Source organism: Schistocerca gregaria, chromosome 7 (assembly GCF_023897955.1).
Source record: "Schistocerca gregaria isolate iqSchGreg1 chromosome 7, iqSchGreg1.2, whole genome shotgun sequence".
NCBI lineage: Eukaryota > Metazoa > Arthropoda > Insecta > Orthoptera > Acrididae > Schistocerca > Schistocerca gregaria.
The window spans coordinates 39,741,141-39,882,721 of record NC_064926.1 but is presented as its reverse complement, the minus strand read 5'-3'; positions in this window follow the sequence as shown (position 1 = coordinate 39,882,721).

The window sequence follows — 141,581 nt, the reverse complement described above, 5'->3', positions numbered from 1 at the left end:
CAGTCTCCCTCTTGCTTGCTCTACCTGCTAAAGTCTCTTCCCACTGCCACAGTCTCCCTCTTGCTTTCTCTACCTGCTACTGTCTCTTCCCACTGCCACAGTCTCCCTCTTGATTTCTCTACCTGCTACTGTCTCTTCCCACTGCCACAGTCTCCCTCTTGCTTTCTCTACCTGCTACTGTCTCTTCCCACTGCCACAGTCTCCCTCTTGCTTTCTCTACCTGCTACTGTCTCTTCCCACTGAAACAGTCTCCCTCTTGCTTTCTCTACCTGCTACTGTCTCTTCCCACTGCCACAGTCTCCCTCTTGCTTTCTCTACCTGCTACTGTCTCTTCCCACTGCCACAGTCCCCCTCTTGATTTCTCTACCTGCTACTGTCTCTTCCCACTGCCACAGTCTCCCTCTTGCTTTCTCTACCTGCTACTGTCTCTTCCCACTGCCACAGTCTCCCTCTTGCTTTCTCTACCTGCTACTGTCTCTTCCCACTGCCACAGTCTTCCTCTTGATTTCTCTACCTGCTACTGTCTCTTCCCACTGCCACAGTCTCCCTCTTGCTTTCTCTACCTGCTACTGTCTCTTCCCACTGCCACAGTCTCCCTCTTGCTTTCTCTACCTGCTACTGTCTCTTCCCACTGCCACAGTCTCCCTCTTGCTTTCTCTACCTGCTACTGTCTCTTCCCACTGCCACAGTCTCCCTCTTGCTTTCTCTACCTGCTACTGTCTCTTCCCACTGCCACAGTCTCCCTCTTGCTTTCTCTACCTGCTACTGTCTCTTACCACTGCCACAGTCTCCCTCTTGCTTTCTCTACCTGCTTCTGTCTCTTCCCACTGCCACAGTCTCCCTCTTGCTTTCTCTACCTGCTACTGTCTCTTCCCACTGCCACAGTCTCCCTCTTGCTTTCTCTACCTGCTACTCTCTCTTCCCACTGCCACAGTCTCCCTCTTGCTTTCTCTACCTGCTACAGTCTCTTCCCACTGCCACAGTCTCCCTCATGCTTGCTCTACCTGCTAAAGTCTCTTCCCACTGCCACAGTCTCCCTCTTGCTTTCTCTACCTGCTACTGTCTCTTCCCACTGCCACAGTCTCCCTCTTGATTTCTCTACCTGCTACTGTCTCTTCCCACTGCCACAGTCTCCCTCTTGCTTTCTCTACCTGCTACTGTCTCTTCCCACTGCCACAGTCTCCCTCTTGCTTTCTCTACCTGCTACTGTCTCTTCCCACTGAAACAGTCTCCCTCTTGCTTTCTCTACCTGCTACTGTCTCTTCCCACTGCCACAGTCTCCCTCTTGCTTTCTCTACCTGCTACTGTCTCTTCCCACTGCCACAGTCCCCCTCTTGATTTCTCTACCTGCTACTGTCTCTTCCCACTGCCACAGTCTCCCTCTTGCTTTCTCTACCTGCTACTGTCTCTTCCCACTGCCACAGTCTCCCTCTTGCTTTCTCTACCTGCTACTGTCTCTTCCCACTGCCACAGTCTTCCTCTTGATTTCTCTACCTGCTACTGTCTCTTCCCACTGCCACAGTCTCCCTCTTGCTTTCTCTACCTGCTACTGTCTCTTCCCACTGCCACAGTCTCCCTCTTGCTTTCTCTACCTGCTACTGTCTCTTCCCACTGCCACAGTCTCCCTCTTGCTTTCTCTACCTGCTACTGTCTCTTCCCACTGCCACAGTCTCCCTCTTGCTTTCTCTACCTGCTACTGTCTCTTCCCACTGCCACAGTCTCCCTCTTGTTTTCTCTACCTGCTACTGTCTCTTACCACTGCCACAGTCTCCCTCTTGCTTTCTCTACCTGCTACTGTCTCTTCCCACTGCCACAGTCTCCCTCTTGCTTTCTCTACCTGCTACTGTCTCTTCCCACTGCCACAGTCTCCCTCTTGCTTTCTCTACCTGCTACTCTCTCTTCCCACTGCCACAGTCTCCCTCTTGCTTTCTCTACCTGCTACAGTCTCTTCCCACTGCCACAGTCTCCCTCATGCTTTCTCTACCTGCTACTGTCTCTTCCCACTGCCACAGACTCCCTCTTGATTTCTCTACCTGCTACTGTCTCTTCCCACTGCCACAGTCTCCCTCTTGCTTTCTCTACCTGCTACTGTCTCTTCCCACTGCCACAGTCTCCCACTGCCACAGTCTCCCTCTTGCTTTCTCTACCTGCTACTGTCTCTTGACACTGCCACAGTCTCCCTCTTGCTTTCTCTACCTGCTACTGTCTCTCCCCACTGCCACAGTCTCCCTCTTGCTTCCTCTACCTGCTACTGACTCTTCCCACTGCCACAGTCTCCCTCTTGCTATCTCTACCTGCTACTGTCTCTTCCCACTGCCACAGTCTCCCTCTTGCTTTCTCTACCTGCTACTGTCTCTTCCCACTGCCACAGTCTCCCTCTTGCTTTCTCTACCTGCTACTGTCTCTTCCACTGCCACAGTCTCCCTCTTGCTTTCTCTACCTGCTACTGTCTCTTCCCACAGCCACAGTCTCCCTCTTGCTTTCTCTACCTGATACTGTCTCTTCCCACTGCCACAGTCTCCCTCTTGCTTTCTCTACCTGCTACTGTCTCTTCCCACTGCCTCAGTCTCCCTCTTGCTTTCTCTACCTGCTACTCTCTCTTCCCACTGCCACAGTCTCCCTCTTGCTTTCTCTACCTGCTACTGTCTCTTCCCACAGCCACAGTCTCCCTCTTGCTTTCTCTACCTGCTACTGTCTCTTCCCACTGCCACAGTCTCCCTCTTGCTTTCTCTACCTGCTACTGTCTCTTCCCACTGCCACAGTCTCCCTCTTGCTTTCTCTACCTGCTACTGTCTCTTCCCACTGCCACAGTCTCCCTCTTGCTTTCTCTACCTGCTACTGTCTCTTCCCACTGCCACAGTCTCCCTCTTGCTTTCTCTACCTGCTACTCTCTCTTCCCACTGCCACAGTCTCCCTCTTGCTTTCTCTACCTGCTACTGTCTCTTCCCACAGCCACAGTCTCCCTCTTGCTTTCTCTACCTGCTACTGTCTCTTCCCACAGCCACAGTCTCCCACTTGCTTTCTCTACCTGCTACTGTCTCTTCCCACTGCCACAGTCTCCCTCTTGCTTTCTTTACCTTCAACTCCCTCTTCCCACTGCCACAGTCTCCCTATTGCTTTCTCTACCTGCTACTGTCTCTTCCCACAGCCACAGTCTCCCTCTTGCTTTCTCTACCTGCTACTGTCTCTTCCCAGAGCCACAGTCTCCCTTTTGCTTTCTCTACCTGTTACTGTCTCTTCCCACTGCCACAGTCTCCCTCTTGCTTTCTCTACCTGCTACTGTCTCTCCCCACTGCCACAGTCTCCCTCTTGCTTTCTCTACCCGCTAGTCTCTTCCCACTGCCACAGTCTCCCTCTTGCTTTCTCTACCTGCTACTGTCTCTTCCCACAGCCACAGTCTCCCACTTGCTTTCTCTACCTGCTACTGTCTCTTCCCACTGCCACAGTCTCCCTCTTGCTTTCTCTACCTGCTACTGTCTCTTCCCACTGCCACAGTCTCCCTCTTGCTTTCTCTACCTTCAACTCCCTCTTCCCACTGCCACAGTCTCCCTCTTGCTTTCTCTACCTGCTACTGTCTCTTCCCATTGCCACAGACTCCCTCTTGATTTCTCTACCTGCTACTGTCTCTTCCCACTGCCACAGTCTCCCTCTTGCTTTCTCTACCTGCTACTGTCTCTTCCCACTGCCACAGTCTCCCACTGCCACAGTCTCCCTCTTGCTTTCTCTACCTGCTACTGTCTCTTGACACTGCCACAGTCTCCCTCTTGCTTTCTCTACCTGCTACTGTCTCTTCCCACTGCCACAGTCTCCCTCTTGCTTTCTCTACCTGCTACTGTCTCTTCCCACAGCCACAGTCTCCCTCTTGCTTTCTCTACCTGCTACTGTCTCTTCCCACTGCCACAGTCTCCCTCTTGCTTTCTCTACCTGCTACTGTCTCTTCCCACTGCCAGAGACTCCCTCTTGATTTCTCTACCTGCTACTGTCTCTTCCCACTGCCACAGTCTCCCTCTTGCTTTCTCTACCTGCTACTGTCTCTTCCCACTGCCACAGTCTCCCACTGCCACAGTCTCCCTCTTGCTTTCTCTACCTGCTACTGTCTCTTGACACTGCCACAGTCTCCCACTTGCTTTCTCTACCTGCTACTGTCTCTTCCCACTGCCACAGTCTCCCTCTTGCTTTCTCTACCTGCTACTGTCACTTCCCACTGCCACAGTCTCCCTCTTGCTTTCTCTACCTGCTACTCTCTCTTCCCACTGCCACAGTCTCCCTCTTGCTTTCTCTACCTGCTACTGTCTCTTCCCAAAGCCACAGTCTCCCTCTTGCTTTCTCTACCTGCTACTGTCTCTTCCCACTGCCACAGTCTCCCTCTTGCTTTCTCTACCTGCTACTGTCTCTTCCCACTGCCTCAGTCTCCCTCTTGCTTTCTCTACCTGCTACTCTCTCTTCCCACTGCCACAGTCTCCCTCTGGCTTTCTCTACCTGCTACTGTCTCTTCCCACAGCCACAGTCTCCCTCTTGCTTTCTCTACCTGCTACTGTCTCTTCCCACTGCCACAGTCTCCCTCTTGCTTTCTCTACCTGCTACTGTCTCTTCCCACTGCCACAGTCTCCCTCTTGCTTTCTCTACCTGCTACTGTCTCTTCCCACTGCCACAGTCTCCCTCTTGCTTTCTCTACCTGCTACTGTCTCTTCCCACTGCCACAGTCTCCCTCTTGCTTTCTCTACCTGCTACTCTCTCTTCCCACTGCCACAATCTCCCTCTAGCTTTCTCTACCTGCTACTGTCTCTTCCCACAGCCACAGTCTCCCTCTTCCTTTCTCTACCTGCTACTGTCTCTTCCCACAGCCACAGTCTCCCACTTGCTTTCTCTACCTGCTACTGTCTCTTCCCACTGCCACAGTCTCCCTCTTGCTTTCTCTACCTTCAACTCCCTCTTCCCACTGCCACAGTCTCCCTCTTGCTTTCTCTACCTGCTACTGTCTCTTCCACTGCAACAGTCTCCCTCTTGCTTTCTCTACCTGCTACTGTCTCTTCCCAGAGCCACAGTCTCCCTTTTGCTTTCTCTACCTGTTACTGTCTCTTCCCACTGCCACAGTCTCCCTCTTGCTTTCTCTACCTGCTACTTCCCACTGCCACAGTCTCCCTCATGCTTTCTCTACCTGCTACTGTCTCTACACACTGCCACCGTCTCCCTCTTGCTTTCTCTACCTGCTACTGTCTCTTCCCACTGCCACATTCTCCCTCTTGCTTTCTCTACCTGCTACTGTCTCTTCCCACTGCCACAGTCTCCCTCTTGCTTTCTCTACCTGCTACTGTCTCTTCCCACTGCCACAGTCTCCCTCTTGCTTTCTCTACCTTCAACTCCCTCTTCCCACTGCCACAGTCTCCCTCTTGCTTTCTCTACCTGCTACTGTCTCTTCCCACTGCCACAGACTCCCTCTTGATTTCTCGACCTGCTACTGTCTCTTCCCACTGCCACAGTCTCCCTCTTGCTTTTTCTACCTGCTACTGTCTCTTCCCACTGCCACAGTCTCCCACTGCCACAGTCTCCCTCTTGCTTTCTCTACCTGCTACTGTCTCTTGACACTGCCACAGTCTCCCTCTTGCTATCTCTACCTGCTACTGTCTCTTCCCACTGCCACAGTCTCCCTCTTGCTTTCCCTACCTGCTACTGTCTCTTCCCACAGCCACAGTCTCCCTCTTGCTTTCTCTACCTGCTACTGTCTCTTCCCACTGCCACAGTCTCCCTCTTGCTTTCTCTACCTGCTACAGTCTCTTCCCACTGCCACAGTCTCCCTCATGCTTGCTCTACCTGCTAAAGTCTCTTCCCACTGCCACAGTCTCCCTCTTGCTTTCTCTACCTGCTACTGTCTCTTCCCACTGCCACAGTCTCCCTCTTGATTTCTCTACCTGCTACTGTCTCTTCCCACTGCCACAGTCTCCCTCTTGCTTTCTCTACCTGCTACTGTCTCTTCCCACTGCCACAGTCTCCCTCTTGCTTTCTCTACCTGCTACTGTCTCTTCCCACTGAAACAGTCTCCCTCTTGCTTTCTCTACCTGCTACTGTCTCTTCCCACTGCCACAGTCTCCCTCTTGCTTTCTCTACCTGCTACTGTCTCTTCCCACTGCCACAGTCCCCCTCTTGATTTCTCTACCTGCTACTGTCTCTTCCCACTGCCACAGTCTCCCTCTTGCTTTCTCTACCTGCTACTGTCTCTTCCCACTGCCACAGTCTCCCTCTTGCTTTCTCTACCTGCTACTGTCTCTTCCCACTGCCACAGTCTTCCTCTTGATTTCTCTACCTGCTACTGTCTCTTCCCACTGCCACAGTCTCCCTCTTGCTTTCTCTACCTGCTACTGTCTCTTCCCACTGCCACAGTCTCCCTCTTGCTTTCTCTACCTGCTACTGTCTCTTCCCACTGCCACAGTCTCCCTCTTGCTTTCTCTACCTGCTACTGTCTCTTCCCACTGCCACAGTCTCCCTCTTGCTTTCTCTACCTGCTACTGTCTCTTCCCACTGCCACAGTCTCCCTCTTGTTTTCTCTACCTGCTACTGTCTCTTACCACTGCCACAGTCTCCCTCTTGCTTTCTCTACCTGCTACTGTCTCTTCCCACTGCCACAGTCTCCCTCTTGCTTTCTCTACCTGCTACTGTCTCTTCCCACTGCCACAGTCTCCCTCTTGCTTTCTCTACCTGCTACTCTCTCTTCCCACTGCCACAGTCTCCCTCTTGCTTTCTCTACCTGCTACAGTCTCTTCCCACTGCCACAGTCTCCCTCATGCTTTCTCTACCTGCTACTGTCTCTTCCCACTGCCACAGACTCCCTCTTGATTTCTCTACCTGCTACTGTCTCTTCCCACTGCCACAGTCTCCCTCTTGCTTTCTCTACCTGCTACTGTCTCTTCCCACTGCCACAGTCTCCCACTGCCACAGTCTCCCTCTTGCTTTCTCTACCTGCTACTGTCTCTTGACACTGCCACAGTCTCCCTCTTGCTTTCTCTACCTGCTACTGTCTCTCCCCACTGCCACAGTCTCCCTCTTGCTTCCTCTACCTGCTACTGACTCTTCCCACTGCCACAGTCTCCCTCTTGCTATCTCTACCTGCTACTGTCTCTTCCCACTGCCACAGTCTCCCTCTTGCTTTCTCTACCTGCTACTGTCTCTTCCCACTGCCACAGTCTCCCTCTTGCTTTCTCTACCTGCTACTGTCTCTTCCACTGCCACAGTCTCCCTCTTGCTTTCTCTACCTGCTACTGTCTCTTCCCACAGCCACAGTCTCCCTCTTGCTTTCTCTACCTGATACTGTCTCTTCCCACTGCCACAGTCTCCCTCTTGCTTTCTCTACCTGCTACTGTCTCTTCCCACTGCCTCAGTCTCCCTCTTGCTTTCTCTACCTGCTACTCTCTCTTCCCACTGCCACAGTCTCCCTCTTGCTTTCTCTACCTGCTACTGTCTCTTCCCACAGCCACAGTCTCCCTCTTGCTTTCTCTACCTGCTACTGTCTCTTCCCACTGCCACAGTCTCCCTCTTGCTTTCTCTACCTGCTACTGTCTCTTCCCACTGCCACAGTCTCCCTCTTGCTTTCTCTACCTGCTACTGTCTCTTCCCACTGCCACAGTCTCCCTCTTGCTTTCTCTACCTGCTACTGTCTCTTCCCACTGCCACAGTCTCCCTCTTGCTTTCTCTACCTGCTACTCTCTCTTCCCACTGCCACAGTCTCCCTCTTGCTTTCTCTACCTGCTACTGTCTCTTCCCACAGCCACAGTCTCCCTCTTGCTTTCTCTACCTGCTACTGTCTCTTCCCACAGCCACAGTCTCCCACTTGCTTTCTCTACCTGCTACTGTCTCTTCCCACTGCCACAGTCTCCCTCTTGCTTTCTTTACCTTCAACTCCCTCTTCCCACTGCCACAGTCTCCCTATTGCTTTCTCTACCTGCTACTGTCTCTTCCCACAGCCACAGTCTCCCTCTTGCTTTCTCTACCTGCTACTGTCTCTTCCCAGAGCCACAGTCTCCCTTTTGCTTTCTCTACCTGTTACTGTCTCTTCCCACTGCCACAGTCTCCCTCTTGCTTTCTCTACCTGCTACTGTCTCTCCCCACTGCCACAGTCTCCCTCTTGCTTTCTCTACCCGCTAGTCTCTTCCCACTGCCACAGTCTCCCTCTTGCTTTCTCTACCTGCTACTGTCTCTTCCCACAGCCACAGTCTCCCACTTGCTTTCTCTACCTGCTACTGTCTCTTCCCACTGCCACAGTCTCCCTCTTGCTTTCTCTACCTGCTACTGTCTCTTCCCACTGCCACAGTCTCCCTCTTGCTTTCTCTACCTTCAACTCCCTCTTCCCACTGCCACAGTCTCCCTCTTGCTTTCTCTACCTGCTACTGTCTCTTCCCATTGCCACAGACTCCCTCTTGATTTCTCTACCTGCTACTGTCTCTTCCCACTGCCACAGTCTCCCTCTTGCTTTCTCTACCTGCTACTGTCTCTTCCCACTGCCACAGTCTCCCACTGCCACAGTCTCCCTCTTGCTTTCTCTACCTGCTACTGTCTCTTGACACTGCCACAGTCTCCCTCTTGCTTTCTCTACCTGCTACTGTCTCTTCCCACTGCCACAGTCTCCCTCTTGCTTTCTCTACCTGCTACTGTCTCTTCCCACAGCCACAGTCTCCCTCTTGCTTTCTCTACCTGCTACTGTCTCTTCCCACTGCCACAGTCTCCCTCTTGCTTTCTCTACCTGCTACTGTCTCTTCCCACTGCCAGAGACTCCCTCTTGATTTCTCTACCTGCTACTGTCTCTTCCCACTGCCACAGTCTCCCTCTTGCTTTCTCTACCTGCTACTGTCTCTTCCCACTGCCACAGTCTCCCACTGCCACAGTCTCCCTCTTGCTTTCTCTACCTGCTACTGTCTCTTGACACTGCCACAGTCTCCCACTTGCTTTCTCTACCTGCTACTGTCTCTTCCCACTGCCACAGTCTCCCTCTTGCTTTCTCTACCTGCTACTGTCACTTCCCACTGCCACAGTCTCCCTCTTGCTTTCTCTACCTGCTACTCTCTCTTCCCACTGCCACAGTCTCCCTCTTGCTTTCTCTACCTGCTACTGTCTCTTCCCAAAGCCACAGTCTCCCTCTTGCTTTCTCTACCTGCTACTGTCTCTTCCCACTGCCACAGTCTCCCTCTTGCTTTCTCTACCTGCTACTGTCTCTTCCCACTGCCTCAGTCTCCCTCTTGCTTTCTCTACCTGCTACTCTCTCTTCCCACTGCCACAGTCTCCCTCTGGCTTTCTCTACCTGCTACTGTCTCTTCCCACAGCCACAGTCTCCCTCTTGCTTTCTCTACCTGCTACTGTCTCTTCCCACTGCCACAGTCTCCCTCTTGCTTTCTCTACCTGCTACTGTCTCTTCCCACTGCCACAGTCTCCCTCTTGCTTTCTCTACCTGCTACTGTCTCTTCCCACTGCCACAGTCTCCCTCTTGCTTTCTCTACCTGCTACTGTCTCTTCCCACTGCCACAGTCTCCCTCTTGCTTTCTCTACCTGCTACTCTCTCTTCCCACTGCCACAATCTCCCTCTAGCTTTCTCTACCTGCTACTGTCTCTTCCCACAGCCACAGTCTCCCTCTTCCTTTCTCTACCTGCTACTGTCTCTTCCCACAGCCACAGTCTCCCACTTGCTTTCTCTACCTGCTACTGTCTCTTCCCACTGCCACAGTCTCCCTCTTGCTTTCTCTACCTTCAACTCCCTCTTCCCACTGCCACAGTCTCCCTCTTGCTTTCTCTACCTGCTACTGTCTCTTCCACTGCAACAGTCTCCCTCTTGCTTTCTCTACCTGCTACTGTCTCTTCCCAGAGCCACAGTCTCCCTTTTGCTTTCTCTACCTGTTACTGTCTCTTCCCACTGCCACAGTCTCCCTCTTGCTTTCTCTACCTGCTACTTCCCACTGCCACAGTCTCCCTCATGCTTTCTCTACCTGCTACTGTCTCTACACACTGCCACCGTCTCCCTCTTGCTTTCTCTACCTGCTACTGTCTCTTCCCACTGCCACATTCTCCCTCTTGCTTTCTCTACCTGCTACTGTCTCTTCCCACTGCCACAGTCTCCCTCTTGCTTTCTCTACCTGCTACTGTCTCTTCCCACTGCCACAGTCTCCCTCTTGCTTTCTCTACCTTCAACTCCCTCTTCCCACTGCCACAGTCTCCCTCTTGCTTTCTCTACCTGCTACTGTCTCTTCCCACTGCCACAGACTCCCTCTTGATTTCTCGACCTGCTACTGTCTCTTCCCACTGCCACAGTCTCCCTCTTGCTTTTTCTACCTGCTACTGTCTCTTCCCACTGCCACAGTCTCCCACTGCCACAGTCTCCCTCTTGCTTTCTCTACCTGCTACTGTCTCTTGACACTGCCACAGTCTCCCTCTTGCTATCTCTACCTGCTACTGTCTCTTCCCACTGCCACAGTCTCCCTCTTGCTTTCCCTACCTGCTACTGTCTCTTCCCACAGCCACAGTCTCCCTCTTGCTTTCTCTACCTGCTACTGTCTCTTCCCACTGCCACAGTCTCCCTCTTGCTTTCTCTACCTGCTACTGTCTCTTACCACTGCCACAGTCTCCCTCTTGCTTTCTCTACCTGCTACGGTCTCTTCCCAGAGCCACAGTCTCCCTTTTGCTTTCTCTACCTGCTACTGTCTCTTCCCACTGCCACAGACTCCCTCTTGATTTCTCTACCTGCTACTGTCTCTTCCCACTGCCACAGTCTCCCTCTTGCTTTCTCTACCTGCTACTTCCCACTGCCACAGTCTCCCTCATGCTTTCTCTACCTGCTACTGTCTCTACACACTGCCACCGTCTCCCTCTTGCTTTCTCTACCTGCTACTGTCTCTTCCCACTGCCACAGTCTCCCTCTTGCTTTCTCTACCTGCTACTGTCTCTTCCCACTGCCACAGTCTCCCTCTTGCTTTCTCTACCTGCTACTGTCTCTTCCCACTGCCACAGTCTCCCTCTTGCTTTCTCTACCTTCAACTCCCTCTTCCCACTGCCACAGTCTCCCTCTTGCTTTCTCTACCTGCTACTGTCTCTTCCCACTGCCACAGACTCCCTCTTGATTTCTCTACCTGCTACTGTCTCTTCCCACTGCCACAGTCTCCCTCATGCTTTCTCTACCTGCTACTGTCTCTTCCCACTGCCACAGACGCCCTCTTGATTTCTCTACCTGCTACTGTCTCTTCCCACTGCCACAGTCTCCCTCTTGCTTTCTCTACCTGCTACTGTCTCTTCCCACTGCCACAGTCTCCCTCTTGCTTTCTCTACCTGCTACTGTCTCTTGACACTGCCACAGTCTCCCTCTAGCTTTCTCTACCTGCTACTGTCTCTTCCCACTGCCACAGTCTCCCTCTTTCTTTCTCTACCTGCTACTGTCTCTTCCCACTGCCACAGTCTCCCTCTTGCTTTCTCTACCTGCTACTGTCTCTTCCCACTGCCACAGTCTCCCTCTTGCTTTCTCTACCTTCAACTCCCTCTTCCCACTGCCACAGTCTCTCTCTTGCTTTCTCTACCTGCTACTGTCTCTTCCCACAGCCACAGTCTCCCTCTTGCTTTCTCTACCTGCTACTGTCTCTTCCCAGAGCCACAGTCTCCCTTTTGCTTTCTCTACCTGTTACTGTCTCTTCCCACTGCCACAGTCTCCCTCTTGCTTTCTCTACCTGCTACTTCCCACTGCCACAGTCTCCCTCATGCTTTCTCTACCTGCTACTGTCTCTACACACTGCCACCGTCTCCCTCTTGCTGTCTCTACCTGCTACTGTCACTTCCCACTGCCACAGTCTCCCTCTTGCTTTCTCTACCTTCAACTCCCTCTTCCCACTGCCACAGTCTCCCTCTTGCTTTCTCTACCTGCTACTGTCTCTTCCCACAGCCACAGTCTCCCTCTTGCTTTCTCTACCTGCTACTGTCTCTTCCCAGAGCCACAGTCTCCCTTTTGCTTTCTCTACCTGTTACTGTCTCTTCCCACTGCCACAGTCTCCCTCTTGCTTTCTCTACCTGCTACTTCCCACTGCCACAGTCTCCCTCATGCTTTCTCTACCTGCTACTGTCTCTACACACTGCCACCGTCTCCCTCTTCTTTCTCTACCTGCTACTGTCTCTTCCCACTGCCACAGTCTCCCTCTTGCTTTCTCTACCTGCTACTGTCTCTTCCCACTGAAACAGTCTCCCTCTTGCTTTCTCTACCTGCTACTGTCTCTCCCCACTGCCACCGTCTCCCTCTTGCTTTCTCTACCTGCTACTGTCTCTTCCCACTGCCACAGTCTCCCTCTTGCTTTCTCTACCTGCTACTGTCTCTTCCCACTGAAACATTCTCCCTCTTGCTTTCTCTACCTGCTACTGTCTCTTCCCACTGCCACAGTCTCCCTCTTGCTTTCTCTACCTGCTACTGTCTCTTCCCACTGCCACAGTCTCCCTCTTGCTTTCTCTACCTGCTACTGTCACTTCCCACTGCCACAGAATCCCTCTTGCTTTCTCTACCTGCCACTGTCTCTTCCCACTGCCACAGTCTCCCTCTTGCTTCCTCTACCTGCTACTGTCTCTTCCCACTGCCACAGTCTCCCTCTTGCTATCTCTACCTGCTACTGTCTCTTCCCACTGCCACAGTCTCTCTCTTGCTTTCTCTACCTGCTACTGTCTCTTCCCACTGCCACAGTCTCCCTCTTGCTTTCTCTACCTGCTACTGTCTCTTCCCACTGCCACAGTCTCCCTCTTGCTTTCTCTACCTGCTACTGTCTCTTCCCACTGCCACAGTCTAACTCTTGCTTTCTCTACCTGCTACTGTCTCTTCCCACTGCCACAGTCTCCCTCTTGCTTTCTCTACCTGCTACTGCCTCTTCCCACTGCCACAGTCTCCCTCTTGCTTTCTCTACCTGCTACTGTCTCTTATCACTGCCACAGTCTCAATCTTGCTTTCTCTACCTGCTACTGTCTCTTCCCACAGCCACAGTCTCCCTCTTGCTTTCTCTACCTGCTACTGTCTCTTCCCACTGCCACAGTCTCCCTCTTGCTTTCTCTACCTGCTACTGTCTCTTACCACTGCCACAGTCTCCCTCTTGCTTTCTCTACCTGCTACTGTCTCTTCCCACTGCCACAGTCTCCCTCTTGCTTTCTGTACCTGCTACTGTCTCTTCCCACTGCCACAGTCTCCCTCTTGCTTTCTCTACCTGCTACTCTCTCTTCCCACTGCCACAGTCTCCCTCTTGCTTTCTCTACCTGCTACAGTCTCTTCCCACTGCCACAGTCTCCCTCATGCTTTCTCTACCTGCTACTGTCTATTCCCACTGCCACAGACTCCCTCTTGATTTCTCTACCTGCTACTGTCTCTTCCCACTGCCACAGTCTCCCTCTTGCTTTCTCTACCTGCTACTGTCTCTTCCCACTGCCACAGTCTCCCATTGCCACAGTCTCCCTCTTGCTTTCTCTACCTGCTACTGTCTCTTGACACTGCCACAGTCTCCCTCTTGCTTTCTCTACCTGCTACTGTCTTTTCCCACTGCCACAGTCTCCCTCTTGCTTTCTCTACCTGCTACTGTCACTTCCCACTGCCACAGTCTCCCTCTAGCTTTCTCTACCCGCTACTCTCTCTTCCCACTGCCACAGTCTCCCTCTTGCTTTCTCTACCTGCTACTGTCTCTTCCCACAGCCACATTCTCCCTCTTGCTTTCTCTACCTGCTACAGTCTCTTCCCACTGCCACAGTCTCCCTCTTGCTTTTTCTACCTGCTACTGTCTCTTCCCACTGCCTCAGTCTCCCTCTTGCTTTCTCTACCTGCTACTCTCTCTTCCCACTGCCACAGTCTCCCTCTTGCTTTCTCTACCTGCTACTGTCTCTTCCCACAGCCACAGTCTCCCTCTTGCTTTCTCTACCTGCTACTGTCTCTTCCCACTGCCACAGTCTCCCTCTTGCTTTCTCTACCTGCTACTGTCTCTTCCCACTGCCACAGTCTCCCTCTTGCTTTCTCTACCTGCTACTGTCTCTTCCCACTGCCACAGTCTCCCTCTTGCTTTCTCTACCTGCTACTGTCTCTTCCCACTGCCACAGTCTCCCTCTTGCTTTCTCTACCTGCTACTCTCTCTTCCCACTGCCACAGTCTCCCTCTTGCTTTCTCTACCTGCTACTGTCTCTTCCCACAGCCACAGTCTCCCTCTTGCTTTCTCTACCTGCTACTGTCTCTTCCCACAGCCACAGTCTCCCACTTGCTTTCTCTACCTGCTACTGTCTCTTCCCACTGCCACAGTCTCCCTCTTGCTTTCTCTACCTTCAACTCCCTCTTCCCACTGCCACAGTCTCCCTCTTGCTTTCTCTACCTGCTACTGTCTCTTCCCACAGCCGCAGTCTCCCTCTTGCTATCTCTACCTGCTACTGTCTCTTCCCACAGCCACAGTCTCCCTCTTGCTTTCTCTACCTGCTACTGTCTCTTCCCACTGCCACAGACTCCCTCTTGATTTCTCTACCTGCTACTGTCTCTTCCCACTGCCACAGTCTCCCACTGCCACAGTCTCCCTCTTGCTTTCTCTACCTGCTACTGTCTCTTGACACTGCCACAGTCTCCCTCTTGCTTTCTCTACCTGCTACTGTCTCTTCCCACTGCCACAGTCTCCCTCTTGCTTTCTCTACCTGCTACTGTCACTTCCCACTGCCACAGTCTCCCTCTTGCTTTCTCTACCTGCTACGCTCTCTTCCCACTGCCACAGTCTCCCTCTTGCTTTCTCTACCTGCTACTGTCTCTTCCCACAGCCACAGTCTCCCTCTTGCTTTCTCTACCTGCTACAGTCTCTTCCCACTGCCACAGTCTCCCTCTTGCTTTCTCTACCTGCTACTGTCTCTTCCTACTGCCTCAGTCTCCCTCTTGCTTTCTCTACCTGCTACTGTCTCTTCCCACTGCCACAGTCTCCCTCTTGCTTTCTCTACCTGCTACTCTCTCTTCCCACTGCCACAGTCTCCCTCTTGCTTTCTCTACCTGCTACTGTCTCTTCCCACAGCCACAGTCTCCCTCTTGCTTTCTCTACCTGCTACTCTCTCTTCCCAGAGCCACAGTCTCCCTTTTGCTTTCTCTACCTGTTACTGTCTCTTCCCACTGCCACAGTCTCCCTCTTGCTTTCTCTACCTGCTACTTCCCACTGCCACAGTCTCCCTCATGCTTTCTCTACCTGCTACTGTCTCTACACACTGCCACCGTCTCCCTCTTGCTTTCTCTACCTGCTACTGTCTCTTCCCACTGCCACAGTCTCCCTCTAGCTTTCTCTACCTGCTACTGTCTCTTCCCACTGCCACAGTCTCCCTCTTGCTTTCTCTACCTGCTACTGTCTCTTCCCACTGCCACAGTCTCCCTCTTGCTTTCCCTACCTTCAACTCCCTCTTCCCACTGCCACAGTCTCCCTCTTGCTTTCTCTACCTGCTACTTCCCACTGCCACAGTCTCCCTCATGCTTTCTCTACCTGCTACTGTCTCTACACACTGCCACCGTCTCCCTCTTGCTTTCTCTACCTGCTACTGTCTCTTCCCACTGCCACAGTCTCCCTCTTGCTTTCTCTACCTGCTACTGTCTCTTCCCACAGCCACAGTCTCCCTCTTGCTTTCTCTACCTGCTACTGTCTCTTCCCACAGCCACAGTCTCCCTCTTGCTTTCTCTACCTGCTACTGTCTCTTCCCACTGCCACAGTCTCCCTCTTGCTTTCTCTACCTGCTACTGTCTCTTCCCACTGCCACAGACTCCCTCTTGATTTCTCTACCTGCTACTGTCTCTTCCCACTGCCACAGTCTCCCACTGCCACAGTCTCCCTCTTGCTTTCTCTACCTGCTACTGTCTCTTGACACTGCCACAATCTCCCTCTTGCTTTCTCTACCTGCTACTGTCTCTTCCCACTGCCACAGTCTCCCTCTTGCTTTCTCTACCTGCTACTGTCCTTTCCCACTGCCACAGTCTCCCTCTTGCTTTCTCTACCTGCTACGCTCTCTTCCCACTGCCACAGTCTCCCTCTTGCTTTCTCTACCTGCTACTGTCTCTTCCCACAGCCACAGTCTCCCTCTTGCTTTCTCTACCTGCTACTGTCTCTTCCCACTGCCACAGTCTCCCTCTTGCTTTCTCTACCTGCTACTGTCTCTTCCTACTGCCTCAGTCTCCCTCTTGCTTTCTCTACCTGCTACTCTCTCTTCCCACTGCCACATTCTCCCTCTTGCCTTCTCTACCTGCTACTGTCTCTTCCCACAGCCACAGTCTCCCTCTTGCTTTCTCTACCTGCTACTGTCTCTTCCCACTGCCACAGTCTCCCTCTTGCTTTCTCTACCTGCTACTGTCTCTTCCCACTGCCACAGTCTCCCTCTTGCTTTCTCTACCTGCTACTGTCTCTTCCCACTGCCACAGTCTCCCTCTTGCTTTCTCTACCTGCTACTGTCTCTTCCCACTGCCACAGTCTCCCTCTTGCTTTCTCTACCTGCTACTCTCTCTTCCCACTGCCACAGTCTCCCTCTTGCTTTCTCTACCTGCTACTGTCTCTTCCCACAGCCACAGTCTCCCTCTTGCTTCCTCTACCTGCTACTGTCTCTTCCCACAGCCACAGTCTCCCACTTGCTTTCTCTACCTGCTACTGTCTCTTCCCACTGCCACAGTCTCCCTCTTGCTTTCTCTACCTTCAACTCCCTCTTCCCACTGCCACAGTTACCCTCTTGCTTTCTCTACCTGCTACTGTCTCTTCCCACAGCCACAGTCTCCCTCTTGCTTTCTCTACCTGCTACTCTCTTCCCAGAGCCACAGTCTCCCTTTTGCTTTCTCTACCTGTTACTGTCTCTTCCCACTGCCACAGTCTCCCTCTTGCTTTCTCTACCTGCTACTTCCCACTGCCACAGTCTCCCTCATGCTTTCTCTACCTGCTACTGTCTCTACACACTGCCACCGTCTCCCTCTTGCTTTCTCTACCTGCTACTGTCTCTTCCCACTGCCACAGTCTCCCTCTAGCTTTCTCTACCTGCTACTGTCTCTTCCCACTGCCACAGTCTCCCTCTTGCTTTCTCTACCTGCTACTGTCTATTCCCACTGCCACAGTCTCCCTCTTGCTTTCTCTACCTGCTACTGTCTCTTGACACTGCCACAGTCTCCCTCTTGCTTTCTCCACCTGCTACTGTCTCTTCCCACTGCCACAGTCTCCCTCTTGCTTTCCCTACCTGCTACTGTCTCTTCCCACTGCCACAGTCTCCCTCTTGCTTTCTCTACCTGCTACTGTCTCTTCCCACTGCCACTGTCTCCCTCTTGCTTTCTCTACCTTCAACTCCCTCTTCCCACTGCCACAGTCTCCCTCTTGCTTTCTCTACCTGCTACTGTCTCTTCCCACAGCCACAGTCTCCCTCTTGCTTTCTCTACCTGCTACTGTCTCTTCCCAGAGCCACAGTCTCCCTTTTGCTTTCTCTACCTGTTACTGTCTCTTCCCACTGCCACAGTCTCCCTCTTGCTTTCTCTTCCTGCTACTTCCCACTGCCACAGTCTCCCTCATGCTTTCTCTACCTGCTACTGTCTCTACACACTGCCACCGTCTCCCTCTTGCTGTCTCTACCTGCTACTGTCACTTCCCACTGCCACAGTCTCCCTCTTGCTTTCTCTACCTTCAACTCCCTCTTCCCACTGCCACAGTCTCCCTCTTGCTTTCTCTACCTGCTACTGTCTCTTCCCACAGCCACAGTCTCTCTCTTGCTTTCTCTACCTGCTACTGTCTCTTCCCAGAGCCACAGTCTCCCTTTTGCTTTCTCTACCTGTTACTGTCTCTTCCCACTGCCACAGTCTCCCTCTTGCTTTCTCTACCTGCTACTTCCCACTGCCACAGTCTCCCACATGCTTTCTCTAAATGCTACTGTCTCTACACACTGCCACCGTCTCCCTCTTGCTTTCTCTACCTGCTACTGTCTCTTCCCACTGCCACAGTCTCCCTCTTGCTTTCTCTACCTGCTACTGTCTCTTCCCACTGAAACAGTCTCCCTCTTGCTTTCTCTACCTGCTACTGTCTCTTCCCACTGCCACAGTCTCCCTCTTGCTTTCTCTACCTGCTACTCTCTCTTCCCACAGCCACAGTCTCCCTCTTGCTGTCTCTACCTGCTACTGTCTCTCCCCACTGCCACAGTCTCCCTCTTGTTTCTCTACCTGCTACTGTCTCTTCCCACTGCCACAGTCTCCCTCTTGCTTTCTCTACCTTCTACTGTCTCTTCCCACTGATACAGTGTCCCACTTGCTTTCTCTACCTGCTACTGTCTCTTCCCACTGTTACAGTCTCCCTCTTGCTTTCTCGACCTGCTACTGTCTATTCCCAGTACCACAGTCTCCCTCTTGCTTTCTCTACTTGCTACTGTCTCTTCCCACTGCCACAGTCTCCCTCTCGCTTTCTCTACCTGCTACTGTCTCTTCCCACTGCCACAGTCTCCCTCTTGCTTTCTCTACCTGCTACTGTCTCTTCCCACTGCCACAGTCTCCCTCTTGCTTTCTCTACCTGCTACTGTCTCTTCCCACTGCCACAGTCTCCCTCTTGCTTTCTCTACCTGCTACTGTCTCTTCCCACTGCCACAGTCTCCCTCTTGCTTTCTCTACCTGCTACTGTCTCTTTCCACTGCCACAGTCTCCCTCTTGCTTTCTCTACCTGCTACTGTCTCTTCCCACTGCCACAGTCTCCCTCTTGCTTTCTCTACCTGCTACTGTCTCTTCCCACTGCCACAGTCTCCCTCTTGCTTTCTCTACCTGCTACTGTCTCTTCCCACAGCCACAGTCTCCCTCTTGCTTTCTCTACCTGCTACTGTCTCTTCCCACTGCCACAGTCTCCCTCTTGCTTTCTCTACCTGCTACTGTCTCTTCCCACTGCCACAGTCTCCCTCTTGCTTTCTCTACCTGCTAATATCTCTTCCCACTGCCACAGTCTCCCTCTTGCTTTCTCTAAATGCTACTGTCTCCTCCCACTGCCACAGTCTCCCTCTTGCTTTCTCTACCTGCTACTGTCTCTTCCCACTGCCACAGTCTCCCTCTTGCTTTCTCTACCTGCTACTGCCTCTTCCCACTGCCAAAGTCTCCCTCTTGCTTTCTCTACCTGCTACTGTCTCTTCCCACAGCCACAGTCTAACTCTTGGTTACTCTACCTGCTACTGTCTCTTCCCACTGCCACAGTCTCCCTCTTGCTTTCTCTACCTGCTACTGTCTCTTCCCACTGCCACAGTCTCCCTCTTGCTTTCTCTACCTGCTACTGTCTCTTCCCACTGCCACAGTCTCCCTCTTGCTTTCGCTACCTGCTACTGTCTCTTCCCACTGCCACAGTCTCCCTCTTGCTTTCTCTACCTGCTACTGTCTCTTCCCACAGCCACAGTCTCCCACATGCTTTCTCTACCTGCTACTGTCTCTTCCCACTGCCACAGTCTCCCTCTTGCTTTCTCTACCTGCTACTCTCTCTTCCCACAGCCACAGTCTCCCTCTTGCTGTCTCTACCTGCTACTGTCTCTTCCCACTGCCACAGTCTCCCTCTTGCTTTCTCTACCTGCTACTGTCTCTTCCCACTGCCACAGTCTCCCTCTTGCTTTCTCTACCTGCTACAGTCTCTTCCCACTGCCACAGTCTCCCTCTTGCTCTCTCTACCTGCCACAGTCTCTTCCCACTGCCACAGTCTCCCTCTTGCTTTCTCTACCTGCTACTGTCTCTTCCCACTGCCACAGTCTCCCTCTTGCTTTCTCTACCTGCTACTGTCTCTTCCCACTGCCACAGTCTCCCTCTTGCTTTCTCTACCTGCTACTGTCACTTCCCACTCCCACCGTCTCCCTCTTGCTTTCTCTACCTGCTACTGTCTCTTCCCACTGCCACAGTCTCCCTCTTGCTTTCTCTACCTGCTACTGTCTCTTACCACTGAAACAGTCTCCCTCTTGCTTTCTCTACCTGCTACTGTCTCTTCCCACAGCCACAGTCTCCCACTTGCTTTCTCTACCTGCTACTGTCTCTTCCCACTGCCACAGTCTCCCTCTTGCTTTCTCTACATGCTACTCTCTCTTCCCACAGCCACAGTCTCACTCTTGCTGTCTCTACCTGCTACTGTCTCTTCCCACTGCCACAGTCCCCCTCTTGCTTTCTCTACCTGCTACTGTCTCTTCCCACTGCCACAGTCTCCCTCTTGCTTTCTCTACCTGCTACTCTCTCTTCCCACAGCCACAGTCTCCCTCTTGCTGTCTCTACCTGCTACTGTCTCTTCCCACTGATACAGTGTCCCACTTGCTTTCTCGACCTGCTACTGTCTCTTCCCACTGCCACAGTCTCCGTCTTGCTTTCTCTACCTGCTACAGTCTCTTCCCACTGCCACAGTCTCCCTCTTGCTCTCTCTACCTGCCACAGTCTCTTCCCACTGCCACAGTCTCCCTCTTGCTTTCTCTACCTGCTACTGTCTCTTCCCACTGCCACAGTCTCCCTCTTGCTTTCTCTACCTGCTACTGTCTCTTCCCACAGCCACAGTCTCCCTCTTGCTTTCTCTACCTGCTACTGTCTCTTCCCACAGCCACAGTCTCCCTCTTGCTTTCTCTACCTGCTACTGTCTCTTCCCACTGCCACAGTCTCCCTCTTGCTTTCTCTACCTGCTACTGTCTCTTCCCACTGCCACAGACTCCCTCTTGATTTCTCTACCTGCTACTGTCTCTTCCCACTGCCACAGTCTCCCACTGCCACAGTCTCCCTCTTGCTTTCTCTACCTGCTACTGTCTCTTGACACTGCCACAGTCTCCCTCTTGCTTTCTCTACCTGCTACTGTCTCTTCCCACTGCCACAGTCTCCCTCTTGCTTTCTCTACCTGCTACTGTCCTTTCCCACTGCCACAGTCTCCCTCTCTCTTTCTCTACCTGCTACGCTCTCTTCCTACTGCCACAGTCTCCCTCTTGCTTTCTCTACCTGCTACTGTCTCTTCCCACAGCCACAGTCTCCCTCTTGCTTTCTCTACCTGCTACTGTCTCTTCCCACTGCCACAGTCTCCCTCTTGCTTTCTCTACCTGCTACTGTCTCTTCCTACTGCCTCAGTCTCCCTCTTGCTTTCTCTACCTGCTACTCTCTCTTCCCACTGCCACAGTCTCCCTCTTGCTTTCTCTACCTGCTACTGTCTCTTCCCACAGCCACAGTCTCCCTCTTGCTTTCTCTACCTGCTATTGTCTCTTCCCACTGCCACAGTCTCCCTCTTGCTTTCTCTACCTGCTACTGTCTCTTCCCACTGCCACAGTCTCCCTCTTGCTTTCTCTACCTGCTACTGTCTCTTCCCACTGCCACAGTCTCCCTCTTGCTTTCTCTACCTGCTACTGTCTCTTCCCACTGCCACAGTCTCCCTCTTGCTTTCTCTACCTGCTACTCTCTCTTCCCACTGCCACAGTCTCCCTCTTGCTTTCTCTACCTGCTACTGTCTCTTCCCACAGCCACAGTCTCCCTCTTGCTTCCTCTACCTGCTACTGTCTCTTCCCACAGCCACAGTCTCCCACTTGCTTTCTCTACCTGCTACTGTCTCTTCCCACTGCCACAGTCTCCCTCTTGCTTTCTCTACCTTCAACTCCCTCTTCCCACTGCCACAGTTACCCTCTTGCTTTCTCTACCTGCTACTGTCTCTTCCCACAGCCACAGTCTCCCTCTTGCTTTCTCTACCTGCTACTCTCTTCCCAGAGCCACAGTCTCCCTTTTGCTTTCTCTACCTGTTACTGTCTCTTCCCACTGCCACAGTCTCCCTCTTGCTTTCTCTACCTGCTACTTCCCACTGCCACAGTCTCCCTCATGCTTTCTCTACCTGCTACTGTCTCTACACACTGCCACCGTCTCCCTCCTGCTTTCTCTACCTGCTACTGTCTCTTCCCACTGCCACAGTCTCCCTCTAGCTTTCTCTACCTGCTACTGTCTCTTCCCACTGCCACAGTCTCCCTCTTGCTTTCCCTACCTGCTACTGTCTATTCCCACTGCCACAGTCTCCCTCTTGCTTTCTCTACCTGCTACTGTCTCTTGACACTGCCACAGTCTCCCTCTTGCTTTCTCCACCTGCTACTGTCTCTTCCCACTGCCACAGTCTCCCTCTTGCTTTCCCTACCTGCTACTGTCTCTTCCCACTGCCACAGTCTCCCTCTTGCTTTCTCTACCTGCTACTGTCTCTTCCCACTGCCACTGTCTCCCTCTTGCTTTCTCTACCTTCAACTCCCTCTTCCCACTGCCACAGTCTCCCTCTTGCTTTCTCTACCTGCTACTGTCTCTTCCCACAGCCACAGTCTCCCTCTTGCTTTCTCTACCTGCTACTGTCTCTTCCCAGAGCCACAGTCTCCCTTTTGCTTTCTCTACCTGTTACTGTCTCTTCCCACTGCCACAGTCTCCCTCTTGCTTTCTCTTCCTGCTACTTCCCACTGCCACAGTCTCCCTCATGCTTTCTCTACCTGCTACTGTCTCTACACACTGCCACCGTCTCCCTCTTGCTGTCTCTACCTGCTACTGTCACTTCCCACTGCCACAGTCTCCCTCTTGCTTTCTCTACCTTCAACTCCCTCTTCCCACTGCCACAGTCTCCCTCTTGCTTTCTCTACCTGCTACTGTCTCTTCCCACAGCCACAGTCTCTCTCTTGCTTTCTCTACCTGCTACTGTCTCTTCCCAGAGCCACAGTCTCCCTTTTGCTTTCTCTACCTGTTACTGTCTCTTCCCACTGCCACAGTCTCCCTCTTGCTTTCTCTACCTGCTACTTCCCACTGCCACAGTCTCCCTCATGCTTTCTCTAAATGCTACTGTCTCAACACACTGCCACCGTCTCCCTGTTGCTTTCTCTACCTGCTACTGTCTCTTCCCACTGCCACAGTCTCCCTCTTGGTTTCTCTACCTGCTACTGTCTCTTCCCACTGAAACCGTCTCCCTCTTGCTTTCTCTACCTGCTACTGTCTCTTCCCACTGCCACAGTCTCCCTCTTGCTTTCTCTACCTGCTACTCTCTCTTCCCACAGCCACAGTCTCCCTCTTGCTGTCTCTACCTGCTACTGTCTCTCCCCACTGCCACAGTCTCCCTCTTGTTTCTCTACCTGCTACTGTCTCTTCCCACTGCCACAGTCTCCCTCTTGCTTTCTCTACCTTCTACTGTCTCTTCCCACTGATACAGTGTCCCACTTGCTTTCTCTACCTGCTACTGTCTCTTCCCACTGTTACTGTCTCCCTCTTGCTTTCTCGACCTGCTACTGTCTATTCCCAGTACCACAGTCTCCCTCTTGCTTTCTCTACTTGCTACTGTCTCTTCCCACTGCCACAGTCTCCCTCTCGCTTTCTCTACCTGCTACTGTCTCTTCCCACTGCCACAGTCTCCCTCTTGCTTTCTCTACCTGCTACTGTCTCTTCCCACTGCCACAGTCTCCCTCTTGCTTTCTCTACCTGCTACTGTCTCTTCCCACTGCCACAGTCTCCCTCTTGCTTTCTCTACCTGCTACTGTCTCTTCCCACTGCCACAGTCTCCCTCTTGCTTTCTCTACCTGCTACTGTCTCTTTCCACTGCCACGGTCTCCCTCTTGCTTTCTCTACCTGCTACTGTCTCTTCCCACTGCCACAGTCTCCCTCTTGCTTTCTCTACCTGCTACTGTCTCTTCCCACTGCCACAGTCTCCCTCTTGCTTTCTCTACCTGCTACTGCACTTCCCACTGCCACAGTCTCCCTCTTGCTTTCTCCACCTGTTACTGTCTCTTCCCACTGCCACAGTCTCCCTCTTGCTTTCTCTACCTTCTACTGTCTCTTCCCACTGATACAGTGTCCCACTTGCTTTCTCTACCTGCTACTGTCTCTTCCCACTGTTACAGTCTCCCTCATGCTTTCTCTACCTGCTACTGTCTCTTCCCACTGCCACAGTCTCCCTGTTGCTTTCTCTACCTGCTACTGTCTCTTCCCACAGCCACAGTCTCCCTCTTGCTTTCTCTACCTGCTACTGTCTCTTCCCACTGCCACAGTCTCCCTCTTGCTTTCTCTACCTGCTACTGTCTCTTCCCACTGCCACAGTCTCCCTCTTGCTTTCTCTACCTGCTAATATCTCTTCCCACTGCCACAGTCTCCCTCTTGCTTTCTCTAAATGCTACTGTCTCCTCCCACTGCCACAGTCTCCCTCTTGCTTTCTCTACCTGCTACTGTCTCTTCCCACTGCCACAGTCTCCCTCTTGCATTCTCTACCTGCTACTGTCTCTTCCCACTGCCAAAGTCTCCCTCTTGCTTTCTCTACCTGCTACTGTCTCTTCCCACAGCCACAGTCTAACTCTTGGTTTCTCTACCTGCTACTGTCTCTTCCCACTGCCACAGTCTCCCTCTTGCTTTCTCTACCTGCTACTGTCACTTCCCACTGCCACAGTCTCCCTCTTGCTTTCTCTACCTGCTACTGTCTCTTCCCACTGCCACAGTCTCCCTCTTGCTTTCACTACCTGCTACTGTCTCTTCCCACTGCCACAGTCTCCCTCTTGCTTTCTCTACCTGCTACTGTCTCTTCCCACAGCCACAGTCTCCCACATGCTTTCTCTACCTGCTACTGTCTCTTCCCACTGCCACAGTCTCCCTCTTGCTTTCTCTACCTGCTACTCTCTCTTCCCACAGCCACAGTCTCCCTCTTGCTGTCTCTACCTGCTACTGTCTCTTCCCACTGCCACAGTCTCCCTCTTGCTTTCTCTACCTGCTACTGTCTCTTCCCACTGCCACAGTCTCCCTCTTGCTTTCTCTACCTGCTACAGTCTCTTCCCACTGCCACAGTCTCCCTCTTGCTCTCTCTACCTGCCACAGTCTCTTCCCACTGCCACAGTCTCCCTCTTGCTTTCTCTACCTGCTACTGTCTCTTCCCACTGCCACAGTCTCCCTCTTGCTTTCTCTACCTGCTACTCTCTCTTCCCACAGCCACAGTCTCCCTCTTGCTGTCAATACCTGCTACTGTCTGTTCCCACTGCCACAGTCTCCCTCTTGCTTTCTCCACCTGTTACTGTCTCTTCCCACTGCCACAGTCTCCCTCTTGCTTTCTCTACCTTCTACTGTCTCTTCCCACTGATACAGTGTCCCACTTGCTTTCTCTACCTGCTACTGTCTCTTCCCACTGTTACAGTCTCCCTCTTGCTTTCTCTACCTGCTACTGTCTCTTCCCACTGCCACAGTCTCCCTGTTGCTTTCTCTACCTGCTACTGTCTCTTCCCACAGCCACAGTCTCCCTCTTGCTTTCTCTACCTGCTACTGTCTCTTCCCACTGCCACAGTCTCCCTCTTGCTTTCTCTACCTGCTACTGTCTCTTCCCACTGCCACAGTCTCCCTCTTGCTTTCTCTACCTGCTAATATCTCTTCCCACTGCCACAGTCTCCCTCTTGCTTTCTATAATGCTACTGTCTCCTCCCACTGCCACAGTCTCCCTCTTGCTTTCTCTACCTGCTACTGTCTCTTCCCACTGCCACAGTCTCCCTCTTGCTTTCTCTACCTGCTACTGTCTCTTCCCACTGCCAAAGTCTCCCTCTTGCTTTCTCTACCTGCTACTGTCTCTTCTCACAGCCACAGTCTAACCCTTGGTTTCTCTACCTGCAACTGTCTCTTCCCACTGCCACAGTCTCCCTCTTGCTTTCTCTACCTGCTACTGTCTCTTCCCACTGCCACAGTCTCCCTCTTGCTTTCTCTACCTGCTACTGTCTCTTCCCACTGCCACAGTCTCCCTCTTGCTTTCACTACCTGCTACTGTCTCTTCCCACTGCCACAGTCTCCCTCTTGCTTTCTCTACCTGCTACTGTCTCTTCCCACAGCCACAGTCTCCCACATGCTTTCTCTACCTGCTACTGTCTCTTCCCACTGCCACAGTCTCCCTCTTGCTTTCTCTACCTGCTACTCTCTCTTCCCACAGCTACAGTCTCCCTCTTGCTGTCTCTACCTGCTACTGTCTCTTCCCACTGCCACAGTCTCCCTCTTGCTTTCTCTACCTGCTACTGTCTCTTCCCACTGCCACAGTCTCCCTCTTGCTTTCTCTACCTGCTACAGTCTCTTCCCACTGCCACAGTCTCCCTCTTGCTCTCTCTACCCGCCACAGTCTCTTCCCACTGCCACAGTCTCCCTCTTGCTTTCTCTACATGCTACTCTCTCTTCCCACAGCCACAGTCTCACTCTTGCTGTCTCTACCTGCTACTGTCTCTTCCCACTGCCACAGTCCCCCTCTTGCTTTCTCTACCTGCTACTGTCTCTTCCCACTGCCACAGTCTCCCTCTTGCTTTCTCTACCTGCTACTCTCTCTTCCCACAGCCACAGTCTCCCTCTTGCTGTCTCTACCTGCTACTGTCTCTTCCCACTGATACAGTGTCCCACTTGCTTTCTCGACCTGCTACTGTCTCTTCCCACTGCCACAGTCTCCGTCTTGCTTTCTCTACCTGCTACAGTCTCTTCCCACTGCCACAGTCTCCCTCTTGCTCTCTCTACCTGCCACAGTCTCTTCCCACTGCCACAGTCTCCCTCTTGCTTTCTCTACCTGCTACTGTCTCTTCCCACTGCCACAGTCTCCCTCTTGCTTTCTCTACCTGCTACTGTCTCTTCCCACTGCCACAGTCTCCCTCTTGCTTTCTCTACCTGCTACTGTCACTTCCCACTCCCACCGTCTCCCTCTTGCTTTCTCTACCTGCTACTGTCTCTTCCCACTGCCACAGTCTCCCTCTTGCTTTCTCTACCTGCTACTGTCTCTTACCACTGAAACAGTCTCCCTCTTGCTTTCTCTACCTGCTACTGTCTCTTCCCACAGCCACAGTCTCCCACTTGCTTTCTCTACCTGCTACTGTCTCTTCCCACTGCCACAGTCTCCCTCTTGCTTTCTCTACATGCTACTCTCTCTTCCCACAGCCACAGTCTCACTCTTGCTGTCTCTACCTGCTACTGTCTCTTCCCACTGCCACAGTCCCCCTCTTGCTTTCTCTACCTGCTACTGTCTCTTCCCACTGCCACAGTCTCCCTCTTGCTTTCTCTACCTGCTACTGTCTCTTCCCACTGCCACAGTCTCCCTCTTGCTTTCTCTACCTGCTACTGCCTCTTCCCACTGCCACAGTCTCCCTCTTGCTTTCTCTACCTGCTACTGTCTCTTATCACTGCCACAGTCTCAATCTTGCTTTCTCTACCTGCTACTGTCTCTTCCCACAGCCACAGTCTCCCTCTTGCTTTCTCTACCTGCTACTGTCTCTTCCCACTGCCACAGTCTCCCTCTTGCTTTCTCTACCTGCTACTGTCTCTTACCACTGCCACAGTCTCCCTCTTGCTTTCTCTACCTGCTACTGACTCTTCCCACTGCCACAGTCTCCCTCTTGCTTTCTCTACCTGCTACTGTCTCTTCCCAATGCCACAGTCTCCCTCTTGCTTGCTCTACCTGCTACTCTCTCTTCCCACTGCCACAGTCTCCCTCTTGCTTTCTCTCCCTGCTACAGGTTCTTCCCACTGCCACAGTCTCCCTCATGCTTTCTCTACCTGCTACTGTCTCTTCCCACTGCCACAGACTCCCTCTTGATTTCTCTACCTGCTACTGTCTCTTCCCACTGCCACAGTCTCCCTCTTGCTTTCTCTACCTGCTACTGTCTCTTCCCACTGCCACAGTCTCCCTCTTGCTTTCTCTACCTGCTACTGTCTCTTCCCACTGCCACAGTCTCCCTCTTGCTTTCTCTACCTGCTACTGTCTCTTTCCACTGCCACAGTCTCTCTCTTGCTTTCTCTACCTGCTACTGTCACTTCCCACTGCCACAGTCTCCCTCTTGCTTTCTCTACCTGCTACTCTCTCTTCCCACTGCCACAGTCTCCCTCTTGCTTTCTCTACCTGCTACTGTCTCTTCCCACAGCCACAGTCTCCCTCTTGCTTTCTCTACCTGCTACCGTCTCTTCCCACTGCCACAGTCTCCCTCTTGCTTTCTCTACCTGCTACTGTCTCTTCCCACTGCCACAGTCTCCCTCTTGCTTTCTCTACCTGCTACTGTCTCTTCCCACAGCCTCAGTCTCCCACTTGCTTTCTCTACCTGCTACTGTCTCTTCCCACTGCCACAGTCTCCCTCTTGCTTTCTCTACCTGCTACTGTCTCTTCCCACAGCCACAGTCTCCCTCTTGCTTTCTCTACCTGCTACTGTCTCTTCCCAGAGCCACAGTCTCCCTTTTGCTTTCTCTACCTGTTACTGTCTCTTCCCACTGCCACAGTCTCCCTCTTACTTTCTCTACCTGCTACTTCCCACTGCCACAGTCTCCCTCATGCTTTCTCTACCTGCTACTGTCTCTACACACTGCCACCGTCTCCCTCTTGCTTTCTCTACCTGCTACTGTCTCTTCCCACTGCCACAGTCTCCCTCTTGCTTTCTCTACCTGCTACTGTCTCTTCTCACTGAAACAGTCTCCCTCTTGCTTTCTCTACCTGCTACTGTCTCTTCCCACTGCCACAGTCTCCCTCTTGCTTTCTCTACCTGCTACTGTCTCTTCCCACAGCCACAGTCTCCCTTTTGCTTTCTCTACCTGCTACTGTCTCTTCCCACTGCCACAGTCTCCCTCTTGCTTTCTCTACCTGCTACTTCCCACTGCCACAGTCTCCCTCATGCTTTCTCTAAATGCTACTGTCTCTACACACTGCCACCGTCTCCCTCTTGCTTTCTCTACCTGCTACTGTCTCTTCCCACTGCCACAGTCTCCCTCTTGCTTTCTCTACCTGCTACTGTCTCTTCCCACTGCCACAGTCTCCCTCTTGCTTTCTCTACCTGCTACTGTCTCTTCCCACTGCCACAGTCTCCCTCTTGCTTTCTCTAAATGCAACTGTCTCTTCCCACTGCCACAGTCTCCCTCTTGCTTTCTCTACCTGCTACTGTCACTTCCCACTGCCACAGTCTCCCTCTTGCTTTCTCTACCTGCTACTGTCTCTTACCACTGCCACAGTCTCCCTCTTGCTTCCTCTACCTGCTACTGTCTCTTCCCACTGAAACAGTCTACCTCTTGCTATCTCTACCTGCTACTGTCTCTTCCCACTGCTACAGTCTCCCTTTTGCTTTCTCTATCTGTTACTGTCTCTTCCCACTGCCACAGTCTCCCTCTTGTTTTCTCTACCTGCTCCTGTGTCTTCCTACTGCCACAGTCTCCCTCTTGCTTTCTCTACCTGCTACTGTCTCTTCCCAGAGCCACAGTCTCCCTTTTGCTTTCACTACCTGTTACTGTCTCTTCCCACTGCCACAGTCTCCCTCTTGCTTTCTCTACCTGCTACCTCCCACTGCCACAGTCTCCCTCTTGCTTTCTCTACCTGCTACTGTCTCTTCCCACTGCCACCGTCTCCCTCTTGCTTTCTGTACCTGCTACAGTCTCTTCCCACTGCCACAGTCTCCCTCTTGCCTTCTCTACCTGCTACTGTCTCTTCCCACTGACACAGTCTCCCTCTTGCTTTCTCTACCTGCTACTGTCTCTTCCCACTGCCACAGTCTCCCTCTTGCTTTCTCTACCTGCTACTGTCTCTTCCCACTGCCACAGTCTCCCTCTTGCTTTCTCTACCTGCTACTGTCTCTTCCCACAGTCACAGTCTCCCTCTTGCTTTCTCTACCTGCTACTGTCTCTTCCCACTGCCACAGTCTCCCTCTTGCTTCCTCTACCTGCTACTGTCTCTTCCCACTGCCACAGTCTCCCTCTTGCTTTCTCTACCTGCTACTGTCTCTTCCCACTGCCACAGTCTCCCTCTTGCTTTCTCTACCTTCGACTCCCTCTTCCCACTGCCACAGTCTCCCTCTTGCTTTCTCTACCTGCTACTGTCTCTTCCCACAGCCACAGTCTCCCTCTTGCTTTCTCTACCTGCTACTGTCTCTTCCCAGAGCCACAGTCTCCTTTTTGCTTTCTCTACCTGTTACTGTCTCTTCCCACTGCCACAGTCTCCCTCTTGCTTTCTCTACCTGCTACTTCCCACTGCCACAGTCTCCCTCATGCTTTCTCTACCTGCTACTGTCTCTACACACTGCCACCGTCTCCCTCTTGCTGTCTCTACCTGCTACTGTCACTTCCCACTGCCACAGTCTCCCTCTTGCTTTCTCTACCTTCAACTCCCTCTTCCCACTGCCACAGTCTCCCTCTTGCTTTCTCTACCTGCTACTGTCTCTTCCCACTGTTACAGTCTCCCTCTTGCTTTCTCGACCTGCTACTGTCTATTCCCAGTACCACAGTCTCCCTCTTGCTTTCTCTACTTGCTACTGTCTCTTCCCACTGCCACAGTCTACCTCTCGCTTTCTCTACCTGCTACTGTCTCTTCCCACTGCCACAGTCTCCCTCTTGCTTTCTCTACCTGCTACTGTCTCTTCCCACTGCCACAGTCTCCCTCTTGCTTTCTCTACCTGCTACTGTCTCTTCCCACTGCCACAGTCTCCCTCTTGCTTTCTCTACCTGCTACTGTCTCTTCCCACTGCCACAGTCTCCCTCTTGCTTTCTCTACCTGCTACTGTCTCTTTCCACTGCCACAGTCTCCCTCTTGCTTTCTCTACCTGCTACTGTCTCTTCCCACTGCCACAGTCTCCCTCTTGCTTTCTCTACCTGCTACTGTCTCTTCCCACTGCCACAGCCTCCCTCTTGCTTTCTCTACCTGCTACTGCACTTCCCACTGCCACAGTCTCCCTCTTGCTTTCTCTACCTGCTACTGTCTCTTCCCACTGCCACAGTCTCCCTCTTGCTTCCTCTACCTGCTACTGTCTCTTCCCACTGAAACAGTCTCCCTCTTGCTATCTCTACCTGCTACTGTCTCTTCCCACTGCCACAGTCTCCCTCTCGCTTTCTCTACCTGCTACTGTCTCTTCCCACTGCCACAGTCTCCCTCTTGCTTTCTCTACCTGCTACTGTCTCTTCCCACTGCCACAGTCTCCCTCTTGCTTTCTCTACCTGCTACTGTCTCTTCCCACTGCCACAGTCTCCCTATTGCTTTCTCTACCTGCTACTCTCTCTTCCCACAGCCACAGTCTCCCTCTTGCTGTCAATACCTGCTACTGTCTGTTCCCACTGCCACAGTCTCCCTCTTGCTTTCTCCACCTGTTACTGTCTCTTCCCACTGCCACAGTCTCCCTCTTGCTTTCTCTACCTTCTACTGTCTCTTCCCACTGATACAGTGTCCCACTTGCTTTCTCTACCTGCTACTGTCTCTTCCCTCTGTTACAGTCTCCCTCTTGCTTTCTCTACCTGCTACTGTCTCTTCCCACTGCCACAGTCTCCCTCTTGCTTTCTCTACCTGCTACTGTCTCTTCCCACTGCCACAGTCTCCCTCTTGCTTTCTCTACCTGCTACTGTCTCTTCCCACTGCCACAGTCTCCCTCTTGCTTTCTCTACCTGCTACTGTCTCTTCCCACTGCCACAGTCTCCCTCTTGCTTTCTCTACCTGCTAATATCTCTTCCCACTGCCACAGTCTCCCTCTTGCTTTCTCTAAATGCTACTGTCTCCTCCCACTGCCACAGTCTCCCTCTTGCTTTCTCTACCTGCTACTGTCTCTTCCCACTGCCACAGTCTCCCTCTTGCTTTCTCTACCTGCTACTGTCTCTTCCCACTGCCAAAGTCTCCCTCTTGCTTTCTCTACCTGCTACTGTCTCTTCCCACAGCCACAGTCTAACTCTTGGTTTCTCTACCTGCTACTGTCTCTTCCCACTGCCACAGTCTCCCTCTTGCTTTCTCTACCTGCTACTGTCTCTTCCCACTGCCACAGTCTCCCTCTTGCTTTCTCTACCTGCTACTGTCTCTTCCCACTGCCACAGTCTCCCTCTTGCTTTCACTACCTGCTACTGTCTCTTCCCACTGCCACAGTCTCCCTCTTGCTTTCTCTACCTGCTACTGTCTCTTCCCACAGCCACAGTCTCCCACTTGCTTTCTCTACCTGCTACTGTCTCTTCCCACTGCCACAGTCTCCCTCTTGCTTTCTCTACCTGCTACACTCTCTTCCCACAGCCACAGTCTCCCTCTTGCTGTCTCTACCTGCTACTGTCTCTTCCCACTGCCACAGTCTCCCTCTTGCTTTCTCTACCTGCTACTGTCTCTTCCCACTGCCACAGTCTCCCTCTTGCTTTCTCTACCTTCTACTGTCTCTTCCCACTGATACAGTGTCCCACTTGCTTTCTCGACCTGCTACTGTCTCTTCCCACTGCCACAGTCTCCGTCTTGCTTTCTCTACCTGCTACAGTCTCTTCCCACTGCCACAGTCTCCCTCTTGCTCTCTCTACCTGCCACAGTCTCTTCCCACTGCCACAGTCTCCCTCTTGCTTTCTCTACCTGCTACTGTCTCTTCCCACTGCCACAGTCTCCCTCTTGCTTTCTCTACCTGCTACTGTCTCTTCCCACTGCCACAGTCTCCCTCTTGCTTTCTCTACCTGCTACTGTCACTTCCCACTCCCACCGTCTCCCTCTTGCTTTCTCTACCTGCTACTGTCCCATCCCACTGCCACAGTCTCCCTCTTGCTTTCTCTACCTGCTACTGTCTCTTACCACTGAAACAGTCTCCCTCTTGCTTTCTCTACCTGCTACTGTCTCTTCCCACAGCCACAGTCTCCCACTTGCTTTCTCTACCTGCTACTGTCTCTTCCCACTGCCACAGTCTCCCTCTTGCTTTCTCTACATGCTACTCTCTCTTCCCACAGCCACAGTCTCACTCTTGCTGTCTCTACCTGCTACTGTCTCTTCCCACTGCCACAGTCCCCCTCTTGCTTTCTCTACCTGCTACTGTCTCTTCCCACTGCCACAGTCTCCCTCTTGCTTTCTCTACCTGCTACTGTCTCTTCCCACTGCCACAGTCTCCCTCTTGCTTTCTCTACCTGCTACTGTCACTTCCCACTCCCACCGTCTCCCTCTTGCTTTCTCTACCTGCTACTGTCCCATCCCACTGCCACAGTCTCCCTCTTGCTTTCTCTACCTGCTACTGTCTCTTACCACTGAAACAGTCTCCCTCTTGCTTTCTCTACCTGCTACTGTCTTTTCCCACAGCCACAGTCTCCCACTTGCTTTCTCTACCTGCTACTGTCTCTTCCCACTGCCACAGTCTCCCTCTTGCTTTCTCTACATGCTACTCTCTCTTCCCACAGCCACAGTCTCACTCTTGCTGTCTCTACCTGCTACTGTCTCTTCCCACTGCCACAGTCCCCCTCTTGCTTTCTCTACCTGCTACTGTCTCTTCCCACTGCCACAGTCTCCCTCTTGCTTTCTCTACCTGCTACTGTCTCTTCCCACTGCCACAGTCTCCCTCTTGCTTTCTCTACCTGCTACTGCCTCTTCCCACTGCCACAGTCTCCCTCTTGCTTTCTCTACCTGCTACTGTCTCTTATCACTGCCACAGTCTCAATCTTGCTTTCTCTACCTGCTACTGTCTCTTCCCACAGCCACAGTCTCCCTCTTGCTTTCTCTACCTGCTACTGTCTCTTCCCACTGCCACAGTCTCCCTCTTGCTTTCTCTACCTGCTACTGTCTCTTACCACTGCCACAGTCTCCCTCTTGCTTTCTCTACCTGCTACTGACTCTTCCCACTGCCACAGTCTCCCTCTTGCTTTCTCTACCTGCTACTGTCTCTTCCCAATGCCACAGTCTCCCTCTTGCTTTCTCTACCTGCTACTCTCTCTTCCCACTGCCACAGTCTCCCTCTTGCTTTCTCTACCTGCTACAGGTTCTTCCCACTGCCACAGTCTCCCTCATGCTTTCTCTACCTGCTACTGTCTCTTCCCACTGCCACAGACTCCCTCTTGATTTCTCTACCTGCTACTGTCTCTTCCCACTGCCACAGTCTCCCTCTTGCTTTCTCTACCTGCTACTGTCTCTTCCCACTGCCACAGTCTCCCACTGCCACAGTCTCCCTCTTGCTTTCTCTACCTGCTACTGTCTCTTCCCACTGCCACAGTCTCCCTCTTGCTTTCTCTACCTGCTACTGTCTCTTCCCACTGCCACAGTCTCTCTCTTGCTTTCTCTACCTGCTACTGTCACTTCCCACTGCCACAGTCTCCCTCTTGCTTTCTCTACCTGCTACTCTCTCTTCCCACTGCCACATTCTCCCTCTTGCTTTCTCTACCTGCTACTGTCTCTTCCCACAGCCACAGTCTCCCTCTTGCTTTCTCTACCTGCTACTGTCTCTTCCCACTGCCACAGTCTCCCTCTTGCTTTCTCTACCTGCTACTGTCTCTTCCCACAGCCACAGTCTCCCTCTTGCTTTCTCTACCTGCTACTGTCTCTTCCCACTGCCACAGTCTCCCTCTTGCTTTCTCTACCTGCTACTGTCTCTTCCCACTGCCACAGTCTCCCTCTTGCTTTCTCTACCTTCAACTCCCTCTTCCCACTGCCACAGTCTCCCTCTTGCTTTCTCTACCTGCTACTGTCTCTTCCCACTGCCACAGTCTCCCTCTTGCTTTCTCTACCTGCTACTGTCTCTTCCCACAGCCACAGTCTCCCTCTTGCTTTCTCTACCTGCTACTGTCTCTTCCCAGAGCCACAGTCTCCCTTTTGCTTTCTCTACCTGTTACTGTCTCTTCCCACTGCCACAGTCTCCCTCTTACTTTCTCTACCTGCTACTTCCCACTGCCACAGTCTCCCTCATGCTTTCTCTACCTGCTACTGTCTCTACACACTGCCACCGTCTCCCTCTTGCTTTCTCTACCTGCTACTGTCTCTTCCCACTGCCACCGTCTCCCTCTTGCTTTCTCTACCTGCTACTGTCTCTTCTCACTGAAACAGTCTCCCTCTTGCTTTCTCTACCTGCTACTGTCTCTTCCCACTGCCACAGTCTCCCTCTTGCTTCCTCTACCTGCTACTGTCTCTTCCCACAGCCACAGTCTCCCTTTTGCTTTCTCTACCTGCTACTGTCTCTTCCCACTGCCACAGTCTCCCTCTTGCTTTCTCTACCTGCTACTGTCTCTTCCCACTGCCACAGTCTCCCTCTTGCTTTCTCTACCTGCTACTGTCTCTTCCCACTGCCACAGTCTCCCTGTTGCTTTCTCTACCTGCTACTGTCTCTTCCCACTGCCACAGTCTCCCTCTTGCTTTCTCTACCTGCTACTGTCTCTTCCCACTGCCACAGTCTCCCTCTTGTTTTCTCTACCTGCCACTGTCTCTTCCCACTGCCACAGTCTCCCTCTTGCTTTCTCTACCTGCTACTGTCTCTTCCCACTGCCACAGTCTCCCTCTTTCTTTCTCTACCTGCTACTGTCTCTTCCCACTGCCACAGTCTCCCTCTTGCTTTCTCTAAATGCAACTGTCTCTTCCCACTGCCACAGTCTCCCTCTTGCTTTCTCTACCTGCTACTGTCACTTCCCACTGCCACAGTCTCCCTCTTGCTTTCTCTACCTGCTACTGTCTCTTCCCACTGCCACAGTCTCCCTCTTGCTTCCTCTACCTGCTACTGTCTCCTCCCACTGAAACAGTCTACCTCTTGCTATCTCTACCTGCTACTGTCTCTTCCCACTGCTACAGTCTCCCTTTTGCTTTCTCTATCTGTTACTGTCTCTTCCCACTGCCACAGTCTCCCTCTTGTTTTCTCTACCTGCTACTGTGTCTTCCTACTGCCACAGTCTCCCTCTTGCTTTCTCTACCTGCTACTGTCTCTTCCCAGAGCCACAGTCTCCCTTTTGCTTTCACTACCTGTTACTGTCTCTTCCCACTGCCACAGTCTCCCTCTTGCTTTTTCTACCTGCTACTTCCCACTGCCACAGTCTCCCTCTTGCTTTCTCTACCTGCTACTCTCTCTTCCCACTGCCACCGTCTCCCTCTTGCCTTCTCTACCTGCTACAGTCTCTTCCCACTGCCACAGTCTCCCTCTTGCTTTCTCTACCTGCTACTGTCTCTTCCCACTGACACAGTCTCCCTCTTGCTTTCTCTACCTGCTACTGTCTCTTCCCACTGCCACAGTCTCCCTCTTGCTTTCTCTACCTGCTACTGTCTCTTCCCACTGCCACAGTCTCCCTCTTGCTTTCTCTACCTGCTACTGTCTCTTCCCACAGCCACAGTCTCCCTCTTGCTTTCTCTACCTGCTACTGTCTCTTCCCACTGCCACAGTCTCCCTATTGCTTTCTCTACCTGCTACTCTCTCTTCCCACAGCCACAGTCTCCCTCTTGCTGTCTCTACCTGCTACTGTCTTTTCCCACTGCCACAGTCTCCCTCTTGCTTTCTCCACCTGTTACTGTCTCTTCCCACTGCCACAGTCTCCCTCTTGCTTTCTCTACCTTCTACTGTCTCTTCCCACTGATACAGTGTCCCACTTGCTTTCTCTACCTGCTACTGTCTCTTCCCACCGTTACAGTCTCCCTCTTGCTGTCTCTACCTGCTACTGTCTCTTCCCACTGCCACAGTCTCCCTCTTGCTTTCTCTACCTGCTACTGTCTCTTCCCACAGCCACAGTCTCCCTTTTGCTTTCTCTACCTGCTACTGTCTCTTCCCACTGCCACAGTCTCCCTCTTGCTTTCTCTACCTGCTACTGTCTCTTCCCACTGCCACAGTCTCCCTCTTGCTTTCTCTACCTGCTACTGTCTCTTCCCACTGCCACAGTCTCCCTCTTGCTTTCTCTACCTGCTACTGTCTCTTCCCACTGCCACAGTCTCCCTCTTGCTTTCTCTACCTGCTAATGTCTCTTCCCACTGCCACAGTCTCCCTCTTGCTTTCTCTAAATGCTACTGTTTCCTCCCACTGCCACAGTCTCCCTCTTGCTTTCTCTACCTGCTACTGTCTCTTCCCACTGCCACAGTCTCCCTCTTGCTTTCTCTACCTGCTACTGTCTCTTCCCACTGCCACAGTCTCCCTCTTGCCTTCTCTACCTGCTACTGTCTCTTCCCACAGCCACAGTCTAACTCTTGCTTTCTCTACCTGCTACTGTCTCTTCATACTGCCACAGTCTCCCTCTTGCTTTCTCTACCTGCTACTGTCTCTTCCCACTGCCACAGTCTCCCTCTTGCTTTCTCTACCTGCTACTGTCTCTTCCCACTGCCACAGTCACCCTCTTGCTTTCTCTACCTGCTAATGTCTCTTCCCACTGCCACAGTCTCCCTCTTGCTTTCACTAAATGCTACTGTTTCCTCCCACTGCCACAGTCTCCCTCTTGCTTTCTCTACCTGCTACTGTCTCTTCCCACTGCCACAGTCTCCCTCTTGCTTTCTCTACCTGCTACTGTCTCTTCCCACTGCCACAGTCTCCCTCTTGCTTTCTCTACCTGCTACTGTCTCTTCCAACTGCCACAGTCTCCCTCTTGCTTTCTCTACCTGCTACTGTCTCTTCCCACTGCCACAGTCTCCCTCTTGCTTTCTCTACCTGCTACTGTCTCTTCCCACTGCCACAGTCTCCCACTGCCACAGTCTCCCTCTTGCTTTCTCTACCTGCTACTGTCTCTTCCCACTGCCACAGTCTCCCTCTTGCTTTCTCTACCTGCTACTGTCTCTTCCCACTGCCACAGTCTCTCTCTTGCTTTCTCTACCTGCTACTGTCACTTCCCACTGCCACAGTCTCCCTCTTGCTTTCTCTACCTGCTACTCTCTCTTCCCACTGCCACAGTGTCCCTCTTGCTTTCTCTACCTGCTACTGTCTCTTCCCACAGCCACAGTCTCCCTCTTGCTTTCTCTACCTGCTACCGTCTCTTCCCACTGCCACAGTCTCCCTCTTGCTTTCTCTACCTGCTACTGTCTCTTCCCACTGCCACAGTCTCCCTCTTGCTTTCTCTACCTGCTACTGTCTCTTCCCACAGCCACAGTCTCCCACTTGCTTTCTCTACCTGCTACTGTCTCTTCCCACTGCCACAGTCTCCCTCTTGCTTTCTCTACCTGCTACTGTCTCTTCCCACAGCCACAGTCTCCCTCTTGCTTTCTCTACCTGCTACTGTCTCTTCCCAGAGCCACAGTCTCCCTTTTGCTTTCTCTACCTGTTACTGTCTCTTCCCACTGCCACAGTCTCCCTCTTACTTTCTCTACCTGCTACTTCCCACTGCCACAGTCTCCCTCATGCTTTCTCTACCTGCTACTGTCTCTACACACTGCCACCGTCTCCCTCTTGCTTTCTCTACCTGCTACTGTCTCTTCCCACTGCCACCGTCTCCCTCTTGCTTTCTCTACCTGCTACTGTCTCTTCTCACTGAAACAGTCTCCCTCTTGCTTTCTCTACCTGCTACTGTCTCTTCCCACTGCCACAGTCTCCCTCTTGCTTTCTCTACCTGCTACTGTCTCTTCCCACAGCCACAGTCTCCCTTTTGCTTTCTCTACCTGCTACTGTCTCTTCCCACTGCCACAGTCTCCCTCTTGCTTTCTCTACCTGCTACTGTCTCTTCCCACTGCCACAGTCTCCCTCTTGCTTTCTCTACCTGCTACTGTCTCTTCCCACTGCCACAGTCTCCCTGTTGCTTTCTCTACCTGCTACTGTCTCTTCCCACTGCCACAGTCTCCCTCTTGCTTTCTCTACCTGCTACTGTCTCTTCCCACTGCCACAGTCTCCCTCTTGCTTTCTCTACCTGCCACTGTCTCTTCCCACTGCCACAGTCTCCCTCTTGCTTTCTCTACCTGCTACTGTCTCTTCCCACTGCCACAGTCTCCCTCTTGCTTTCTCTACCTGCTACTGTCTCTTCCCACTGCCACAGTCTCCCTCTTGCTTTCTCTAAATGCAACTGTCTCTTCCCACTGCCACAGTCTCCCTCTTGCTTTCTCTACCTGCTACTGTCACTTCCCACTGCCACAGTCTCCCTCTTGCTTTCTCTACCTGCTACTGTCTCTTCCCACTGCCACAGTCTCCCTCTTGCTTCCTCTACCTGCTACTGTCTCTTCCCACTGAAACAGTCTACCTCTTGCTATCTCTACCTGCTACTGTCTCTTCCCACTGCTACAGTCTCCCTTTTGCTTTCTCTATCTGTTACTGTCTCTTCCCACTGCCACAGTCTCCCTCTTGTTTTCTCTACCTGCTACTGTGTCTTCCTACTGCCACAGTCTCCCTCCTGCTTTCTCTACCTGCTACTGTCTCTTCCCAGAGCCACAGTCTCCCTTTTGCTTTCACTACCTGTTACTGTCTCTTCCCACTGCCACAGTCTCCCTCTTGCTTTCTCTACCTGCTACTTCCCACTGCCACAGTCTCCCTCTTGCTTTCTCTACCTGCTACTCTCTCTTCCCACTGCCACCGTCTCCCTCTTGCCTTCTCTACCTGCTACAGTCTCTTCCCACTGCCACAGTCTCCCTCTTGCTTTCTCTACCTGCTACTGTCTCTTCCCACTGACACAGTCTCCCTCTTGCTTTCTCTACCTGCTACTGTCTCTTCCCACTGCCACAGTCTCCCTCTTGCTTTCTCTACCTGCTACTGTCTCTTCCCACTGCCACAGTCTCCCTCTTGCTTTCTCTACCTGCTACTGTCTCTTCCCACAGCCACAGTCTCCCTCTTGCTTTCTCTACCTGCTACTGTCTCTTCCCACTGCCACAGTCTCCCTATTGCTTTCTCTACCTGCTACTCTCTCTTCCCACAGCCACAGTCTCCCTCTTGCTGTCTCTACCTGCTACTGTCTCTTCCCACTGCCACAGTCTCCCTCTTGCTTTCTCCACCTGTTACTGTCTCTTCCCACTGCCACAGTCTCCCTCTTGCTTTCTCTACCTTCTACTGTCTCTTCCCACTGATACAGTGTCCCACTTGCTTTCTCTACCTGCTACTGTCTCTTCCCACCGTTACAGTCTCCCTCTTGCTGTCTCTACCTGCTACTGTCTCTTCCCACTGCCACAGTCTCCCTCTTGCTTTCTCTACCTGCTACTGTCTCTTCCCACAGCCACAGTCTCCCTTTTGCTTTCTCTACCTGCTACTGTCTCTTCCCACTGCCACAGTCTCCCTCTTGCTTTCTCTACCTGCTACTGTCTCTTCCCACTGCCACAGTCTCCCTCTTGCTTTCTCTACCTGCTACTGTCTCTTCCCACTGCCACAGTCTCCCTCTTGCTTTCTCTACCTGCTACTGTCTCTTCCCACTGCCACAGTCTCCCTCTTGCTTTCTCTACCTGCTAATGTCTCTTCCCACTGCCACAGTCTCCCTCTTGCTTTCTCTAAATGCTACTGTTTCCTCCCACTGCCACAGTCTCCCTCTTGCTTTCTCTTCCTGCTACTGTCTCTTCCCACTGCCACAGTCTCCCTCTTGCTTTCTCTACCTGCTACTGTCTCTTCCCACTGCCACAGTCTCCCTCTTGCCTTCTCTACCTGCTACTGTCTCTTCCCACAGCCACAGTCTAACTCTTGCTTTCTCTACCTGCTACTGTCTCTTCATACTGCCACAGTCTCCCTCTTGCTTTCTCTACCTGCTACTGTCTCTTCCCACTGCCACAGTCTCCCTCTTGCTTTCTCTACCTGCTACTGTCTCTTCTCACTGCCACAGTCTCCCTCTTGCTTTCTCTACCTGCTACTGTCTCTTCCCACAGCCACAGTCTCCCTCTTGCTTTATCTACCTGCTACTGTCTCTTCCCACAGCCACAGTCTAACTCTTGCTTTCTCTACCTGCTACTGTCTCTTCCCACTGCCACAGTCTCCCTCTTGCTTTCTCTACCTGCTACTGTCTCTTCCCACTGCCACAGTCTCCCTCTTGCTTTCTCTACCTGCTACTGTCTCTTCCAACTGCCACAGTCTCCCTCTTGCTTTCTCTACCTGCTACTGTCTCTTCCCACTGCCACAGTCTCCCTCTTGCTTTCTCTACCTGCTACTGTCTCTTCCCACTGCCACAGTCTCCCTCTTGCTTTCTCTACCTGCTACTGTCTCTTCCCACTCCCACCGTCTCCCTCTTGCTTTCTCTACCTGCTACTGTCTCTTCCCACTGCCACAGTCTCCCTCTTGCTTTCTCTACCTGCTACTGTCTCTTCCCACTGAAACAGTCTCCCTCTTGCTTTCTCTACCTGCTACTGTCTCTTCCCATTGCCACAGTCTCCCTCTTGCTTTCTCTACCTGCTACTGTCTCTTCCCACTGCCACAGTCTCCCTCTTGCTTTCTGTACCTGCTACTGTCTCTTCCCACTGCCACAGTCTCCCTCTTGCTTTCTCTACCTGCTACTGTCTCTTCCCACTACCACAGTCTCCCTCTTGCTTTCTCTACCTGCTACAGTCTCTTCCCACTGCCACAGTCTCCCTCTTGCTTTCTCTACCTGCTACTGTCTCTTCCCACTGCCACAGTCTCCCTATTGCTTTCTCTACCTGCTACTGTCTCTTCCCACTGCCACAGTCTCCCTCTTGCTTTCTGTACCTGCTACTGTCTCTTCCCACTGCCACAGTCTCCTTCTTGCTTTCTCTACCTGCTACTGTCTCTTCCCACTGCCACAGTCTCCCTCTTGCTTTCTCTACCTGCTAATTTCTCTTCCCACTGCCACAGTCTCCCTCTTGCTTTCTCTACCTGCTACTGTCTCTTTCCACTGCCACAGACTCCCTCTTGCTTTCTCTACCTGCTACTGTCTCTTCCCAATGCTACAGTCTCCCTCTTGATTTCTCTACCTGCTACTGTCTCTTCCCACAGCCACAGTCTCACTCTTGCTTTCTCTACCTGCTACTGTCTCGTCCCATAGCCACAGTCTCCCTCTTGCTTTCTCTACTTGCTACTGTCTCTTCCCACCCCCACAGTCTCCCTCTTGCTTTCTCTACCTGCTACTGTATCTCCCCACTGCCACAGTCTCCCTCTTGCTTTCTCTACCCGCTAGTCTCTTCCCACTGCCACAGTCTCCCTCTTGCTTTCTCTACCTGCTACTGTCTCTTCCCACAGCCACAGTCTCCCACTTGCTTTCTCTACCTGCTACTGTCTCTTCCCACTGCCACAGTCTCCCTCTTGCTTTCTCTACATGCTACTCTCTCTTCCCACAGCCACAGTCTCCCTCTTGCTGTCTCTACCTGCTACTGTCTCTTCCCACTGCCACAGTCTCCCTCTTGCTTTCTCTACCTGCTACTGTCTCTTCCCAATGCTACAGTCTCCCTCTTGATTTCTCTATCTGCTACTGTCTCTTCCCACAGCCACAGTCTCCCACTTGCTTTCACTACCTGCTACTGTCTCTTCCCACTGCCACAGTCTCCCTCTTGCTTTCTCTACCTGCTACTGTCTCTTCCCACAGCCACAGTCTCCCTCTTCCTGTCTCTACCAGCTACTGTCTCCTCCCACTGCCACAGTCTCCCTCTTGCTTTCTCTACCTGCTACTGTCTCTTCCCACTGCCACAGTCTCCCTCTTGCTTTCTCTACCTTCTACTGTCTCTTCCCACTGCCACAGTCTCCCTCTTGCTTTCTCTACCTGCTACTGTCTCTTCCCACTTCCACAGTCTCCCACTTGCTTTCTCTATCTGCTACTGTCTCTTCCCACTGCCACAGTCTCCCTCTTGCTTTCTCTACCTGCTACTGTCTCTTCCCACTGCCACAGTCTCCCTCTTTCTTTCTCTACTTGCTACTGTCTCTTCCCACTGACACAGTCCCCTCTTGCTTTCTCTACCTGCTACTGTCTCTTCCCACTGCCACAGTCTCCCTCTTGCTTTCTCTACCTGCTACTGTCTCTTCCCACTGCCACAGTCTCCCTCTTGCTTTCTCTACCTGCTACTGTCTCTTCCCACAGCCACAGTCTCCCTCTTGCTTTCTCTACCTGCTACTGTCTCTTCCCACTGCCACAGTCTCCCTATTGCTTTCTCTACCTGCTACTCTCTCTTCCCACAGCCACAGTCTCCCTCTTGCTGTCTCTACCTGCTACTGTCTCTTCCCACTGCCACAGTCTCCCTCTTGCTTTCTCCACCTGTTACTGTCTCTTCCCACTGCCACAGTCTCCCTCTTGCTTTCTCTACCTTCTACTGTCTCTTCCCACTGATACAGTGTCCCACTTGCTTTCTCTACCTGCTACTGTCTCTTCCCACCGTTACAGTCTCCCTCTTGCTGTCTCTACCTGCTACAGTCTCTTCCCACTGCCACAGTCTCCCTCTTGCTTTCTCTACCTGCTACTGTCTCTTCCCACAGCCACAGTCTCCCTTTTGCTTTCTCTACCTGCTACTGTCTCTTCCCACTGCCACAGTCTCCCTCTTGCTTTCTCTACCTGCTACTGTCTCTTCCCACTGCCACAGTCTCCCTCTTGCTTTCTCTACCTGCTACTGTCTCTTCCCACTGCCACAGTCTCCCTCTTGCTTTCTCTACCTGCTACTGTCTCTTCCCACTGCCACAGTCTCCCTCTTGCTTTCTCTACCTGCTAATGTCTCTTCCCACTGCCACAGTCTCCCTCTTGCTTTCTCTAAATGCTACTGTTTCCTCCCACTGCCACAGTCTCCCTCTTGCTTTCTCTACCTGCTACTGTCTCTTCCCACTGCCACAGTCTCCCTCTTGCTTTCTCTACCTGCTACTGTCTCTTCCCACTGCCACAGTCTCCCTCTTGCCTTCTCTACCTGCTACTGTCTCTTCCCACAGCCACAGTCTAACTCTTGCTTTCTCTACCTGCTACTGTCTCTTCATACTGCCACAGTCTCCCTCTTGCTATCTCTACCTGCTACTGTCTCTTCCCACTGCCACAGTCTCCCTCTTGCTTTCTCTACCTGCTACTGTCTCTTCCCACTGCCACAGTCTCCCTCTTGCTTTCTCTACCTGCTACTGTCTCTTCCCACTGCCACAGTCTCCCTCTTGCTTTATCTACCTGCTACTGTCTCTTCCCACAGCCACAGTCTAACTCTTGCTTTCTCTACCTGCTACTGTCTCTTCCCACTGCCACAGTCTCCCTCTTGCTTTCTCTACCTGCTACTGTCTCTTCCCACTGCCACAGTCTCCCTCTTGCTTTCTCTACCTGCTACTGTCTCTTCCCACTGCCACAGTATCCCTCTTGCTTTCTCTACCTGCTACTGTCTCTTCCCACTGCCACAGTCTCCCTCTTGGTTTCTCTACCTGCTACTGTCTCTTCCCACTGCCACAGTCTCCCTCTTGCTTTCTCTACCTGCTACTGTCTCTTCCCACTCCCACCGTCTCCCTCTTGCTTTCTCTACCTGCTACTGTCTCTTCCCACTGCCACAGTCTCCCTCTTGCTTTCTCTACCTGCTACTGTCTCTTCCCCCTGAAACAGTCTCCCTCTTGCTTTCTCTACCTGCTACTGTCTCTTCCCATTGCCACAGTCTCCCTCTTGCTTTCTCTACCTGCTACTGTCTCTTCCCACTGCCACAGTCTCCCTCTTGCTTTCTCTACCTGCTACTGTCTCTTCCCACTGCCACAGTCTCCCTCTTGCTTTCTCTACCTGCTACAGTCTCTTCCCACTGCCACAGTCTCCCTCTTGCTTTCTCTACCTGCTACTGTCTCTTCCCACTGCCACAGTCTCCCTCTTGCTTTCTCTACCTGCTACTGTCTCTTCCCACTGCCACAGTCTCCCTCTTGCTTTCTGTACCTGCTACTGTCTCTTCCCACTGCCACAGTCTCCCTCTTGCTTTCTCTACCTGCTACTGTCTCTTCCCACTGCCACAGTCTCCCTCTTGCTTTCTCTACCTGCTAATTTCTCTTCCCACTGCCACAGTCTCCCTCTTGCTTTCTCTACCTGCTACTGTCTCTTTCCACTGCCACAGACTCCCTCTTGCTTTCTCTACCTGCTACTGTCTCTTCTCAATGCTACAGTCTCCCTCTTGATTTCTCTACCTGCTACTGTCTCTTCCCACAGCCACAGTCTCCCTCTTGCTTTCTATACCTGCTACTGTCTCGTCCCATAGCCACAGTCTCCCTCTTGCTTTCTCTACTTGCTACTGTCTCTTCCCACCCCCACAGTCTCCCTCTTGCTTTCTCTACCTGCTACTGTATCTCCCCACTGCCACAGTCTCTCTCTTGCTTTCTCTACCCGCTAGTCTCTTCCCACTGCCACAGTCTCCCTCTTGCTTTCTCTACCTGCTACTGTCTCTTCCCACAGCCACAGTCTCCCACTTGCTTTCTCTACCTGCTACTGTCTCTTCCCACTGCCACAGTCTCCCTCTTGCTTTCTCTACATGCTACTCTCTCTTCCCACAGCCACAGTCTCCCTCTTGCTGTCTCTACCTGCTACTGTCTCTTCCCACTGCCACAGTCTCCCTCTTGCTTTCTCTACCTGCTACTGTCTCTTCCCAATGCTACAGTCTCCCTCTTGATTTCTCTATCTGCTACTGTCTCTTCCCACAGCCACAGCCTCCCACTTGCTTTCTCTACCTGCTACTGTCTCTTCCCACTGCCACAGTCTCCCTCTTGCTTTCTCTACCTGCTACTGTCTCTTCCCACAGCCATAGTCTCCCTCTTCCTGTCTCTACCAGCTACTGTGTCCTCCCACTGCCACAGTCTCCCTCTTGCTTTCTCTACCTGCTACTGTCTCTTCCCACTGCCACAGTCTCCCTCTTGCTTTCTCTACCTTCTACTGTCTCTTCCCACTGCCACAGTCTCCCTCTTGCTTTCTCTACCTGCTACTGTCTCTTCCCACTTCCACAGTCTCCCTCTTGCTTTCTCTATCTGCAACTGTCTCTTCCCACTGCCACAGTCTCCCTCTTGCTTTCTCTACCTGCTACTGTCTCTTCCCACTGCCACAGTCTCCCTCTTTCTTTCTCTACTTGCTACTGTCTCTTCCCACTGCCACAGTGTCCCTCTCGCTTTCTCTACCTGCTACAGTCTCTTCCCACTGCCACAGTCTCCCTCTTGCTTTCTCTACCTGTTACTGTCTCTTCCCACTGCCACAGTCTCCCTCTTGCTTTCTCTACCTGCTACTGTCTCTTCCCACTGCCACAGTCTCCCTCTTGCTTTCTCTACCTGCTACTGTCTCTTCCCAGAGCCACAGTCTCCCTTTTGCTTTCTCTATCTGTTACTGTCTCTTCCCACTGCCACAGTCTGCCTCTTGCTTTCTCTACCTGCTACTGCCTCTTCCCACTGCCACAGTCTCCCTCTTGCTTTCTCTACCTGCTACTGTCTCTTCCCACTGCCAAAGTCTCCCTCTTGCTGTCTCTACCTGCTACTGTCTCTTCCCACTGCCACAGTCTCCCTCTTGCTTTCTCTACCTGCTACTGTCTCTTCCCACTGCCACAGTCTCCCTCTTGCTTTCTCTACCTGCTACTGTCTCTTCCCACTGCCACAGTCTCCTTCTTGCTTTCTCTACCTGCTAATGTCTCTTCCCACTGCCACAGTCTCCCTCTTGCTTTCTCTAAATGCTACTGTCTCCTCCCACTGCCACAGTCTCCCTCTTGCTTTCTCACCTGCTACTGTCTCTTCTCACTGCCACAGTCTCCCTCTTGCTTTCTCTACCTGCTACTGTCTCTTCCCACTGCCACAGTCTCCCTCTTGTCTTCTCTACCTGCTACTGTCTCTTCCCACAGCCACAGTCTAACTCTTGCTTTCTCTACCTGCTACTGTCTCTTCATACTGCCACAGTCTCCCTCTTGCTTTCTCTACCTGCTACTGTCTCTTCCCACTGCCACAGTCACCCTCTTGCTTTCTCTACCTGCTACTGTCTCTTCCCACTGCCACAGTCTCCCTCTTGCTTTCTCTACCTACTACTGTCCCTTCCCACTGCCACAGTCTCCCTCTTGCTTTCTCTACCTGCTACTGTCTCTTCCCACAGCCACAGTCTAACTCTTGCTTTCTCTACCTGCTACTGTCTCTTCCCACTGCCACAGTCTCCCTCTTGCTTTCTCTACCTGCTACTGTCTCTTCCCACTGCCACAGTCTCCCTCTTGCTTTCTCTACCTGCTACTGTCTCTTCCCACTGCCACCGTCTCCCTCTTGCATTCTCTACCTGCTACTGTCTCTTCCCACTGTCACAGTCTCCCTCTTGCTTTCTCTACCTGCTACTGTCTCTTCCCACTGCCACAGTCTCCCTCTTGCTTTCTCTACCTGCTACTGTCTCTTCCCACTCCCACCGTCTCCCTCTTGCTTTCTCTACCTGCTACTGTCTCTCCCCACTGCCACAGTCTCCCTCTTGCTTTCTCTACCTGCTACTGTCTCTTCCCACTGAAACAGTCTCCCTCTTGCATTCTCTACCTGCTAATGTCTCTTCCCACTGCCACAGTCTCCCACTGCCACAGTCTCCCTCTTGCTTTCTCTACCTGCTACTGTCTCTTCCCACTGCCACAGTCTCCCTCTTGCTTTCTCTACCTGCTACTGTCTCTTCCCACTGCCACAGTCTCTCTCTTGCTTTCTCTACCTGCTACTGTCACTTCCCACTGCCACAGTCTCCCTCTTGCTTTCTCTACCTGCTACTCTCTCTTCCCACTGCCACAGTCCCCCTCTTGCTTTCTCTACCTGCTACTGTCTCTTCCCACAGCCACAGTCTCCCTCTTGCTTTCTCTACCTGCTACTGTCACTTCCCACTGCCACAGTCTCCCTCTTGCTTTCTCTACCTGCTACTGTCTCTTCCCACTGCCACAGTCTCCCTCTTGCTTTCTCTACCTGCTACAGTCTCTTCCCACTGCCACAGTCTCCCTCTTGCTTTCTCTACCTGCTACTGTCTCTTCCCACTGCCACAGTCTCCCTCTTGCTTTCTCTACCTGCTACTGTCTCTTCCCACTGCCACAGTCTCCCTCTTGCTTTCTGTACCTGCTACTGTCTCTTCCCACTGCCACAGTCTCCCTCTTGCTTTCTCTACCTGCTACTGTCTCTTCCCACTGCCACAGTCTCCCTCTTGCTTTCTCTACCTGCTAATTTCTCTTCCCACTGCCACAGTCTCCCTCTTGCTTTCTCTACCTGCTACTGTCTCTTTCCACTGCCACAGACTCCCTCTTGCTTTCTCTACCTGCTACTGTCTCTTCTCAATGCTACAGTCTCCCTCTTGATTTCTCTACCTGCTACTGTCTCTTCCCACAGCCACAGTCTCCCTCTTGCTTTCTATACCTGCTACTGTCTCGTCCCATAGCCACAGTCTCCCTCTTGCTTTCTCTACTTGCTACTGTCTCTTCCCACCCCCACAGTCTCCCTCTTGCTTTCTCTACCTGCTACTGTATCTCCCCACTGCCACAGTCTCTCTCTTGCTTTCTCTACCCGCTAGTCTCTTCCCACTGCCACAGTCTCCCTCTTGCTTTCTCTACTTGCTACTGTCTCTTCCCACAGCCACAGTCTCCCACTTGCTTTCTCTACCTGCTACTGTCTCTTCCCACTGCCACAGTCTCCCTCTTGCTTTCTCTACATGCTACTCTCTCTTCCCACAGCCACAGTCTCCCTCTTGCTGTCTCTACCTGCTACTGTCTCTTCCCACTGCCACAGTCTCCCTCTTGCTTTCTCTACCTGCTACTGTCTCTTCCCAATGCTACAGTCTCCCTCTTGATTTCTCTATCTGCTACTGTCTCTTCCCACAGCCACAGTCTCCCACTTGCTTTCTCCACCTGCTACTGTCTCTTCCCACTGCCACAGTCTCCCTCTTGCTTTCTCTACCTGCTACTGTCTCTTCCCACAGCCATAGTCTCCCTCTTCCTGTCTCTACCAGCTACTGTCTCCTCCCACTGCCAGAGTCTCCCTCTTGCTTTCTCTACCTGCTACTGTCTCTTCCCACTGCCACAGTCTCCCTCTTGCTTTCTCTACCTTCTACTGTCTCTTCCCACTGCCACAGTCTCCCTCTTGCTTTCTCTACCTGCTACTGTCTCTTCCCACTTCCACAGTCTCCCTCTTGCTTTCTCTATCTGCAACTGTCTCTTCCCACTGCCACAGTCTCCCTCTTGCTTTCTCTACCTGCTACTGTCTCTTCCCACTGCCACAGTCTCCCTCTTTCTTTCTCTACTTGCTACTGTCTCTTCCCACTGCCACAGTGTCCCTCTCGCTTTCTCTACCTGCTACAGTCTCTTCCCACTGCCACAGTCTCCCTCTTGCTTTCTCTACCTGTTACTGTCTCTTCCCACTGCCACAGTCTCCCTCTTGCTTTCTCTACCTGCTACTGTCTCTTCCCACTGCCACAGTCTCCCTCTTGCTTTCTCTACCTGCTACTGTCTCTTCCCAGAGCCACAGTCTCCCTTTTGCTTTCTCTATCTGTTACTGTCTCTTCCCACTGCCACAGTCTGCCTCTTGCTTTCTCTACCTGCTACTGCCTCTTCCCACTGCCACAGTCTCCCTCTTGCTTTCTCTACCTGCTACTGTCTCTTCCCACTGCCAAAGTCTCCCTCTTGCTGTCTCTACCTGCTACTGTCTCTTCCCACTGCCACAGTCTCCCTCTTGCTTTCTCTACCTGCTACTGTCTCTTCCCACTGCCACAGTCTCCCTCTTGCTTTCTCTACCTGCTACTGTCTCTTCCCACTGCCACAGTCTCCTTCTTGCTTTCTCTACCTGCTAATGTCTCTTCCCACTGCCCCAGTCTCCCTCTTGCTTTCTCTAAATGCTACTGTCTCCTCCCACTGCCACAGTCTCCCTCTTGCTTTCTCTACCTGCTACTGTCTCCTCCCACTGCCACAGTCTCCCTCTTGTCTTCTCTACCTGCTACTGTCTCTTCCCACAGCCACAGTCTAACTCTTGCTTTCTCTACCTGCTACTGTCTCTTCATACTGCCACAGTCTCCCTCTTGCTTTCTCTACCTGCTACTGTCTCTTCCCACTGCCACAGTCACCCTCTTGCTTTCTCTACCTGCTACTGTCTCTTCCCACTGCCACAGTCTCCCTCTTGCTTTCTCTACCTACTACTGTCCCTTCCCACTGCCACAGTCTCCCTCTTGCTTTCTCTACCTGCTACTGTCTCTTCCCACAGCCACAGTCTAACTCTTGCTTTCTCTACCTGCTACTGTCTCTTCCCACTGCCACAGTCTCCCTCTTGCTTTCTCTACCTGCTACTGTCTCTTCCCACTGCCACAGTCTCCCTCTTGCTTTCTCTACCTGCTACTGTCTCTTCCCACTGCCACCGTCTCCCTCTTGCTTTCTCTACCTGCTACTGTCTCTTCCCACTGTCACAGTCTCCCTCTTGCTTTCTCTACCTGCTACTGTCTCTTCCCACTGCCACAGTCTCCCTCTTGCTTTCTCTACCTGCTACTGTCTCTTCCCACTCCCACCGTCTCCCTCTTGCTTTCTCTACCTTCTACTGTCTCTCCCCACTGCCACAGTCTCCCTCTTGCTTTCTCTACCTGCTACTGTCTCTTCCCACTGAAACAGTCTCCCTCTTGCATTCTCTACCTGCTAATGTCTCTTCCCACTGCCACAGTCTCCCACTGCCACAGTCTCCCTCTTGCTTTCTCTACCTGCTACTGTCTCTTCCCACTGCCACAGTCTCCCTCTTGCTTTCTCTACCTGCTACTGTCTCTTCCCACTGCCACAGTCTCTCTCTTGCTTTCTCTACCTGCTACTGTCACTTCCCACTGCCACAGTCTCCCTCTTGCTTTCTCTACCTGCTACTCTCTCTTCCCACTGCCACAGTCTCCCTCTTGCTTTCTCTACCTGCTACTGTCTCTTCCCACAGCCACAGTCTCCCTCTTGCTTTCTCTACCTGCTACTGTCACTTCCCACTGCCACAGTCTCCCTCTTGCTTTCTCTACCTGCTACTGTCTCTTCCCACTGCCACAGTCTCCCTCTTGCTTTCTCTACCTGCTACTGTCTCTTCCCACAGCCACAGTCTCCCACTTGCTTTCTCTACCTGCTACTGTCTCTTCCCACTGCCACAGTCTCCCTCTTGCTTTCTCTACCTGCTACTGTCTCTTCCCACAGCCACAGTCTCCCTCTTGCTTTCTCTACCTGCTACTGTCTCTTCCCAGAGCCACAGTCTCCCTTTTGCTTTCTCTACCTGTTACTGTCTCTTCCCACTGCCACAGTCTCCCTCTTACTTTCTCTACCTGCTACTTCCCACTGCCACAGTCTCCCTCATGCTTTCTCTACCTGCTACTGTCTCTACACACTGCCACCGTCTCCCTCTTGCTTTCTCTACCTGCTACTGTCTCTTCCCACTGCCACAGTCTCCCTCTTGCTTTCTCTACCTGCTACTGTCTCTTCTCACTGAAACAGTCTCCCTCTTGCTTTCTCTACCTGCTACTGTCTCTTCCCACTGCCACAGTCTCCCTCTTGCTTTCTCTACCTGCTACTGTCTCTTCCCACAGCCACAGTCTCCCTTTTGCTTTCTCTACCTGCTACTGTCTCTTCCCACTGCCACAGTCTCCCTCTTGCTTTCTCTACCTGCTACTGTCTCTTCCCACTGCCACAGTCTCCCTCTTGCTTTCTCTACCTGCTACTGTCTCTTCCCACTGCCACAGTCTCCCTGTTGCTTTCTCTACCTGCTACTGTCTCTTCCCACTGCCACAGTCTCCCTCTTGCTTTCTCTACCTGCTACTGTCTCTTCCCACTGCCACAGTCTCCCTCTTGCTTTCTCTACCTGCTACTGTGTCTTCCCACTGCCACAGTCTCCCTCTTGCTTTCTCTACCTGCTACTGTCTCTTCCCACTGCCACAGTCTCCCTCTTGCTTTCTCTACCTGCTACTGTCTCTTCCCACTGCCACAGTCTCCCTCTTGCTTTCTCTAAATGCAACTGTCTCTTCCCACTGCCACAGTCTCCCTCTTGCTTTCTCTACCGGCTACTGTCACATCCCACTGCCACAGTCTCCCTCTTGCTTTCTCTACCTGCTACTGTCTCTTCCCACTGCCACAGTCTCCCTCTTGCTTCCTCTACCTGCTACTGTCTCTTCCCACTGAAACAGTCTCCCTCTTGCTTTCTCTACCTGCTACTGTCACTTCCCACTGCCACAGTCTCCCTCTTGCTTTCTCTACCTGCTACTGTCTCTTCCCACTGCCACAGTCTCCCTCTTGCTTTCTCTACCTGCTACTGTCTCTTCCCACAGCCACAGTCTCCCTCTTGCTTTCTCTACCTGCTACTGTCTCTTCCCACTGAAACAGTCTCCCTCTTGCATTCTCTACCTGCTAATGTCTCTTCCCACTGCCACAGTCTCCCACTGCCACAGTCTCCCTCTTGCTTTCTCTACCTGCTACTGTCTCTTCCCACTGCCACAGTCTCCCTCTTGCTTTCTCTACCTGCTACTGTCTCTTCCCACTGCCACAGTCTCTCTCTTGCTTTCTCTACCTGCTACTGTCACTTCCCACTGCCACAGTCTCCCTCTTGCTTTCTCTACCTGCTACTCTCTCTTCCCACTGCCACAGTCTCCCTCTTGCTTTCTCTACCTGCTACTGTCTCTTCCCACAGCCACAGTCTCCCTCTTGCTTTCTCTACCTGCTACTGTCACTTCCCACTGCCACAGTCTCCCTCTTGCTTTCTCTACCTGCTACTGTCTCTTCCCACTGCCACAGTCTCCCTCTTGCTTTCTCTACCTGCTACTGTCTCTTCCCACAGCCACAGTCTCCCACTTGCTTTCTCTACCTGCTACTGTCTCTTCCCACTGCCACAGTCTCCCTCTTGCTTTCTCTACCTGCTACTGTCTCTTCCCACAGCCACAGTCTCCCTCTTGCTTTCTCTACCTGCTACTGTCTCTTCCCAGAGCTACAGTCTCCCTTTTGCTTTCTCTACCTGTTACTGTCTCTTCCCACTGCCACAGTCTCCCTCTTACTTTCTCTACCTGCTACTTCCCACTGCCACAGTCTCCCTCATGCTTTCTCTACCTGCTACTGTCTCTACACACTGCCACCGTCTCCCTCTTGCTTTCTCTACCTGCTACTGTCTCTTCCCACTGCCACAGTCTCCCTCTTGCTTTCTCTACCTGCTACTGTCTCTTCTCACTGAAACAGTCTCCCTCTTGCTTTCTCTACCTGCTACTGTCTCTTCCCACTGCCACAGTCTCCCTCTTGCTTTCTCTACCTGCTACTGTCTCTTCCCACAGCCACAGTCTCCCTTTTGCTTTCTCTACCTGCTACTGTCTCTTCCCACTGCCACAGTCTCCCTCTTGCTTTCTCTACCTGCTACTGTCTCTTCCCACTGCCACAGTCTCCCTCTTGCTTTCTCTACCTGCTACTGTCTCTTCCCACTGCCACAGTCTCCCTGTTGCTTTCTCTACCTGCTACTGTCTCTTCCCACTGCCACAGTCTCCCTCTTGCTTTCTCTACCTGCTACTGTCTCTTCCCACTGCCACAGTCTCCCTCTTGCTTTCTCTACCTGCTACTGTGTCTTCCCACTGCCAAAGTCTCCCTCTTGCTTTCTCTACCTGCTACTGTCTCTTCCCACTGCCACAGTCTCCCTCTTGCTTTCTCTACCTGCTACTGTCTCTTCCCACTGCCACAGTCTCCCTCTTGCTTTCTCTAAATGCAACTGTCTCTTCCCACTGCCACAGTCTCCCTCTTGCTTTCTCTACCGGCTACTGTCACATCCCACTGCCACAGTCTCCCTCTTGCTTTCTCTACCTGCTACTGTCTCTTCCCACTGCCACAGTCTCCCTCTTGCTTCCTCTACCTGCTACTGTCTCTTCCCACTGAAACAGTCTACCTCTTGCTATCTCTACCTGCTACTGTCTCTTCCCACTGCTACAGTCTCTCTCTTGCTTTCTCTACCTGCTACTGTCTCTTCCCACTGCCACAGTCTCCCTCTTGTTTTCTCTACCTGCTACATTGTCTTCCTACTGCCACAGTCTCCCTCTTGCTTTCTCTACCTGCTACTGTCTCTTCCCAGAGCCACAGTCTCCCTTTTGCTTTCACTACCTGTTACTGTCTCTTCCCACTGCCACAGTCTCCCTCTTGCTTTCTCTACCTGCTACTTCCCACTGCCACAGTCTCCCTCTTGCTTTCTCTACCTGCTACTGTCTCTTCCCACTGCCACCGTCTCCCTCTTGCTTTCTCTACCTGCTACAGTCTCTTCCCACTGCCACAGTCTCCCTCTTGCTTTCTCTACCTGCTACTGTCTCTTCCCACTGACACAGTCTCCCTCTTGCTTTCTCTACCTGCTACTGTCTCTTCCCACTGCCACAGTCTCCCTCTTGCTTTCTCTACCTGCTACTGTCTCTTCCCACTGCCACAGTCTCCCTCTTGCTTTCTCTACCTGCTACTGTCTCTTCCCACAGCCACAGTCTCCCTCTTGCTTTCTCTACCTGCTACTGTCTCTTCCCACTGCCACAGTCTCCCTATTGCTTTCTCTACCTGCTACTCTCTCTTCCCACAGCCACAGTCTCCCTCTTGCTGTCTCTACCTGCTACTGTCTCTTCCCACTGCCACAGTCTCCCTCTTGCTTTCTCCACCTCTTACTGTCTCTTCCCACTGCCACAGTCTCCCTCTTGCTTTCTCTACCTTCTACTGTCTCTTCCCACTGATACAGTGTCCCACTTGCTTTCTCTACCTGCTACTGTCTCTTCCCACCGTTACAGTCTCCCTCTTGCTGTCTCTACCTGCTACTGTCTCTTCCCACTGCCACAGTCTCCCTCTTGCTTTCTCTACCTGCTACTGTCTCTTCCCACAGCCACAGTCTCCCTTTTGCTTTCTCTACCTGCTACTGTCTCTTCCCACTGCCACAGTCTCCCTCTTGCTTTCTCTACCTGCTACTGTCTCTTCCCACTGCCACAGTCTCCCTCTTGCTTTCTCTACCTGCTACTGTCTCTTCCCACTGCCACAGTCTCCCTCTTGCTTTCTCTAAATGCTACTGTTTCCTCCCACTGCCACAGTCTCCCTCTTGCTTTCTCTTCCTGCTACTGTCTCTTCCCACTGCCACAGTCTCCCTCTTGCTTTCTCTACCTGCTACTGTCTCTACCCACTGCCACAGTCTCCCTCTTGCCTTCTCTACCTGCTACTGTCTCTTCCCACAGCCACAGTCTAACTCTTGCTTTCTCTACCTGCTACTGTCTCTTCATACTGCCACAGTCTCCCTCTTGCTTTCTCTACCTGCTACTGTCTCTTCCCACTGCCACAGTCTCCCTCTTGCTTTCTCTACCTGCTACTGTCTCTTCCCACTGCCACAGTCTCCCTCTTGCTTTCTCTACCTGCTACTGTCTCTTCCCACAGCCACAGTCTCCCTCTTGCTTTATCTACCTGCTACTGTCTCTTCCCACAGCCACAGTCTAACTCTTGCTTTCTCTACCTGCTACTGTCTCTTCCCACTGCCACAGTCTCCCTCTTGCTTTCTCTACCTGCTACTGTCTCTTCCCACTGCCACAGTCTCCCTCTTGCTTTCTCTACCTGCTACTGTCTCTTCCAACTGCCACAGTCTCCCTCTTGCTTTCTCTACCTGCTACTGTCTCTTCCCACTGCCACAGTCTCCCTCTTGCTTTCTCTACCTGCTACTGTCTCTTCCCACTGCCACAGTCTCCCTCTTGCTTTCTCTACCTGCTACTGTCTCTTCCCACTCCCACCGTCTCCCTCTTGCTTTCTCTACCTGCTACTGTCTCTTCCCACTGCCACAGTCTCCCTCTTGCTTTCTCTACCTGCTACTGTCTCTTCCCACTGAAACAGTCTCCCTCTTGCTTTCTCTACCTGCTACTGTCTCTTCCCATTACCACAGTCTCCCTCTTGCTTTCTCTACCTGCTACTGTCTCTTCCCACTGCCACAGTCTCCCTCTTGCTTTCTCTACCTGCTACTGTCTCTTCCCACTGCCACAGTCTCCCTCTTGCTTTCTCTACCTGCTACTGTCTCTTCCCACTGCCACAGTCTCCCTCTTGCTTTCTCTACCTGCTACAGTCTCTTCCCACTGCCACAGTCTCCCTCTTGCTTTCTCTACCTGCTACTGTCTCTTCCCACTGCCACAGTCTCCCTCTTGCTTTCTCTACCTGCTACTGTCTCTTCCCACTGCCACAGTCTCCCTCTTGCTTTCTGTACCTGCTACTGTCTCTTCCCACTGCCACAGTCTCCTTCTTGCTTTCTCTACCTGCTACTGTCTCTTCCCACTGCCACAGTCTCCCTCTTGCTTTCTCTACCTGCTAATTTCTCTTCCCACTGCCACAGTCTCCCTCTTGCTTTCTCTACCTGCTACTGTCTCTTTCCACTGCCACAGACTCCCTCTTGCTTTCTCTACCTGCTACTGTCTCTTCCCAATGCTACAGTCTCCCTCTTGATTTCTCTATCTGCTACTGTCTCTTCCCACAGCCACAGTCTCCCACTTGCTTTCTCTACCTGCTACTGTCTCTTCCCACTGCCACAGTCTCCCTCTTGCTTTCTCTACCTGCTACTGTCTCTTCCCACAGCCACAGTCTCCCTCTTCCTGTCTCTACCAGCTACTGTCTCCTCCCACTGCCACAGTCTCCCTCTTGCTTTCTCTACCTGCTACTGTCTCTTCCCACTGCCACAGTCTCCCTCTTGCTTTCTCTACCTTCTACTGTCTCTTCCCACTGCCACAGTCTCCCTCTTGCTTTCTCTACCTGCTACTGTCTCTTCCCACTTCCACAGTCTCCCTCTTGCTTTCTCTATCTGCTACTGTCTCTTCCCACTGCCACAGTCTCCCTATTGCTTTCTCTACCTGCTACTGTCTCTTCCCACTGCCACAGTCTCCCTCTTTCTTTCTCTACTTGCTACTGTCTCTTCCCACTGACACAGTCTCCCTCTTGCTTTCTCTACCTGCTACTGTCTCTTCCCACTGCCACAGTCTCCCTCTTGCTTTCTCTACCTGCTACTGTCTCTTCCCACTGCCACAGTCTCCCTCTTGCTTTCTCTACCTGCTACTGTCTCTTCCCACAGCCACAGTCTCCCTCTTGCTTTCTCTACCTGCTACTGTCTCTTCCCACTGCCACAGTCTCCCTATTGCTTTCTCTACCTGCTACTCTCTCTTCCCACAGCCACAGTCTCCCTCTTGCTGTCTCTACCTGCTACTGTCTCTTCCCACTGCCACAGTCTCCCTCTTGCTTTCTCCACCTGTTACTGTCTCTTCCCACTGCCACAGTCTCCCTCTTGCTTTCTCTACCTTCTACTGTCTCTTCCCACTGATACAGTGTCCCACTTGCTTTCTCTACCTGCTACCGTCTCTTCCCACCGTTACAGTCTCCCTCTTGCTGTCTCTACCTGCTACTGTCTCTTCCCACTGCCACAGTCTCCCTCTTGCTTTCTCTACCTGCTACTGTCTCTTCCCACAGCCACAGTCTCCCTTTTGGTTTCTCTACCTGCTACTGTCTCTTCCCACTGCCACAGTCTCCCTCTTGCTTTCTCTACCTGCTACTGTCTCTTCCCACTGCCACAGTCTCCCTCTTGCTTTCTCCACCTGCTACTGTCTCTTCCCACTGCCACAGTCTCCCTCTTGCTTTCTCTACCTGCTACTGTCTCTTCCCACTGCCACAGTCTCCCTCTTCCTTTCTCTACCTGCTAATGTCTCTTCCCACTGCCACAGTCTCCCTCTTGCTTTCTCTAAATGCTACTGTTTCCTCCCACTGCCACAGTCTCCCTCTTGCTTTCTCTACCTGCTACTGTCTCTTCCCACTGCCACAGTCTCCCTCTTGCTTTCTGTACCTGCTACTGTCTCTTCCCACTGCCACAGTCTCCCTCTTGCCTTCTCTACCTGCTACTGTCTCTTCCCACAGCCACAGTCTAACTCTTGCTTTCTCTACCTGCTACTGTCTCTTCATACTGCCACAGTCTCCCTCTTGCTTTCTCTACCTGCTACTGTCTCTTCCCACTGCCACAGTCTCCCTCTTGCTTTCTCTACCTGCTACTGTCTCTTCCCACTGCCACAGTCTCCCTCTTGCTTTCTCTACCTGCTACTGTCTCTTCCCACTGCCACAGTCTCCCTCTTGCTTTATCTACCTGCTACTGTCTCTTCCCACAGCCACAGTCTAACTCTTGCTTTCTCTACCTGCTACTGTCTCTTCAAACTGCCACAGTCTCCCTCTTGCTTTCTCTACCTGCTACTGTCTCTTCCCACTGCCACAGTCTCCCTCTTGCTTTCTCTACCTGCTACTGTCTCTTCCCACTGCCACAGTATCCCTCTTGCTTTCTCTACCTGCTACTGTCTCTTCCCACTGCCACAGTCTCCCTCTTGCTTTCTCTACCTGCTACTGTCTCTTCCCACTGCCACAGTCTCCCTCTTGCTTTCTCTACCTGCTACTGTCTCTTCCCACTCCCACCGTCTCCCTCTTGCTTTCTCTACCTGCTACTGTCTCTTCCCACTGCCACAGTCTCCCTCTTGCTTTCTCTACCTGCTACTGTCTCTTCCCCCTGAAACAGTCTCCCTCTTGCTTTCTCTACCTGCTACTGTCTCTTCCCATTGCCACAGTCTCCCTCTTGCTTTCTCTACCTGCTACTGTCTCTTCCCACTGCCACAGTCTCCCTCTTGCTTTCTCTACCTGCTACTGTCTCTTCCCACTGCCACAGTCTACCTCTTGCTTTCTCTACCTGCTACAGTCTCTTCCCACTGCCACAGTCTCCCTCTTGCTTTCTCTACCTGCTACTGTCTCTTCCCACTGCCACAGTCTCCCTCTTGCTTTCTCTACCTGCTACTGTCTCTTCCCACTGCCACAGTCTCCCTCTTGCTTTCTGTACCTGCTACTGTCTCTTCCCACTGCCACAGTCTCCCTCTTGCTTTCTCTACCTGCTACTGTCTCTTCCCACTGCCACAGTCTCCCTCTTGCTTTCTCTACCTGCTAATTTCTCTTCCCACTGCCACAGTCTCCCTCTTGCTTTCTCTACCTGCTACTGTCTCTTTCCACTGCCACAGACTCCCTCTTGCTTTCTCTACCTGCTACTGTCTCTTCTCAATGCTACAGTCTCCCTCTTGATTTCTCTACCTGCTACTGTCTCTTCCCACAGCCACAGTCTCCCTCTTGCTTTCTATACCTGCTACTGTCTCGTCCCATAGCCACAGTCTCCCTCTTGCTTTCTCTACTTGCTACTGTCTCTTCCCACCCCCACAGTCTCCCTCTTGCTTTCTCTACCTGCTACTGTATCTCCCCACTGCCACAGTCTCTCTCTTGCTTTCTCTACCCGCTAGTCTCTTCCCACTGCCACAGTCTCCCTCTTGCTTTCTCTACCTGCTACTGTCTCTTCCCACAGCCACAGTCTCCCACTTGCTTTCTCTACCTGCTACTGTCTCTTCCCACTGCCACAGTCTCCCTCTTGCTTTCTCTACATGCTACTCTCTCTTCCCACAGCCACAGTCTCCCTCTTGCTGTCTCTACCTGCTACTGTCTCTTCCCACTGCCACAGTCTCCCTCTTGCTTTCTCTACCTGCTACTGTCTCTTCCCAATGCTACAGTCTCCCTCTTGATTTCTCTATCTGCTACTGTCTCTTCCCACAGCCACAGTCTCCCACTTGCTTTCTCTACCTGCTACTGTCTCTTCCCACTGCCACAGTCTCCCTCTTGCTTTCTCTACCTGCTACTGTCTCTTCCCACAGCCATAGTCTCCCTCTTCCTGTCTCTACCAGCTACTGTCTCCTCCCACTGCCACAGTCTCCCTCTTGCTTTCTCTACCTGCTACTGTCTCTTCCCACTGCCACAGTCTCCCTCTTGCTTTCTCTACCTTCTACTGTCTCTTCCCACTGCCACAGTCTCCCTCTTGCTTTCTCTACCTGCTACTGTCTCTTCCCACTTCCACAGTCTCCCTCTTGCTTTCTCTATCTGCAACTGTCTCTTCCCACTGCCACAGTCTCCCTCTTGCTTTCTCTACCTGCTACTGTCTCTTCCCACTGCCACAGTCTCCCTCTTTCTTTCTCTACTTGCTACTGTCTCTTCCCACTGCCACAGTGTCCCTCTCGCTTTCTCTACCTGCTACAGTCTCTTCCCACTGCCACAGTCTCCCTCTTGCTTTCTCTACCTGTTACTGTCTCTTCCCACTGCCACAGTCTCCCTCTTGCTTTCTCTACCTGCTACTGTCTCTTCCCACTGCCACAGTCTCCCTCTTGCTTTCTCTACCTGCTACTGTCTCTTCCCAGAGCCACAGTCTCCCTTTTGCTTTCTCTATCTGTTACCGTCTCTTCCCACTGCCACAGTCTGCCTCTTGCTTTCTCTACCTGCTACTGCCTCTTCCCACTGCCACAGTCTCCCTCTTGCTTTCTCTACCTGCTACTGTCTCTTCCCACTGCCAAAGTCTCCCTCTTGCTGTCTCTACCTGCTACTGTCTCTTCCCACTGCCACAGTCTCCCTCTTGCTTTCTCTACCTGCTACTGTCTCTTCCCACTGCCACAGTCTCCCTCTTGCTTTCTCTACCTGCTACTGTCTCTTCCCACTGCCACAGTCTCCTTCTTGCTTTCTCTACCTGCTAATGTCTCTTCCCACTGCCACAGTCTCCCTCTTGCTTTCTCTAAATGCTACTGTCTCCTCCCACTGCCACAGTCTCCCTCTTGCTTTCTCAACCTGCTACTGTCTCTTCTCACTGCCACAGTCTCCCTCTTGCTTTCTCTACCTGCTACAGTCTCTTCCCACTGCCACAGTCTCCCTCTTGCTTTCTCTACCTGTTACTGTCTCTTCCCACTGCCACAGTCTCCCTCTTGCTTTCTCTACCTGCTACTGTCTCTTCCCACTGCCACAGTCTCCCTCTTGCTTTCTCTACCTGCTACTGTCTCTTCCCAGAGCCACAGTCTCCCTTTTGCTTTCTCTATCTGTTACTGTCTCTTCCCACTGCCACAGTCTGCCTCTTGCTTTCTCTACCTGCTACTGCCTCTTCCCACTGCCACAGTCACCCTCTTGCTTTCTCTACCTGCTACTGTCTCTTCCCACTGCCACAGTTTCCCTCTTGCTTTCTCTACCTACTACTGTCCCTTCCCACTGCCACAGTCTCCCTCTTGCTTTCTCTACCTGCTACTGTCTCTTCCCACAGCCACAGTCTAACTCTTGCTTTCTCTACCTGCTACTGTCTCTTCCCACTGCCACAGTCTCCCTCTTGCTTTCTCTACCTGCTACTGTCTCTTCCCACTGCCACAGTCTCCCTCTTGCTTTCTCTACCTGCTACTGTCTCTTCCCACTGCCACCGTCTCCCTCTTGCTTTCTCTACCTGCTACTGTCTCTTCCCACTGTCACAGTCTCCCTCTTGCTTTCTCTACCTGCTACTGTCTCTTCCCACTGCCACAGTCTCCCTCTTGCTTTCTCTACCTGCTACTGTCTCTTCCCACTCCCACCGTCTCCCTCTTGCTTTCTCTACCTGCTACTGTCTCTCCCCACTGCCACAGTCTCCCTCTTGCTTTCTCTACCTGCTACTGTCTCCTCCCACTGAAACAGTCTCCCTCTTGCTTTCTCTACCTGCTAATGTCTCTTCCCACTGCCACAGTCTCCCACTGCCACAGTCTCCCTCTTGCTTTCTCTACCTGCTACTGTCTCTTCCCACTGCCACAGTCTCCCTCTTGCTTTCTCTACCTGCTACTGTCTCTTCCCACTGCCACAGTCTCTCTCTTGCTTTCTCTACCTGCTACTGTCACTTCCCACTGCCACAGTCTCCCTCTTGCTTTCTCTACCTGCTACTCTCTCTTCCCACTGCCACAGTCTCCCTCTTGCTTTCTCTACCTGCTACTGTCTCTTCCCACAGCCACAGTCTCCCTCTTGCTTTCTCTACCTGCTACTGTCACTTCCCACTGCCACAGTCTCCCTCTTGCTTTCTCTACCTGCTACTGTCTCTTCCCACTGCCACAGTCTCCCTCTTGCTTTCTCTACCTGCTACTGTCTCTTCCCACAGCCACAGTCTCCCACTTGCTTTCTCTACCTGCTACTGTCTCTTCCCACTGCCACAGTCTCCCTCTTGCTTTCTCTACCTGCTACTGTCTCTTCCCACAACCACAGTCTCCCTCTTGCTTTCTCTACCTGCTACTGTCTCTTCCCAGAGCCACAGTCTCCCTTTTGCTTTCTCTACCTGTTACTGTCTCTTCCCACTGCCACAGTCTCCCTCTTACTTTCTCTACCTGCTACTTCCCACTGCCACAGTCTCCCTCATGCTTTCTCTACCTGCTACTGTCTCTACACACTGCCACCGTCTCCCTCTTGCTTTCTCTACCTGCTACTGTCTCTTCCCACTGCCACAGTCTCCCTCTTGCTTTCTCTACCTGCTACTGTCTCTTCTCACTGAAACAGTCTCCCTCTTGCTTTCTCTACCTGCTACTGTCTCTTCCCACTGCCACAGTCTCCCTCTTGCTTTCTCTACCTGCTACTGTCTCTTCCCACAGCCACAGTCTCCCTTTTGCTTTCTCTACCTGCTACTGTCTCTTCCCACTGCCACAGTCTCCCTCTTGCTTTCTCTACCTGCTACTGTCTCTTCCCACTGCCACAGTCTCCCTCTTGCTTTCTCTACCTGCTACTGTCTCTTCCCACTGCCACATCTCCCTCTTGCTTTCTCTACCTGCTAATGTCTCTTCCCACTGCCACAGTCTCCCACTGCCACAGTCTCCCTCTTGCTTTCTCTACCTGCTACTGTCTCTTCCCACTGCCACAGTCTCCCTCTTGCTTTCTCTACCTGCTACTGTCTCTTCCCACTGCCACAGTCTCCCTCTTGCTTTCTCTACCTGCTACTGTCTCTTCCCACTGCCACAGTCTCCCTCTTGCTTTCTCTACCTGCTACTGTCTCTTCCCACTGCCACAGTCTCCTTCTTGCTTTCTCTACCTGCTAATGTCTCTTCCCACTGCCACAGTCTCCCTCTTGCTTTCTCTAAATGCTACTGTCTCCTCCCACTGCCACAGTCTCCCTCTTGCTTTCTCAACCTGCTACTGTCTCTTCTCACTGCCACAGTCTCCCTCTTGCTTTCTCTACCTGCTACAGTCTCTTCCCACTGACACAGTCTCCCTCTTGCTTTCTCTACCTGTTACTGTCTCTTCCCACTGCCACAGTCTCCCTCTTGCTTTCTCTACCTGCTACTGTCTCTTCCCACTGCCACAGTCTCCCTCTTGCTTTCTCTACCTGCTACTGTCTCTTCCCAGAGCCACAGTCTCCCTTTTGCTTTCTCTATCTGTTACTGTCTCTTCCCACTGCCACAGTCTGCCTCTTGCTTTCTCTACCTGCTACTGCCTCTTCCCACTGCCACAGTCACCCTCTTGCTTTCTCTACCTGCTACTGTCTCTTCCCACTGCCACAGTCTCCCTCTTGCTTTCTCTACCTACTACTGTCCCTTCCCACTGCCACAGTCTCCCTCTTGCTTTCTCTACCTGCTACTGTCTCTTCCCACAGCCACAGTCTAACTCTTGCTTTCTCTACCTGCTACTGTCTCTTCCCACTGCCACAGTCTCCCTCTTGCTTTCTCTACCTGCTACTGTCTCTTCCCACTGCCACAGTCTCCCTCTTGCTTTCTCTACCTGCTACTGTCTCTTCCCACTGCCACCGTCTCCCTCTTGCTTTCTCTACCTGCTACTGTCTCTTCCCACTGTCACAGTCTCCCTCTTGCTTTCTCTACCTGCTACTGTCTCTTCCCACTGCCACAGTCTCCCTCTTGCTTTCTCTACCTGCTACTGTCTCTTCCCACTCCCACCGTCTCCCTCTTGCTTTCTCTACCTGCTACTGTCTCTCCCCACTGCCACAGTCTCCCTCTTGCTTTCTCTACCTGCTACTGTCTCTTCCCACTGAAACAGTCTCCCTCTTGCTTTCTCTACCTGCTAATGTCTCTTCCCACTGCCACAGTCTCCCACTGCCACAGTCTCCCTCTTGCTTTCTCTACCTGCTACTGTCTCTTCCCACTGCCACAGTCTCCCTCTTGCTTTCTCTACCTGCTACTGTCTCTTCCCACTGCCACAGTCTCTCTCTTGCTTTCTCTACCTGCTACTGTCACTTCCCACTGCCACAGTCTCCCTCTTGCTTTCTCTACCTGCTACTCTCTCTTCCCACTGCCACAGTCTCCCTCTTGCTTTCTCTACCTGCTACTGTCTCTTCCCACAGCCACAGTCTCCCTCTTGCTTTCTCTACCTGCTACTGTCACTTCCCACTGCCACAGTCTCCCTCTTGCTTTCTCTACCTGCTACTGTCTCTTCCCACTGCCACAGTCTCCCTCTTGCTTTCTCTACCTGCTACTGTCTCTTCCCACAGCCACAGTCTCCCACTTGCTTTCTCTACCTGCTACTGTCTCTTCCCACTGCCACAGTCTCCCTCTTGCTTTCTCTACCTGCTACTGTGTCTTCCCACAGCCACAGTCTCCCTCTTGCTTTCTCTACCTGCTACTGTCTCTTCCCAGAGCCACAGTCTCCCTTTTGCTTTCTCTACCTGTTACTGTCTCTTCCCACTGCCACAGTCTCCCTCTTACTTTCTCTACCTGCTACTTCCCACTGCCACAGTCTCCCTCATGCTTTCTCTACCTGCTACTGTCTCTACACACTGCCACCGTCTCCCTCTTGCTTTCTCTACCTGCTACTGTCTCTTCCCACTGCCACAGTCTCCCTCTTGCTTTCTCTACCTGCTACTGTCTCTTCTCACTGAAACAGTCTCCCTCTTGCTTTCTCTACCTGCTACTGTCTCTTCCCACTGCCACAGTCTCCCTCTTGCTTTCTCTACCTGCTACTGTCTCTTCCCACAGCCACAGTCTCCCTTTTGCTTTCTCTACCTGCTACTGTCTCTTCCCACTGCCACAGTCTCCCTCTTGCTTTCTCTACCTGCTACTGTCTCTTCCCACTGCCACAGTCTCCCTCTTACTTTCTCTACCTGCTACTGTCTCTTCCCACTGCCACAGTCTCCCTGTTGCTTTCTCTACCTGCTACTGTCTCTTCCCACTGCCACAGTCTCCCTCTTGCTTTCTCTACCTGCTACTGTCTCTTCCCACTGCCACAGTCTCCCTCTTGCTTTCTCTACCTGCTACTGTCTCTTCCCACTGCCACAGTCTCCCTCTTGCTTTCTCTACCTGCTACTGTCTCTTCCCACTGCCACAGTCTCCCTCTTGCTTTCTCTACCTGCTACTGTCTCTTCCCACTGCCACAGTCTCCCTCTTGCTTTCTCTACCTGCTACTGTCTCTTCCCACTGCCACAGTCTCCCTCTTGCTTTCTCTACCTGCTACTGTCTCTTCCCACTGCCACAGTCTCCCTCTTGCTTTCTCTAAATGCAACTGTCTCTTCCCACTGCCACAGTCTCCCTCTTGCTTTCTCTACCTGCTACTGTCACATCCCACTGCCACAGTCTCCCTCTTGCTTTCTCTACCTGCTACTGTCTCTTCCCACTGCCACAGTCTCCCTCTTGCTTCCTCTACCTGCTACTGTCTCTTCCCACTGAAACAGTCTACCTCTTGCTATCTCTACCTGCTACTGTCTCTTCCCACTGCTACAGTCTCTCTCTTGCTTTCTCTACCTGCTACTGTCTCTTCCCACTGCCACAGTCTCCCTCTTGTTTTCTCTACCTGCTACATTGTCTTCCTACTGCCACAGTCTCCCTCTTGCTTTCTCTACCTGCTACTGTCTCTTCCCAGAGCCACAGTGTCCCTTTTGCTTTCACTACCTGTTACTGTCTCTTCCCACTGCCACAGTCTCCCTCTTGCTTTCTCTACCTGCTACTTCCCACTGCCACAGTCTCCCTCTTGCTTTCTCTACCTGCTACTGTCTCTTCTCACTGCCACCGTCTCCCTCTTGCTTTCTCTACCTGCTACAGTCTCTTCCCACTGCCACAGTCTCCCTCTTGCTTTCTCTACCTGCTACTGTCTCTTCCCACTGACACAGTCTCCCTCTTGCTTTCTCTACCTGCTACTGTCTCTTCCCACTGCCACAGTCTCCCTCTTGCTTTCTCTACCTGCTACTGTCTCTTCCCACTGCCACAGTCTCCCTCTTGCTTTCTCTACCTGCTACTGTCTCTTCCCACAGCCACAGTCTCCCTCTTGCTTTCTCTACCTGCTACTGTCTCTTCCCACTGCCACAGTCTCCCTATTGCTTTCTCTACCTGCTACTCTCTCTTCCCACAGCCACAGTCTCCCTCTTGCTGTCTCTACCTGCTACTGTCTCTTCCCACTGCCACAGTCTCCCTCTTGCTCTCTCCACCTGTTACTGTCTCTTCCCACTGCCACAGTCTCCCTCTTGCTTTCTCTACCTTCTACTGTCTCTTCCCACTGATACAGTGTCCCACTTGCTTTCTCTACCTGCTACTGTCTCTTCCCACCGTTACAGTCTCCCTCTTGCTGTCTCTACCTGCTACTGTCTCTTCCCACTGCCACAGTCTCCCTCTTGCTTTCTCTACCTGCTACTGTCTCTTCCCACAGCCACAGTCTCCCTTTTGCTTTCTCTACCTGCTACTGTCTCTTCCCACTGCCACAGTCTCCCTCTTGCTTTCTCTACCTGCTACTGTCTCTTCCCACTGCCACAGTCTCCCTCTTGCTTTCTCTACCTGCTACTGTCTCTTCCCACTGCCACAGTCTCCCTCTAGCTTTCTCTACCTGCTACTGTCTCTTCCCACTGCCACAGTCTCCCTCTTGCTTTCTCTACCTGCTAATGTCTCTTCCCACTGCCACAGTCTCCCTCTTGCTTTCTCTAAATGCTACTGTTTCCTCCCACTGCCACAGTATCCCTCTTGCTTTCTCTACCTGCTACTGTCTCTTCCCACTGCCTCAGTCTTCCTCTTGCTTTCTCTACCTGCTACTGTCTCTTCCCACTGCCACAGTCTCCCTCTTGCCTTCTCTACCTGCTACTGTCTCTTCCCACAGCCACAGTCTAACTCTTGCTTTCTCTACCTGCTACTGTCTCTTCATACTGCCACAGTCTCCCTCTTGCTTTCTCTACCTGCTACTGTCTCTTCCCACTGCCACAGACTCCCTCCTGCTTTCTCTACCTGCTACTGTCCCTTCCCACTGCCACAGTCTCCCTCTTGCTTTCTCTACCTGCTACTGTCTCTTCCCACTGCCACAGTCTCCCTCTTGCTTTATCTACCTGCTACTGTCTCTTCCCACAGCCACAGTCTAACTCTTGCTTTCTCTACCTGCTACTGTCTCTTCCCACTGCCACAGTCTCCCTCTTGCTTTCTCTACCTGCTACTGTCTCTTCCCACTGCCACAGTCTCCCTCTAGCTTTCTCTACCTGCTACTGTGTCTTCCCACTGCCACAGTCTCCCTCTTGCTTTCTCTACCTGCTACTGTCTCTTCCCACTGCCACAGTCTCCCTCTTGCTTTCTCTACCTGCTACTGTCTCTTCCCACTGCCACAGTCTCCCTCTTGCTTTCTCTACCTGCTACTGTCTCTTCCCACTCCCACCGTCTCCCTCTTGCTTTCTCTACCTGCTACTGTCTCTTCCCACTGCCACAGTCTCCCTCTTGCTATCTCTACCTGCTACTGTCTCTTCCCACTGAAACAGTCTCCCTCTTGCTTTCTCTACCTGCTACTGTCTCTTCCCATTGCCACAGTCTCCCTCTTGCTTTCTCTACCTGCTACTGTCTCTTCCCACTGCCACAGTCTCCCTCTTGCTTTCTCTACCTGCTACTGTCTCTTCCCACTGCCACAGTCTCCCTCTTGCTTTCTCTACCTGCTACTGTCTCTTCCCAATGCCACAGTCTCCCTCTTGCTTTCTCTACCTGCTACAGTCTCTTCCCACTGCCACAGTCTCCCTCTTGCTTTCTCTACCTGCTACTGTCTCTTCCCACTGCCACAGTCTCCCTCCTGCTTTCTCTACCTGCTACTGTCTCTTCCCACTGCCACAGTCTCCCTCTTGCTGTCTGTACCTGCTACTGTCTCTTCCCACTGCCACAGTCTCCCTCTTGCTTTCTCTACCTGCTACTGTCTCTTCCCACTGCCACAGTCTCCCTCTTGCTTTCTCTACCTGCTAATATCTCTTCCCACTGCCACAGTCTCCCTCTTGCTTTCTCTACCTGCTACTGTCTCTTTCCACTGCCACAGACTCCCTCTTGCTTTCTCTACCTGCTACTGTCTCTTCCCAATGCTACAGTCTCCCTCTTGATTTCTCTACCTGCTACTGTCTCTTCCCACAGCCACAGTCTCCCTCTTGCTTTCTCTACCTGCTACTGTCTCGTCCCATAGCCACAGTATCCCTCTTGCTTTCTCTACTTGCTACTGTCCCTTCCCACCCCCACAGTCTCCCTCTTGCTTTCTCTACCTGCTACTGTATCTCCCCACTGCCACAGTCTCCCTCTTGCTTTCTCTACCCGCTAGTCTCTTCCCACTGCCACAGTCTCCCTCTTGCTTTCTCTACCTGCTACTGTCTCTTCCCACAGCCACAGTCTCCCACTTGCTTTCTCTACCTGCTACTGTCTCTTCCCACTGCCACAGTCTCCCTCTTGCTTTCTCTACATGCTACTCTCTCTTCCCACAGCCACAGTCTCCCTCTTGCTGTCTCTACCTGCTACTGTCTCTTCCCACTGCCACAGTCTCCCTCTTGCTTTCTCTACCTGCTACTGTCTCTTCCCAATGCTACAGTCTCCCTCTTGATTTCTCTATCTGCTACTGTCTCTTCCCACAGCCACAGTCTCCCACTTGCTTTCTCTACCTGCTACTGTCTCTTCCCACTGCCACAGTCTCCCTCTTGCTTTCTCTACCTGCTACTGTCTCTTCCCACAGCCACAGTCTCCCTCTTCCTGTCTCTACCAGCTACTGTCTCCTCCCACTGCCACAGTCTCCCTCTTGCTTTCTCTACCTGCTACTGTCTCTTCCCACTGCCACAGTCTCCCTCTTGCTTTCTCTACCTTCTACTGCCTCTTCCCACTGCCACAGTCTTCCTCTTGCTTTCTCTACCTGCTACTGTCTCTTCCCACTTCCACAGTCTCCCTCTTGCTTTCTCTATCTGCTACTGTCTCTTCCCACTGCCACAGTCTCCCTCTTGCTTTCTCTACCTGCTACTGTCTCTTCCCACTGCCACAGTCTCCCTCTTTCTTTCTCTACTTGCTACTGTCTCTTCCCACTGCCACAGTGTCCCTCTCGCTTTCTCTACCTGCTACAGTCTCTTCCCACTGCCACAGTCTCCCTCTTGCTTTCTCTACCTGTTACTGTCTCTTCCCACTGCCACAGTCTCCCTCTTGCTTTCTCTACCTGCTACTGTCTCTTGCCACTGACACAGTCTCCCTCTCGCTTTCTCTACCTGCTACTGTCTCTTCCCACTGCCACAGTCTCCCTCTTGCTTTCTCTACCTGCTACTGTCTCTTCCCACTGCCACAGTCTCCCTCTTGCTTTCTCTACCTGCTACTGTCTCTTCCCACAGCCACAGTCTCCCTCTTGCTTTCTCTACCTGCTACTGTCTCTTCCCACTGCCACAGTCTCCCTATTGCTTTCTCTACCTGCTACTCTCTCTTCCCACAGCCACAGTCTCCCTCTTGCTGTCTCTACCTGCTACTGTGTCTTCCCACTGCCACAGTCTCCCTCTTGCTTTCTCCACCTGTTACTGTCTCTTCCCACTGCCACAGTCTCCCTCTTGCTTTCTCTACATTCTACTGTCTCTTCCCACTGATACAGTGTCCCACTTGCTTTCTCTACCTGCTACTGTCTCTTCCCACCGTTACAGTCTCCCTCTTGCTGTCTCTACCTGCTACTGTCTCTTCCCACTGCCACAGTCTCCCTCTTGCTTTCTCTACCTGCTACTGTCTCTTCCCACAGCCACAGTCTCCCTTTTGCTTTCTCTACCTGCTACTGTCTCTTCCCACAGCCACAGTCTCCCTCTTGCTTTCTCTACCTGCTACTGTCTCTTCCCACTGCCACAGTCTCCCTCTTGCTTTCTCTACCTGCTACTGTCTCTTCCCACTGCCACAGTCTCCCTCTTGCTTTCTCTACCTGCTACTGTCTCATCCCACTGCCACAGTCTCCCTCTTGCTTTCTCTACCTGCTAATGTCTCTTCCCACTGCCACAGTCTCCCTCTTGCTTTCTCTAAATGCTACTGTTTCCTCCCACTGCCACAGTCTCCCTCTTGCTTTCTCTACCTGCTACTGTCTCTTCCCACTGCCACAGTCTCCCTCTTGCTTTCTCTACCTGCTACTGTCTCTTCCCACTGCCACAGTCTCCCTCTTGCCTTCTCTACCTGCTACTGTCTCTTCCCACAGCCACAGTCTAACTCTTGCTTTCTCTACCTGCTACTGTCTCTTCATACTGCCACAGTCTCCCTCTTGCTTTCTCTTCCTGCTACTGTCTCTTCCCACTGCCACAGTCTCCCTCTTGCTTTCTCTACCTGCTACTGTCTCTTCCCACTGCCACAGTCTCCCTCTTGCTTTCTCTACCTGCTACTGTCTCTTCCCACTGCCACAGTCTCCCTCTTGCTTTATCTACCTGCTACTGTCTCTTCCCACAGCCACAGTCTAACTCTTGCTTTCTCTACCTGCTACTGTCTCTTCCCACTGCCACAGTCTCCCTCTTGCTTTCTCTACCTGCTACTGTCTCTTCCCACTGCCTCAGTCTCCCTCTTGCTTTCTCTACCTGCTACTGTCTCTTCCCACTGCCACAGTCTGCCTCTTGCTTTCTCTACCTGCTACTGTCTCTTCCCACTGCCACAGTCTCCCTCTTGCTTTCTCTACCTGCTACTGTCTCTTCCCACTGCCACAGTCTCCCTCTTGCTTTCTCTACCTGCTACTGTCTCTTCCCACTCCCACCGTCTCCCTCTTCATTTCTCTACCTGCTACTGTCTCTTCCCACTGCCACAGTCTCCCTCTTGCTTTCTCTACCTGCTACTGTCTCTTCCCACTGAAACAGTCTCCCTCTTGCTTTCTCTACCTGCTACTGTCTCTTCCCATTGCCACAGTCTCCCTCTTGCTTTCTCTACCTGCTACTGTCTCTTCCCACTGCCACAGTCTCCCTCATGCTTTCTCTACCTGCTACTGTCTCTTCCCACTGCCACAGTCTCCCTCTTGCTTTCTCTACCTGCTACTGTCTCTTCCCACTGCCACAGTCTCCCTCTTGCTTTCTCTACCTGCTACAGTCTCTTCCCACTGCCACAGTCTCCCTCTTGCTTTCTCTACCTGCTACTGTCTCTTCCCACTGCCACAGTCTCCCTCTTGCTTTCTCTACCTGCTACTGTCTCTTCCCACTGCCACAGTCTCCCTCTTGCTTTCTGTACCTGCTACTGTCTCTTCCCACTGCCACAGTCATCCTCTTGCTTTCTCTACCTGCTACTGTCTCTTCCCACTGCCACAGTCTCCCTCTTGCTTTCTCTACCTGCTAATTTCTCTTCCCACTGCCACAGTCTCCCTCTTGCTTTCTCTACCTGCTACTGTCTCTTTCCACTGCCACAGACTCCCTCTTGCTTTCTCTACCTGCTACTGTCTCTTCCCAATGCTACAGTCTCCCTCTTGATTTCTCTACCTGCTACTATCTCTTCCCACAGCCACAGTCTCCCTCTTGCTTTCTCTACCTGCTACTGTCTCGTCCCATAGCCACAGTCTCCCTCTTGCTTTCTCTACTTGCTACTGTCTCTTCCCACCCCCACAGTCTCCCTCTTGCTTTCTCTACCTGCTACTGTATGTCCCCACTGCCACAGTCTCCCTCTTGCTTTCTCTACCCGCTAGTCTCTTCCCACTGCCACAGTCTCCCTCTTGCTTTCTCTACCTGCTACTGTCTCTTCCCACAGCCACAGTCTCCCACTTGCTTTCTCTACCTGCTACTGTCTCTTCCCACTGCCACAGTCTCCCTCTTGCTTTCTCTACATGCTACTCTCTCTTCCCACAGCCACAGTCTCCCTCTTGCTGTCTCTACCTGCCACTGTCTCTTCCCACTGCCACAGTCTCCCTCTTGCTTTCTCTACCTGCTACTGTCTCTTCCCAATGCTACAGTCTCCCTCTTGATTTCTCTATCTGCTACTGTCTCTTCCCACAGCCACAGTCTCCCACTTGCTTTCTCCACCTGCTACTGTCTCTTCCCACTGCCACAGTCTCCCTCTTGCTTTCTCTACCTGCTACTGTCTCTTCCCACAGCCACAGTCTCCCTCTTCCTGTCTCTACCAGCTACTGTCTCCTCCCACTGCCACAGTCTCCCTCTTGCTTTCTCTACCTGCTACAGTCTCTTCCCACTGCCACAGTCTCCCTCTTGCTTTCTCTACCTTCTACTGTCTCTTCCCACTGCCACAGTCTCCCTCTTGCTTTCTCTACCTGCTACTGTCTCTTCCCACTTCCACAGTCTCCCTCTTGCTTTCTCTATCTGCTACTGTCTCTTCCCACTGCCACAGTCTCCCTCTTGCTTTCTCTACCTGCTACTGTCTCTTCCCACTGCCACAGTCTCCCTCTTTCTTTCTCTACTTGCTACTGTCTCTTCCCACTGCCACAGTGTCCCTCTCGCTTTCTCTACCTGCTACAGTCTCTTCCCACTGCTACAGTCTCCCTCTTGCTTTCTCTACCTGTTACTGTCTCTTCCCACTGCCACAGTCTCCCTCTTGCTTTCTCTACCTGCTACTGTCTCTTCCCACTGCCACAGTCTCCCTCTTGCTTTCTCTACCTGCTACTGTCTCTTCCCAGAGCCACAGTCTCCCTTTTGCTTTCTCTATCTGTTACTGTCTCTTCCCACTGCCACAGTCTGCCTCTTGCTTTCTCTACCTGCTACTGTCTCTTCCCACTGCCACAGTCTCCCTCTTGCTTTCTCTACCTGCTACTGTCTCTTCCCACTGCCAAAGTCTCCCTCTTGCTTTCTCTACCTGCTACTGTCTCTTCCCACTGCCACAGTCTCCCTCTTGCTTTCTCTACCTGCTACTGTCTCTTCCCACTACCACAGTCTCCCTCTTGCTTTCTCTACCTGCTACTGTCTCTTCCCACTGCCACAGTCTCCTTCTTGCTTTCTCTACCTGCTAATGTCTCTTCCCACTGCCACAGTCTCCCTCTTGCTTTCTCTAAATGCTACTGTCTCCTCCCACTGCCACAGTCTCCCTCTTGCTTTCTCAAACTGCTACTGTCTCTTCTCACTGCCACAGTCTCCCTCTTGCTTTCTCTACCTGCTACTGTCTCCTCCCACTGCCACAGTCTCCCTCTTGCCTTCTCTACCTGCTACTGTCTCTTCCCACAGCCACAGTCTAACTCTTGCTTTCTCTACCTGCTACTGTCTCTTCATACTGCCACAGTCACCCTCTTGCTTTCTCTACCTGCTACTGTCTCTTCCTACTGCCACAGTCTCCCTCTTGCTTTCTCTACCTGCTACTGTCTCTTCCCACTGCCACAGTCTCCCTCTTGCTTTCTCTACCTGCTACTGTCTCTTCCCACTGCCACAGTCTCCCTCTTGCTTTATCTACCTGCTACTGTCTCTTCCCACAGCCACAGTCTAACTCTTGCTTTCTCTACCTGCTACTGTCTCTTCCCACTGCCACAGTCTCCCTCTTGCTTTCTCTACCTGCTACTGTCTCTTCCCACTGCCACAGTCTCCCTCTTGCTTTCTCTACCTGCTACTGTCTCTTCCCACTGCCACAGTCTCCCTCTTGCTTTCTCTACCTGCTACTGTCACTTCCCACTGCCACAGTCTCCCTCTTGCTTTCTCTACCTGCTACTGTCTCTTCCCACTGCCACAGTCTCCCTCTTGCTTTCTCTACCTGCTACTGTCTCTTCCCACTCCCACCGTCTCCCTCTTGCTTTCTCTACCTGCTACTGTCTCTTCCCACTGCCACAGTCTCCCTCTTGCTTTCTCTACCTGCTACTGTCTCTTCCCACTGAAACAGTCTCCCTCTTGCTTTCTCTACCTGCTACTGTCTCTTCCCATTGCCACAGTCTCCCTCTTGCTTTCTCTACCTGCTACTGTCTCTTCCCACTGCCACAGTCTCCCTCTTGCTTTCTCTACCTGCTACTGTCTCTTCCCACTGCCACAGTCTCCCTCTTGCTTTCTCTACCTGCTAAAGTCTCTTCCCACTGCCACAGTCTCCCTCTTGCTTTCTCTACCTGCTACTGTCTCTTCCCACTGCCACAGTCTCCCTCTTGCTTTCTCTACCTGCTACTGTCTCTTCCCACTGCCACAGTCTCCCTCTTGCTTTCTGTACCTGCTACTGTCTCTTCCCACTGCCACAGTCTCCCTCTTGCTTTCTCTACCTGGTACTGTCTCTTCCCACTGCCACAGTCTCCCTCTTGCGTTCTGTACCTGCTAATTTCTCTTCCCACTGCCACAGTCTCCCTCTTGCTTTCTCTACCTGCTACTGTCTCTTTCCACTGCCACAGACTCCCTCTTGCTTTCTCTACCTGCTACTGTCTCTTCCCAATGCTACAGTCTCTCTCTTGATTTCTCTACCTGCTACTGTCTCTTCCCACAGCCACAGTCTCCCTCTTGCCTTCTCTACCTGCTACTGTCTCGTCCCATAGCCACAGTCTCCCTCTTGTTTTCTCTACTTGCTACTGTCTCTTCCCACCCCCACAGTCTCCCTCTTGCTTTCTCTACCTGCTACTGTATCTCCCCACTGCCACAGTCTCCCTCTTGCTTTCTCTACCCGCTAGTCTCTTCCCACTGCCACAGTCTCCCTCTTGCTTTCTCTACCTGTTACTGTCTCTTCCCACTGCCACAGTCTCCCTCTTGCTTTCTCTACCTGCTACTGTCTCTTCCCACTGCCACAGTCTCCCTCTTGCTTTCTCTACCTGCTACTGTCTCTTCCCAGAGCCACAGTCTCCCTTTTGCTTTCTCTATCTGTTACTGTCTCTTCCCACTGCCACAGTCTGCCTCTTGCTTTCTCTACCTGCTACTGTCTCTTCCCACTGCCACAGTCTCCCTCTTGCTTTCTCTACCTGCTACTGTCTCTTCCCACAGCCAAAGTCTCCCTCTTGCTTTCTCTACCTGCTACTGTCTCTTCCCACTGCCACAGTCTCCCTCTTGCTTTCTCTACCTGCTACTGTCTCTTCCCACTGCCACAGTCTCCCTCTTGCTTTCTCTACCTGCTACTGTATCTTCCCACTGCCACAGTCTCCTTCTTGCTTTCTCTACCTGCTAATGTCTCTTCCCACTGCCACAGTCTACCTCTTGCTTTCTCTAAATGCTACTGTCTCCTCCCACTGCCACAGTCTCCCTCTTGCTTTCTCAACCTGCTACTGTCTCTTCTCACTGCCACTGTCTCCCTCTTGCTTTCTCTACCTGCTACTGTCTCCTCCCACTGCCACAGTCTCCCTCTTGCCTTCTCTACCTGCTACTGTCTCTTCCCACAGCCACAGGCTAACTCTTGCTTTCTCTACCTGCTACTGTCTCTTCATACTGCCACAGTCTCCCTCTTGCTTTCTCTACCTGCTACTGTCTCTTCCCACTGCCACAGTCACCCTCTTGCTTTCTCTACCTGCTACTGTCTCTTCCCAATGCTACAGTCTCCCTCTTGATTTCTCTATCTGCTACTGTCTCTTCCCACAGCCCCAGTCTCCCACTTGCTTTCTCTACCTGCTACTGTCTCTTCCCACTGCCACAGTCTCCCTCTTGCTTTCTCTACCTGCTACTGTCTCTTCCCACAGCCACAGTCTCCCTCATCCTGTCTCTACCAGCTACTGTCTCCTCCCACTGCCACAGTCTCCCTCTTGCTTTCTCTACCTGCTACTGTCTCTTCCCACTGCCACAGTCTCCCTCTTGCTTTCTCTACCTTCTACTGTCTCTTCCCACTGCCACAGTCTCCCTCTTGCTTTCTCTACCTGCTACTGTCTCTTCCCACTTCCACAGTCTCCCTCTTGCTTTCTCTATCTGCTACTGTCTCTTCCCACTGCCACAGTCTCCCTCTTGCTTTCTCTACCTGCTATTGTCTCTTCCCACTGCCACAGTCTCCCTCTTTCTTTCTCTACTTGCTACTGTCTCTTCCCACTGCCACAGTGTCCCTCTCGCTTTCTCTACCTGCTACAGTCTCTTCCCACTGCCACAGTCTCCCTCTTCCTTTCTCTACCTGTTACTGTCTCTTCCCACTGCCACAGTCTCCCTCTTGCTTTCTCTACCTGCTACTGTCTCTTCCCACTGACACAGTCTCCCTCTTGCTTTCTCTACCTGCTACTGTCTCTTCCCACTGCCACAGTCTCCCTCTTGCTTTCTCTACCTGCTACTGTCTCTTCCCACTGCCTCAGTCTCCCTCTTGCTTTCTCTACCTGCTACTGTCTCTTCCCACAGCCACAGTCTCCCTCTTGCTTTCTCTACCTGCTACTGTCTCTTCCCACTGCCACAGTCTCCCTATTGCTTTCTCTACCTGCTACTCTCTCTTCCCACAGCCACAGTCTCCCTCTTGCTGTCTCTACCTGCTACTGTCTCTTCCCACTGCCACAGTCTCCCTCTTGCTTTCTCCACCTGTTACTGTCTCTTCCCACTGCCACAGTCTCCCTCTTGCTTTCTCTACATTCTACTGTCTCTTCCCACTGATACAGTGTCCCACTTGCTTTCTCTACCTGCTACTGTCTCTTCCCACCGTTACAGTCTCCCTCTTGCTGTCTCTACCTGCTACTGTCTCTTCCCACTGCCACAGTCTCCCTCTTGCTTTCTCTACCTGCTACTGTCTCTTCCCACAGCCACAGTCTCCCTTTTGCTTTCTCTACCTGCTACTGTCTCTTCCCACAGCCACAGTCTCCCTCTTGCTTTCTCTACCTGCTACTGTCTCTTCCCACTGCCACAGTCTCCCTCTTGCTTTCTCTACCTGCTACTGTCTCTTCCCACTGCCACAGTCTCCCTCTTGCTTTCTCTACCTGCTACTGTCTCTTCCCACTGCCACAGTCTCCCTCTTGCTTTCTCTACCTGCTACTGTCTCTTCCCACTGCCACAGTCTCCCTCTTGCTTTCTCTACCTGCTAAAGTCTCTTCCCACTGCCACAGTCTCCCTCTTGCTTTCTCTACCTGCTACTGTCTCTTCCCACTGCCACAGTCTCCCTCTTGCTTTCCCTACCTGCTACTGTCTCTTCCCACTGCCACAGTCTCCCTCTTGCTTTCTGTACCTGCTACTGTCTCTTCCCACTGCCACAGTCTCCCTCTTGCTTTCTCTACCTGCTACTGTCTCTTCCCACTGCCACAGTCTCCCTCTTGCGTTCTCTACCTGCTAATTTCTCTTCCCACTGCCACAGTGTCCCTCTTGCTTTCTCTACCTGCTACTGTCTCTTTCCACTGCCACAGACTCCCTCTTGCTTTCTCCAACTGCTACTGTCTCTTCCCAATGCTACAGTCTCTCTCTTGATTTCTCTACCTGCTACTGTCTCTTCCCACAGCCACAGTCTCCCTCTTGCTTTCTCTACCTGCTACTGTCTCTTCCCACTGCCACAGTCTCCCTCTTGCTTTCTCTACCTGCTAAAGTCTCTTCCCACTGCCACAGTCTCCCTCTTGCTTTCTCTACCTGCTACTGTCTCTTCCCACTGCCACAGTCTCCCTCTTGCTTTCTCTACCTGCTACTGTCTCTTCCCACTGCCACAGTCTCCCTCTTGCTTTCTGTACCTGCTACTGTCTCTTCCCACTGCCACAGTCTCCCTCTTGCTTTCTCTACCTGCTACTGTCTCTTCCCACTGCCACAGTCTCCCTCTTGCGTTCTCTACCTGCTAATTTCTCTTCCCACTGCCACAGTCTCCCTCTTGCTTTCTCTACCTGCTACTGTCTCTTTCCACTGCCACAGACTCCCTCTTGCTTTCTCTACCTGCTACTGTCTCTTCCCAATGCTACAGTCTCTCTCTTGATTTCTCTACCTGCTACTGTCTCTTCCCACAGCCACAGTCTCCCTCTTGCATTCTCTACCTGCTACTGTCTCGTCCCATAGCCACAGTCTCCCTCTTGTTTTCTCTACTTGCTACTGTCTCTTCCCACCCCCACAGTCTCCCTCTTGCTTTCTCTACCTGCTACTGTATCTCCCCACTGCCACAGTCTCCCTCTTGCTTTCTCTACCCGCTAGTCTCTTCCCACTGCCACAGTCTCCCTCTTGCTTTCTCTACCTGTTACTGTCTCTTCCCACTGCCACAGTCTCCCTCTTGCTTTCTCTACCTGCTACTGTCTCTTCCCACTGCCACAGTCTCCCTCTTGCTTTCTCTACCTGCTACTGTCTCTTCCCAGAGCCACAGTCTCCCTTTTGCTTTCTCTATCTGTTACTGTCTCTTCCCACTGCCACAGTCTGCCTCTTGCTTTCTCTACCAGCTACTGTCTCTTCCCACTGCCACAGTCTCCCTCTTGCTTTCTCTACCTGCTACTGTCTCTTCCCACTGCCAAAGTCTCCCTCTTGCTTTCTCTACCTGCTACTGTCTCTTCCCACTGCCACAGTCTCCCTCTTGCTTTCTCTACCTGCTACTGTCTCTTCCCACTGCCACAGTCTCCCTCTTGCTTTCTCTACCTGCTACTGTATCTTCCCACTGCCACAGTCTCCTTCTTGCTTTCTCTACCTGCTAATGTCTCTTCCCACTGCCACAGTCTACCTCTTGCTTTCACTAAATGCTACTGTCTCCTCCCACTACCACAGTCTCCCTCTTGCTTTCTCAACCTGCTACTGTCTCTTCTCACTGCCACAGTCTCCCTCTTGCTTTCTCTACCTGCTACTGTCTCCTCCCACTGCCACAGTCTCCCTCTTGCCTTCTCTACCTGCTACTGTCTCTTCCCACAGCCACAGGCTAACTCTTGCTTTCTCTATCTGCTACTGTCTCTTCATACTGCCACAGTCTCCCTCTTGCTTTCTCTACCTGCTACTGTCTCTTCCCACTGCCACAGTCACCCTCTTGCTTTCTCTACCTGCTACTGTCTCTTCCCAATGCTACAGTCTCCCTCTTGATTTCTCTATCTGCTACTGTCTCTTCCCACAGCCACAGTCTCCCACTTGCTTTCTCTACCTGCTACTGTCTCTTCCCACTGCCACAGTCTCCCTCTTGCTTTCTCTACCTGCTACTGTCTCTTCCCACAGCCACAGTCTCCCTCTTCCTGTCTCTACCAGCTACTGTCTCCTCCCACTGCCACAGTCTCCCTCTTGCTTTCTCTACCTGCTACTGTCTCTTCCCACTGCCACAGTCTCCCTCTTGCTTTCTCTACCTTCTACTGTCTCTTCCCACTGCCACAGTCTCCCTCTTGCTTTCTCTACCTGCTACTGTCTCTTCCCACTTCCACAGTCTCCCTCTTGCTCTCTCTATCTGCTACTGTCTCTTCCCACTGCCACAGTCTCCCTCTTGCTTTCTCTACCTGCTACTGTCTCTTCCTACTGCCACAGTCTCCCTCTTTCTTTCTCTACTTGCTACTGTCTCTTCCCACTGCCACAGTGTCCCTCTCGCTTTCTCTACCTGCTACAGTCTCTTCCCACTGCCACAGTCTCCCTCTTGCTTTCTCTACCTGTTACTGTCTCTTCCCACTGCCACAGTCTCCCTCTTGCTTTCTCTACCTGCTACTGTCTCTTCCCACTGACACAGTCTCCCTCTTGCTTTCTCTACCTGCTACTGTCTCTTCCCACTGCCACAGTCTCCCTCTTGCTTTCTCTACCTGCTACTGTCTCTTCCCACTGCCACAGTCTCCCTCTTGCTTTCTCTACCTGCTACTGTCTCTTCCCACAGCCACAGTCTCCCTCTTGCTTTCTCTACCTGCTACTGTCTCTTCCCACTGCCACAGTCTCCCTATTGCTTTCTCTACCTGCTACTCTCTCTTCCCACAGCCACAGTCTCCCTCTTGCTGTCTCTACCTGCTACTGTCTCTTCCCACTGCCACAGTCTCCCTCTTGCTTTCTCCACCTGTTACTGTCTCTTCCCACTGCCACAGTCTCCCTCTTGCTTTCTCTACATTCTACTGTCTCTTCCCACTGATACAGTGTCCCACTTGCTTTCTCTACCTGCTACTGTCTCTTCCCACCGTTACAGTCTCCCTCTTGCTGTCTCTACCTGCTACTGTCTCTTCCCACTGCCACAGTCTCCCTCTTGCTTTCTCTACCTGCTACTGTCTCTTCCCACAGCCACAGTCTCCCTTTTGCTTTCTCTACCTGCTACTGACGCTTCCCACTGCCACAGTCTCCCTCTTGCTTTCTCTACCTGCTACTGTCTCTTCCCACTGCCACAGTCTCCCTCTTGCTTTCTCTACCTGCTACTGTCTCTTCCCACTGCCACAGTCTCCCTCTTGCTTTCTCTACCTGCTACTGTCTCTTCCCACTGCCACAGTCTCCCTCTTGCTTTCTCTACCTGCTACTGTCTCTTCCCACTGCCACAGTCTCCCTCTTGCTTTCTCTACCTGCTAAAGTCTCTTCCCACTGCCACAGTCTCCCTCTTGCTTTCTCTACCTGCTACTGTCTCTTCCCACTGCCACAGTCTCCCTCTTGCTTTCTCTACCTGCTACTGTCTCTTCCCACTGCCACAGTCTCCCTCTTGCTTTCTGTACCTGCTACTGTCTCTTCCCACTGCCACAGTCTCCCTCTTGCTTTCTCTACCTGCTACTGTCTCTTCCCACTGCCACAGTCTCTCTCTTGCGTTCTCTACCTGCTAATTTCTCTTCCCACTGCCACAGTGTCCCTCTTGCTTTCTCTACCTGCTACTGTCTCTTTCCACTGCCACAGACTCCCTCTTGCTTTCTCTACCTGCTACTGTCTCTTCCCAATGCTACAGTCTCTCTCTTGATTTCTCTACCTGCTACTGTCTCTTCCCACAGCCACAGTCTCCCTCTTGCTTTCTCTACCTGCTACTGTCTCGTCCCATAGCCACAGTCTCCCTCTTGTTTTCTCTACTTGCTACTGTCTCTTCCCACCCCCACAGTCTCCCTCTTGCTTTCTCTACCTGCTACTGTATCTCCCCACTGCCACAGTCTCCCTCTTGCTTTCTCTACCCGCTAGTCTCTTCCCACTGCCACAGTCTCCCTCTTGCTTTCTCTACCTGTTACTGTCTCTTCCCACTGCCACAGTCTCCCTCTTGCTTTCTCTACCTGCTACTGTCTCTTCCCACTGCCACAGTCTCCCTCTTGCTTTCTCTACCTGCTGCTGTCTCTTCCCAGAGCCACAGTCTCCCTTTTGCTTTCTCTATCTGTTACTGTCTCTTCCCACTGCCACAGTCTGCCTCTTGCTTTCTCTACCTGCTACTGTCTCTTCCCACTGCCACAGTCTCCCTTGTGCTTTCTCTACCTGCTACTGTCTCTTCCCACTGCCAAAGTCTCCCTCTTGCTTTCTCTACCTGCTACTGTCTCTTCCCACTGCCACAGTCTCCCTCTTGCTTTCTCTACCTGCTACTGTCTCTTCCCACTGCCACAGTCTCCCTCTTGCTTTCTCTACCTGCTACTGTATCTTCCCACTGCCACAGTCTCCTTCTTGCTTTCTCTACCTGCTAATGTCTCTTCCCACTGCCACAGTCTACCTCTTGCTTTCTCTAAATGCTACTGTCTCCTCCCACTGCCACAGTCTCCCTCTTGCTTTCTCAACCTGCTACTGTCTCTTCTCACTGCCACAGTCTCCCTCTTGCTTTCTCTACCTGCTACTGTCTCCTCCCACTGCCACAGTCTCCCTCTTGCCTTCTCTACCTGCTACTGTCTCTTCCCACAGCCACAGTCTAACTCTTGCTTTCTCTACCTGCTACTGTCTCTTCATACTGCCACAGTCTCCCTCTTGCTTTCTCTACCTGCTACTGTCTCTTCCCACTGCCACAGTCACCCTCTTGCTTTCTCTACCTGCTACTGTCTCTTCCCAATGCTACAGTCTCCCTCTTGATTTCTCTATCTGCTACTGTCTCTTCCCACAGCCACAGTCTCCCACTTGCTTTCTCTACCTGCTACTGTCTCTTCCCACTGCCACAGTCTCCCTCTTGCTTTCTCTACCTGCTACTGTCTCTTCCCACAGCCACAGTCTCCCTCTTCCTGTCTCTACCAGCTACTGTCTCCTCCCACTGCCACAGTCTCCCTCTTGCTTTCTCTACCTGCTACTGTCTCTTCCCACTGCCACAGTCTCCCTCTTGCTTTCTCTACCTTCTACTGTCTCTTCCCACTGCCACAGTCTCCCTCTTGCTTTCTCTACCTGCTACTGTCTCTTCCCACTTCCACAGTCTCCCTCTTGCTCTCTCTATCTGCTACTGTCTCTTCCCACTGCCACAGTCTCCCTCTTGCTTTCTCTACCTGCTACTGTCTCTTCCCAGTGCCACAGTCTCCCTCTTTCTTTCTCTACTTGCTACTGTCTCTTCCCACTGCCACAGTGTCCCTCTCGCTTTCTCTACCTGCTACAGTCTCTTCCCACTGCCACAGTCTCCCTCTTGCTTTCTCTACCTGTTACTGTCTCTTCCCACTGCCACAGTCTCCCTCTTGCTTTCTCTACCTGCTACTGTCTCTTCCCACTGACACAGTCTCCCTCTTGCTTTCTCTACCTGCTACTGTCTCTTCCCACTGCCACAGTCTCCCTCTTGCTTTCTCTACCTGCTACTGTCTCTTCCCACTGCCACAGTCTCCCTCTTGCTTTCTCTACCTGCTACTGTCTCTTCCCACAGCCACAGTCTCCCTCTTGCTTTCTCTACCTGCTACTGTCTCTTCCCACTGCCACAGTCTCCCTATTGCTTTCTCTACCTGCTACTCTCTCTTCCCACAGCCACAGTCTCCCTCTTGCTGTCTCTACCTGCTACTGTCTCTTCCCACTGCCACAGTCTCCCTCTTGCTTTCTCCACCTGTTACTGTCTCTTCCCACTGCCACAGTCTCCCTCTTGCTTTCTCTACATTCTACTGTCTCTTCCCACTGATACAGTGTCCCACTTGCTTTCTCTACCTGCTACTGTCTCTTCCCACCGTTACAGTCTCCCTCTTGCTGTCTCTACCTGCTACTGTCTCTTCCCACTGCCACAGTCTCCCTCTTGCTTTCTCTACCTGCTACTGTCTCTTCCCACAGCCACAGTCTCCCTTTTGCTTTCTCTACCTGCTACTGTCTCTTCCCACTGCCACAGTCTCCCTCTTGCTTTCTCTACCTGCTACTGTCTCTTCCCACTGCCACAGTCTCCCTCTTGCTTTCTCTACCTGCTACTGTCTCTTCCCACTGCCACAGTCTCCCTCTTGCTTTCTCTACCTGCTACTGTCTCTTCCCACTGCCACAGTCTCCCTCTTGCTTTCTCTACCTGCTACTGTCTCTTCCCACTGCCACAGTCTCCCTCTTGCTTTCTTTACCTGCTAAAGTCTCTTCCCACTGCCACAGTCTCCCTCTTGCTTTCTCTACCTGCTACTGTCTCTTCCCACTGCCACAGTCTCCCTCTTGCTTTCTCTACCTGCTACTGTCTCTTCCCACTGCCACAGTCTCCCTCTTGCTTTCTGTACCTGCTACTGTCTCTTCCCACTGCCACAGTCTCCCTCTTGCTTTCTCTACCTGCTACTGTCTCTTCCCACTGCCACAGTCTCCCTCTTGCGTTCTCTACCTGCTAATTTCTCTTCCCACTGCCACAGTGTCCCTCTTGCTTTCTCTACCTGCTACTGTCTCTTTCCACTGCCACAGACTCCCTCTTGCTTTCTCTACCTGCTACTGTCTCTTCCCAATGCTACAGTCTCTCTCTTGATTTCTCTACCTGCTACTGTCTCTTCCCACAGCCACAGTCTCCCTCTTGCTTTCTCTACCTGCTACTGTCTCGTCCCATAGCCACAGTCTCCCTCTTGTTTTCTCTACTTGCTACTGTCTCTTCCCACCCCCACAGTCTCCCTCTTGCTTTCTCTACCTGCTACTGTATCTCCCCACTGCCACAGTCTCCCTCTTGCTTTCTCTACCCGCTAGTCTCTTCCCACTGCCACAGTCTCCCTCTTGCTTTCTCTACCTGTTACTGTCTCTTCCCACTGCCACAGTCTCCCTCTTGCTTTCTCTCCCTGCTGCTGTCTCTTCCCAGAGCCACAGTCTCCCTTTTGCTTTCTCTATCTGTTACTGTCTCTTCCCACTGCCACAGTCTGCCTCTTGCTTTCTCTACCTGCTACTGTCTCTTCCCACTGCCACAGTCTCCCTTGTGCTTTCTCTACCTGCTACTGTCTCTTCCCACTGCCAAAGTCTCCCTCTTGCTTTCTCTACCTGCTACTGTCTCTTCCCACTGCCACAGTCTCCCTCTTGCTTTCTCTACCTGCTACTGTCTCTTCCCACTGCCACAGTCTCCCTCTTGCTTTCTCTACCTGCTACTGTATCTTCCCACTGCCACAGTCTCCTTCTTGCTTTCTCTACCTGCTAATGTCTCTTCCCACTGCCACAGTCTACCTCTTGCTTTCTCTAAATGCTACTGTCTCCTCCCACTGCCACAGTCTCCCTCTTGCTTTCTCAACCTGCTACTGTCTCTTCTCACTGCCACAGTCTCCCTCTTGCTTTCTCTACCTGCTACTGTCTCCTCCCACTGCCACAGTCTCCCTCTTGCCTTCTCTACCTGCTACTGTCTCTTCCCACAGCCACAGTCTAACTCTTGCTTTCTCTACCTGCTACTGTCTCTTCATACTGCCACAGTCTCCCTCTTGCTTTCTCTACCTGCTACTGTCTCTTCCCACTGCCACAGTCACCCTCTTGCTTTCTCTACCTGCTACTGTCTCTTCCCAATGCTACAGTCTCCCTCTTGATTTCTCTATCTGCTACTGTCTCTTCCCACAGCCACAGTCTCCCACTTGCTTTCTCTACCTGCTACTGTCTCTTCCCACTGCCACAGTCTCCCTCTTGCTTTCTCTACCTGCTACTGTCTCTTCCCACAGCCACAGTCTCCCTCTTCCTGTCTCTACCAGCTACTGTCTCCTCCCACTGCCACAGTCTTCCTCTTGCTTTCTCTACCTGCTACTGTCTCTTCCCACTGCCACAGTCTCCCTCTTGCTTTCTCTACCTTCTACTGTCTCTTCCCACTGCCACAGTCTCCCTCTTGCTTTCTCGACCTGCTACTGTCTCTTCCCACTTCCACAGTCTCCCTCTTGCTTTCTCTATCTGCTACTGTCTCTTCCCACTGCCACAGTCTCCCTCTTGCTTTCTCTACCTGCTACTGTCTCTTCCCACTGCCACAGTCTCCCTCTTTCTTTCTCTACTTGCTACTGTCTCTTCCCACTGCCACAGTGTCCCTCTCGCTTTCTCTACCTGCTACAGTCTCTTCCCACTGCCACAGTCTCCCTCTTGCTTTCTCTACCTGTTACTGTCTCTTCCCACTGCCACAGTCTCCCTCTTGCTTTCTCTACCTGCTACTGTCTCTTCCCACTGACACAGTCTCCCTCTTGCTTTCTCTACCTGCTACTGTCTCTTCCCACTGCCACAGTCTCCCTCTTGCTTTCTCTACCTGCTACTGTCTCTTCCCACTGCCACAGTCTCCCTCTTGCTTTCTCTACCTGCTACTGTCTCTTCCCACAGCCACAGTCTCCCTCTTGCTTTCTCTACCTGCTACTGTCTCTTCCCACTGCCACAGTCTCCCTATTGCTTTCTCTACCTGCTACTCTCTCTTCCCACGGCCACAGTCTCCCTCTTGCTGTCTCTACCTGCTACTGTCTCTTCCCACTGCCACAGTCTCCCTCTTGCTTTCTCCACCTGTTACTGTCTCTTCCCACTGCCACAGTCTCCCTCTTGCTTTCTCTACATTCTACTGTCTCTTCCCACTGATACAGTGTCCCACTTGCTTTCTCTACCTGCTACTGTCTCTTCCCACCGTTACAGTCTCCCTCTTGCTGTCTCTACCTGCTACTGTCTCTTCCCACTGCCACAGTCTCCCTCTTGCTTTCTCTACCTGCTACTGTCTCTTCCCACAGCCACAGTCTCCCTTTTGCTTTCTCTACCTGCTACTGTCTCTTCCCACTGCCACAGTCTCCCTCTTGCTTTCTCTACCTGCTACTGTCTCTTCCCACTGCCACAGTCTCCCTCTTGCTTTCTCTACCTGCTACTGTCTCTTCCCACTGCCACAGTCTCCCTCTTGCTTTCTCTACCTGCTACTGTCTCATCCCACTGCCACAGTCTCCCTCTTGCTTTCTCTACCTGCTAATGTCTCTTCCCACTGCCACAGTCTCCCTCTTGCTTTCTCTAAATGCTACTGTTTCCTCCCACTGCCACAGTCTCCCTCTTGCTTTCTCTACCTGCTACTGTCTCTTCCCACTGCCACAGTCTCCCTCTTGCTTTCTCTACCTGCTACTGTCTCTTCCCACTGCCACAGTCTCCCTCTTGCCTTCTCTACCTGCTACTGTCTCTTCCCACAGCCACAGTCTAACTCTTGCTTTCTCTACCTGCTACTGTCTCTTCATACTGCCACAGTCTCCCTCTTGCTTTCTCTACCTGCTACTGTCTCTTCCTACTGCCACAGTCTCCCTCTTGCTTTCTCTACCTGCTACTGTCTCTTCCCACTGCCACAGTCTCCCTCTTGCTTTCTCTACCTGCTACTGTCTCTTCCCACTGCCACAGTCTCCCTCTTGCTTTATCTACCTGCTACTGTCTCTTCCCACAGCCACAGTCTAACTCTTGCTTTCTCTACCTGCTACTGTCTCTTCCCACTGCCACAGTCTCCCTCTTGCTTTCTCTACCTGCTACTGTCTCTTCCCATTGCCTCAGTCTCCCTCTTGCTTTCTCTACCTGCTACTGTCTCTTCCCACTGCCACAGTCTCCCTCTTGCTTTCTCTACCTGCTACTGTCTCTTCCCACTGCCACAGTCTCCCTCTTGCTTTCTCTACCTGCTACTGTCTCTTCCCACTGCCACAGTCTCCCTCTTGCTTTCTCTACCTGCTACTGTCTCTTCCCACTCCCACCGTCTCCCTCTTGCTTTCTCTACCTGCTACTGTCTCTTCCCACTGCCACAGTCTCCCTCTTGCTTTCTCTACCTGCTACTGTCTCTTCCCACTGAAACAGTCTCCCTCTTCCTTTCTCTACCTGCTACTGTCTCTTCCCATTGCCACAGTCTCCCTCTTGCTTTCTCTACCTGCTACTGTCTCTTCCAACTGCCACAGTCTCCCTCTTGCTTTCTCTACCTGCTACTGTCTCTTCCCACTGCCACAGTCTCCCTCTTGCTTTCTCTACCTGCTACTGTCTCTTCCCACTGCCACAGTCTCCCTCTTGCTTTCTCTACCTGCTACAGTCTCTTATCACTGCCACAGTCTCCCTCTTGCTTTCTCTACCTGCTACTGTCTCTTCCCACTGCCACAGTCTCCCTCTTGCTTTCTCTACCTGCTACTGTCTCTTCCCACTGCCACAGTCTCCCTCTTGCTTTCTGTACCTGCTACTGTCTCTTCCCACTGCCACAGTCTCCCTCTTGCTTTCTCTACCTGCTACTGTCTCTTCCCACTGCCACAGTCTCCCTCTTGCTTTCTCTACCTGCTAATTTCTCTTCCCACTGCCACAGTCTCCCTCTTGCTTTCTCTACCTGCTACTGTCTCTTTCCACTGCCACAGACTCCCTCTTGCTTTCTCTACCTGCTACTGTATCTTCCCAATGCTACAGTCTCCCTCTTGATTTCTCTACCTGCTACTATCTCTTCCCACAGCCACAGTCTCCCTCTTGCTTTCTCTACCTGCTACTGTCTCGTCCCATAGCCACAGTCTCCCTCTTGCTTTCTCTACTTGCTACTGTCTCTTCCCACCCCCACAGTCTCCCTCTTGGTTTCTCTACCTGCTACTGTATCTCCCCACTGCCACAGTCTCCCTCTTGCTTTCTCTACCCGCTAGTCTCTTCCCACTGCCACAGTCTCCCTCTTGCTTTCTCTACCTGCTACTGTCTCTTCCCACAGCCACAGTCTCCCACTTGCTTTCTCTACCTGCTACTGTCTCTTCCCACTGCCACAGTCTCCCTCTTGCTTTCTCTACATGCTACTCTCTCTTCCCACAGCCACAGTCTCCCTCTTGCTGTCTCTACCTGCTACTGTCTCTTCCCACTGCCACAGTCTCCCTCTTGCTTTCTCTACCTGCTACTGTCTCTTCCCAATGCTACAGTCTCCCTCTTGATTTCTCTATCTGCTTGTGTCTCTTCCCACAGCCACAGTCTCCCACTTGCTTTCTCTACCTGCTACTGTCTCTTCCCACTGCCACAGTCCCCCTCTTGCTTTCTCTACCTGCTACTGTCTCTTCCCACAGCCACAGTCTCCCTCTTCCTGTCTCTACCAGCTACTGTCTCCTCCCACTGCCACAGTCTCCCTCTTGCTTTCTCTACCTGCTACTGTCTCTTCCCACTGCCACAGTCTCCCTCTTGCTTTCTCTACCTTCTACTGTCTCTTCCCACTGCCACAGTCTCCCTCTTGCTTTCTCTACCTGCTACTGTCTCTTCCCACTTCCACAGTCTCCCTCTTGCTTTCTCTATCTGCTACTGTCTCTTCCCACTGCCACAGTCTCCCTCTTGCTTTCTCTACCTGCTACTGTCTCTTCCCACTGCCACAGTCTCCCTCTTTCTTTCTCTACTTGCTACTGTCTCTTCCCACTGCCACAGTGTCCCTCTCGCTTTCTCTACCTGCTACAGTCTCTTCCCACTGCCACAGTCTCCCTCTTGCTTTCTCTACCTGTTACTGTCTCTTCCCACTGCCACAGTCTCCCCCTTGCTTTCTCTACCTGCTACTGTCTCTTCCCACTGCCACAGTCTCCCTCTTGCTTTCTCTACCTGCTACTGTCTCTTCCCAGAGCCACAGTCTCCCTTTTGCTTTCTCTATCTGTTACTGTCTCTTCCCACTGCCACAGTCTGCCTCTTGCTTTCTCTACCTGCTACTGTCTCTTCCCACTGCCACAGTCTCCCTCTTGCTTTCTCTACCTGCTACTGTCTCTTCCCACTGCCAAAGTCTCCCTCTTGCTTTCTCTACCTGCTACTGTCTCTTCCCACTGCCACAGTCTCCCTCTTGCTTTCTCTACCTGCTACTGTCTCTTCCCACTGCCACAGTCTCCCTCTTGCTTTCTCTACCTGCTACTGTCTCTTCCCACTGCCACAGTCTCCTTCTTGCTTTCTCTACCTGCTAATGTCTCTTCCCACTGCCACAGTCTCCCTCTTGCTTTCTCTAAATGCTACTGTCTCCTCCCACTGCCACAGTCTCCCTCTTGCTTTCTCAAACTGCTACTGTCTCTTCTCACTGCCACAGTCTCCCTCTTGCTTTCTCTACCTGCTACTGTCTCCTCCCACTGCCACAGTCTCCCTCTTGCCTTCTCTACCTGCTACTGTCTCTTCCCACAGCCACAGTCTAACTCTTGCTTTCTCTACCTGCTACTGTCTCTTCATACTGCCACAGTCTCCCTCTTGCTTTCTCTACCTGCTACTGTCTCTTCCCACTGCCACAGTCTCCCTCTTGCTTTCTCTACCTGCTACAGTCTCTTCCCACTGCCACAGTCTCCCTCTCGCTTTCTCTACCTGCTACTGTCTCTTCCCACTGCCACAGTCTCCCTCTTGCTTTATCTACCTGCTACTGTCTCTTCCCACAGCCACAGTCTAACTCTTGCTTTCTCTACCTGCTACTGTCTCTTCCCACTGCCACAGTCTCCCTCTTGCTTTCTCTACCTGCTACTGTCTCTTCCCACTGCCACAGTCTCCCTCTTGCTTTCTCTACCTGCTACTGTCTCTTCCCACTGCCACAGTCTCCCTCTTGCATTCTCTACCTGCTACTGTCACTTCCCACTGCCACAGTCTCCCTCTTGCTTTCTCTACCTGCTACTGTCTCTTCCCACTGCCACAGTCTCCCTCTTGCTTTCTCTACCTGCTACTGTCTCTTCCCACTCCCACCGTCTCCCTCTTGCTTTCTCTACCGGCTACTGTCTCTTCCCACTGCCACAGTCTCCCTCTTGCTTTCTCTACCTGCTACTGTCTCTTCCCACTGAAACAGTCTCCCTCTTGCTTTCTCTACCTGCTACTGTCTCTTCCCATTGCCACAGTCTCCCTCTTGCTTTCTCTACCTGCTACTGTCTCTTCCCACTGCCACAGTCTTCCTCTTGCTTTCTCTACCTGCTACTGTCTCTTCCCACTGCCACAGTCTCCCTCTTGCTTTCTCTACCTGCTACTGTCTCTTCCCACTGCCACAGTCTCCCTCTTGCTTTCTCTACCTGCTAAAGTCTCTTCCCACTGCCACAGTCTCCCTCTTGCTTTCTCTACCTGCTACTGTCTCTTCCCACTGCCACAGTCTCCCTCTTGCTTTCTCTACCTGCTACTGTCTCTTCCCACTGCCACAGTCTCCCTCTTGCTTTCTGTACCTGCTACTGTCTCTTCCCACTGCCACAGTCTCCCTCTTGCTTTCTCTACCTGCTACTGTCTCTTCCCACTGCCACAGTCTCCCTCTTGCGTTCTCTACCTGCTAATTTCTCTTCCCACTGCCACAGTCTCCCTCTTGCTTTCTCTACCTGCTACTGTCTCTTTCCACTGCCACAGACTCCCTCTTGCTTTCTCTACCTGCTACTGTCTCTTCCCAATGCTACAGTCTCTCTCTTGATTTCTCTACCTGCTACTGTCTCTTCCCACAGCCACAGTCTCCCTCTTGCTTTCTCTACCTGCTACTGTCTCGTCCCATAGCCACAGTCTACCTCTTGTTTTCTCTACTTGCTACTGTCTCTTCCCACCCCCACAGTCTCCCTCTTGCTTTCTCTACCTGCTACTGTATCTCCCCACTGCCACAGTCTCCCTCTTGCTTTCTCTACCCGCTAGTCTCTTCCCACTGCCACAGTCTCCCTCTTGCTTTCTCTACCTGTTACTGTCTCTTCCCACTGCCACAGTCTCCCTCTTGCTTTCTCTACCTGCTACTGTCTCTTCCCACTGCCACAGTCTCCCTCTTGCTTTCTCTACCTGCTACTGTCTCTTCCCAGAGCCACAGTCTCCCTTTTGCTTTCTCTATCTGTTACTGTCTCTTCCCACTGCCACAGTCTGCCTCTTGCTTTCTCTACCTGCTACTGTCTCTTCCGACTGCCACAGTCTCCCTCTTGCTTTCTCTACCTGCTACTGTCTCTTCCCACTGCCAAAGTCTCCCTCTTGCTTTCTCTACCTGCTACTGTCTCTTCCCACTGCCACAGTCTCCCTCTTGCTTTCTCTACCTGCTACTGTCTCTTCCCACTTCCACAGTCTCCCTCTTGCTTTCTCTACCTGCTACTGTCTCTTCCCACTGCCACAGTCTCCTTCTTGCTTTCTCTACCTGCTAATGTCTCTTCCCACTGCCACAGTCTACCTCTTGCTTTCTCTAAATGCTACTGTCTCCTCCCACTGCCACAGTCTCCCTCTTGCTTTCTCAACCTGCTACTGTCTCTTCTCACTGCCACAGTCTCCCTCTTGCTTTCTCTACCTGCTACTGTCTCCTCCCACTGCCACAGTCTCCCTCTTGCCTTCTCTACCTGCTACTGTCTCTTCCCACAGCCACAGTCTAACTCTTGCTTTCTCTACCTGCTACTGTCTCTTCATACTGCCACAGTCTCCCTCTTGCTTTCTCTACCTGCTACTGTCTCTTCCCACTGCCACAGTCACCCTCTTGCTTTCTCTACCTGCTACTGTCTCTTCCCACTGCCACAGTCTCCCTCTTGCTTTCTCTACCTACTACTGTCTCTTCCCACTGCCACAGTCTCCCTCTTGCTTTCTCTACCTGCTACTGTCTCTTCCCACAGCCACAGTCTAACTCTTGCTTTCTCTACCTGCTACTGTCTCTTCCCACTGCCACAGTCTCCCTCTTGCTTTCTCTACCTGCTACTGTCTCTTCCCACTGCCACAGTCTCCCTCTTGCTTTCTCTACCTGCTACAGTCTCTTCCCACTGCCACAGTCTCCCTCTTGCTTTCTCTACCTGCTACTGTCACTTCCCACTGCCACAGTCTCCCTCTTGCTTTCTCTACCTGCTACTGTCTCTTCCCACTGCCACAGTCTCCCTCTTGCTTTCTCTACCTGCTACTGTCTCTTCCCACTCCCACCGTCTCCCTCTTGCTTTCTCTACCGGCTACTGTCTCTTCCCACTGCCACAGTCTCCCTCTTGCTTTCTCTACCTGCTACTGTCTCTTCCCACTGAAACAGTCTCCCTCTTGCTTTCTCTACCTGCTACTGTCTCTTCCCATTGCCACAGTCTCCCTCTTGCTTTCTCTACCTGCTACTGTCTCTTCCCACTGCCACAGTCTCCCTCTTGCTTTCTCTACCTGCTACTGTCTCTTCCCACTGCCACAGTCTCCCTCTTGCTTTCTCTACCTGCTACTGTCTCTTCCCACTGCCACAGTCTCCCTCTTGCTTTCTCTACCTGCTAAAGTCTCTTCCCACTGCCACAGTCTCCCTCTTGCTTTCTCTACCTGCTACTGTCTCTTCCCACTGCCACAGTCTCCCTCTTGCTTTCTCTACCTGCTACTGTCTCTTCCCACTGCCACAGTCTCCCTCTTGCTTTCTGTACCTGCTACTGTCTCTTCCCACTGCCACAGTCTCCCTCTTGCTTTCTCTACCTGCTACTGTCTCTTCCCACTGACACAGTCTCCCTCTTGCGATCTCTACCTGCTAATTTCTCTTCCCACTGCCACAGTCTCCCTCTTGCTTTCTCTACCTGCTACTGTCTCTTTCCACTGCCACAGACTCCCTCTTGCTTTCTCTACCTGCTACTGTCTCTTCCCAATGCTACAGTCTCTCTCTTGATTTCTCTACCTGCTACTGTCTCTTCCCACAGCCACAGTCTCCCTCTTGCTTTCTCTACCTGCTACTGTCTCGTCCCATAGCCACAGTCTCCCTCTTGTTTTCTCTACTTGCTACTGTCTCTTCCCACCCCCACAGTCTCCCTCTTGCTTTCTCTACCTGCTACTGTATCTCCCCACTGCCACAGTCTCCCTCTTCCTTTCTCTACCCGCTAGTCTCTTCCCACTGCCACAGTCTCCCTCTTGCTTTCTCTACCTGTTACTGTCTCTTCCCACTGCCACAGTCTCCCTCTTGCTTTCTCTACCTGCTACTGTCTCTTCCCACTGCCACAGTCTCCCTCTTGCTTTCTCTACCTGCTACTGTCTCTTCCCAGAGCCACAGTCTCCCTTTTGCTTTCTCTATCTGTTACTGTCTCTTCCCACTGCCACAGTCTCCCTCTTGCTTTCTCTACCTGCTACTGTCTCTTCCCACTGCCACAGTCTCCCTCTTGCTTTCTCTACCTGCTACTGTCTCTTCCCACTGCCAAAGTCTCCCTCTTGCTTTCTCTACCTGCTACTGTCTCTTCCCACTGCCACAGTCTCCCTCTTGCTTTCTCTACCTGCTACTGTCTCTTCCCACTGCCACAGTCTCCCTCTTGCTTTCTCTACCTGCTACTGTCTCTTCCCACTGCCACAGTCTCCTTCTTGCTTTCTCTACCTGCTAATGTCTCTTCCCACTGCCACAGTCTACCTCTTGCTTTCTCTAAATGCTACTGTCTCCTCCCACTGCCACAGTCTCCCTCTTGCTTTCTCAACCTGCTACTGTCTCTTCTCACTGCCACAGTCTCCCTCTTGCTTTCTCTACCTGCTACTGTCTCCTCCCACTGCCACAGTCTCCCTCTTGCCTTCTCTACCTGCTACTGTCTCTTCCCACAGCCACAGTGTAACTCTTGCTTTCTCTACCTGCTACTGTCTCTTCATACTGCCACAGTCTCCCTCTTGCTTTCTCTACCTGCTACTGTCTCTTCCCACTGCCACAGTCACCCTCTTGCTTTCTCTACCTGCTACTGTCTCTTCCCACTGCCACAGTCTCCCTCTTGCTTTCTCTACCTACTACTGTCTCTTCCCACTGCCACAGTCTCCCTCTTGCTTTCTCTACCTGCTACTGTCTCTTCCCACAGCCACAGTCTAACTCTTGCCTTCTCTACCTGCTACTGTCTCTTCCCACAGCCACAGTCTAACTCTTGCTTTCTCTACCTGCTACTGTCTCTTCATACTGCCACAGTCTCCCTCTTGCTTTCTCTACCTGCTACTGTCTCTTCCTACTGCCACAGTCTCCCTCTTGCTTTCTCTACCTGCTACTGTCTCTTCCCACAGCCACAGTCTCCCTTTTGCTTTCTCTACCTGCTACTGTCTCTTCCCACAGCCACAGTCTCCCTCTTGCTTTCTCTACCTGCTACTGTCTCTTCCCACTGCCACAGTCTCCCTCTTGCTTTCTCTACCTGCTACTGTCTCTTCCCACTGCCACAGTCTCCCTCTTGCTTTCTCTACCTGCTACTGTCTCATCCCACTGCCACAGTCTCCCTCTTGCTTTCTCTACCTGCTAATGTCTCTTCCCACTGCCACAGTCTCCCTCTTGCTTTCTCTACCTGCTACTGTCTCTTCCCACAGCCACAGTCTAACTCTTGCCTTCTCTACCTGCTACTGTCTCTTCCCACAGCCACAGTCTAACTCTTGCTTTCTCTACCTGCTACTGTCTCTTCATACTGCCACAGTCTCCCTCTTGCTTTCTCTACCTGCTACTGTCTCTTCCCACTGCCACAGTCTCCCTCTTGCTTTCTCTACCTGCTACTGTCTCTTCCCACAGCCACAGTCTCCCTTTTGCTTTCTCTACCTGCTACTGTCTCTTCCCACAGCCACAGTCTCCCTCTTGCTTTCTCTACCTGCTACTGTCTCTTCCCACTGCCACAGTCTCCCTCTTGCTTTCTCTACCTGCTACTGTCTCTTCCCACTGCCACAGTCTCCCTCTTGCTTTCTCTACCTGCTACTGTCTCATCCCACTGCCACAGTCTCCCTCTTGCTTTCTCTACCTGCTAATGTCTCTTCCCACTGCCACAGTCTCCCTCTTGCTTTCTCTAAATGCTACTGTTTCCTCCCACTGCCACAGTCTCCCTCTTGCTTTCTCTACCTGCTACTGTCTCTTCCCACTGCCACAGTCTCCCTCTTGCTTTCTCTACCTGCTACTGTCTCTTCCCACTGCCACAGTCTCCCTCTTGCCTTCTCTACCTGCTACTGTCTCTTCCCACAGCCACAGTCTAACTCTTGCTTTCTCTACCTGCTACTGTCTCTTCATACTGCCACAGTCTCCCTCTTGCTTTCTCTACCTGCTACTGTCTCTTCCTACTGCCACAGTCTCCCTCTTGCTTTCTCTACCTGCTACTGTCTCTTCCCACTGCCACAGTCTCCCTCTTGCTTTCTCTACCTGCTACTGTCTCTTCCCACTGCCACAGTCTCCCTCTTGCTTTATCTACCTGCTACTGTCTCTTCCCACAGCCACAGTCTAACTCTTGCTTTCTCTACCTGCTACTGTCTCTTCCCACTGCCACAGTCTCCCTCTTGCTTTCTCTACCTGCTACTGTCTCTTCCCATTGCCTCAGTCTCCCTCTTGCTTTCTCTACCTGCTACTGTCTCTTCCCACTGCCACAGTCTCCCTCTTGCTTTCTCTACCTGCTACTGTCTCTTCCCACTGCCACAGTCTCCCTCTTGCTTTCTCTACCTGCTACTGTCTCTTCCCACTGCCACAGTCTCCCTCTTGCTTTCTCTACCTGCTACTGTCTCTTCCCACTCCCACCGTCTCCCTCTTGCTTTCTCTACCTGCTACTGTCTCTTCCCACTGCCACAGTCTCCCTCTTGCTTTCTCTACCTGCTACTGTCTCTTCCCACTGAAACAGTCTCCCTCTTCCTTTCTCTACCTGCTACTGTCTCTTCCCATTGCCACAGTCTCCCTCTTGCTTTCTCTACCTGCTACTGTCTCTTCCAACTGCCACAGTCTCCCTCTTGCTTTCTCTACCTGCTACTGTCTCTTCCCACTGCCACAGTCTCCCTCTTGCTTTCTCTACCTGCTACTGTCTCTTCCCACTGCCACAGTCTCCCTCTTGCTTTCTCTACCTGCTACAGTCTCTTATCACTGCCACAGTCTCCCTCTTGCTTTCTCTACCTGCTACTGTCTCTTCCCACTGCCACAGTCTCCCTCTTGCTTTCTCTACCTGCTACTGTCTCTTCCCACTGCCACAGTCTCCCTCTTGCTTTCTGTACCTGCTACTGTCTCTTCCCACTGCCACAGTCTCCCTCTTGCTTTCTCTACCTGCTACTGTCTCTTCCCACTGCCACAGTCTCCCTCTTGCTTTCTCTACCTGCTAATTTCTCTTCCCACTGCCACAGTCTCCCTCTTGCTTTCTCTACCTGCTACTGTCTCTTTCCACTGCCACAGACTCCCTCTTGCTTTCTCTACCTGCTACTGTATCTTCCCAATGCTACAGTCTCCCTCTTGATTTCTCTACCTGCTACTATCTCTTCCCACAGCCACAGTCTCCCTCTTGCTTTCTCTACCTGCTACTGTCTCGTCCCATAGCCACAGTCTCCCTCTTGCTTTCTCTACTTGCTACTGTCTCTTCCCACCCCCACAGTCTCCCTCTTGGTTTCTCTACCTGCTACTGTATCTCCCCACTGCCACAGTCTCCCTCTTGCTTTCTCTACCCGCTAGTCTCTTCCCACTGCCACAGTCTCCCTCTTGCTTTCTCTACCTGCTACTGTCTCTTCCCACAGCCACAGTCTCCCACTTGCTTTCTCTACCTGCTACTGTCTCTTCCCACTGCCACAGTCTCCCTCTTGCTTTCTCTACATGCTACTCTCTCTTCCCACAGCCACAGTCTCCCTCTTGCTGTCTCTACCTGCTACTGTCTCTTCCCACTGCCACAGTCTCCCTCTTGCTTTCTCTACCTGCTACTGTCTCTTCCCAATGCTACAGTCTCCCTCTTGATTTCTCTATCTGCTTGTGTCTCTTCCCACAGCCACAGTCTCCCACTTGCTTTCTCTACCTGCTACTGTCTCTTCCCACTGCCACAGTCCCCCTCTTGCTTTCTCTACCTGCTACTGTCTCTTCCCACAGCCACAGTCTCCCTCTTCCTGTCTCTACCAGCTACTGTCTCCTCCCACTGCCACAGTCTCCCTCTTGCTTTCTCTACCTGCTACTGTCTCTTCCCACTGCCACAGTCTCCCTCTTGCTTTCTCTACCTTCTACTGTCTCTTCCCACTGCCACAGTCTCCCTCTTGCTTTCTCTACCTGCTACTGTCTCTTCCCACTTCCACAGTCTCCCTCTTGCTTTCTCTATCTGCTACTGTCTCTTCCCACTGCCACAGTCTCCCTCTTGCTTTCTCTACCTGCTACTGTCTCTTCCCACTGCCACAGTCTCCCTCTTTCTTTCTCTACTTGCTACTGTCTCTTCCCACTGCCACAGTGTCCCTCTCGCTTTCTCTACCTGCTACAGTCTCTTCCCACTGCCACAGTCTCCCTCTTGCTTTCTCTACCTGTTACTGTCTCTTCCCACTGCCACAGTCTCCCCCTTGCTTTCTCTACCTGCTACTGTCTCTTCCCACTGCCACAGTCTCCCTCTTGCTTTCTCTACCTGCTACTGTCTCTTCCCAGAGCCACAGTCTCCCTTTTGCTTTCTCTATCTGTTACTGTCTCTTCCCACTGCCACAGTCTGCCTCTTGCTTTCTCTACCTGCTACTGTCTCTTCCCACTGCCACAGTCTCCCTCTTGCTTTCTCTACCTGCTACTGTCTCTTCCCACTGCCAAAGTCTCCCTCTTGCTTTCTCTACCTGCTACTGTCTCTTCCCACTGCCACAGTCTCCCTCTTGCTTTCTCTACCTGCTACTGTCTCTTCCCACTGCCACAGTCTCCCTCTTGCTTTCTCTACCTGCTACTGTCTCTTCCCACTGCCACAGTCTCCTTCTTGCTTTCTCTACCTGCTAATGTCTCTTCCCACTGCCACAGTCTCCCTCTTGCTTTCTCTAAATGCTACTGTCTCCTCCCACTGCCACAGTCTCCCTCTTGCTTTCTCAAACTGCTACTGTCTCTTCTCACTGCCACAGTCTCCCTCTTGCTTTCTCTACCTGCTACTGTCTCCTCCCACTGCCACAGTCTCCCTCTTGCCTTCTCTACCTGCTACTGTCTCTTCCCACAGCCACAGTCTAACTCTTGCTTTCTCTACCTGCTACTGTCTCTTCATACTGCCACAGTCTCCCTCTTGCTTTCTCTACCTGCTACTGTCTCTTCCCACTGCCACAGTCTCCCTCTTGCTTTCTCTACCTGCTACAGTCTCTTCCCACTGCCACAGTCTCCCTCTCGCTTTCTCTACCTGCTACTGTCTCTTCCCACTGCCACAGTCTCCCTCTTGCTTTATCTACCTGCTACTGTCTCTTCCCACAGCCACAGTCTAACTCTTGCTTTCTCTACCTGCTACTGTCTCTTCCCACTGCCACAGTCTCCCTCTTGCTTTCTCTACCTGCTACTGTCTCTTCCCACTGCCACAGTCTCCCTCTTGCTTTCTCTACCTGCTACTGTCTCTTCCCACTGCCACAGTCTCCCTCTTGCATTCTCTACCTGCTACTGTCACTTCCCACTGCCACAGTCTCCCTCTTGCTTTCTCTACCTGCTACTGTCTCTTCCCACTGCCACAGTCTCCCTCTTGCTTTCTCTACCTGCTACTGTCTCTTCCCACTCCCACCGTCTCCCTCTTGCTTTCTCTACCGGCTACTGTCTCTTCCCACTGCCACAGTCTCCCTCTTGCTTTCTCTACCTGCTACTGTCTCTTCCCACTGAAACAGTCTCCCTCTTGCTTTCTCTACCTGCTACTGTCTCTTCCCATTGCCACAGTCTCCCTCTTGCTTTCTCTACCTGCTACTGTCTCTTCCCACTGCCACAGTCTTCCTCTTGCTTTCTCTACCTGCTACTGTCTCTTCCCACTGCCACAGTCTCCCTCTTGCTTTCTCTACCTGCTACTGTCTCTTCCCACTGCCACAGTCTCCCTCTTGCTTTCTCTACCTGCTAAAGTCTCTTCCCACTGCCACAGTCTCCCTCTTGCTTTCTCTACCTGCTACTGTCTCTTCCCACTGCCACAGTCTCCCTCTTGCTTTCTCTACCTGCTACTGTCTCTTCCCACTGCCACAGTCTCCCTCTTGCTTTCTGTACCTGCTACTGTCTCTTCCCACTGCCACAGTCTCCCTCTTGCTTTCTCTACCTGCTACTGTCTCTTCCCACTGCCACAGTCTCCCTCTTGCGTTCTCTACCTGCTAATTTCTCTTCCCACTGCCACAGTCTCCCTCTTGCTTTCTCTACCTGCTACTGTCTCTTTCCACTGCCACAGACTCCCTCTTGCTTTCTCTACCTGCTACTGTCTCTTCCCAATGCTACAGTCTCTCTCTTGATTTCTCTACCTGCTACTGTCTCTTCCCACAGCCACAGTCTCCCTCTTGCTTTCTCTACCTGCTACTGTCTCGTCCCATAGCCACAGTCTACCTCTTGTTTTCTCTACTTGCTACTGTCTCTTCCCACCCCCACAGTCTCCCTCTTGCTTTCTCTACCTGCTACTGTATCTCCCCACTGCCACAGTCTCCCTCTTGCTTTCTCTACCCGCTAGTCTCTTCCCACTGCCACAGTCTCCCTCTTGCTTTCTCTACCTGTTACTGTCTCTTCCCACTGCCACAGTCTCCCTCTTGCTTTCTCTACCTGCTACTGTCTCTTCCCACTGCCACAGTCTCCCTCTTGCTTTCTCTACCTGCTACTGTCTCTTCCCAGAGCCACAGTCTCCCTTTTGCTTTCTCTATCTGTTACTGTCTCTTCCCACTGCCACAGTCTGCCTCTTGCTTTCTCTACCTGCTACTGTCTCTTCCGACTGCCACAGTCTCCCTCTTGCTTTCTCTACCTGCTACTGTCTCTTCCCACTGCCAAAGTCTCCCTCTTGCTTTCTCTACCTGCTACTGTCTCTTCCCACTGCCACAGTCTCCCTCTTGCTTTCTCTACCTGCTACTGTCTCTTCCCACTTCCACAGTCTCCCTCTTGCTTTCTCTACCTGCTACTGTCTCTTCCCACTGCCACAGTCTCCTTCTTGCTTTCTCTACCTGCTAATGTCTCTTCCCACTGCCACAGTCTACCTCTTGCTTTCTCTAAATGCTACTGTCTCCTCCCACTGCCACAGTCTCCCTCTTGCTTTCTCAACCTGCTACTGTCTCTTCTCACTGCCACAGTCTCCCTCTTGCTTTCTCTACCTGCTACTGTCTCCTCCCACTGCCACAGTCTCCCTCTTGCCTTCTCTACCTGCTACTGTCTCTTCCCACAGCCACAGTCTAACTCTTGCTTTCTCTACCTGCTACTGTCTCTTCATACTGCCACAGTCTCCCTCTTGCTTTCTCTACCTGCTACTGTCTCTTCCCACTGCCACAGTCACCCTCTTGCTTTCTCTACCTGCTACTGTCTCTTCCCACTGCCACAGTCTCCCTCTTGCTTTCTCTACCTACTACTGTCTCTTCCCACTGCCACAGTCTCCCTCTTGCTTTCTCTACCTGCTACTGTCTCTTCCCACAGCCACAGTCTAACTCTTGCTTTCTCTACCTGCTACTGTCTCTTCCCACTGCCACAGTCTCCCTCTTGCTTTCTCTACCTGCTACTGTCTCTTCCCACTGCCACAGTCTCCCTCTTGCTTTCTCTACCTGCTACAGTCTCTTCCCACTGCCACAGTCTCCCTCTTGCTTTCTCTACCTGCTACTGTCACTTCCCACTGCCACAGTCTCCCTCTTGCTTTCTCTACCTGCTACTGTCTCTTCCCACTGCCACAGTCTCCCTCTTGCTTTCTCTACCTGCTACTGTCTCTTCCCACTCCCACCGTCTCCCTCTTGCTTTCTCTACCGGCTACTGTCTCTTCCCACTGCCACAGTCTCCCTCTTGCTTTCTCTACCTGCTACTGTCTCTTCCCACTGAAACAGTCTCCCTCTTGCTTTCTCTACCTGCTACTGTCTCTTCCCATTGCCACAGTCTCCCTCTTGCTTTCTCTACCTGCTACTGTCTCTTCCCACTGCCACAGTCTCCCTCTTGCTTTCTCTACCTGCTACTGTCTCTTCCCACTGCCACAGTCTCCCTCTTGCTTTCTCTACCTGCTACTGTCTCTTCCCACTGCCACAGTCTCCCTCTTGCTTTCTCTACCTGCTAAAGTCTCTTCCCACTGCCACAGTCTCCCTCTTGCTTTCTCTACCTGCTACTGTCTCTTCCCACTGCCACAGTCTCCCTCTTGCTTTCTCTACCTGCTACTGTCTCTTCCCACTGCCACAGTCTCCCTCTTGCTTTCTGTACCTGCTACTGTCTCTTCCCACTGCCACAGTCTCCCTCTTGCTTTCTCTACCTGCTACTGTCTCTTCCCACTGACACAGTCTCCCTCTTGCGATCTCTACCTGCTAATTTCTCTTCCCACTGCCACAGTCTCCCTCTTGCTTTCTCTACCTGCTACTGTCTCTTTCCACTGCCACAGACTCCCTCTTGCTTTCTCTACCTGCTACTGTCTCTTCCCAATGCTACAGTCTCTCTCTTGATTTCTCTACCTGCTACTGTCTCTTCCCACAGCCACAGTCTCCCTCTTGCTTTCTCTACCTGCTACTGTCTCGTCCCATAGCCACAGTCTCCCTCTTGTTTTCTCTACTTGCTACTGTCTCTTCCCACCCCCACAGTCTCCCTCTTGCTTTCTCTACCTGCTACTGTATCTCCCCACTGCCACAGTCTCCCTCTTCCTTTCTCTACCCGCTAGTCTCTTCCCACTGCCACAGTCTCCCTCTTGCTTTCTCTACCTGTTACTGTCTCTTCCCACTGCCACAGTCTCCCTCTTGCTTTCTCTACCTGCTACTGTCTCTTCCCACTGCCACAGTCTCCCTCTTGCTTTCTCTACCTGCTACTGTCTCTTCCCAGAGCCACAGTCTCCCTTTTGCTTTCTCTATCTGTTACTGTCTCTTCCCACTGCCACAGTCTCCCTCTTGCTTTCTCTACCTGCTACTGTCTCTTCCCACTGCCACAGTCTCCCTCTTGCTTTCTCTACCTGCTACTGTCTCTTCCCACTGCCAAAGTCTCCCTCTTGCTTTCTCTACCTGCTACTGTCTCTTCCCACTGCCACAGTCTCCCTCTTGCTTTCTCTACCTGCTACTGTCTCTTCCCACTGCCACAGTCTCCCTCTTGCTTTCTCTACCTGCTACTGTCTCTTCCCACTGCCACAGTCTCCTTCTTGCTTTCTCTACCTGCTAATGTCTCTTCCCACTGCCACAGTCTACCTCTTGCTTTCTCTAAATGCTACTGTCTCCTCCCACTGCCACAGTCTCCCTCTTGCTTTCTCAACCTGCTACTGTCTCTTCTCACTGCCACAGTCTCCCTCTTGCTTTCTCTACCTGCTACTGTCTCCTCCCACTGCCACAGTCTCCCTCTTGCCTTCTCTACCTGCTACTGTCTCTTCCCACAGCCACAGTGTAACTCTTGCTTTCTCTACCTGCTACTGTCTCTTCATACTGCCACAGTCTCCCTCTTGCTTTCTCTACCTGCTACTGTCTCTTCCCACTGCCACAGTCACCCTCTTGCTTTCTCTACCTGCTACTGTCTCTTCCCACTGCCACAGTCTCCCTCTTGCTTTCTCTACCTACTACTGTCTCTTCCCACTGCCACAGTCTCCCTCTTGCTTTCTCTACCTGCTACTGTCTCTTCCCACAGCCACAGTCTAACTCTTGCTTTCTCTACCTGCTACTGTCTCTTCCCACTGCCACAGTCTCCCTCTTGCTTTCTCTACCTGCTACTGTCTCTTCCCACTGCCACAGTCTCCCTCTTGCTTTCTCTACTTGCTACAGTCTCTTCCCACTGATACAGTCTCCCTCTTGCTTTCTCTACCTGCTACTGTCTCTTCCCACTGTCACAGTCTCCCTCTTGCTTTCTCTACCTGCTACTGTCTCTTCCCACTGCCACAGTCTCCCTCTTGCTTTCTCTACCTGCTACTGTCTCTTCCCACTCCCACCGTCGCCCTCTTGCTTTCTCTACCTGCTACTGTCTCTCCCCACTGCCACAGTCTCCCTCTTGCTTTCTCTACCTGCTACTGTCTCTTCCCACTGAAACAGTCTCCCTCTTGCTTTCTCTACCTGCTACTGTCTCTTCCCATTGCCACAGTCTCCCTCTTGCTTTCTCTACCTGCTACTGTCTCTTCCCACTGCCACAGTCTCCCTCTTGCTTTCTCTACCTGCTACTGTCTCTTCCCACTGCCACAGTCTCCCTCTTGCTTTCTCTACCTGCTACTGTCTCTTCCCACTGCCACAGTCTCCCTCTTGCTTTCTCTACGTGCTACAGTCTCTTCCCACTGCCACAGTCTCCCTCTTGCTTCCTCTACCTGCTACTGTCTCTTCCCACTGCCACAGTCTCCCTCTTGCTTTCTCTACCTGCTACTGTCTCTTCCCACTGCCACAGTCTCCCTCTTGCTTTCTGTACCTGCTACTGTCTCTTCCCACTGCCACAGTCTCCCTCTTGCTTTCTCTACCTGCTACTGTCTCTTCCCACTGCCACAGTCTCCCTCTTGCTTTCTCTACCTGCTAATTTCTCTTCCCACTGCCACAGTCTCCCTCTTGCTTTCTCTACCTGCTACTGTCTCTTTCCACTGCCACAGTCTCCCTCTTGCTTTCTCTACCTGCTACTGTCTCTTCCCAATGCTACAGTCTCCCTCTTGATTTCTCTACCTGCTACTGTCTCTTCCCACAGCCACAGTCTCCCTCTTGCTTTCTCTACCTGCTACTGTCTCGTCCCATAGCCACAGTCTCCCTCTTGCTTTCTCTACTTGCTACTGTCTCTTCCCACCCCCACAGTCTCCCTCTTGCTTTCTCTACCTGCCACTGTATCTCCCCACTGCCACAGTCTCCCTCTTGCTTTCTCTACCCGCTAGTCTCTTCCCACTGCCACAGTCTCCTTCTTGCTTTCTCTACCTGCTACTGTCTCTTCCCACAGCCACAGTCTCCCACTTGCTTTCTCTACCTGCTACTGTCTCTTCCCACTGCCACAGTCTCCCTCTTGCTTTCTCTACATGCTACTCTCTCTTCCCACAGCCACAGTCTCCCTCTTGCTGTGTCTACCTGCTACTGTCTCTTCCCACAGCCACAGTCTCCCTCTTCCTGTCTCTACCAGCTACTGTCTCCTCCCACTGCCACAGTCTCCCTCTTGCTTTCTCTACCTGCTACTGTCTCTTCCCACTGCCACAGTCTCCCTCTTGCATTCTCTACCTTCTACTGTCTCTTCCCACTGCCAAAGTCTCCCTCTTGCTTTCTCTACCTGCTACTGTCTCTTCCCATTTCCACAGTCTCCCTCTTGCTTTCTCTATCTGCTACTGTCTCTTCCCACTGCCACAGTCTCCCTCTTGCTTTCTCTACCTGCTACTGTCTCTTCCCACTGCCACAGTCTCCCTCTTTCTTTCTCTACTTGCTACAGTCTCTTCCCACTGCCACAGTCTCCCTCTCGCTTTCTCTACCTGCTACAGTCTCTTCCCACTGCCACAGTCTCCCTCTTGCTTTCTCTACCTGTTACTGTCTCTTCCCACTGCCACAGTCTCCCTCTTGCTTTCTCTACCTGCTACTGTCTCTTCCCACTGCCACAGTCTCCCTCTTACTTTCTCTACCTGCTACTGTCTCTTCCCAGAGCCACAGTCTCCCTTTTGCTTTCTCTATCTGTTACTGTCTCTTCCCACTGCCACAGTCTCCCTCTTGCTTTCTCTACCTGCTACTGTCTCTTCCCACTGCCACAGTCTCCCTCTTGCTTTCTCTATCTGCTACTGTCTCTTCCCACTGCCACCGTCTCCCTCTTGCTTTCTCTACCTGCTACTGTCTCTTCCCACTGAAACAGTCTTCCTCTTGCTTTCTCTACCTGCTACTGTCTCTTCCCACTGCCACAGTCTCCCTCTTGCTTTCTCTACCTGCTACTGTCTCTTCCCACTGCCACAGTCTCCCTCTTGCTTTCTCTACCTGCTAATGTCTCTTCCCACAGCCACAGTCTCCCTCTTGCTTTCTCTACCTGCTACTGTCTCTTCCCACTGCCACAGTCTCCCTCTTGCTTTCTCTACCTGCTACTCTCTCTTCCCACAGCCACAGTCTCCCTCTTGCTGTCTCTACCTGCTACTGTCTCTTCCCACTGCCACAGTCTCCCTCTTGCCTTCTCTACCTGCTACTGTCTCTTCCCACTGCCACAGTCTCCCTCTTGCTTTCTCTACCTTCTACTGTCTCTTCCCACTGATACAGTGTCCCACTTGCTTTCTCTACCTGCTACTGTCTCTTCCCACTGTTACAGTCTCCCTCTTGATTTCTCTACCTGCTACTGTCTCTTCCCACTGCCACAGTCTCCCTCTTGCTTTCTCTACCTGCTACTGTCTCTTCCCACAGCAACAGTCTCCCTTTTGCTTTCTCTACCTGCTACTGTCTCTTCCCACTGCCACAGTTTCCCTCTTGCTTTCTCTACCTGCTACTGTATCTTCCCACTGCCACCGTCTCCCTCTTGCTTTCTCTACCTGCAACTGTCTCTTCCCACTGCCACAGTCTCCCTCTTGCTTTCTCTACCTGCTACTGTCTCTTCCCACTGCCACAGTCTCCCTCTTGCTTTCTCTACCTGCTACTGTCTCTTCCCACAGCCACAGTCTCCCTCTTGCTTTCTCTACCTGCTACTGTCTCGTCCCATATCCACAGTCTCCCTCTTGCTTTCTCTACTTGCTACTGTCTCTTCCCACTGCCACAGTCTCCCTCTTGCTTTCTCTACCTGCTACTGTCTCTCCCCACTGCCACAGTCTCCCTCTTGCTTTCTCTACCTGCTAGTCTCTTCCCACTGCCACAGTCTCCCTCTTGCTTTCTCTACCTGCTACTGTCTCTTCCGACAGCCACAGTCTCCCACTTGCTTTCTCTACCTGCTACTGTCTCTTCCCACTGCCACAGTCTCCCTCTTGCTTTCTCTACATGCTACTCTCTCTTCCCACAGCCACAGTCTCCCTCTTGCTGTCTCTACCTGCTACTGTCTCTTCCCACTGCCACAGTCTCCCTCTTGCTTTCTCTACCTGCTACTGTCTCTTTCCACTGAAACAGTCTCCCTCTTGCTTTCTCTACCTTCTACTGTCTCTTCCCACTGATACAGTGTCCCACTTGCTTTCTCTACCTGCTACTGTCTTTTCCCACTGCCACAGTGTCCCTCTTGCTTTCTCTACCTCCTACTGTCTCTTCCCACTGCCACAGTCTCCCTCTTGCTTTCTCTACCTGCTACTGTCTCTTCCCACTGCCACAGTCTCCTTCTTGCTTTCTCTAATTGCTACTGTCTCTTCCCACTGCCACAGTCTCCCTCTTGCTTTCTCTACATGCTACTGTCTCTTCCCACTGCCACAGTCTCCCCCTTGCTTTCTCTACCTGCTACTGTCTCTTCCCACTGCCACAGTCTCCCTCTTGCTTTCTCTACCTGCTACTGTCTCTTCCCACTGCCACAGTCTCCCTCTTGCTTTCTCTACCTGCTGCTGTCTCTTCCCACTGCCACTGTCTCCCTCTTGCTTTCTCTAACTGCTACTGTCTCTTCCCACTGCCACAGTCTCCCTCTTGCTTTCTCTACCTGCTACTGTCTCTTCCCACTGCCACAGTCTCCCTCTTGCTTTCTCTACCTGCTACTGTCTCTTCCCACTGCCACAGTCAACCTCTTGCTTTCTCTACCTGCTACTGTCTCTTCCCACTCCCACCGTCTCCCTCTTGCTTTCTCTACCTGCTACTGTCTCTTCCCACTGCCACAGTCTCCCTCTTGCTTTCTCTACCTGCTACTGTCTCTTCCCACTGAAACAGTCTCCCTCTTGCTTTCTCTACCTGCTACTGTCTCTTCCCATTGCCACAGTCTCCCTCTTGCTTTCTCTACCTGCTACTGTCTCTTCCCACTGCCACAGTCTCCCTCTTGCTTTCTCTACCTGCTACTGTCTCTTCCCACTGCCACAGTCTCCCTCTTGCTTTCTCTACCTGCTACTGTCTCTTCCCACTGCCACAGTCTCCCTCTTGCTTTCTCTACCTGCTACAGTCGTTTCCCACTGCCACAGTCTCCCTCTTGCTTTCTCTACCTGCTACTGTCTCTTCCCACTGCCACAGTCTCCCTCTTGCTTTCTGTACCTGCTACTGTCTCTTCCCACTGCCACAGTCTCCCTCTTGCTTTCTGTACCTGCTACTGTCTCTTCCCACTGCCACAGTCTCCCTCTTGCTTTCTCTACCTGCTACTGTCTCGTCCCACTGCCACAGTCTCCCTCTTGCTTTCTCTACCTGCTAATTTCTCTTCCCACTGCCACAGTCTCCCTCTTGCTTTCTCTACCTGCTACTGTCTCTTTCCACTGCCACAGTCTCCCTCTTGCTTTCTCTACCTGCTACTGTCTCTTCCCAATGCTACAGTCTCCCTCTTGATTTCTCTACCTGCTACTGTCTCTTCCCACAGCCACAGTCTCCCACTTGCTTTCTCTACCTGCTACTGTCTCTTCCCACTGCCACAGTCTCCCTCTTGCTTTCTCTACCTGCTACTGTCTCTTCCCACAGCCACAGTCTCCCTCTTCCTGTCTCTACCAGCTACTGTCTCCTCCCACTGCCACAGTCTCCCTCTTGCTTTCTCTACCTGCTACTGTCTCTTCCCACTGCCACAGTCTCCCTCTTGCTTTCTCTACCTGCTACTGTCTCTTCCCACTGGCACAATCTCCCTCTTGCTTTCTCTACCTGCTACTATCTCTTCCCACTGCCACAGTCTCCCACTTGCTTTCTCTACCTGCTACTGCCTCTTCCCACAGCCACAGTCTCCCTCTTGCTTTCTCTACCTGCTACTGTCTCGTCCCATAGCCACAGTCTCCCTCTTGCTTTCTCTACTTGCTACTGTCTCTTCCCACCCCCAGAGTCTCCCTCTAGCTTTCTCTACCTGCTACTGTCTCTCCCCACTGCCACAGTCTCCCTCTTGCTTTCTCTACCCGCTAGTCTCTTCCCACTGCCACAGTCTCCCTCTTGCTTTCTCTACCTGCTACTGTCTCTTCCCACAGCCACAGTCTCCCACTTGCTTTCTCTACCTGCTACTGTCTCTTCCCACTGCCACAGTCTCCCTCTTGCTTTCTCTACATGCTACTCTCTCTTCCCACAGCCACAGTCTCCCTCTTGCTGTCTCTACCTGCTACTGTCTCTTCCCACTGCCACAGTCTCCCTCTTGCTTTCTCTACCTGCTACTGTCTCTTCCCAATGCTACAGTCTCCCTCTTGATTTCTCTATCTGCTACTGTCTCTTCCCACAGCCACAGCCTCCCACTTGCTTTCTCTACCTGCTACTGTCTCTTCCCACTGCCACAGTCTCCCTCTAGCTTTCTCTACCTGCTACTGTCTCTTCCCACAGCCGCAGTCTCCCTCTTCCTGTCTCTACCAGCTACTGTCTCCTCCCACTGCCACAGTCTCCCTCTTGCTTTCTCTACCTGCTACTGTCTCTTCCCACTGCCACAGTCTCCCTCTTGCTTTCTCTACCTTCTACTGTCTCTTCCCACTGCCACAGTCTCCCTCTTGCTTTCTCTACCTGCTACTGTCTCTTCCCACTTCCACAGTCTCCCTCTTGCTTTCTCTATCTGCTACTGTCTCTTCCCACTGCCACAGTCTCCCACTTGCTTTCTCTACCTGCTACTGTATCTTCCCACTGCGACAGTCTCCCTCTTTCTTTCTCTACTTGCTACTGTCTCTTCCCACTGCCACAGTCTCCCTCTCGCTTTCTCTACCTGCTACAGTCTCTTCCCACTGCCACAGTCTCCCTCTTGCTTTCTCTACCTGTTACTGTCCCTTCCCACTGCCACAGTCTCCCTCTTGCTTTCTCTACCTGCTACTGTCTCTTCCCACTGCCACAGTCTCCCTCTTGCTTTCTCTACCTGCTACTGTCTCTTCCCAGAGCCACAGTCTCCCTTTTGCTTTCTCTATCTGTTACTGTCTCTTCCCACTGCCACAGTCTCCCTCTTGCTTTCTCTACCTGCTACTGTCTCTTCCCACTGCCACAGTCTCCCTCTTGCTTTCTCTACCTGCTACTGTCTCTTCCCACTGCCACAGTCTCCCTCTTGCTTTCTCTACCTGCTACTGTCTCTTCCCACTGCCACAGTCTCCCTCTTGCTTTCTCTACCTGCTACTGTCTCTTCCCACTGAAACAGTCTCCCTCTTGCTTTCTCTACCTGCTACTGTCTCTTCCCACTGCCGCAGTCTCCCTCTTGCTTTCTCTACCTGCTACTGTCTCTTCCCACTGCCACAGTCTCCCTCTTGCTTTCTCTACCTGCTAATGTCTCTTCCCACAGCCACAGTCTCCCTCTTTCTTTCTCTACCTGCTACTGTCTCTTCCCACTGCCACAGTCTCCCTCTTGCTTTCTCTACCTGCTACTGTCTCTTCAAACTGCCACAGTCTCCCTCTTGCTGTCTCTACCTGCTACTGTCTCTTCCCACTGCCACAGTCTCCCTCTTGCTTTCTCTACCTGCTACTGTCTCTTCCCACTGCCACAGTCTCCCTCTTGCTTTCTCTACCTTCTACTGTCTCTTCCCACTGATACAGTGTCCCACTTGGTTTCTCTACCTGCTACTGTCTCTTCCCACTGTTACAGTCTCTCTCTTGATTTCTCTACCTGCTACTGTCTCTTCCCACTGCCACAGTCTCCCTCTTGCTTTCTCTACCTGCTACTGTCTCTTCCCACAGCAACAGTCTCCCTTTTGCTTTCTCTACCTGCTACTGTCTCTTCCCACTGCCACAGTCTCCCTCTTGCTTTCTCTACCTGCTACTGTCTCTTCACACTGCCACCGTCTCCCTCTTGCTTTCTCTACCTGCAACTGTCTCTTCCCACTGCCACAGTTTCCCTCTTGCTTTCTCTACCTGCTACTGTCTCTTCCCACTGAAACAGTCTCCCTCTTGCTTTCTCTACCTGCTACTGTCTCTTCCCACAGCCACAGTCTCCCTCTTGCTTTCTCTACCTGCTACTGTCTCATCCCATAGCCACAGTCTCCCTCTTGCTTTCTCTACTTGCTACTGTCTCTTCCCACTGCCACGGTCTCCCTCTTGCTTTCTCTACCTGCTACTGTCTCTCCCCACTGCCACAGTCTCCCTCTTGCTTTCTCTACCTGCTAGTCTCTTCCCACTGCCACAGTCTCCCTCTTGCTTTCTCTACCTGCTACTGTCTCTTCCGACAGCCACAGTCTCCCACTTGCTTTCTCTACCTGCTACTGTCTCTTCCCACTGCCACAGTCTCCCTCTTGCTTTCTCTACATGCTACTCTCTCTTCCCACAGCCACAGTCTCCCTCTTGCTGTCTCTACCTGCTACTGTCTCTTCCCACTGCCACAGTCTCCCTCTTGCTTTCTCTGCCTGCTACTGTCTCTTCCCACTGCCACAGTCTCCCTCTTGCTTTCTCTACCTTCTACTGTCTCTTCCCACTGATACAGTGTCCCACTTGCTTTCTCTACCTGCTACTGTCTTTTCCCACTGCCACAGTCTCCCTCTTGCTTTCTCTACCTGCTACTGTCTCTTCCCACTGCCACAGTCTCCCTCTTGCTTTCTCTACCTGCTACTGTCTCTTCCCACTGCCACAGTCTCCTTCTTGCTTTCTCTAATTGCTACTGTCTCTTCCCACTGCCACAGTCTCCCTCTTGCTTTCTCTACATGCTACTGTCTCTTCCCACTGCCACAGTCTCCCCCTTGCTTTCTCTACCTGCTACTGTCTCTTCCCACTGCCACAGTCTCCCTCTTGCTTTCTCTACCTGCTACTGTCTCTTCCCACTGCCACAGTCTCCCTCTTGCTTTCTCTACCTGCTACTGTCTCTTCCCACTGCCACAGTCTCCCTCTTGCTTTCTCTACCTGCTACTGTCTCTTCCCACTGCCACAGTCTCCCTCTTGCTTTCTCTACCTGCTACTGTCTCTTCCCACTGCCACAGTCTCCCTCTTGCTTTCTCTCCCTGCTACTGTCTCTTCCCACTGAAACAGTCTCCCTCTTGCTTTCTCTACCTGCTACTGTCTCTTCCCATTGCCACAGTCTCCCTCTTGCTTTCTTTACCTGCTACTGTCTCTTCCCACTGCCACAGTCTCCCTCTTGCTTTCTCTACCTGCTACTGTCTCTTCCCACTGCCACAGTCTCCCTCTTGCTTTCTCTACCTGCTACTGTCTCTTCCCACTGTTACAGTCTCCCTCTTGATTTCTCTACCTGCTACTGTCTCTTCCCACTGCCACAGTCTCCCTCTTGCTTTCTCTACCTGCTACTGTCTCTTCCCACAGCAACAGTCTCCCTTTTGCTTTCTCTACCTGCTACTGTCTCTTCCCACTGCCACAGTCTCCCTCTTGCTTTCTCTACCTGCTACTGTCTCTTCCCACTGCCACCGTCTCCATCTTGCTTTCTCTACCTGCAACTGTCTCTTCCCACTGCCACAGTCTCCCTCTTGCTTTCTCTACCTGCTACTGTCTCTTCCCACTGAAACAGTCTCCCTCTTGCTTTCTCTACCTGCTACTGTCTCTTCCCACAGCCACAATCTCCCTCTTGCTTTCTCTACCTGCTACTGTCTCGTCCCATAGCCACAGTCTCCCTCTTGCTTTCTCTACTTGCTACTGTCTCTTCCCACTGCCACAGTCTCCCCCTTGCTTTCTCCACCTGCTACTGTCTCTCCCCACTGCCACAGTCTCCCTCTTGCTTTCTCTACCTGCTAGTCTCTTCCCACTGCCACAGTCTCCCTCTTGCTTTCTCTACCTTCTACTGTCTCTTCCCACTGATACAGTGTCCCACTTGCTTTCTCTACCTGCTACTGTCTCTTCCCACTGCCACAGTCTCCCTCTTGCTTTCTCTACCTGCTACTGTCTCTTCCCACTGCCACAGTATCCCTCTTGCTTTCTCTACCTGCTACTAGCTTTTCCCACAGGCACAGTCTCCCTTTTGCTTTCTCTACCTGCTACTGTCTCTTCCCACTGCCACAGTCTCCCTCTTGCTTTCTCTACCTGCTACTGTCTCTTCCCACAGCCACAGTCTCCCTCTTGCTTTCTCTACCTGCTACTGTCTCTTCCCAGAGCCACAGTCTCCCTTTTGCTTTCTCTATCTGTTACTATCTCTTCCCACTGCCACAGTCTCCCTCTTGCTTTCTCTACCTGCTACTGTCTCTTCCCAGTGCCACAGTCTCCCTCTTGCTTTCTCTGCCTGCTACTGTCTCTTCCCACTGCCACCGTCTCCCTCTTGCTTTCTCTACCTGCTACTGTCTCTTCCCACTGCCACAGTCTCCCTCTTGCTTTCTCTACCTGCTACTGTCTCTTCCCACTGAAACAGTCTCCCTCTTGCTTTCTCTACCTGCTACTGTCTCTTCCCACTGCCACAGTCTCCCTCTTGCTTTCTCTACCTGCTACTGTCTCTTCCCACTGCCACAGTCTCCCTCTTGCTTTCTCTACCTGCTAATGTCTCTTCCCACAGCCACAGTCTCCCTCTTGCTTTCTCTACCTGCTACAGTCTCTTCCCACTGCCACAGTCTCCCTCTTGCTTTCTCTACCTGCTACTCTCTCTTCCCACAGCCACAGTCTTCCTCTTGCTGTCTCTACCTGCTACTGTCTCTTCCCACTGCCACAGTCTCCCTCTTGCTTTCTCTACCTGCTACTGTCTCTTCCCACTGCCACAGTCTCCCTCTTGCTTTCTCTACCTTCTACTGTCTATTCCCACTGATACAGTGTCCCACTTGCTTTCTCTACCTGCTACTGTCTCTTCCTACTGTGACAGTCTCCCTCTTGATTTCTCTACCTGCTACTGTCTCTTCAAACTGCCACAGTCTCCCTCTTGCTTTCTCTACCTGCTACTGTCTCTTCCCACAGCCACAGTCTCCCTTTTGCTTTCTCTACCTGCTACTGTCTCTTCCCACTGCCACAGTCTCCCTCTTGCTTTCTCTACCTGCTACTATCTCTTCCCACTGCCACCGTCTCCCTCTTGCTTTCTCTACCTGCAACTGTCTCTTCCCACTGCCACAGTCTCCCTCTTGCTTTCTCTACCTGCTACTATCTCTTCCCACTGCCACAGTCTCCCACTTGCTTTCTCTACCTGCTACTGTCTCTTCCCACAGCCACAGTCTCCCTCTTGCTTTCTCTACCTGCTACTGTCTCGTCCCATAGCCACAGTCTCCCTCTTGCTTTCTCTACTTGCTACCGTCTCTTCCCACCCCCACAGTCTCCCTCTTGCTTTCTCTACCTGCTACTGTCTCTTCCCACTGCCACAGTCTCCCTCTTGCTTTCTCTACCCGCTAGTCTCTTCCCACTGCCACAGTCACCCTCTTGCTTTCTCTACCTGCTACTGTCTCTTCCCATAGCCACAGTCTCCCACTTGCTTTCTCTACCTGCTACTGTCTCTTCCCACTGCCACAGTCTCCCTCTTGCTTTCTCTACATGCTACTCTCTCTTCCCACAGCCACAGTCTCCCTCTTGCTGTCTCTACCTGCTACTGTCTCTTCCCACTGCCACAGTCTCCCTCTTGCTTTCTCTACCTGCTACTGTCTCTTTCCACTGCCACAGTCTCCCTCTTGCTTTCTCTACCTTCTACTGTCTCTTCCCACTGATACAGTTTCCCACTTGCTTTCTCTACCTGCTACTGTCGCTTCCCACTGCCACAGTCTCCGTCTTGCTTTCTCTACCTTCTACTGTCTCTTCCCACTGATACAGTGTCCCACTTGCTTTCTCTACCTGCTACTGTCTCTTCCCACTGAAACAGTCTCCCTCTTGCTTTCTCTACCTGCTACTGTCTCTTCCCACAGCCACAGTCTCCCTCTTGCTTTCTCTACCTGCTACTGTCTCTTCCCACAGCCACAGTCTCCCTTTTGCTTTTTCTACCTGCTACTGTCTCTTCCCACTGCCACAGTCTCCCTCTTGCTTTCTCTACCTGCTACTGTCTCTTCCCACTGCCACTGTCTCCCTCTTGCTTTCTCTACCTGCAACTGTCTCTTCCCACTGCCACAGTCTCCCTCTTGCTTTCTCTACCTGCTACTGTCTCTTCCCACTGAAACAGTCTCCCTCTTGCTTTCTCTACCTGCTACTGTCTCTTCCCACAGCCACAGTCACCCTCTTGCTTTCTCTACCTGCTACTGTCTCGTCCCATAGCCACAGTCTCCCTCTTGCTTTCTCTACTTGCTACTGTCTCTTCCCACTGCCACAGTCTCCCTCTTGCTTTCTCTACCTGCTACTGCCTCTCCCCACTGCCACAGTCTCCCTCTTGCCTTCTCTACCTGCTAGTATCTTCCCACTGCCACAGTCTCCCTCTTGCTTTCTCTACCTGCTACTGTCTCTTCCGACAGCCACAGTCTCCAACTTGCTCTCTCTACCTGCTACTGTCACTTCCCACTGCCACAGTCTCCCTCTTGCTTTCTCTACATGCTACTCTCTCTTCCCACAGCCACAGTCTCATTCTTGCTGTCTCTACCTGCTACTGTCTCTTCCCACTGCCACAGTCTCCCTCTTGCTTTCTCTACCTGCTACTGTCTCTTCCCACTGCCACAGTCTCCCTCTTGCTTTCTATACCTTCTGCTGTCTCTTCCCACTGATACAGTGTCCCACTTGCTTTCTCTACCTGCTACTGTCTCTTCCCCCTACCACAGTCTCCCTCTAGCTTTCTCTACCTGCTACTGTCTCTTCCCACTGCCACAGTCTCCCTCTTGCTTTCTCTACTTGCTACTGTCTCTTCCCACCCCCACAGTCTCCCTCTTGCTTTCTCTACCTGCTACTGTCTCTCCCCACTGCCACAGTCTCCCTCTTGCTTTCTCTACCCGCTAGTCTCTTCCCACTGCCACAGTCTCCCTCTTGCTTTCTCTACCTGCTACTGTCTCTTCCCACAGCCACAGTCTCCCACTTGCTTTCTCTACCTGCTACTGTCTCTTCCCACTGCCACAGTCTCCCTCTTGCTTTCTCTACATGCTACTCTCTCTTCCCACAGCCACAGTCTCCCTCTTGCTGTCTCTACCTGCTACTGTCTCTTACCACTGCCACAGTCTCCCTCTTGCTTTCTTTACCTGCTACTGTCTCTTCCCAATGCTACAGTCTCCCTCTTGATTTCTCTCTCTGCCACTGTCTCTTCCCACACCCACAGCCTCCCACTTGCTTTCTCTACCTGCTACTGTCTCTTCCCACTGCCACAGTCTCCCTTTTGCTTTCTCTACCTGCTACTGTCTCTTCCCACAGCCACAGTCTCCCTCTTCCTGTCTCTACCAGCTACTGTCTCCTCCCACTGCCACAGTCTCCCTCTTGCTTTCTCTACCTGCTACTGTCTCTTCCCACTGCCACAGTCTCCCTCTTGCTTTCTCTACCTTCTACTGTCTCTTCCCACTGCCACAGTCTCCCTCTTGCTTTCTCTACCTGCTACTGTCTCTTCCCACTTCCACAGTCTCCCTCTTGCTTTCTCTATCTGCTACTGTCTCTTCCCACTGCCACAGTCTCCCTCTTGCTTTCTCTACCTGCTACTGTATCTTCCCACTGTCACAGTCTCCCTCTTTCTTTCTCTACTTGCTACTGTCTCTTCCCACTGCCACAGTCTCCCTCTCGCTTTCTCTACCTGCTACAGTCTCTTCCCACTGCCACAGTCTCCCTCTTGCTTTCTCTACCTGTTACTGTCTCTTCCCACTGCCACAGTCTCCCTCTTGCTTTCTCTACCTGCTACTGTCTCTTCCCACTGCCACAGTCCCCCTCTTGCTTTCTCTACCTGCTACTGTCTCTTCCCAGAGCCACAGTCTCCCTTTTGCTTTCTCTATCTGTTACTGTCTCTTCCCACTGCCACAGTCTCCCTCTTGCTTTCTCTACCTGCTACTGTCTCTTCCCACTGCCACCGTCTCCCTCTTGCTTTCTCTACCTGGTACTGTCTCTTCCCACTGCCACAGTCTCCCTCTTGCTTTCTCTACCTGCTACTGTCTCTTCCCACTGAAACAGTCTCCCTCTTGCTTTCTCTACCTGCTACTGTCTCTTCCCACTGCCACAGTCTCCCTCTTGCTTTCTCTACCTGCTACTGTCTCTTCCCACTGCCACAGTCTCCCTCTTGCTTTCTCTACCTGCTAATGTCTCTTCCCACAGCCACAGTCTCCCTCTTGCTTTCTCTACCTGCTACTGTCTCTTCCCACTGCCACAGTCTCCCTCTTGCTTTCTCTACCTGCTACTCTCTCTTCCCACAGCCACAGTCTCCCTCTTGCTGTCTCTACCTGCTACTGTCTCTTCCCACTGCCACAGTCTCCCTCTTGCTTTCTCTACCTGCTACTGTCTCTTCCCACTGCCACAGTCTCCCTCTTGCTTTCTCTACCTTCTACTGTCTCTTCCCACTGATACAGTGTCCCACTTGCTTTCTCTACCTGCTACTGTCTCTTCCCACTGTTACAGTCTCCCTCTTGATTTCTCTACCTGCTACTGTCTCTTCCCACTGCCACAGTCTCCCTCTTGCTTTCTCTACCTGCTACTGTCTCTTCCCACAGCAACAGTCTCCCTTTTGCTTTCTCTACCTGCTACTGTCTCTTCCCACTGCCACAGTCTCCCTCTTGCTTTCTCTACCTGCTACAGTCTCTTCCCACTGCCACCGTCTCCCTCTTGCTTTCTCTACCTGCAACTGTCTCTTCCCACTGCCACAGTCTCCCTCTTGCTTTCTCTACCTGCTACTGTCTCTTCCCACTGAAACAGTCTCCCTCTTGCTTTCTCTACCTGCTACTGTCTCTTCCCACAGCCACAGTCTCCCTCTTGCTTTCTCTACCTGCTACTGTCTCGTCCCATAGCCACAGTCTCCCTCTTGCTTTCTCTACTTGCTACTGTCTCTTCCCACTGCCACAGTCTCCGTCTTGCTTTCTCTACCTGCTACTGTCTCTCCCCACTGCCACAGTCTCCCTCTTGCTTTCTCTACCTGCTAGTCTCTTCCCACTGCCACAGTCTCCCTCTTGCTTTCTCTACCTGCTACTGTCTCTTCCGACAGCCACAGTCTCCCACTTGCTTTCTCTACCTGCTACTGTCTCTTCCCACTGCCACAGTCTCCCTCTTGCTTTCTCTACCTGCTACTGTCTCTTCCCACTGCCACAGTCTCCCTCTTGCTTTCTCTACCTGCTACTATCTCTTCCCACTGCCACAGTCTCCCACTTGCTTTCTCTACCTGCTACTGTCTCTTCCCACAGCCACAGTCTCCCTCTTGCTTTCTATACCTGCTACTGTCTCGTCCCATAGCCACAGTCTCCCTCTTGCTTTCTCTACCTGCTACTGTCTCTTCCCACTGCCACAGTCTCCCTCTTGCTTTCTCTACATGCTACTGTCTCTTCCCACTTCCACAGACTCCCTCTTGCTGTCTCTACCTGCTACTGTCTCTTCCCAGTGCCACAGTCTCCCTCTTGCTTTCTCTACCTGCTACTGTCTCTTCCCACTGCCACAGTCTCCCTCTTGCTTTCTCTACCTTCTACTGTCTCTTCCCACTGATACAGTGTCCCACTTGCTTTCTCTACCTGCTACTGTCTCTTCCCACTGCCACAGTCTCCCTCTTGCTTTCTCTACCTGCTACAGTCTCTTCCCACTGCCACAGTATCCCTCTTGCTTTCTCTACCTGCTACTAGCTTTTCCCACAGGCACAGTCTCCCTTTTGCTTTCTCTACCTGCTACTGTCTCTTCCCACTGCCACAGTCTCCCTCTTCCTTTCTCTACCTGCTACTGTCTCTTCCCACAGCCACAGTCTCCCTCTTGCTTTCTCTACCTGCTACTGTCTCTTCCCAGAGCCACAGTCTCCCTTTTGCTTTCTCTATCTGTTACTATCTCTTCCCACTGCCACAGTCTCCCACTTGCTTTCTCTACCTGCTACTGTCTCTTCCCAGTGCCACAGTCTCCCTCTTGCTTTCTCTGCCTGCTACTGTCTCTTCCCACTGCCACCGTCTCCCTCTTGCTTTCTCTACCTGCTACTGTCTCTTCCCACTGCCACAGTCTCCCTCTTGCTTTCTCTACCTGCTACTGTCTCTTCCCACTGAAACAGTCTCCCTCTTGCTTTCTCTACCTGCTACTGTCTCTTCCCACTGCCACAGTCTCCCTCTTGCTTTCTCTACCTGCTACTGTCTCTTCCCACTGCCACAGTCTCCCTCTTGCTTTCTCTACCTGCTAATGTCTCTTCCCACAGCCACAGTCTCCCTCTTGCTTTCTCTACCTGCTACAGTCTCTTCCCACTGCCACAGTCTCCCTCTTGCTTTCTCTACCTGCTACTCTCTCTTCCCACAGCCACAGTCTTCCTCTTGCTGTCTCTACCTGCTACTGTCTCTTCCCACTGCCACAGTCTCCCTCTTGCTTTCTCTACCTGCTACTGTCTCTTCCCACTGCCACAGTCTCCCTCTTGCTTTCTCTACCTTCTACTGTCTCTTCCCACTGATACAGTGTCCCACTTGCTTTCTCTACCTGCTACTGTCTCTTCCTACTGTGACAGTCTCCCTCTTGATTTCTCTACCTGCTACTGTCTCTTCAAACTGCCACAGTCTCCCTCTTGCTTTCTCTACCTGCTACTGTCTCTTCCCACAGCCACAGTCTCCCTTTTGCTTTCTCTACCTGCTACTGTCTCTTCCCACTGCCACAGTCTCCCTCTTGCTTTCTCTACCTGCTACTATCTCTTCCCACTGCCACCGTCTCCCTCTTGCTTTCTCTACCTGCAACTGTCTCTTCCCACTGCCACAGTCTCCCTCTTGCTTTCTCTACCTGCTACTATCTCTTCCCACTGCCACAGTCTCCCACTTGCTTTCTCTACCTGCTACTGTCTCTTCCCACAGCCACAGTCTCCCTCTTGCTTTCTCTACCTGCTACTGTCTCGTCCCATAGCCACAGTCTCCCTCTTGCTTTCTCTACTTGCTACCGTCTCTTCCCACCCCCACAGTCTCCCTCTTGCTTTCTCTACCTGCTACTGTCTCTCCCCACTGCCACAGTCTCCCTCTTGCTTTCTCTACCCGCTAGTCTCTTCCCACTGCCACAGTCTCCCTCTTGCTTTCTCTACCTGCTACTGTCTCTTCCCACAGCCACAGTCTCCCACTTGCTTTCTCTACCTGCTACTGTCTCTTCCCACTGCCACAGTCTCCCTCTTGCTTTCTCTACATGCTACTCTCTCTTCCCACAGCCACAGTCTCCCTCTTGCTGTCTCTACCTGCTACTGTCTCTTCCCAGTGCCACAGTCTCCCTCTTGCTTTCTCTACCTGCTACTGTCTCTTTCCACTGCCACAGTCTCCCTCTTGCTTTCTCTACCTTCTAATGTCTCTTCCCACTGATACAGTTTCCCACTTGCTTTCTCTACCTGCTACTGTCTCTTCCCACTGCCACAGTCTCCCTCTTGCTTTCTCTACCTTCTACTGTCTCTTCCCACTGATACAGTGTCCCACTTGCTTTCTCTACCTGCTACTGTCTCTTCCCACTGAAACAGTCTCCCTCTTGCTTTCTCTACCCGCTACTGTCTCTTCCCACAGCCACAGTCTCCCTCTTGCTTTCTCTACCTGCTACTGTCTCTTCCCACAGCCACAGTCTCCCTTTTGCTTTCTCTACCTGCTACTGTCTCTTCCCACTGCCACAGTCTCCCTCTTGCTTTCTCTACCTGCTACTGTCTCTTCCCACTGCCACTGTCTCCCTCTTGCTTTCTCTACCTGCAACTGTCTCTTCCCACTGCCACAGTCTCTCTCTTGCTTTCTCTACCTGCTACTGTCTCTTCCCACTGAAACAGTCTCCCTCTTGCTTTCTCTACCTGCTACTGTCTCTTCCCACAGCCACAGTCTCCCTCTTTCTTTCTCTACCTGCTACTGTCTCGTCCCATAGCCACAGTCTCCCTCTTGCTTTCTCTACTTGCTACTGTCTCTTCCCACTGCCACAGTCTCCCTCTTGCTTTCTCTACCTGCTACTGTCTCTCCCCACTGCCACAGTCTCCCTCTTGCCTTCTCTACCTGCTAGTCTCTTCCCACTGCCACAGTCTCCCTCTTGCTTTCTCTACCTGCTACTGTCTCTTCCCACTGCCACAGTCTCCCTCTTGCTTTCTATACCTTCTGCTGTCTCTTCCCACTGATACAGTGTCCCACTTGCTTTCTCTACCTGCTACTGTCTCTTCCCCCTACCACAGTCTCCCTCTTGCTTTCTCTACCTGCTACTGTCTCTTCCCACTGCCACAGTCTCCCTCTTGCTTTCTCTACTTGCTACTGTCTCTTCCCACCCCCACAGTCTCCCTCTTCCTGTCTCTACCAGCTACTGTCTCCTCCCACTGCCACAGTCTCCCTCTTGCTTTCTCTACCTGCTACTGTCTCTTCCCACTGCCACAGTCTCCCTCTTGCTTTCTCTACCTGCAACTGTCTCTTCCCACTGCCACAGTCTCTCTCTTGCTTTCTCTACCTGCTACTGTCTCTTCCCACTGCCACAGTCTCCCTCTTGCTTTCTCTACCTTCTACTGTCTCTTCCCACTGATACAGTGTCCCACTTGCTTTCTCTACCTGCTACTGTCTCCTCCCACTGTTACAGTCTCCCTCTTGATTTCTCTACCTGCTACTGTCTCTTCCCACTGCCACAGTCTCCCTCTTGCTTTCTCTACCTGCTACTGTCTCTTCCCACAGCAACAGTCTCCCTTTTGCTTTCTCTACCTGCTACTGTCTCTTCCCACTGCCACAGTCTCCCTCTTGCTTTCTCTACCTGCTACAGTCTCTTCCCACTGCCACCGTCTCCCTCTTGCTTTCTCTACCTGCAACTGTCTCTTCCCACTGCCACAGTCTCCCTCTTGCTTTCTCTACCTGCTACTGTCTCTTCCCACTGAAACAGTCTCCCTCTTGCTTTCTCTACCTGCTACTGTCTCTTCCCACAGCCACAGTCTCCCTCTTGCTTTCTCTACCTGCTACTGTCTCGTCCCATAGCCACAGTCTCCCTCTTGCTTTCTCTACTTGCTACTGTCTCTTCCCACTGCCACAGTCTCCGTCTTGCTTTCTCTACCTGCTACTGTCTCTCCCCACTGCCACAGTCTCCCTCTTGCTTTCTCTACCTGCTAGTCTCTTCCCACTGCCACAGTCTCCCTCTTGCTTTCTCTACCTGCTACTGTCTCTTCCGACAGCCACAGTCTCCCACTTGCTTTCTCTACCTGCTACTGTCTCTTCCCACTGCCACAGTCTCCCTCTTGCTTTCTCTACCTGCTACTGTCTCTTCCCACTGCCACAGTCTCCCTCTTGCTTTCTCTACCTGCTACTATCTCTTCCCACTGCCACAGTCTCCCACTTGCTTTCTCTACCTGCTACTGTCTCTTCCCACAGCCACAGTCTCCCTCTTGCTTTCTATACCTGCTACTGTCTCGTCCCATAGCCACAGTCTCCCTCTTGCTTTCTCTACCTGCTACTGTCTCTTCCCACTGCCACAGTCTCCCTCTTGCTTTCTCTACATGCTACTGTCTCTTCCCACTTCCACAGACTCCCTCTTGCTGTCTCTACCTGCTACTGTCTCTTCCCAGTGCCACAGTCTCCCTCTTGCTTTCTCTACCTGCTACTGTCTCTTCCCACTGCCACAGTCTCCCTCTTGCTTTCTCTACCTTCTACTGTCTCTTCCCACTGATACAGTGTCCCACTTGCTTTCTCTACCTGCTACTGTCTCTTCCCACTGCCACAGTCTCCCTCTTGCTTTCTCTACCTGCTACAGTCTCTTCCCACTGCCACAGTATCCCTCTTGCTTTCTCTACCTGCTACTAGCTTTTCCTACAGGCACAGTCTCCCTTTTGCTTTCTCTACCTGCTACTGTCTCTTCCCACTGCCACAGTCTCCCTCTTCCTTTCTCTACCTGCTACTGTCTCTTCCCACTGAAACAGTCTCCCTCTTGCTTTCTCTACCTGCTACTGTCTCTTCCCACTGCCACAGTCTCCCTCTTGCTTTCTCTACCTGCTACTGTCTCTTCCCACTGCCACAGTCTCCCTCTTGCTTTCTCTACCTGCTAATGTCTCTTCCCACAGCCACAGTCTCCCTCTTGCTTTCTCTACCTGCTACAGTCTCTTCCCACTGCCACAGTCTCCCTCTTGCTTTCTCTACCTGCTACTCTCTCTTCCCACAGCCACAGTCTTCCTCTTGCTGTCTCTACCTGCTACTGTCTCTTCCCACTGCCACAGTCTCCCTCTTGCTTTCTCTACCTGCTACTGTCTCTTCCCACTGCCACAGTCTCCCTCTTGCTTTCTCTACCTTCTACTGTCTCTTCCCACTGATACAGTGTCCCACTTGCTTTCTCTACCTGCTACTGTCTCTTCCTACTGTGACAGTCTCCCTCTTGATTTCTTTACCTGCTACTGTCTCTTCAAACTGCCACAGTCTCCCTCTTGCTTTCTCTACCTGCTACTGTCTCTTCCCACAGCCACAGTCTCCCTTTTGCTTTCTCTACCTGCTACTGTCTCTTCCCACTGCCACAGTCTCCCTCTTGCTTTCTCTACCTGCTACTATCTCTTCCCACTGCCACCGTCTCCCTCTTGCTTTCTCTACCTGCAACTGTCTCTTCCCACTGCCACAGTCTCCCTCTTGCTTTCTCTACCTGCTACTATCTCTTCCCACTGCCACAGTCTCCCACTTGCTTTCTCTACCTGCTACTGTCTCTTCCCACAGCCACAGTCTCCCTCTTGCTTTCTCTACCTGCTACTGTCTCGTCCCATAGCCACAGTCTCCCTCTTGCTTTCTCTACTTGCTACCGTCTCTTACCACCCCCACAGTCTCCCTCTTGCTTTCTCTACCTGCTACTGTCTCTCCCCACTGCCACAGTCTCCCTCTTGCTTTCTCTACCCGCTAGTCTCTTCCCACTGCCACAGTCTCCCTCTTGCTTTCTCTACCTGCTACTGTCTCTTCCCACAGCCACAGTCTCCCACTTGCTTTCTCTACCTGCTACTGTCTCTTCCCACTGCCACAGTCTCCCTCTTGCTTTCTCTACATGCTACTCTCTCTTCCCACAGCCACAGTCTCCCTCTTGCTGTCTCTACCTGCTACTGTCTCTTCCCAGTGCCACAGTCTCCCTCTTGCTTTCTCTACCTGCTACTGTCTCTTTCCACTGCCACAGTCTCCCTCTTGCTTTCTCTACCTTCTACTGTCTCTTCCCACTGATACAGTTTCCCACTTGCTTTCTCTACCTGCTACTGTCTCTTCCCACTGCCACAGTCTCCCTCTTGCTTTCTCTACCTTCTACTGTCTCTTCCCACTGATACAGTGTCCCACTTGCTTTCTCTACCTGCTACTGTCTCTTCCCACTGAAACAGTCTCCCTCTTGCTTTCTCTACCTGCTACTGTCTCTTCCCACAGCCACAGTCTCCCTCTTGCTTTCTCTACCTGCTACTGTCTCTTCCCACAGCCACAGTCTCCCTTTTGCTTTCTCTACCTGCTACTGTCTCTTCCCACTGCCACAGTCTCCCTCTTGCTTTCTCTACCTGCTACTGTCTCTTCCCACTGCCACTGTCTCCCTCTTTCTTTCTCTACCTGCAACTGTCTCTTCCCACTGCCACAGTCTCTCTCTTGCTTTCTCTACCTGCTACTGTCTCTTCCCACTGAAACAGTCTCCCTCTTGCTTTCTCTACCTGCTACTGTCTCTTCCCACAGCCACAGTCTCCCTCTTGCTTTCTCTACCTGCTACTGTCTCGTCCCATAGCCACAGTCTCCCTCTTGCTTTCTCTACTTGCTACTGTCTCTTCCCACTGCCACAGTCTCCCTCTTGCTTTCTCTACCTGCTACTGTCTCTCCCCACTGCCACAGTCTCCCTCTTGCCTTCTCTACCTGCTAGTCTCTTCCCACTGCCACAGTCTCCCTCTTGCTTTCTCTACCTGCTACTGTCTCTTCCCACTGCCACAGTCTCCCTCTTGCTTTCTATACCTTCTGCTGTCTCTTCCCACTGATACAGTGTCCCACTTGCTTTCTCTACCTGCTACTGTCTCTTCCCCCTACCACAGTCTCCCTCTTGCTTTCTCTACCTGCTACTGTCTCTTCCCACTGCCACAGTCTCCCTCTTGCTTTCTCTACTTGCTACTGTCTCTTCCCACCCCCACAGTCTCCCTCTTCCTGTCTCTACCAGCTACTGTCTCCTCCCACTGCCACAGTCTCCCTCTTGCTTTCTCTACCTGCTACTGTCTCTTCCCACTGCCACAGTCTCCCTCTTGCTTTCTCTACCTTCTACTGTCTCTTCCCACTGCCACAGTCTCCCTCTTGCTTTCTCTACCTGCTACTGTCTCTTCCCACTTCCACAGTCTCCCTCTTGCTTTCTCTATCTGCTACTGTCTCTTCCCACTGCCACAGTCTCCCTCTTGCTTTCTATACCTGCTACTGTATCTTCCCACTGCCACAGTCTCCCTCTTTCTTTCTCTACTTGCTACTGTCTCTTCCCACTGCCACAGTCTCCCTCTCGCTTTCTCTACCTGCTACAGTCTCTTCCCACTGCCACAGTCTCCCTCTTGCTTTCTCTACCTGTTACTGTCTCTTCCCACTGCCACAGTCTCCCTCTTGCTTTCTCTACCTGCTACTGTCTCTTCCCACTGCCACAGTCCCCCTCTTGCTTTCTCTACCTGCTACTGTCTCTTCCCAGAGCCACAGTCTCCCTTTTGCTTTCTCTATCTGTTACTGTCTCTTCCCACTGCCACAGTCTCCCTCTTGCTTTCTCTACCTGCTACTGTCTCTTCCCACTGCCACCGTCTCCCTCTTGCTTTCTCTACCTGGTACTGTCTCTTCCCACTGCCACAGTCTCCCTCTTGCTTTCTCTACCTGCTACTGTCTCTTCCCACTGAAACAGTCTCCCTCTTGCTTTCTCTACCTGCTACTGTCTCTTCCCACTGCCACAGTCTCCCTCTTGCTTTCTCTACCTGCTACTGTCTCTTCCCACTGCCACAGTCTCCCTCTTGCTTTCTCTACCTGCTAATGTCTCTTCCCACAGCCACAGTCTCCCTCTTGCTTTCTCTACCTGCTACTGTCTCTTCCCACTGCCACAGTCTCCCTCTTGCTTTCTCTACCTGCTACTCTCTCTTCCCACAGCCACAGTCTCCCTCTTGCTGTCTCTACCTGCTACTGTCTCTTCCCACTGCCACAGTCTCCCTCTTGCTTTCTCTACCTGCTACTGTCTCTTCCCACTGCCACAGTCTCCCTCTTGCTTTCTCTACCTTCTACTGTCTCTTCCCACTGATACAGTGTCCCACTTGCTTTCTCTACCTGCTACTGTCTCTTCCCACTGTTACAGTCTCCCTCTTGATTTCTCTACCTGCTACTGTCTCTTCCCACTGCCACAGTCTCCCTCTTGCTTTCTCTACCTGCTACTGTCTCTTCCCACAGCAACAGTCTCCCTTTTGCTTTCTCTACCTGCTACTGTCTCTTCCCACTGCCACAGTCTCCCTCTTGCTTTCTCTACCTGCTACAGTCTCTTCCCACTGCCACCGTCTCCCTCTTGCTTTCTCTACCTGCAACTGTCTCTTCCCACTGCCACAGTCTCCCTCTTGCTTTCTCTACCTGCTACTGTCTCTTCCCACTGAAACAGTCTCCCTCTTGCTTTCTCTACCTGCTACTGTCTCTTCCCACAGCCACAGTCTCCCTCTTGCTTTCTCTACCTGCTACTGTCTCGTCCCATAGCCACAGTCTCCCTCTTGCTTTCTCTACTTGCTACTGTCTCTTCCCACTGCCACAGTCTCCGTCTTGCTTTCTCTACCTGCTACTGTCTCTCCCCACTGCCACAGTCTCCCTCTTGCTTTCTCTACCTGCTAGTCTCTTCCCACTGCCACAGTCTCCCTCTTGCTTTCTCTACCTGCTACTGTCTCTTCCGACAGCCACAGTCTCCCACTTGCTTTCTCTACCTGCTACTGTCTCTTCCCACTGCCACAGTCTCCCTCTTGCTTTCTCTACCTGCTACTGTCTCTTCCCACTGCCACAGTCTCCCTCTTGCTTTCTCTACCTGCTACTATCTCTTCCCACTGCCACAGTCTCCCACTTGCTTTCTCTACCTGCTACTGTCTCTTCCCACAGCCACAGTCTCCCTCTTGCTTTCTATACCTGCTACTGTCTCGTCCCATAGCCACAGTCTCCCTCTTGCTTTCTCTACCTGCTACTGTCTCTTCCCACTGCCACAGTCTCCCTCTTGCTTTCTCTACCTTCTACTGTCTCTTCCCACTGATACAGTGTCCCACTTGCTTTCTCTACCTGCTACTGTCTCTTCCCACTGCCACAGTCTCCCTCTTGCTTTCTCTACCTGCTACTGTCTCTTCCCACTGCCACAGTATCCCTCTTGCTTTCTCTACCTGCTACTAGCTTTTCCCACAGGCACAGTCTCCCTTTTGCTTTCTCTACCTGCTACTGTCTCTTCCCACTGCCACAGTCTCCCTCTTCCTTTCTCTACCTGCTACTGTCTCTTCCCACAGCCACAGTCTCCCTCTTGCTTTCTCTACCTGCTACTGTCTCTTCCCAGAGCCACAGTCTCCCTTTTGCTTTCTCTATCTGTTACTATCTCTTCCCACTGCCACAGTCTCCCACTTGCTTTCTCTACCTGCTACTGTCTCTTCCCAGTGCCACAGTCTCCCTCTTGCTTTCTCTGCCTGCTACTGTCTCTTCCCACTGCCACCGTCTCCCTCTTGCTTTCTCTACCTGCTACTGTCTCTTCCCACTGCCACAGTCTCCCTCTTGCTTTCTCTACCTGCTACTGTCTCTTCCCACTGAAACAGTCTCCCTCTTGCTTTCTCTACCTGCTACTGTCTCTTCCCACTGCCACAGTCTCCCTCTTGCTTTCTCTACCTGCTACTGTCTCTTCCCACTGCCACAGTCTCCCTCTTGCTTTCTCTACCTGCTAATGTCTCTTCCCACAGCCACAGTCTCCCTCTTGCTTTCTCTACCTGCTACAGTCTCTTCCCACTGCCACAGTCTCCCTCTTGCTTTCTCTACCTGCTACTCTCTCTTCCCACAGCCACAGTCTTCCTCTTGCTGTCTCTACCTGCTACTGTCTCTTCCCACTGCCACAGTCTCCCTCTTGCTTTCTCTACCTGCTACTGTCTCTTCCCACTGCCACAGTCTCCCTCTTGCTTTCTCTACCTTCTACTGTCTCTTCCCACTGATACAGTGTCCCACTTGCTTTCTCTACCTGCTACTGTCTCTTCCTACTGTGACAGTCTCCCTCTTAATTTCTCTACCTGCTACTGTCTCTTCAAACTGCCACAGTCTCCCTCTTGCTTTCTCTACCTGCTACTGTCTCTTCCCACAGCCACAGTCTCCCTTTTGCTTTCTCTACCTGCTACTGTCTCTTCCCACTGCCACAGTCTCCCTCTTGCTTTCTCTACCTGCTACTATCTCTTCCCACTGCCACCGTCTCCCTCTTGCTTTCTCTACCTGCAACTGTCTCTTCCCACTGCCACAGTCTCCCTCTTGCTTTCTCTACCTGCTACTATCTCTTCCCACTGCCACAGTCTCCCACTTGCTTTCTCTACCTGCTACTGTCTCTTCCCACAGCCACAGTCTCCCTCTTGCTTTCTCTACCTGCTACTGTCTCGTCCCATAGCCACAGTCTCCCTCTTGCTTTCTCTACTTGCTACCGTCTCTTCCCACCCCCACAGTCTCCCTCTTGCTTTCTCTACCTGCTACTGTCTCTCCCCACTGCCACAGTCTCCCTCTTGCTTTCTCTACCCGCTAGTCTCTTCCCACTGCCACAGTCTCCCTCTTGCTTTCTCTACCTGCTACTGTCTCTTCCCACAGCCACAGTCTCCCACTTGCTTTCTCTACCTGCTACTGTCTCTTCCCACTGCCACAGTCTCCCTCTTGCTTTCTCTACATGCTACTCTCTCTTCCCACAGCCACAGTCTCCCTCTTGCTGTCTCTACCTGCTACTGTCTCTTCCCACTGCCACAGTCTCCCTCTTGCTTTCTCTACCTGCTACTGTCTCTTTCCACTGCCACAGTCTCCCTCTTGCTTTCTCTACCTTCTACTGTCTCTTCCCACTGATACAGTTTCCCACTTGCTTTCTCTACCTGCTACTGTCTCTTCCCACTGCCACAGTCTCCCTCTTGCTTTCTCTACCTTCTACTGTCTCTTCCCACTGATACAGTGTCCCACTTGCTTTCTCTACCTGCTACTGTCTCTTCCCACTGAAACAGTCTCCCTCTTGCTTTCTCTACCTGCTACTGTCTCTTCCCACAGCCACAGACTCCCTCTTGCTTTCTCTACCTGCTACTGTCTCTTCCCACAGCCACAGTCTCCCTTTTGCTTTCTCTACCTGCTACTGTCTCTTCCCACTGCCACAGTCTCCCTCTTGCTTTCTCTACCTGCTACTGTCTCTTCCCACTGCCACTGTCTCCCTCTTGCTTTCTCTACCTGCAACTGTCTCTTCCCACTGCCACAGTCTCTCTCTTGCTTTCTCTACCTGCTACTGTCTCTTCCCACTGAAACAGTCTCCCTCTTGCTTTCTCTACCTGCTACTGTCTCTTCCCACAGCCACAGTCTCCCTCTTGCTTTCTCTACCTGCTACTGTCTCGTCCCATAGCCACAGTCTCCCTCTTGCTTTCTCTACTTGCTACTGTCTCTTCCCACTGCCACAGTCTCCCTCTTGCTTTCTCTACCTGCTACTGTCTCTCCCCACTGCCACAGTCTCCCTCTTGCCATCTCTACCTGCTAGTCTCTTCCCACTGCCACAGTCTCCCTCTTGCTTTCTCTACCTGCTACTGTCTCTTCCCACTGCCACAGTCTCCCTCTTGCTTTCTATACCTTCTGCTGTCTCTTCCCACTGATACAGTGTCCCACTTGCTTTCTCTACCTGCTACTGTCTCTTCCCCCTACCACAGTCTCCCTCTTGCTTTCTCTACCTGCTACTGTCTCTTCCCACTGCCACAGTCTCCCTCTTGCTTTCTCTACTTGCTACTGTCTCTTCCCACCCCCACAGTCTCCCTCTTGCTTTCTCTACCTGCTACTGTCTCTCCCCACTGCCACAGTCTCCCTCTTGCTTTCTCTACCCGCTAGTCTCTTCCCACTGCCACAGTCTCCCTCTTGCTTTCTCTACCTGCTACTGTCTCTTCCCACAGCCACAGTCTCCCACTTGCTTTCTCTACCTGCTACTGTCTCTTCCCACTGCCACAGTCTCCCTCTTGCTTTCTCTACATGCTACTCTCTCTTCCCACAGCCACAGTCTCCCTCTTGCTGTCTCTACCTGCTACTGTCTCTTCCCACTGCCACAGTCTCCCTCTTGCTTTCTCTACCTGCTACTGTCTCTTCCCAATGCTACAGTCTCCCTCTTGATTTCTCTCTCTGCCACTGTCTCTTCCCACACCCACAGCCTCCCACTTGCTTTCTCTACCTGCTACTGTCTCTTCCCACTGCCACAGTCTCCCTTTTGCTTTCTCTACCTGCTACTGTCTCTTCCCACAGCCACAGTCTCCCTCTTCCTGTCTCTACCAGCTACTGTCTCCTCCCACTGCCACAGTCTCCCTCTTGCTTTCTCTACCTGCTACTGTCTCTTCCCACTGCCACAGTCTCCCTCTTGCTTTCTCTACCTTCTACTGTCTCTTCCCACTGCCACAGTCTCCCTCTTGCTTTCTCTACCTGCTACTGTCTCTTCCCACTTCCACAGTCTCCCTCTTGCTTTCTCTATCTGCTACTGTCTCTTCCCACTGCCACAGTCTCCCTCTTGCTTTCTCTACCTGCTACTGTATCTTCCCACTGCCACAGTCCCCCTCATTCTTTCTCTACTTGCTACTGTCTCTTCCCACTGCCACAGTCTCCCTCTCGCTTTCTCTACCTGCTACAGTCTCTTCCCACTGCCACAGTCTCCCTCTTGCTTTCTCTACCTGTTACTGTCTCTTCCCACTGCCACAGTCTCCCTCTTGCTTTCTCTACCTGCTACTGTCTCTTCCCACTGCCACAGTCCCCCTCTTGCTTTCTCTACCTGCTACTGTCTCTTCCCAGAGCCACAGTCTCCCTTTTGCTTTCTCTATCTGTTACTGTCTCTTCTCACTGCCACAGTCTCCCTCTTGCTTTCTCTACCTGCTACTGTCTCTTCCCACTGCCACCGTCTCCCTCTTGCTTTCTCTACCTGGTACTGTCTCTTCCCACTGCCACAGTCTCCCTCTTGCTTTCTCTACCTGCTACTGTCTCTTCCCACTGAAACAGTCTCCCTCTTGCTTTCTCTACCTGCTACTGTCTCTTCCCACTGCCACAGTCTCCCTCTTGCTTTCTCTACCTGCTACTGTCTCTTCCCACTGCCACAGTCTCCCTCTTGCTTTCTCTACCTGCTAATGTCTCTTCCCACAGCCACAGTCTCCCTCTTGCTTTCTCTACCTGCTACTGTCTCTTCCCACTGCCACAGTCTCCCTCTTGCTTTCTCTACCTGCTACTCTCTCTTCCCACAGCCACAGTCTCCCTCTTGCTGTCTCTACCTGCTACTGTCTCTTCCCACTGCCACAGTCTCCCTCTTGCTTTCTCTACCTGCTACTGTCTCTTCCCACTGCCACAGTCTCCCTCTTGCTTTCTCTACCTTCTACTGTCTCTTCCCACTGATACAGTGTCCCACTTGCTTTCTCTACCTGCTACTGTCTCTTCCCACTGTTACAGTCTCCCTCTTGATTTCTCTACCTGCTACTGTCTCTTCCCACTGCCACAGTCTCCCTCTTGCTTTCTCTACCTGCTACTGTCTCTTCCCACAGCAACAGTCTCCCTTTTGCTTTCTCTACCTGCTACTGTCTCTTCCCACTGCCACAGTCTCCCTCTTGCTTTCTCTACCTGCTACAGTCTCTTCCCACTGCCACCGTCTCCCTCTTGCTTTCTCTACCTGCAACTGTCTCTTCCCACTGCCACAGTCTCCCTCTTGCTTTCTCTACCTGCTACTGTCTCTTCCCACTGAAACAGTCTCCCTCTTGCTTTCTCTACCTGCTACTGTCTCTTCCCACAGCCACAGTCTCCCTCTTGCTTTCTCTACCTGCTACTGTCTCGTCCCATAGCCACAGTCTCCCTCTTGCTTTCTCTACTTGCTACTGTCTCTTCCCACTGCCACAGTCTCCCTCTTGCTTTCTCTACCTGCTACTGTCTCTCCCCACTGCCACAGTCTCCCTCTTGTTTTCTCTACCTGCTAGTCTCTTCCCACTGCCACAGTCTCCCTCTTGCTTTCTCTACCTGCTACTGTCTCTTCCGACAGCCACAGTCTCCCACTTGCTTTCTCTACCTGCTACTGTCTCTTCCCACTGCCACAGTCTCCCTCTTGCTTTCTCTACATGCTACTCTCTTCCCACAGCCACAGTCTCCCTCTTGCTGTCTCCACCTGCTACTGTCTCTTCCCACTGCCACAGTCTCCCTCTTGCTTTCTCTACCTGCTACTGTCTCTTCCCACTGCCACAGTCTCCCTCTTGCTTTCTCTACCTTCTACTGTCTCTTCCCACTGATACAGTGTCCCACTTGCTTTCTCTACCTGCTACTGTCTTTTCCCACTGCCACAGTCTCCCTCTTGCTTTCTCTACCTGCTACTGTCTCTTCCCACTGCCACAGTCTCCCTCTTGCTTTCTCTACCTGCTACTATCTCTTCCCACTGCCACAGTCTCCCACTTGCTTTCTCTACCTGCTACTGTCTCTTCCCACAGCCACAGTCTCCCTCTTGCTTTCTCCACCTGCTACTGTCTCGTCCCATAGCCACAGTCTCCCTCTTGCTATCTCTACTTGCTACTGTCTCTTCCCACCCCCACAGTCTCCCTCTTGCTTTCTCTACCTGCTACTGTCTCTCCCCACTGCCACAGTCTCCCTCTTCCTTTCTCTACCCGCTAGTCTCTTCCCACTGCCACAGTCTCCCTCTTGCTTTCTCTACCTGCTACTGTCTCTTCCCTCAGCCACAGTCTCCCACTTGCTTTCTCTACTTGCTACTGTCTCTTCCCACTGCCACAGTCTCCCTCTTGCTTTCTCTACATGCTACTCTCTCTTCCCACAGCCACAGTCTCCCTCTTGCTGTCTCTACCTGCTACTGTCTCTTCCCACTGCCACAGTCTCCCTCTTGCTTTCTCTACCTGCTACTGTCTCTTCCCACTGCCACAGTCTCCCTCTTGCTTTCTCTACCTTCTACTGTCTCTTCCCACTGATACAGTGTCCCACTTGCTTTCTCTACCTGCTACAGTCTCTTCCCACTGCCACAGTCTCCCTCTTGCTTTCTCTACCTGCTACTGTCTCTTCCCACTGCCACAGTATCCCTCTTGCTTTCTCTACCTGCTACTGTCTCTTCCCACAGGCACAGTCTCCCTTTTGCTTTCTCTACCTGCTACTGTCTCTTCCCACTGCCACAGTCTCCCTCTTGCTTTCTCTACCTGCTACTGTCTCTTCCCACAGCCACAGTCTCCCTCTTGCTTTCTCTACCTGCTACTGTCTCTTCCCAGAGCCACAGTCTCCCTTTTCCTTTCTCTATCTGTTACTGTCTCTTCCCACTGCCACAGTCTCCCTCTTGCTTTCTCTACCTGCTACTGTCTCTTCCCACTGCCACAGTCTCCCTCTTGCTTTCTCTACCTGCTACTGTCTCTTCCCACTGCCACCGTCTCCCTCTTGCTTTCTCTACCTTCTACTGTCTCTTCCCACTGCCACAGTCTCCCTCTTGCTTTCTCTACCTGCTACTGTCTCCTCCCACTGAAACAGTCTCCCTCTTGCTTTCTCTACCTGCTACTGTCTCTTCCCACTGCCACAGTCTCCCTCTTGCTTTCTCTACCTGCTACTGTCTCTTCCCACTGCCACAGTCTCCCTCTTGCTTTCTCTACCTGCTAATGTCTCTTCCCACAGCCACAGTCTCCCTCTTGCTTTGTCTACCTGCTACAGTCTCTTCCCACTGCCACAGTCTCCCTCTTGCTTTCTCTACCTGCTACTCTCTCTTCCCACAGCCACAGTCTTCATCTTGCTGTCTCTACCTGCTACTGTCTCTTCCCACTGCCACGGTCTCCCTCTTGCTTTCTCTACCTGCTACTGTCTCTTCCCACTGCCACAGTCTCCCTCTTGCTTTCTCTACCTTCTACTGTCTCTTCCCACTCATACAGTGTCCCACTTGCTTTCTCTACCTGCTACTGTCTCTTCCTACAGTTACAGTCTCCCTCTTGATTTCTCTACCTGCTACTGTCTCTTCCCACAGGCACAGTCTCCCTTTTGCTTTCTCTACCTGCTACTGTCTCTTCCCACTGCCACAGTCTCCCTCTTGCTTTCTCTACCTGCTACTGTCTCTTCCCACAGCCACAGTCTCCCTCTTGCTTTCTCTACCTGCTACTGTCTCTTCCCAGAGCCACAGTCTCCCTTTTGCTTTCTCTATCTGTTACTGTCTCTTCCCACTGCCACAGTCTCCCTCTTGCTTTCTCTACCTGCTACTGTCTCTTCCCACTGCCACAGTCTCCCTCTTGCTTTCTCTACCTGCTACAGTCTCTTCCCACTGCCACAGTCCCCCTCTTGCTTTCTCTACCTGCTACTGTCTCTTCCCAGAGCCACAGTCTCCCTTTTGCTTTCTCTATCTGTTACTGTCTCTTCCCACTGCCACAGTCTCCCTCTTGCTTTCTCTACCTGCTACTGTCTCTTCCCACTGCCACCGTCTCCCTCTTGCTTTCTCTACCTGGTACTGTCTCTTCCCACTGCCACAGTCTCCCTCTTGCTTTCTCTACCTGCTACTGTCTCTTCCCACTGAAACAGTCTCCCTCTTGCTTTCTCTACCTGCTACTGTCTCTTCCCACTGCCACAGTCTCCCTCTTGCTTTCTCTACCTGCTACTGTCTCTTCCCACTGCCACAGTCTCCCTCTTGCTTTCTCTACCTGCTAATGTCTCTTCCCACAGCCACAGTCTCCCTCTTGCTTTCTCTACCTGCTACTGTCTCTTCCCACTGCCACAGTCTCTCTCTTGCTTTCTCTACCTGCTACTGTCTCTTCCCACTGCCACAGTCTCCCTCTTGCTTTCTCTACCTTCTACTGTCTCTTCCCACTGATACAGTGTCCCACTTGCTTTCTCTACCTGCTACTGTCTCTTCCCACTGTTACAGTCTCCCTCTTGATTTCTCTACCTGCTACTGTCTCTTCCCACTGCCACAGTCTCCCTCTTGCTTTCTCTACCTGCTACTGTCTCTTCCCACAGCAACAGTCTCCCTTTTGCTTTCTCTACCTGCTACTGTCTCTTCCCACTGCCACAGTCTCCCTCTTGCTTTCTCTACCTGCTACAGTCTCTTCCCACTGCCACCGTCTCCCTCTTGCTTTCTCTACCTGCAACTGTCTCTTCCCACTGCCACTGTCTCCCTCTTGCTTTCTCTACCTGCTACTGTCTCTTCCCACTGAAACAGTCTCCCTCTTGCTTTCTCTACCTGCTACTGTCTCTTCCCACAGCCACAGTCTCCCTCTTGCTTTCTCTACCTGCTACTGTCTCGTCCCATAGCCACAGTCTCCCTCTTGCTTTCTCTACTTGCTACTGTCTCTTCCCACTGCCACAGTCTCCCTCTTGCTTTCTCTACCTGCTACTGTCTCTCCCCACTGCCACAGTCTCCCTTTTGTTTTCTCTACCTGCTAGTCCCTTCCCACTGCCACAGTCTCCCTCTTGCTTTCTCTACCTGCTACTGTCTCTTCCGACAGCCACAGTCTCCCACTTGCTTTTTCTACCTGCTACTGTCTCTTCCCACTGCCACAGTCTCCCTCTTGCTTTCTCTACATGCTACTCTCTCTTCCCACAGCCACAGTCTCCCTCTTGCTGTCTCTACCTGCTACTGTCTCTTCCCACTGCCACAGTCTCCCTCTTGCTTTCTCTACCTGCTACTGTCTCTTCCCACTGCCACAGTATCCCTCTTGCTTTCTCTACCTTCTACTGTCTCTTCCCACTGATACAGTGTCCCACTTGCTTTCTCTACCTGCTACAGTCTCTTCCCACTGCCACAGTCTCCCTCTTGCTCTCTCTACCTGCTACTGTCTCTTCCCACTGCCACAGTATCCCTCTTGCTTTCTCTACCTGCTACTGTCTCTTCCCACAGGCACAGTCTCCCTTTTGCTTTCTCTACCTGCTACTGTCTCTTCCCACTGCCACAGTCTCCCTCTTGCTTTCTCTACCTGCTACTGTCTCTTCCCACAGAAACAGTCTCCCTCTTGCTTTCTCTACCTGCTACTGTCTCTTCCCAGAGCCACAGTCTCCCTTTTGCTTTCTCTATCTGTTACTGTCTCTTCCCACTGCCACAGTCTCCCTCTTGCTTTCTCTACCTGCTACTGTCTCTTCCCACTGCCACAGTCTCCCTCTTGCTTTCTCTACCTGCTACAGTCTCTTCCCACTGCCACCGTCTCCCTCTTGCTTTCTCTACCTGCTACTGTCTCTTCCCACTGCCACAGTCTCCCTCTTGCTTTCTCTACCTGCTACTGGCTCCTCCCACTGAAACAGTCTCCCTCTTGCTTTCTCTACCTGCTACTGTCTCTTCCCACTGCCACAGTCTCCCTCTTGCTTTCTCTACCTGCTACTGTCTCTTCCCACTGAAACAGTCTCCCTCTTGCTTTCTCTACCTGCTACTGTCTCTTCCCACAGCCACAGTCACCCTCTTGCTTTCTCTACCTGCTACTGTCTCGTCCCATAGCCACAGTCTCCCTCTTGCTTTCTCTACTTGCTACTGTCTCTTCCCACTGCCACGGTCTCCCTCTTGCTTTCTCTACCTGCTACTGTCTCTCCCCACTGCCACAGTCTCCCTCTTGCCTTCTCTACCTGCTAGTATCTTCCCACTGCCACAGTCTCCCTCTTGCTTTCTCTACCTGCTACTGTCTCTTCCGACAGCCACAGTCTCCAACTTGCTCTCTCTACCTGCTACTGTCACTTCCCACTGCCACAGTCTCCCTCTTGCTTTCTCTACCTGCTACTGTCTATTCCCACTGCCACAGTCTCCCTCTTGCTTTCTCTACCTGCTACTGTCTCTACCCACAGCCACAGTCTCCCTCTTGCTTTCTCTACCTGCTACAGTCTCTTCCCACTGCCACAGTCTCCCTCTTGCTTTCTCTACCTGCTACTCTCTCTTCCCACAGCCACAGTCTTCATCTTGCTGTCTCTACCTGCTACTGTCTCTTCCCACTGCCACAGTCTCCCTCTTGCTTTCTCTACCTGCTACTGTCTCTTCCCACTGCCACAGTCTCCCTCTTGCTTTCTCTACCTTCTACTGTCTCTTCCCACTGATACAGTGTCCCACTTGCTTTCTCTACCTGCTACTGTCTCTTCCTACTGTTACAGTCTCCCTCTTGATTTCTCTACCTGCTACTGTCTCTTCCCACAGGCACAGTCTCCCACTTGCTTTCTCTCCCTTCTACTGTCTCTTCCCACTGCCACAGTCTCCCTCTTGCTTTCTCTACCTGCTACTGTCTCTTTCCACAGCCACAGTCTCCCTCTTGCTTTCTCTACCTGCTACTGTCTCTTCCCAGAGCCACAGTCTCCCTTTTGCTTTCTCTATCTGTTACTGTCTCTTCCCACTGCCACAGTCTCCCTCTTGCTTTCTCTACCTGCTACTGTCTCTTCCCACTGCCACAGTCTCCCTCTTGCTTTCTCTACCTGCTACTGTCTCTTCCCACTGCCACCGTCTCCCTCTTGCTTTCTCTACCTGCTACTGTCTCTTCCCACTGCCACAGTCTCCCTCTTGCTTTCTCTACCTGCTACTGTCTCTTCCCACTGAAACAGTCTCCCTCTTGCTTTCTCTACCTGCTACTGTCTCTTCCCACTGCCACAGTCTCCGTCTTGCTTTCTCTACCTGCTACTGTCTCTTCCCACTGCCACAGTCTCCCTCTTGCTTTCTCTACCTGCTAATGTCTCTTCCCACAGCCACAGTCTCCCTCTTGCTTTCTCTACCTGCTACAGTCTCTTCCCACTGCCACAGTCTCCCTCTTGCTTTCTCTACCTGCTACTCTCTCTTCCCACAGCCACAGTCTTCCTCTTGCTGTCTCTAACTGCTACTGTCTCTTCCCACTGCCACAGTCTCCCTCTTGCTTTCTCTCCCTGCTACTGTCTCTTCCCACTGCCACAGTCTCCCTCTTGCTTTCTCTACCTTCTACTGTCTCTTCCCACTGATACAGTGTCCCACTTGCTTTCTCTACCTGCTACTGTCTCTTCCTACTGTTACAGTCTCCCTCTTGATTTCTCTACCTGCTACTGTCTCTTCAAACTGCCACAGTCTCCCTCTTGCTTTCTCTACATGCTACTGTCTCTTCCCACAGCCACAGTCTCCCTTTTGCTTTCTCTACCTGCTACTGTCTCTTCCCACTGCCACAGTCTCCCTCTTGCTTTCCCTACCTGCTACTGTCTCTTCCCACTGTTACCGTCTCCCTCTTGCTTTCTCTGCCTGCAACTGTCTCTTCCCACTGCCACAGTCTCCCTCTTGCTTTCTCTACCTGCTACTATCTCTTCCCACTGCCACAGTCTCCCACTTGCTTTCTCTACCTGCTACTGTCTCTTCCCACAGCCACAGTCTCCCTCTTGCTTTCTCTACCTGCTACTGTCTCGTCCCATAGCCACAGTCTCCCTCTTGCTTTCTCTACTTGCTACTGTCTCTTCCCACCCCCACAGTCTCCCTCTTGCTTTCTCTACCTGCTACTGTCTCTCCCCACTGCCACAGTCTCCCTCTTGCTTTCTCTACCTGCTAGTCTCTTCCCACTGCCACAGTCTCCCTCTTGCTTTCTCTACCTGCTACTGTCTCTTCCGACAGCCACAGTCTCCCACTTGCTTTCTCTACCTGCTACTGTCTCTTCCCACTGCCACAGTCTCCCTCTTGCTTTCTCTACATGCTACTCTCTCTTCCCACAGCCACAGTCTCATTCTTGCTGTCTCTACCTGCTACTGTCTCTTCCCACTGCCACAGTCTCCCTCTTGCTTTCTCTACCTGCTACTGTCTCTTCCCACTGCCACAGTCTCCCTCTTGCTTTCTATACCTTCTGCTGTCTCTTCCCACTGATACAGTGTCCCACTTGCTTTCTCTACCTGCTACTGTCTCTTCCCCCTCCCACAGTCTCCCTCTTGCTTTCTCTACCTGCTACTGTCTCTTCCCACTGCCACAGCCTCCCTCTTGCTTTCTCTACCTGCTACTATCTCTTCCCACTGCCACAGTCTCCCACTTGCTTTCTCTACCTGCTACTGTCTCTTCCCACAGCCACAGTCTCCCTCTTGCTTTCTCTACCTGCTACTGTCTCGTCCCATAGCCTCAGTCTCCCTCTTGCTTTCTCTACTTGCCACTGTCTCTTCCCACCCCCACAGTCTCCCTCTTGCTTTCTCTACCTGCTATTGTCTCTCCCCACTGCCACAGTCTCCCTCTTGCTTTCTCTACCCGCTAGTCTCTTCCCACTGCCACAGTCTCCCTCTTGCTTTCTCTACCTGCTACTGTCTCTTCCCACAGGCACAGTCTCCCTTTTGCTTTCTCTATCTGTTACTGTCTCTTCCCACTGCCACAGTCTCCCTCTTGCTTTCTCTACCTGCTGCTGTCTCTTCCCACTGCCACAGTCTCCCTCTTGCTTTCTCTACCTGCTACTGTCTCTTCCCACTGCCAAAGTCTCCCTCTTGCTTTCTCTACCTGCTACTGTCTCTTCCCACTGCCACAGTCTCCCTCTTGCTTTCTCTACCTGCTACTGTCTCTTCCCACTGATACAGTGTCCCACTTCCTTTCTCTACCTGCTACTGTCTCTTCCCACTGTTACAGTCTACCTCTTGATTTCTCTACCTGCTACTGTCTCTTCCCACTGCCACAGTCTCCCTCTTGCTTTCTCTACCTGCTACTGTCTCTTCCCACAGCCACAGTCTCCCTTTTGCTTTCTCTACCTGCTACTGTCTCTTCCCACTGCCACAGTCTCCCTCTTGCTTTCTCTACCTGCTACTGTCTCTTCCCACTGCCACCGTCTCCCTCTTGCTTTCTCTACCTGCAACTGTCTCTTCCCACTGCCACAGTCTCCCTCTTGCTTTCTCTACCTGCTACTGTCTCTTCCCACAGCCACAGTCTCCCTCTTGCTTTCTCTACCTGCTACTGTCTCTTCCCACTGATACAGTGTCCCACTTGCTTTCTCTACCTGCTACTGTCTCTTCCCACTGTTACAGTCTCCCTCTTGATTTCTCTACCTGCTACTGTCTCTTCCCACTGCCACAGTCTCCCTCTTGCTTTCTCTACCTGCTACTGTCTCTTCCCACAGCCACAGTCTCCCTTTTGCTTTCTCTACCTGCTACTGTCTCTTCCCACTGCCACAGTCTCCCTCTTGCTTTCTCTACCTGCTACTGTCTCTTCCCACTGCCACAGTCTCCCTCTTGCTTTCTCTACCTGCTACTGTCTCTTCCCACTGCCACAGTCTCCCTCTTGCTTTCTCTACGTGCTACTGTCTCTTCCCACTGCCACAGTCTCCCTCTTGCTTTCTCTACCTGCTACTGTCTCTTCCCACTGCCACAGTCTCCCTCTTGCTTTCTCTACCTTCTACTGTCTCTTTCCACTGATACAGTGTCCCACTTGCTTTCTCTACCTGCTACTGTCTCTTCCCACTGCCACAGTCTCCCTCTTGCTTTCTCTACCTGCTACTGTCTCTTCCTATTGCAACAGTCTCCCTCTTGCTTTCTCTACCTGCTACTGTCTCTTCCCACAGCCACAGTCTCCCTTTTGCTTTCTCTACCTGCTACTGTCTCTTCCCACTGCCACAGTCTCCCTCTTGCTTTCTCTACCTGCTACTGTCTCTTCCCACTGCCACAGTCTCCCTCTTGCTTTCTCTACCTGCTACTGTCTCTTCCCAGAGCCACAGTCTCCCATTTGCTTTCTCTACCTGTTACTGTCTCTTCCCACTGCCACAGTCTCCATCTTGCTTTCTCTACCTGCTACTGTCTCTTCCCACTGCCACAGTCTCCCTCTTGCTTTCTCTACCTGCTACTGTCTCTTCCCACTGCCACCGTCTCCCTTTTGCTTTCTCTACCTGCTACTGTCTCTTCCCACTGCCACAGTCTCCCTCTTGCTTTCTCTACCTGCTACTGTCTCTTCCCACAGCCACAGTCTCCCTTTTGCTTTCTCTACCTGCTACTGTCTCTTCCCACTGCCACAGTCTCCCTCTTGCTTTCTCTACCTGCTACTGTCTCTTCCCACTGAAACAGTCTCCCTCTTGCTTTCTCTACCTGCTACTGTCTCTTCCCACTGCCACAGTCTCCCTCTTGCTTTCTCTACCTGCTACTGTCTCTTCCCACTGCCACAGTCCCCCTCTTGCTTTCTCTACCTGCTAATGTCTCGTCCCACAGCCACAGTCTCCCTCTTGCTTTCTCTACCTGCTACTGTCTCTTCCCACTGCCACAGTCTCCCTCTTGCTTTCTCTACCTGCTACTCTCTCTTCCCACAGCCACAGTCTCCCTCTTGCTGTCTCTACCTGCTACTGTCTCTTCCCACTGCCACAGTCTCCCTCTTGCTTTCTCTACCTGCTACTGTCTCTTCCCACTGCCACAGTCTCCCTCTTGCTTTCTCTACCTTCTACTGTCTCTTCCCACTGATACAGTGTCCCACTTCCTTTCTCTACCTGCTACTGTCTCTTCCCACTGTTACAGTCTACCTCTTGATTTCTCTACCTGCTACTGTCTCTTCCCACTGCCACAGTCTCCCTCTTGCTTTCTCTACCTGCTACTGTCTCTTCCCACAGCCACAGTCTCCCTTTTGCTTTCTCTACCTGCTACTGTCTCTTCCCACTGCCACAGTCTCCCTCTTGCTTTCTCTACCTGCTACTGTCTCTTCCCACTGCCACCGTCTCCCTCTTGCTTTCTCTACCTGCAACTGTCTCTTCCCACTGCCACAGTCTCCCTCTTGCTTTCTCTACCTGCTACTGTCTCTTCCCACAGCCACAGTCTCCCTCTTGCTTTCTCTACCTGCTACTGTCTCTTCCCACTGATACAGTGTCCCACTTGCTTTCTCTACCTGCTACTGTCTCTTCCCACTGTTACAGTCTCCCTCTTGATTTCTCTACCTGCTACTGTCTCTTCCCACTGCCACAGTCTCCCTCTTGCTTTCTCTACCTGCTACTGTCTCTTCCCACAGCCACAGTCTCCCTTTTGCTTTCTCTACCTGCTACTGTCTCTTCCCACTGCCACAGTCTCCCTCTTGCTTTCTCTACCTGCTACTGTCTCTTCCCACTGCCACAGTCTCCCTCTTGCTTTCTCTACCTGCTACTGTCTCTTCCCACTGCCACAGTCTCCCTCTTGCTTTCTCTACGTGCTACTGTCTCTTCCCACTGCCACAGTCTCCCTCTAGCTTTCTCTACCTGCTACTGTCTCTTCCCACTGCCACAGTCTCCCTCTTGCTTTCTCTACCTTCTACTGTCTCTTTCCACTGATACAGTGTCCCACTTGCTTTCTCTACCTGCTACTGTCTCTTCCCACTGCCACAGTCTCCCTCTTGCTTTCTCTACCTGCTACTGTCTCTTCCTATTGCAACAGTCTCCCTCTTGCTTTCTCTACCTGCTACTGTCTCTTCCCACAGCCACAGTCTCCCTTTTGCTTTCTCTACGTGCTACTGTCTCTTCCCACTGCCACAGTCTCCCTCTTGCTTTCTCTACCTGCTACTGTCTCTTCCCACTGCCACAGTCTCCCTCTTGCTTTCTCTACCTGCTACTGTCTCTTCCCAGAGCCACAGTCTCCCATTTGCTTTCTCTACCTGTTACTGTCTCTTCCCACTGCCACAGTCTCCATCTTGCTTTCTCTACCTGCTACTGTCTCTTCCCACTGCCACAGTCTCCCTCTTGCTTTCTCTACCTGCTACTGTCTCTTCCCACTGCCACCGTCTCCCTCTTGCTTTCTCTACCTGCTACTGTCTCTTCCCACTGCCACAGTCTCCCTCTTGCTTTCTCTACCTGCTACTGTCTCTTCCCACTGAAACAGTCTCCCTCTTGCTTTCTCTACCTGCTACTGTCTCTTCCCACTGCCACAGTCTCCCTCTTGCTTTCTCTACCTGCTACTGTCTCTTCCCACTGCCACAGTCTCCCTCTTGCTTTCTCTACCTGCTACTATCTCTTCCCACAGCCACAGTCTCCCTCTTGCTTTCTCTACCTGCTACTGTCTCTTCCCACTGCCACAGTCTCCCTCTTGCTTTCTCTACCTGCTACTCTCTCTTCCCACAGCCACAGTCTCCCTCTTGCTGTCTCTACCTGCTACTGTCTCTTCCCACTGCCACAGTCTCCCTCTTGCTTTCTCTACCTGCTACTGTCTCTTCCCACTGCCACAGTCTCCCTCTTGCTTTCTATACCTTCTACTGTCTCTTCCCACTGATACAGTGTCCCACTTGCTTTCTCTACCTGCTACTGTCTCTTCCCACTGTTACAGTCTCCCTCTTGATTTCTCTACCTTCTACTGTCTCTTCCCACTGCCACAGTCTCCCTCTTGCTTTCTCTACCTGCTACTGTCTCTTCCCACAGCCACAGTCTCCCTTTTGCTTTCTCTACCTGCTACTGTCTCTTCCCACTGCCACAGTCTCCCTCTTGCTTTCTCTACCTGCTACTGTCTCTTCCCACTGCCACAGTCTCCCTCTTGCTTTCTCTACCTGCTACTGTCTCTTCCCACTGCCACAGTCTCCCTCTTGCTTTCTCTACGTGCTACTGGCTCTTCCCACTGCCACAGTCTCCCTCTTGCTTTCTCTACCTGCTACTGTCTCTTCCCACTGCCACAGTCTCCCTCTTGTTTCTCTAAATGCTACTGTCTCTTCCCACTGCCACAGTCTCCCTCTTGCTTTCTCTACCTGCTACTGTCTCTTCCCACTGCCACAGTCTTCCTCTTGCTTTCTCTACCTGCTACTGTCACTTCCCACTGCCACAGTCTCCCTCTTGT